This window comes from Nyctereutes procyonoides, unplaced genomic scaffold (genome assembly GCF_905146905.1).
Source record: "Nyctereutes procyonoides isolate TBG_1078 unplaced genomic scaffold, NYPRO_anot_genome, whole genome shotgun sequence".
In the NCBI taxonomy this organism is placed as follows: domain Eukaryota; kingdom Metazoa; phylum Chordata; class Mammalia; order Carnivora; family Canidae; genus Nyctereutes; species Nyctereutes procyonoides.
Window position 1 is genome coordinate 909,265 of NW_026575125.1, and position 141,459 is coordinate 1,050,723.

General features: G+C 55.5%; 5 protein-coding genes across 8 annotated transcripts; 2 read left to right on the plus strand and 3 right to left on the minus strand.

Annotated features, from left to right (window-relative positions):
• Positions 1 to 2,997: 2,997 nt before the first annotated feature.
• Positions 2,998 to 40,382, minus strand: P2RY8 (P2Y receptor family member 8). Its single transcript, XM_055338765.1, has 2 exons — positions 40,321 to 40,382; positions 2,998 to 5,200 (listed from the first exon to the last, which is right to left on the minus strand). Exon 2 carries the CDS (start codon positions 5,170 to 5,172, stop codon positions 4,096 to 4,098), a length of 1,077 nt encoding a protein of 358 aa, XP_055194740.1. The 5' UTR covers positions 5,173 to 5,200; positions 40,321 to 40,382; the 3' UTR covers positions 2,998 to 4,095.
• An 8,638-nt stretch (positions 40,383 to 49,020) lies between these two features.
• LOC129517656 (basic proline-rich protein-like) lies at positions 49,021 to 61,061 on the minus strand. The gene is made up of 5 exons (XM_055337577.1): positions 60,903 to 61,061; positions 60,031 to 60,823; positions 59,520 to 59,703; positions 58,503 to 59,442; positions 49,021 to 49,257 (listed from the first exon to the last, which is right to left on the minus strand). The coding sequence occupies exons 1-5, from the start codon at positions 61,059 to 61,061 to the stop codon at positions 49,021 to 49,023; spliced, it is 2,313 nt and encodes a 770-aa protein (XP_055193552.1).
• AKAP17A (A-kinase anchoring protein 17A) lies at positions 58,880 to 70,178 on the plus strand. 2 transcript variants are annotated; one of them, XM_055338925.1, is made up of 5 exons: positions 58,880 to 58,990; positions 62,693 to 63,470; positions 63,919 to 64,067; positions 66,880 to 67,120; positions 68,296 to 70,178. In XM_055338925.1, the coding sequence occupies exons 2-5, from the start codon at positions 62,709 to 62,711 to the stop codon at positions 69,241 to 69,243; spliced, it is 2,100 nt and encodes a 699-aa protein (XP_055194900.1). In that variant the 5' UTR covers positions 58,880 to 58,990; positions 62,693 to 62,708; the 3' UTR covers positions 69,244 to 70,178. The 2 variants fall into 2 exon arrangements, with proteins under 2 accessions (XP_055194900.1, XP_055194899.1); XM_055338924.1 differs by having other exon boundaries at positions 58,900 to 59,044.
• A 5,510-nt stretch (positions 70,179 to 75,688) lies between these two features.
• Positions 75,689 to 88,428, plus strand: ASMT (acetylserotonin O-methyltransferase). Of its 3 annotated transcripts, none has more exons than XM_055338854.1 (8): positions 75,689 to 75,757; positions 82,426 to 82,600; positions 83,178 to 83,307; positions 85,085 to 85,153; positions 85,475 to 85,593; positions 86,457 to 86,597; positions 87,681 to 87,803; positions 88,217 to 88,428. In XM_055338854.1, exons 1-8 carry the CDS (start codon positions 75,689 to 75,691, stop codon positions 88,426 to 88,428), a joined length of 1,038 nt encoding a protein of 345 aa, XP_055194829.1. The 3 variants fall into 3 exon arrangements, with proteins under 3 accessions (XP_055194829.1, XP_055194828.1, XP_055194830.1); XM_055338853.1 differs by having other exon boundaries at positions 85,475 to 85,586; positions 86,345 to 86,597; XM_055338855.1 differs by lacking the exon at positions 86,457 to 86,597.
• Positions 88,429 to 93,542: 5,114 nt separating this feature from the next.
• On the minus strand, positions 93,543 to 97,869 carry LOC129517657 (uncharacterized). The gene is made up of 4 exons (XM_055337578.1): positions 97,675 to 97,869; positions 97,387 to 97,521; positions 96,922 to 97,100; positions 93,543 to 93,649 (listed from the first exon to the last, which is right to left on the minus strand). The coding sequence occupies exons 1-4, from the start codon at positions 97,857 to 97,859 to the stop codon at positions 93,543 to 93,545; spliced, it is 606 nt and encodes a 201-aa protein (XP_055193553.1). The 5' UTR covers positions 97,860 to 97,869.
• Positions 97,870 to 141,459: the final 43,590 nt, after the last annotated feature.

A 141,459-nucleotide genomic window follows, 5' to 3' on the forward strand; every position in this document is an offset into this window, starting at 1 on the left:
CCCACATTCCCTTCACCCATCATCCGTGCTCAATGTTCTGCCATTTTTCTTCCAGTCCCCCTAATGTGTGTGCAAGCTCACGTACATGGATGTGTGTGTGCAAGTGGGAGTGCATGCATGGATGGATGCCCACACGTGTGCATGCGTCTATAGGGTACACTGTGTGCATGTGTGTGTGCAGTGGTGCATGGATGGATACGTGCATGCATGTGTGTATATGGGTGCACACGGGTATGTGTCTGTGCATGTATGTGTGCGTACATATACGAGTGTGTGCATGTGTGTATAGGGTACATTGTGTGTATCCGTGTGTGCATGTGTGTGTACATGGGTGGATATCTGTGTGCATGCGTGTATATGGGTGCACGTGGGTATGTGTGTGTGCATGCGTGTGTGTGCATATAAGAGTGTGCATGGATGGATGCCCACGTGTGTGCATGCATGGATAGGGTACCTTGTGTGCATGTATGTGTGCGCATGTGTGCGTGCATGAATGGGTGCATGCATGTATATGGGTGCACATGGGTATGTGTGTGCATGGATGGATGCCCACGTGTGTGCATGCATGGATAGGGTACCTTGTGTGCATGTATGTGTGCGCATGTGTGCGTGCATGAATGGGTGCATGCATGTATATGGGTGCACACGGGTATGTGTGTGCATGGATGGATGCCCACACGTGTGCATGCGTCGATAGGGTACATTGTGTGCATGTGTGTGTGCATGCATATGTGTGTGCATGGATGGATACGTGCATGCATGCATGTATATGGGTGCACACGGGTATGTGTCTGTGCATGTATGTGTGTGCATATAAGAGTGTGTGCGTGTGTGTATAGGGTACATTCTGTGTACCCGTGTGTACATGTATGTGTGTGCATGGATGATATCTGCGTGCATGCGTGTATATGGGTGCACGTGGGTATGTGTGTGTGCATGCATGTGTGTGCATATAAGAGTGTGCATGGATGGATGCCCACGTGTGTGCATGCATGGATAGAGTACCTTGTATGCATGCATGTGTGTGCATGCATGGATGGATACCGCGTGCATGTGTGTATATGGGTGCATGGTGTGCATGCATGTATAGGGTACATTGCATGGGCGTGTGTGCACGGATGGATGAGTGCATGCCTGTATATGGGTGCATGCAGGCATGTGCATGCGTGGATGCCCACACGTATGCGTGCACGTACGTGGGTATATCGTGCATATGTGTGTCCATGGATGGATGCCCACACGCATGCATGAATGTGTGTATGCGTGCACGAGCACATGAATGGATGGACACCTGCATTCACGCATGTGTGTACATGGGTACGTGCATGTGCGCATGCGTATGAGTGCATGGAGGATGGATGCCCACATGCGTGCATGTGTATATGGCTGCATTGTGTGCATGTACGTGCAGACACGTATGTGCGTGCGTGGATGGATGCCCGCATGATGCACGAACGCGGGTCCATGCGTGTGCACGCATGTGTCTGCTCTAGTATTTTAAGCCAAGCATTAAACGTCATATCATGAGACACATGGACATTTACACACGTATCTCTTACAAAAAAGGATTTCTTTCTTGTTAAAGCGCCACCGTCCCAGGCAACAAACCCTCGATGGCATCGGGCGCCCTCCGCGGGCTGTGTTGCCCCGACGCAGGCCGCGTGCTTCCCAGCACCCCGACTCGGAGAAGAGCCTTGAGGTTGGAGACCCCAGGGTCTGGCCGAGGGCAGTGTGTGCTCCAAAGTGACGTAGGCACCGTCATTGGACAGCAGGGGGCTCCGAGGTCAGAATGGGGAACGTGCTCACCTCCCGAAAGGGGAGATAATGGGGTGGCGCCCGGGTGTTAGGTGTCGGGCGCCCCTGCCTCTCCCCCTGCAGCAGGAGCCCAATCCGGGCATCGCATCTTTCCAGAAAGCCCCCAAGCCGTGCGTACCCCCAACACGTCATACTTTTATTTGATACTTAACATGCAGACAGGTGGAGTTTCTGGGGCGCACACGCACATACGCACACACACGAGGCACACGCGGTCGGCGTGTCGAGCCAGCAGCAAGGCCCGTCCTGGCATTTCGGGCTCCAGCACAGACTCCGTGGCGCGAAGCCGCAACCTCTACGGCCGGGAAGAGGCCCCGTCCCCCAGCGAATGCGGCCGCCGCCCGCTTACAGGGCGGTGACCCCGGGGCCAGTCCCCTCTGTCCCCCCGACGGCTTCGGGGCCCTGACATCCTGCGGCGGCGGACGATGCTATGTAGACGGGCTTCCTCCCGTTCACGCCGTGAGGTGCTCCGTGCGGCTGCTTTGAGGTTCTCACAGCTTCTGCGCAGCGGACAGGCCAGGCCCACGCCCAGAACGTGGGTGGGGGCGTCCTGCTGGCTCAGGACCCTGGATGCTGCTGCCTCGAAGATGCTTTCTAGGGTTTAAGACAGTCGGGGGACGTGCTTACTTGCTCGCAGAATCCAGGTCGCTAAGGCCAGGCTTCTTGGAATCACCTGGGCCTCCCCCCACCCCCCAAGCCCCCCCAGGTAAATGCCTCTGCAAGTAAGTCTCAAGGGGTCTCTCCGAAGGGTCCTTATGGTGGCCTCGGACTCCGTGCTCACAGCTGGGCATTCAGGACCAAGTGGCTTGGATGCCGTCCCCGACGGGGACCTTCTGGGTGCAAGGCAGTGGGTGATGGCTGTGGTGACAGTGTAGACGGGCGCCCAAGGCCGAGTCTCAGGCCCCAAGGGCATGCACAGCCTGGGCTCACCCACTTTCCACCTGCAGGGGCGCAGGGCAGGGGTGGGAACGTGGGTCTCGTCCCAGGGCCACACCCTCCCCCCGCCGGAGCCGTGCGTGCGTCTCCGGGTACTCCCCGGAGCAGGTGTCCTGTGAGGGGCGGCCGTGTGCATGGCGTTGGACTCCACGCGGGGACGTCACCGTGTGCATAAAGGCATCGAGGGCACGGGGCATCTCCGGTGCCACCGCGCCGGGGACCCTCCTGGAGGCTCTGTGCCCCGCATTCACCCCGCGAGTTACGAGGGCCAACCCCGGAGGAGACGGCTTGTCTCGTCTTCCGGAGAGCCCTGCACACCACATCCCGTCCCAGCTCTGGAGACCGGACGTCTCAGGTCCAGGGGGGCAGGACCACTGACGTCCACGGGCTCCGGGGAAGGTCCCTCCCGCCTCTTCAAGCATCTGGGGCCCCAGGCGTCCCCAGGCTGGTGGCCGCGTCCCTTCCGTCTCCGCCTCCGCCCTCACGGGGCTCCTCCTCTGCGTCTGCAGCTCCTCTCCTGTCTCTTCCTGTCGTTGGATTTAGGGCCACCCCGATGCAGGAGGTCACGTTCTGAGCTCCTGGACGGATACGGGTTTGGGGTCACTACTTGGTCCCGGACAGCCTTGGGCACTCATACGTGTAGGGTCGGTGGTCTGTCCAGGTGCCCGGGTCCCAGAGGGCTCCTTGGGTGAGGCGAGGTGCACGAGGTCAGCCCACACCCTGGGAGGACTCGCACGTGGCTCAGCGGCTGTCACCCGGGGGGAGGAGGAGGCTGAGAACCGTCCGGAGGGCGCCTCGGGGCCTGAAGATGTCCGGGACCCCAGTGGTGGCAGCAGCCGGCCATCGTCGTTCACGGGACTCGTCGTCAGCAGCCTGTGCTCCAGCTGGAGGCCCTCCACCCGCGCCTCCCGCGTGGCTGCCTGCCGTGTGCGGACGTGGGGAGTTGTGACATTTTGGAGAACGTGAGCCTGGAGGAACCAGAGTCACCAACCCGTTTGGAAGCCCTTGTGGTTGCTCCTGGAGGGGGGGCCCTTTGCCATAGCAGCACGGGGAGGGGGTGCTGGTGCGCTCCGGGAGCACAGAGGTCAACAGGGGCACGTCTACCCGCGTCTGGGGTCACGCGCGCTGACCGAGGCTGCTCTGCACGCGCGGTCCAGGCTGTCCAGGGTCTCCAGCAGCAGGTGCGCAGAGCAAGGCCGGCGGGCGCTGGGGACCCAGGGGGACTGGGATGGGCCGGCTGAGCGCGTGGTCAGGGTGGGTGCTGGGCGTCCTGCACCGCTGCAGCGCCCCGTCCCCCAGCGGCGGCCTGTGCGCACCTGCAGCCCCGGGGGGGCGGCGCGGGGCTCAGAACACGCTCTCCTGCCTCCTGAGGGCCGGCCGGCCCGGGGCCTCCAGCCCGTCGCCGTGGCCGCTGGACATGGAGCGCGCCGACAGCGTCCGCGGCGAGAACAGGCTGTCGCGCCCCGCGTCCCGGCAGGTGGCCGGCAGCGGCCCGTAGCCCAGGTAGCGCCGCAGGCGCAGCTGGAACTCGCGGGAGGCGAAGTAATACACGAAGGGGTCCAGGCAGTTGTTGACGCAGCTGAGGCACAGCGTGAGCTTGTACACGTGGTAGTAGCTGCGGCCCAGGAAGAGCCGGCTGACCATGTGCACCAGCAGCACGAAGTTGTTGGGCGCGAAGCAGGTGACGAAGGCCAGCAGCACCACGAAGGCCAGGCTGACGGCGCGGCGGCGCTGGCCGCGGCCCTGCGGGTCGGAGGCGCGCAGCAGCGTCAGGATGGTGGCCGTGTAGCAGGCCACGGTGACCACGAAGGGGATGAAGAAGAGCACGATGAAGAGCGTGAAGAGGAAGATGGCCCACATGGCCACGCTGGGCAGCATGGTGGACTTGAGCACGTCGAAGCAGGTGACGATGCCCAGCTCCTCCACGGCGTAGGTGAGGTCGGTGCGCGCCAGCGGGGACAGCGCCACCAGGAGCAGCAGCCACGCGGCGGCGCAGGCGGCCACGGCGTAGCGGCGGCGGCGCCAGGGCGCGGAGGCCAGCGGGTACACGACGCCCAGGAAGCGCTCCACGCTGATGCACGTCATGGTGAGGATGGACGAGTACATGTTGGCGTAGAAGACCACGGTGACCACGTTGCACAGCAGCTCGCCGAACACCCAGTGGTTGCCGTTGCGGTGGTAGTAGATCTGGAAGGGCAGCACGCTGGCCAGCATCAGGTCCGTGACGCTCAGGTTGATCATGAACACCACGGACGGGGACTTGGGCCCGATGTGCCGGCACAGCACCCACAGCGAGAACAGGTTGCCCGGGATGCTGACCACCGCCACCAGCGAGTACACCACGGGCAGGGCCACCGCGATGACGGGGTCGCGCAGCATCAGGATGGTGGCGTTGTCCGGCCCCGACACGTTCATGTCCATGGTGGCGCCGCTGCCGCGGGACGCGGGTCTGCAAGGCAAGGGGCGCTCGGTGAGGGATGCGGGTGGGGCTGCCCCATGCGCTCCCCGCGCTTCGCGGCCGCCCCAGGACCCGGAGCGGTGCGGTGCTTCCCCGTGGAAGCCCGGAGGACGTGCGCACACGGCAGCATGCCAAGGGACTGACCCGGTTTCTGGGTGCAAACCCTGGCCGGGTCGGGGGGCACCCCGGGGCCCGCTGGCTACGACTGCTGCCCTGGATGGCCGCTCAGGGGCACTGAGCCACCGCACGGACACCCCACCACCTGCCCCGCTGGCACCCTGTGCGGGGCGGCCCTGCTTCCTCCGCCCTTGCGCCTCACAGGACGATGGCTCTGCTCCCCCGCAGCGGGGACCCTGATCTTGGGGGATCATCATCACCGATGGGGGTGGGGAGGTTGGAGACCCCGACGGGCTCTGAGAGGGGCGCACGCACACCCGCAGGGTGCTCATCACCGACTGGGGGGTGGCTTTGGAGACCCCGACGGGCTCTGAGAGGGGCGCACGCACACCCGCAGGGTGCTCATCACCGCCGGGGTGGGAGGGGCTTTGGAGACCCCAACGGGCTCTGAGAGGGGCGCACGCACACCCGCAGGGTGCTCATCACCGACTGGGGGGGCTTTGGAGACCCCGACGGGCTCTGAGAGGGGCGCACGCACACCCGCAGGGTGCTCATCACCGACTGGGGGGGGGCTTTGGAGACCCCGACGGGCTCTGGGAGGGGCGCACGCACACCCGCAGGGTGCTCATCACCGACTGGGGGGGGCTTTGGAGACCCCGACGGGCTCTGAGAGGGGCGCACGCACACCGCAGGGTGCTCATCACCGACTGGGGGGGGCTTTGGAGACCCCGACGGGCTCTGAGAGGGGCGCACGCACACCGCAGGGTGCTCATCACCGACTGGGGGGGGCTTTGGAGACCCCGACGGGCTCTGAGAGGGGCGCACGCACACCCGCAGGGTGCTCATCACCGACTGGGGGGGGCTTTGGAGACCCCGACGGGCTCTGAGAGGGGCGCACGCACACCCGCAGGGTGCTCATCACCGACTGGGGGGGCTTTGGAGACCCCGACGGGCTCTGGGAGGGGCGCACGCACACCCGCAGGGTGCTCATCACCGACTGGGGGGGGCTTTGGAGACCCCGACGGGCTCTGGGAGGGGCGCACGCACACCCGCAGGGTGCTCATCACCGACTGGGGGGGGCTTTGGAGACCCCGACGGGCTCTGGGAGGGGCGCACGCACACCCGCAGGGTGCTCATCACCGACTGGGGGGGGCTTTGGAGACCCCGACGGGCTCTGGGAGGGGCGCACGCACACCCGCAGGGTGCTCATCACCGACTGGGGGGGGCTTTGGAGACCCCGACGGGCTCTGGGAGGGGCGCACGCACACCCGCAGGGTGCTCATCACCGACTGGGGGGGGCTTTGGAGACCCCGACGGGCTCTGGGAGGGCCGCACGCACACCCGCAGGGTGCTCATCACCGACTGGGGGGGGCTTTGGAGACCCCGACGGGCTCTGAGAGGGGCGCACGCACACCCGCAGGGTGCTCATCACCGACTGGGGGGGGCTTTGGAGACCCCGACGGGCTCTGGGAGGGCCGCACGCACACCCGCAGGGTGCTCATCACCGACTGGGGGGGGCTTTGGAGACCCCGACGGGCTCTGGGAGGGGCGCACGCACACCCGCAGGGTGCTCATCACCGACTGGGGGGGGCTTTGGAGACCCCGACGGGCTCTGGGAGGGCCGCACGCACACCCGCAGGGTGCTCATCACCGACTGGGGGGGGCTTTGGAGACCCCGACGGGCTCTGGGAGGGGCGCACGCACACCCGCAGGGTGCTCATCACCGACTGGGGGGGGCTTTGGAGACCCCGACGGGCTCTGAGAGGGGCGCACGCACACCCGCAGGGTGCTCATCACCGACTGGGGGGGGCTTTGGAGACCCCGACGGGCTCTGAGAGGGGCGCACGCACACCCGCAGGGTGCTCATCACCGACTGGGGGGGGCTTTGGAGACCCCGACGGGCTCTGGGAGGGGCGCACGCACACCCGCAGGGTGCTCATCACCGACTGGGGGGGGCTTTGGAGACCCCGACGGGCTCTGGGAGGGGCGCACGCACACCCGCAGGGTGCTCATCACCGACTGGGGGGGGCTTTGGAGACCCCGACGGGCTCTGGGAGGGCCGCACGCACACCCGCAGGGTGCTCATCACCGACTGGGGGGGGCTTTGGAGACCCCGACGGGCTCTGGGAGGGGCGCACGCACACCCGCAGGGTGCTCATCACCGACTGGGGGGGGCTTTGGAGACCCCGACGGGCTCTGGGAGGGCCGCACGCACACCCGCAGGGTGCTCATCACCGACTGGGGGGGGCTTTGGAGACCCCGACGGGCTCTGGGAGGGCCGCACGCACACCCGCAGGGTGCTCATCACCGACTGGGGGGGGCTTTGGAGACCCCGACGGGCTCTGGGAGGGCGCACGCACACCCGCAGGGTGCTCATCACCGACTGGGGGGGGCTTTGGAGACCCCGACGGGCTCTGGGAGGGGCGCACGCACACCCGCAGGGTGCTCATCACCGACTGGGGGGGGCTTTGGAGACCCCGACGGGCTCTGAGAGGGGCGCACGCACACCCGCAGGGTGCTCATCACCGACTGGGGGGGGGCTTTGGAGACCCCGACGGGCTCTGGGAGGGCCGCACGCACACCCGCAGGGTGCTCATCACCGACTGGGGGGGGCTTTGGAGACCCCGACGGGCTCTGGGAGGGCCGCACGCACACCCGCAGGGTGCTCATCACCGACTGGGGGGGGCTTTGGAGACCCCGACGGGCTCTGGGAGGGCCGCACGCACACCCGCAGGGTGCTCATCACCGACTGGGGGGGGCTTTGGAGACCCCGACGGGCTCTGAGAGGGGCGCACGCACACCCGCAGGGTGCTCATCACCGACTGGGGGGGGCTTTGGAGACCCCGACGGGCTCTGGGAGGGGCGCACGCACACCCGCAGGGTGCTCATCACCGACTGGGGGGGGCTTTGGAGACCCCGACGGGCTCTGGGAGGGGCGCACGCACACCCGCAGGGTGCTCATCACCGACTGGGGGGGGCTTTGGAGACCCCGACGGGCTCTGGGAGGGGCGCACGCACACCCGCAGGGTGCTCATCACCGACTGGGGGGGGCTTTGGAGACCCCGACGGGCTCTGAGAGGGGCGCACGCACACCCGCAGGGTGCTCATCACCGACTGGGGGGGGCTTTGGAGACCCCGACGGGCTCTGGGAGGGCCGCACGCACACCCGCAGGGTGCTCATCACCGACTGGGGGGGGCTTTGGAGACCCCGACGGGCTCTGGGAGGGCCGCACGCACACCCGCAGGGTGCTCATCACCGACTGGGGGGGGCTTTGGAGACCCCGACGGGCTCTGGGAGGGGCGCACGCACACCCGCAGGGTGCTCATCACCGACTGGGGGGGGCTTTGGAGACCCCGACGGGGCTCTGGGAGGGGCGCACGCACACCCGCAGGGTGCTCATCACCGACTGGGGGGGGCTTTGGAGACCCCGACGGGCTCTGAGAGGGGCGCACGCACACCGCGCGGGAAGCCCCCCTTCCATCCCAACGGCCCAGCACAGCACCTCCTCCCTCATGCGAACGTCCACGACCACGGGGAGAGGTGGAGGGAAGAGTGCACACGAGTGTCACATGATTGCTCCTCTTCTGAGCTTCAAGGCCACGATGCGCACGCACCTGCTCAAGGTACCGCGGCCGTGCACCTGCCCCGACGAGCACACGCTCGCCTCCCGTGTGGCTTCAAATCCCCCAGGCCCCGGCCTCTCGGAGCCACACAGCACTACGGAACCTGGACTCGCAGGTCCGCAGGTCGGGGCCCTGTCCCCACGGCCACCCGAGCCTCACCTCTGCGTGCTGTTCTCGGTCGCCCCCACGAGGCACTCTTCTGCCTGCTGGTGGAGCCCAGGGGCACAGGGGCGCAAGTGTGCCCGGAGAGGCGGACCCTACCTAGACGGGTGGCCGATGCGCCCACCAGGCCGGGCTACAGCGCGCACCAATGCAGCTGGGTGTGCGTGAGGCGGTGGCCGTGCAAGGGTTTCATAGCTGTGGCCCCCGGAGCACAGGCAGACGCCTTGAAGGAAAGAGGCGATGCTGTAGCCTGTGGTGGGCCTCGTCTCATCAGGGGAAGGCCCGAGGGTGCAGCCAGGTTTCCCAGAGGAGAAGGTGTTCAACTTCCAGACGGCCCGAGCTCTCTCCTGAGGCTCCCGCCCGCCTCCTGCCTGCAGATGTCACGCTCGCGCCGCGCAGCCGTGTGGGCCAGGCCTCGACGGAAGGTTTTTTTGTATCTGTATATGCCTCCATACATGCAGGTCCACACACACGCACACACGTGTTCTATTGCACATGTTTATACATGCGCATGCACATACACATGGCCTGTTGTGTGCGCATTGCGTCGCATGTATGTGCCCGCGCATATTGTGTGTATATGTACGTGTGCACACATCCAGGTGCATGCATGTACGTACACACACATTGTCTTGTGTATTTATCCTGTCGCATATGTACGCATGATACACGGATACGTGCATCTTGTGTATTTATCTTCCCGCAGACGCGTGCATGGATATTGTGATGCATATGTGTGTACGTGCGCACGTCCTGGTACACATTCATCCTATCGCGTACATGCATGTGTGCACACACACAGACACGCACATCTTACTGTGTATTCACCGTATGGCATACACATGCACGTATATGGACACACACCCTACTGCATGTTTATCCTGTTGCAATCCCCCTGCGTATTTATCCTGTCGCATACGCACGTGTGAATATAGACACCCACGTCCTATGGTATATTTGTTGTCGCGTGCATATGTGTGTATACACGTATATCCTAGTGCATATTTATCCTGTTGCAAATAGGTGTGTACACGCAGCCTACTCTGCACGCATTCGACTGTATTTACATGCATACACACATTCGATGTTGTAAATACATGCATGCACACACACGTCCTATTGCGTATTTATCTTATTGCATATGTATGTGCACACGCATTGTATCGCATATGTACCCTCTTTCATGAAGATGTACGTGTAGCCACATGTATGCCCAGTCATATACGCATTCCATTGCATACATGTAGCCTATTACATGCACATTTGTATACACACACATGCAATCCTCTTGAATATTTGTCCTGTTGCACATAAATGTATATGCACACACATACCCTATTGTGTGTGCATTCATATGTATATACACATCCAGATGCATGTATTGCGTGCACGTCTTATTGCATCTACATGTATGTATTTCTACACACACATCTACCCTGCCATTTGTGTATATACATATGCACACACACACACCTTATTGCATGTACGTGTATTTATATGTGCACACATATATATACCCTATGGTGTGTTCATATGTGTGCACACACATATATCCTAGGTGTGTTCATATGTGCACACACACATATCCTAGGTGTGTTCATATGTGCACACACATATCCTATGGTGTGTTCACATGTGCACACACATATATATCCTATGGTGTGTTCATATGTGCACACACATATATCCTATATGTATCCTGCCTATGCAGAAGCTCACAGCACACGCGCGTATATTCTCTTACTTCACGTCCTGCTTTCCACATCTGTGTCTATATAGGCACAGGCATGTGTCCTCCGGCACGCGTGTCCTATTGCACTTAGACGTGGTATGGCGGTGCTCTGTCCGTACATATGTACGCAGCCTGCAGCTGCAGCAGCCCTGTACGTGCAGGCACACGTGCAAGCCATCTATGGACGTCAAAGCCATGTGCATCCATCTGCAGCCTTTCGGGTCTGCTTCTCCGGAGAACCCGCGGGGATGCAGCGAGGGTGGCCTGCAAGGGGCCTCGTCGGCGCTGGGAGACCATGACCAGGTGTTCATTATCTTAGTCCTGATTCTCCCATAGGAGACAGGGGACAGCCCCATGTGCCCCTCACTGGCGTCCCCATGGCAGACGGTGGGCGTGGCCGCAGCTCTGGCCTCTGACCTCTCTCCCCAGGTCTCTGGAGAGGCCCGGCCCATGAGGACATAGGTGCTGCTCCTGGGGGACAGGGTCTCCTCTGATGGTGCGTGTCGCCCCGGGACCCCAGGCGCTGTGCATGCACACCCTGCCTGGGACCTCTGCACCCAGGGCGCTTGCCCCGTGCTGCCGTAGGCCGTCCTGGGGTGAAGGTCCCTGGGCCTTCATTTGCATCAAGGTGAGACGTGTCCAGACGCCTCCCTGAGGGCTTCCCTGCCGCGCTCATGCAGACACCTTCTCTGCTGAAAACCCCGGCGCGGTGCATCCCGCGGAGCCGCGCCCCTGCAGCGCCCAGGCAAGCACAGGTGGACACAGACCGAGGCCGCTTCTCTGCAGAATTGCAGCAAAATCATTCTGTGCCAGGAGGCGCTTTTCTGGGCGGCTCCACAGCACCTTCCCACGGCTTACGTGTCTATGTGCATCTTCGCAACAGGGACCCGGCATCATGCTGGGGCCTGGCGTAGACACGGGTGCTCAGTCCCAGGGTCCAGACACAGAGTCCAGCTCCTGGCTCTGCAGCTGGACCCACCCAGGACCTTGGGCACGTCCCCGGCGCCGCAAGCCCAGTGCTTCTGGAGCTCTGCAGGGCAGGCACGGAGCACCCCGCCAGCTGTAGGTGCCGTGGGATGGGGCCTTGAAGTGCAGATGCCCCTGAACATGGGCTGGAGTCCCCACAGGGGGACCCTGGACACCGAGCCCCCTCTGCCGGCTGATTGGGCTTGACTATCTTGCGGCCTGATAAAGCGCACAGAGAAGTATGCAAACCTGCACACCCCTGCTCTGGGGGAGCCCGGCAGCAAAGGGACCCAGACCCTGGGGCGCCGGGCTCATGGTGGACACGTGGTGGCGTGGGCCTCAGCACACAGGAGGGCGCCCCAGAGATGGCGCCGGCCTCCCCCGGGGGCCCCGCTGCACCCTCTGTCGCTGTGATGCCCGCCGGCCTGGGCACTGGCCGCAACGCCCTAGGGCAGTCCCTCCGGGGTGTCTGCTTGCGGGCCGCTGGAGAGCCCCAGACACGGCCTTCAGGGTCCATCTACGTGCCCCTCGGCTGCCCTGGGGGGTGGCGTGGGTTCCTGCCGCAGAGGCCTGCCACCTGCCGCCCGCATCTGCATGGACAGGTTCCTCAAACAGGCTTAAAAACGGCCCCGGGTTTCACTTTGACTGTGACGCTTTCTGCTCTGCTCACGGGGTGGCTCCTACTGTCACCCGGCGCCCACCTCTGTCCACGGAGCGGGCGGGGGGGGGGGACACACACCAATGCCTTGCAGGGTGCAGAGCACGAGCGGGGACGACGCTCTGTGCTCCGGGGATAGGCAGGCCGCAGGCACGTGTGCACCACGGGGACGCATGCATGGCCCGGCGCCGAGCAAGTGTCCTGGGGCACGGACGTGCACGCAGGAAACCAGCCCCCGGGAACGCCGAGCCTTCCCGCACGGGGCGGGAATTGGGGGTGGGAAACTGTTTCCCTTTCTGCTTCCGGAGGCGAGCGCAGCAAAGAGGGACGAGCTGATCTATTGTTGTCCTCCCAGGTGGCGGCCCGGGAGGCGCCCATTTGCATGCTGTGCAGCCGAGTTGAAAGCAGAGGTGCGCGCGCGGCAGGTGGCGGAAGATGACACCCCAGCTCCCATGTGTCATCTCAGGACGACTCTCAGCCCGCTGTGGCTACACAACCCCCGCTGCGGCCTCGGGGCGTCTGGGCCCCCGCAGCGTGGCCGCCGGCCCAGCGCCACGGGTGATTAATAAAGAAATCAGCTCTTGCAGACCCGGCTCCTGTGACACACGGGCACTTGTGGTTTGGGCCCGGCTGGTGGCGGCGGGTGGGCGGCAGGATGGAAATTTTACCAACGGAGCAAAAAGCGGGCGAGCGGAGGGGGCTCCTGCAGGGGGGCCTCGGCGGGCGGCCGGTCAGCCTGTGCCCACAGGAAATGCCCGCGGTGTCAGCGCCGGGGCGCCAACGGCCGACGCGCTCGGGCCTGGGTCGGCCGGATGCCCCTCATTTCTTTAAAAAAAAAAAAATTTTTTTTTTTTGGTGTTTCACACCTTCACTGAGATATGATTTACATATGGTCAAGTTCACCCGTTTGAAGTGGACAATTCTGTGGTTTTGAACGTCTTCGCAGATGTGCCGGCAGGAGCACAATGTGACCCCTGAAGGAAAGCCGGGCGCCAGGGCCGCGTCCCCGCTGCCACCCCCAGCCCCCGGGGGGGGGCGCACGTCCACGTCCTGGGTCTCCCCGGATGTGCCTGTTCTGGAGCTTCACCGACGCGGGATCCCATGCTCCGTGCTCGCCGGCGTCTCCGAGAGCGTCGTGCTCTCAAGGCCCATGCTGGGGGCAGCAGGGGTCCGAGCCGGGGTCCTTTCGGTGGCTGAGGACGCCATGCGGTTCATCCATCCTTCCGTGGATGGGTCGCATCAACCTTTGGGGTTATTCCTGCTGCTTGGTGACTGTGAACAGGGCTGTTGGTTTTACCCGCAGCCCCGGACACGCCCCACCCCACGCGAAGGCTCACAACACGGAGCACGGGGGTCCTTTGGGTCAGTTGAGGTGAGGCTGACTCAAGGGTCTGGGGAAAAGCAGAGGGCAAATGGGTGAAGAGCATCAGTGACTCAAGCTCTTGAGAGCTCCTCTCAGGGCCCCGGAGTGTCCTTTCACTGTCAAGACTCATGTTTCCTGAGCGCTGGGGGCCGGCCCGGGTGCTGCGCTCACGGCGGGGACAGGAAACCACCGGCCAGCCCCTTGCACTGCAGGCTGGTCGCCCTTCGGGGTGTCTTGGTTCTTGGCAGCCCTCACGTGGTGCCGTTGGAGGATCCACATGCATGGTGGCTTTTGAACGGATATTCATCCTCCCCAGCTCTGGAGACCAGAAGTCGGAGCTGCAGTGGGGCAGGGCTGTGCCCCCTCCGGAGGCTCCGGGGAGGGTCCTTCCCGCCTCTTCCAGCGTCTGGGGCCCCAGGCATCCCCGGGCTGGAGGCCGCGTCCCTCCCGTCTCCGCCTCCATCCTCACGGGGCTCCTCTGTGTCTGCGGCTCCTCCTCTGTCTTTTCCAAGGACCCCTGTCGCTGGACGTAGGGCCACCTCGTCTCAGAGCCTTCATGTCATCCCATCTGCAAACACCCTATTTCCAAACAAATCACATTCCCAGGTTCTGGGGGCCACGTGTTTGGGGGCCCCCACTCAGCCCACCGTACGAGGTGTCAAAGACGAAAATATTCCTAAGAGCTGTTTGTAGTATTTTCTGGGTCCTCCACCTTCAACGGACAGACAGAAGCGTCCGTCAGCAGTGACTTCTCTTCAGGCGTCATCAGCGTGAGAACCACCCTCCGAGACCCAGCCAACTGGGTGCAGCCAACTGCTGCTGACCCTCGGAGCACCCGAGGGCCGTGCTCCCGGCTACAGCGATGGCCCCGCCAGTGCCGAGGGGACTCGGGACGCCCAGCCCGGGGGTTGGAATCTGACCGTGACACCCAGAGGTTCTGGGCATTCGCATGTGGCCCTCGGGAAGCTGTGCACCCCCTCACCAGCCTCGTCTGGGACACCACCTTCTTGCCCAAACCCCGAGACATGCCCAATGTCTGTCATGTGATTCAGGAGAGGAAGCTGCTGGGTTTTCTGGTCAACCATGGGCCACTCACCAAAGACACAAGAAAGTGTGTGGTTGTCGTGGGCTGAAAGGTGCCTCCCCCAAATGCATGTGTTGAAGTCTTAATTCCCTGGACCTCAGAAAGTATGTGACCTTCGTTAGAAAGAGACTTTGCAAGTGTCCAATTAGGATGGGACCAGACTCCAGTATGCCTGGCGTCTCGATGAAAAGGGGGAAGTCTGGACACAGACAGGCACATGGGGAGGATGCCACGTGGAGATGGAGGCAGAGATAGGGTTGGTGCTATGGTGCACGGGAGGCCCCACCCCTGGGTCATCTATCTATCCATCCACCCGTCCCTGTCTGCTTTTCTCTCTCCCTTCATCCATCCATCCATCCCTCCCTCCATCCATCTACCCTCCATCTATCCATTCATCCATCCATCCATCCAATGATCCATTCTTATCTTCTATACATCCATTGGTCCACCCTACCCATCCATCCATCCAACCATCCATTCATATTTTCTATCATCTATCTATCCATCCAACAATCTACTTATCCATCTATCCATTCATCCTTCCATCCATTCTTATCTTCTATCATCTATTCATCCATTCATCCATCCATCCATCCATCCATCCTACAATCTACTCGTCAGTTCAACCATCCAGCCATCTATCCATCTATATCATCTATCTGTCCATCCATCCATCTACTTATGCATCTATACATCTAATAATCTACTCATCCATCCATCCATCCATCCATCCATCCAACAATCTACTCATCCATTCAACCATCCAGCCATCTATCCATCTATATCATCTATCTGTCCATCCATCCATCTACTTATGCATCTATATCTAACAATCTACTCATCCATTCAAGCATCCAACCATCCATCCATCCAACCATCCATCCATCCATCCATCCATCCATCCAACCATCCATCCATCCATCCAACCATCCATCCATCCATATCATCTATCTATCTATCTATCTATCTATCTATCTATCTATCATCTCTCTATCCATCCACCTATTCATCCATCCATCCACCCACCCATTTCGTTGGTGCTGTTTCATGTTGCATTAACATTTTACATCCCTATGTCACAAAATCTTTCCCACGATGCCTTCTATATTTTATACCTTTCTCAGGTTTAAATACCGACTATCTTATATGAAATATGTCTTTCCCATGCTGTAACTATAAAATATTCTCCTTCCTCTTTTCTGACTGCTTTTACAGTTTTTAGTTTCCCGTTGTCATCCTCGGGCTGCTGACCAAGTGTGTTATAATTGTTCCCTGTGTGCTGTCGCACAGAGGAATTGTCATCATGTGTGCGCCTCACCTCAGCCTGGTGTCTGCTGAGCAAATGTATGATGGATCTAGGAAAACACAAGATAAAATCAGAAACTAATGGTACCCGAGAGATCCCTGAGCTCACTGGCCCATCTGAGCTTGACTGTTCCCCCAACTGGGGTTGTAAGCCATCACCTTAAGGTGCTACAGCCTGTGTAGGAGAGAGGAGAGAGAGATACCTGCAACCCCAACACCTCCTTACCAGATGTGGACATTGACCAACCGACCCTAGGGTTGACCTGGAGAGGCAAACGACCAACATAATGTTGAAGGAAAAGCATGACTTCACTACTTACTATAAAGCAACAGCAGTGAATACAAGGTGATATTCTCAGAAGAAGACACCAATAGATCAATGGAGTAGAACGAAGGCCCAGAAACAGCCCCATCAATAGAGTCAACTCATCTTTGACCAAAAAGCCAGGGCAATCCACTAAAGCAAAGATAGTTTCTTCAACAGATGTTGCTGGAGTAACTGGACATCCACATACAAAACCCCAAAACTTAAAAAAAAAACACACACACACACAAAAACCCAAGAATGTAGACACAGATCTTACATCCTTTGGGGGAAAAAAAAAAGGAACTTAAAATGGGTCACAGACCTGAGTGCAAAATACAAAAGTACAAAAGGTCTCCAAAAGAAAAGAGAATCCAGATCATCTCGGGCACGGCGGTCGCCTTTTAGACGGAACGCCAAAGACACGATGCATGAGAAAGCTAACGGATAGGCCGGACTTGATCAAAATGAAGAAAGGATAATGTCAAGAGCACGTGAAGACAACACGCAGACTCAGAGAAAATATCTGCCAGAGACACATCTAAAAATAAGCTATCTGTCTATCTATCTATCTATCTATCTATCTATCTATCTATCTATCTATCATATACAAAGAACTGTTAAAAGTCAACGATAAGAGAAGAAATGGCCCCATGTGACCCCATCTGAAAATGTGCAAAAGATCTGCGTGACAGCTCGGCAAAGAAGCCGTATGATGGCACAAAGGCCTCCGGGAAGGTGCCCCCCAGGCCCCCAGGGTGCGTCACACAAGCACCCCCATGAGACGGGGTATCCTAATGCCTGGGGTCTGGGAGCTCTGCCAACGGCAAGCGCCAGTCAGGAGGCCTGCGGAACGGTGGTCCGCGCGCGAGGGGCCTTGTGCAGGGGCCCTGTGCCTTGCCGGCGGCCTCCCGGTCACTTTGCGGGCTGTGACGGGCGCTTCACTGAGTGTGACAGGATACAGCCCGTGCCTCCCCACCTCCAGGTCCCCGATCTTTGTGGACTCGGGTCTCAAGTTTGCTGCCACCTCGCCTCCCGGCGAACAGTCTGATCTGAGACTTCAAAGGGGTGAAAGAGCGGCAGTCGTGGGGACAGCTGGCGGGTGAGGGCGGGGGGTAGGGGACGCGGGCCCGGCCGTCTGCTCAGATCACGGTGCAGGAATCGTCCCCGCTAAGCACACACGCTCACGTGACGGTCTGCTCGCTCTCTGTTCTCCTATTTCCCTCTGCATTGCACAACCCGGAGCGCGCCGTCCGTGACGGGTGATTTGCATGCCGAGGTCTGTCTACATGCGTGTGGACTGTGCAGATTTTAATCTACACCTCATGCAACGTAGCAGCCGCGATCGCAATCCTTCCCGCCTTCTGCGTCTTTTTTTTTCCCAGGGTGGGACACGACCGGAGGGCGACCTCGCCAACCAGAGACCCGATTCTCTGAAATACAACCAGCCCCTTGCTTTCTGCTTGCCTGACATTGTTGCTTTGGTTTTGTTTTAATTTTTTTTAATTCTTTTCCACTTTCAAGCCGCACCCCCTACGCACACGTTCCTCCCCCAGGCCGTCTGAGTGGCACCTGCCAAAGCAGCCTCTGTCTGTGAGGCAGGAAGCCGCTGCATGCAGGTATTAATTAATGTGAAGACACATTCCGTGAAAGAAAACCCGGCCGGCCTGGGGCGGGGGGTGAGTTGCCAGGAAATAGCACTTTGCAAGCAGCACATAACAGGAATTTCGGGCACTTCCTACCACAACCGAACCACAAACGCAACTGGGTGAATGTGTCAGAGGGGGTTTTTGCAGAATGAGCCCATGGACGGAGGGGTCGGTGGGCACACGGTCAACTTGACTGAAGCTGCCCTCTCTTCAAACACGGGGATTCAAATCTTTGCTCTCGGTTAACAGATCGACGTGCCCTGCAAGAGTTTCACCATACCTGGGTTCACGGTACGTGTCCACTTTGCAGCAACGCAGGCTGCAAAGCTGCCAAAGAGAAAAGCAGCCCAACGGACGTTTGAGGAGAGACCAAGTCGTCCCGAGGGTCTCACGCCTGCCTGACCCCGGGGATGGGCCCCTTCCCTTGTCCTCCTGACTCAAAACCCCAGGGACAGGAGCCATTCCGGGTGACACTCCCTGGGTAGGTGCACGTTTTCCTGCTTTCCACATAGAGTGGGGACCTATCTCTAGCGGATGTGAAGAGCTGCCCAACATGCCGATGGAGACGACACAGGTGCACCCCGGGTGATGTCAGGAAGGGCTTGGCTTCCAGAGAAGGGCCTTTTAAAGAAGGCACCAGGTATGTGTGCAGATCAATATATAGACAATAGAGACAGATAGATGACTGCTGGAACCTGGGTCAGATAGACAGGTAAATAGATAGATCATTGCTACAGTTGGATGGATGATAGATAGATGATTGATAGGTAGATAGAGGATAGGTGATAGATACAAGGATGGATGGATGGATGGATGAAGATAGATAGATAGATAGATAGATAGATAGATAGATGATGGATGGATGGAAAAGAATAGATGGCTAGACAGATACGCAAACATAGATAACAGATACATATTGATGGAGACATGGATAGATGGATAAACAGATAACAGAGATAGAGAGATGGAGAGATGGATTGATGAGTAGACATGACGGATGGATGGTTGGGTAGATAGATCAACAGATAACAGAAAGATGTAGACGGATGAATGGATAAGTGGATGGATAGACGATAGATAAAGAACAGAGGGATGAATGGATAAGAGGATCCATGGATGGATGGAAAAGAATAGATAAGAACAGATGGAAGATATAGATAACAGATAGACATAGATGGACAGGTAGGTGGATGGATGGATAGCTGATCGATGACGGGTGGGTGGATGATGGCTCCAGGTAGACAGGTAGATGATAGACACACAGATGGACTGTCTAGACAAAGAGATGAGGAGGGAGGCACGTCTGCCTCACATAGTTTCCCTCCCTTGCCTCCCTTCAATGCACAATTCATCATCCTGCTTAAGAGAGACCTCACCTGTTAATTGAAGCTCATCTGCAGGTCCCCCCTCCACAGGTAAAATTGATATGAAATGAGATGTTTATTGTCTCATCAAACAAGCAGGCTCATGACATGAATGGAAGGAAAACTTGGGTGACTTGGGGGTGGAGGAGGGGGAAATCCCCCACGTAGACCCATTTATGGGTTTTTCCATGTGAAATTAATGGCCTGCCCTATGGTGTGGTGTATCCCATGGGGGGGGGCGTGATGGCCTAGTGATGAGAGCCTAGCCTGGGAGGGGATTTGGTTAGTGAGACCTGGGTTCAAGACCCAGCTCTTCCAGTGGGAGCTGGATGGCCCTGGGCAGGGACCGCCCTCTGTGAGCCCAGTTTCCACTGTGGAGGATGGGACTGTATTGCTTTTCTGTGCCTGCAGCAACATGGGACCACAAGTTGGGAATTTAAAACAATGGGAATGTTCTCTGTTCCAGCTCTGGAGGCCAGGAGTCCCAAATCAGGGTGTCAGCAGGGCCGGCTCCTTATGAAGGAGGGTTCTATGAGCAAGTGAGCTCTTCCTCAAGTAAGATGGTGAACGGTGCATTGAAGCAAAGGCAGTGGAGGAGGAAGTATTCCACGTGGATGTTCCCACCCACCTATGAAGACTGTGCATGCATCTATGCAGCGATATGTGTTCCCTGTGTAACATCTACCTGTCATCTCTGCCCATCCATCCATCCATCCATCCATCCATCCATCCATCCATCATCTCCATTCATTCATCATCCATCATCATCCATCATCCATCCATCATCCATCCATCAATCATCTCCATTCATCCATCATCCATCTGTCATCCATCCATCAATCATCTCCATTCATCCATCATCCATCCATCCACCCAATCATCTATCATCTCCATTCATCCATCATAATCATCCATCCATCCATCAGTCCATCTATATATTTATGTATATACATATCTGTCATCTCCATCCATCATCCATCCATCCATCCATCTACCCATCCATATGTATCTATCTATCCATCCATCATCTGTGTATCTAATTTATTTATCTATCTCCAACATCTACCATCTCTTTCCATCCATCCCTCATCCATCAGTCCATTTATCTATCCATCTACATCTATCTATCTATCTATCTATCTATCTATCTATCTATCTATCTATCATCTACCATCTCTATCCATCTAACCATCATCCGTCTGTTCATCCCTCCATCCAATCTATGGATTTGTCTATCTATCTAGCCATCCATCTATTATGCGTTAGTCCATCTGTCCATCTATATGTTATCTATCATCTACCTACCTACCTACCTACCTACCTACCTACCTATCACTTAGCAGTTCTGCTCCTGTGTAAACCCCAAGAGAAATGAAGACCATGTGTCCACACACAAACATGTAGGCCCATGTGCATAACAGCACGATTCAAACCAGCCAAAAGGTGGAAACAACCCAAATTTCGATCAACGGGTGGATGCATGAGCAGAAGACGGTCCATGCACACAATGGAATATGACCCAGCCACGAAAAAGGGGTGATGCTCCGACACCTGCTACCACATGATTGGTCCTGGAAAACACGATGCTCAGGGAGATAAGCAGACGCTAAAAGCCACACTCTGTGTCATCCTATTTACACGAAACGTCCAGGACAGGGAAACCCACAGAGAGAGAGCAGATTGGTGGTCACCTGGGGCTTCCAAGAAAGAGGGGGAGGGGACTGCACTGTGGGGATGGGGTCTCCCTGCGGAGGAGAATGTTCTGGAATGAGATACAGGTGGTGGCTGTACACCGTCGTGAATGTACTGAATGCCTCTGAATTGTCTACTTTAACAGGTTGCTTGTGGGCCGTGTGGATTATATCTCAATACAGACAAATGCCTCACGCATGGCAGTGGGGAGAAGCCTGAGGACATTAAGGTTTAACTTTCCTGTGTCCTAGCGGGCTCTCGCACCCGGGTCCTCCTGGCTCCCTGCTCACCGGTCCCCCCCCCGGTTCACCCCTCTGAGACTTAGACTTCCCTCTCTTTGCTCACGCGTCCCCACCCCGCCGGTCACTGCTGGGGTGTCTGGAGCTGGCCGCCCACGTGTCCTGGCCTGTGGTCACCGCGGCCAGTTGAACCCGTGGTGTGACCTGAGCAAAGAGGAAGGGGTGACAACAGCCACCTTCACTCATTACACAACACTTTCTCCCAGGAAGCCAGTGTTTACGGGTTCGAGGCTCCCAGGGGGCTCTGTTGTTCTCATTTCCTTCAATCCCAAGGCCACAGACAGCTACCTTCCTGGCACGGGTCTCGGGGTGACGGGAGGCTGGGGCGGAGCGCCGGCCCGTGCAGAGCTTGCAAACCCGTTCTGCTAGAGCCGTCCTCACAACACGCGCCTCTAGGACACAGGCGCACGTCTCCCCCCTCGGGTGGAGAATCCCGCACGCCCTGCGCAGTGATGCGTGAGCCCGGCACGCCGTCCTGTCTCAGCCCTGCCCGTGCCCCGTGTCCAGCTTCAGGGTGTGAACCCCGGGTGGGGGCACAAGTCAGAACACGGAGACACGAGAGCAGAGGGGGTGAGCAGGGTCCCCTTGTTTGGGGAGGCCCCCCGGGGGTCCCCAGCCTCATGCACACGCAGAAAGGCTTGGGGGAGCCCACAGGCCTTCTGCTGGCACGTCCCTGGGGGGAAGCAGTGAGGCCGGTCCGTGCACAGCGGCTCTGAACACACGTCGCGAGGGATGTTCCCAGCTTCCACCTCGGGCGCACAGGACGTGCTGGACGCCTCCCTCGCGCACCGAAGTGGCCTGGGGCCGAGATGCGCTGTAGGCCCTCCCCGGGGGGACCTGCTCCCCGAGGCGCCGCCGTCTCCCTGCCGTTCCTGTGCCAACGCAGCCCATCACCGCTCCACAGGCATGGGCCTGGGGTCCCTCCCCGCCGGCCCGCGTGCGCCCTGTCCTCTCTGACACCCGTGCACGTGCACGTGGCACGGAAGTGATGCTGCTGGCTCAGGCTCCCCTCCAGGCCTGGCCGGGTGACAGCTCTGTCCTGACTTTAGACGTGGACACATGGGGCCTTCTCCCTAAATGCAGAATGGGGGAGTGCAGGCCACACGGCACGATCTCTAGCAGTGCCCACTGACGGAGATGGCGGGGGGGGGCAGGGGACAGAATGAGAGAGGGACACAGGAAGCGTGAGGGCGTGATGGATGAACGGAGGGATGGCCCTAGGCACATTCGCCCAGCACCTCCGAGCACCCTGGGACGGCAGCCCCAGCTCTTCGAACTCTGTCTGCTGTCCACCTGCTGCAAGGACACCTGAGTCCCCTCCCCTAATGTCCCCCTGCTGCAGGGACACCTGGGTCCCCTCCCCTCAGGTCCCCCTTCTGCAGGGACACCTGGGTCCCCTCCCTTAATTTCCCCCTGCTGCTGTGACACCTGGGTCCCCTCCCTTAATGTCCCCCTGCTGCAAGGACACCTGGGTCCCCTCCCCTAATGTCTTCCCGCTGCAGGGACACCTGGGTCTCCTCCCCTAATGTCCTCCTGCTGCAGGGACACCTGGGTCTCTTCCCCTCATGTTCCCCTGCTGCAGGGACTCCTGGGGCCCCTTCCTGTCATCGCCCTGCTGCAGTGACACCTGAGTCCCTTCCCCTAATGTCCCCCTGCTGCAAGGACACCTGAGTCCCTTCTCCCTCATGTCTTCTTGCTGCAGGGACACCAGGGTCCTCTCCTCTCATGTCCCTGTGCTGCAGTGACACCAGAGTCCCATCTCCATCATGTCCCCCTGCTGCAGAGACAGCTGGGTCCCCTCCCTGTCATATCGCCCTCTGCAGGGACTCCTGGGGCCCTTCCCTGTCATCCCCCTGCTGCGGGGACACCTGGGTCCCCTCCACCTCAAGACGCCCTGGGAGGAGGGGTGTCTTTCCCATTTGCGATCTGCTCTCTCTGGGGTGGGTCCAGCCAGTCAGGGCCCCGTGTCTGTCCACACCGGGCGCCTGGACTGCCCCCCCCCCACATGACAAACAGGGACGGTTCCGGGCTGAAACAGCGGAGGTGACAGAGCAGGCGCTGAGCACCACTGCTGTGCTGGATCCAGCCACACCTGATGCCCACCGCGTTTCCAGTTACCCCCTTTGACAGTTTCCTCTGGACCCGAGACAGCAGGAGTCAAGCGTGTTGTGTGCGACCGCAAGCCTGGTGCTCGTGCCCGGGGAGCCGGGTCCCCTCAGGTGGGGAACAGGATTCCAGAGCGGCCCACTGCGTCCGCCCCGACGCCCTGGGTGCACATCCACGCCCCTGCCTGAGGCCCCCGCCTCGCCCTGTGCCCGCTTCGGGCCGGATCTGGGCAGATGCCGAGGGTTGTGGCCTCGGCCACTGGGGCCCCAGCACCTGCCTCGCGACAGCGCTCAGGACCCAGCCCCCGTGGCCGCGGCCCCCACGGCCACCCGCCCGCCCTCCGCCTCAGCACGATGCGCAAAAGTCAAAAACAACATCCCCCCGCCCCGGTGAAACCAAAACAAGAAAGAAAGAAAGAAAGAAAGAAAGAAAGAAAGAAAGAAAGAAAAAGAAAGAAAGAAAGAAAGAAAGAAAGAAAAGAGAGAAAGGAAAGAAAGAAAGAAAGAAAGAAAGAAAGAAAGAAAGAAAGAAAGAAAGAGAGAAAAGGAAAGAGAGACAGAAAGAAGAAGAAGGGCCGGAAGGCAGGTGTTGGGACAAGGGTCACACGGGCGCGCGGTCATGGGATGTGAGGGGGGGTGACTCCGGAGCCCCCGCGCCCCACGGACATCGCGCCATCCCGCAGCATCCGGCAGGTGCACCGGGGACGCTCTGGGCCGCAGCCCCGGGCGCCGGCGGGGTCTCTAGGGGGTCCCCATGGGGGGGCGGTCTCCCGGTGGCAAGGCCCCCACGACTTACGGCGACAGTCCTGGGTGAGCTGACCCCGTGGGGCTTGTGTGCACCGAGCGCTGCGAACCCTCTGGCGGCTGCAGAGGCGGCTGTCACCTTGCAGAAGGACGCGGCCACCGGGCCCTGCTGTCCGTCCCCCCCAGAGACCGCGACAGGGTCCCCAATCCTCCCGGGGGACCCACCCGGCTGCTGCTAACGGCAGCTTGTCATCTGGAGATTTAATTCGTCGCAAAAAGTTCATGAAAGGCGGAGCCCTGGGGCACTACCGCAGGGCATGGGAAAACTTCCTCTTTTTCACAGCGAGTCCCGCGGGCGGCACATGGGGGGGTGGGGGGGGAAAGGGTGCCCTGGGTCACTGCAGGGGGTTTTGCATATTTTTTTTATATGCAAGTTTAAAAAAAAAGTGATGAAAAATAAGGTTTCAGCGGAGTTGTCCGGGGCGCACGCGCAGAACACGTCTAAAACCGCTCGCTTTTGCTCCGCTTTTCACACAGATGTGTCCACTTGGCTGCGGGAAGAGCTCAGCCGGCCGCGTGGGATTCCCAAGTGGGCAGCTGAACCCTGTCGCCCCCCCCCTTAGGGCTGGCAGCCTCAGAGTGGGATTGCATGCGCGCGGGGTCACTAGAGAGGCGGCGAGGGCACAAGGAGGTCACCAGGGTGGCCTTGACCCCAGAGCAGTGGGGTCCTTATAGGAACGGGGGAGACACGCACGTGAGCACCTACACCTACACCCGGCGTCTACACCCCGGGGACCTCAGACCGCGCGTGCGGGCCCGGGATCCCTAAATCTCCGCTGCCCAAGCCGCCCCAGGTGTGCGCACGCGTGAGCACCTGTGGGGGATGGCGCGTGGGGTGAGCGCGAGCCGGGCTGCCCTCGGAGACGCACGGGATGCGCTCCGCGCTTCAGGCACGAGCCTCCCCCCACCCCGCACCCCCCGGAGCCGCCGCTGCCCCAGGGACGGACGGGGACACCTGTTGGTGCCTACGTGACACGTGTGATGCTCCCCTCGCCAAACGCAGCGGGGACGGGGGTCGGCGCGGATGCGGCCTGCAGCCTGCAGCGCGCACCTGTGCTCACCCGCCTCCTGCATGCAAAGCCCCACGCGGGGCTCCCCGAGCTCCAATCCATGGGCGCGCTGGGCACCTGGACGCCGGCGCCTCCCGGACCCCGTGTCCCTCCGCCGTCCGCTGAGCCTGCCCAGCGCCCCGAGGTCGCCACCCTGACTTTCTCTCTCCTGCCGCTCTTGCCCCGCGAAGGACCCGTGATGCGGGGTCCGCGCGGCCGGAACGACCCAGGGGCACCTGCCCACCTCCACGCGGGTCAGCCGACCAGCATGCGGCTGGCAACCCCCCCAATATCGTCCACAAACGCCCCAACCCCTCTGTTTGCAAAGCATCCGAACCTGGGCCCCGGGGATTCGCCTGTGGGACGCGCGCGCTGGGGTGCGGTTCCCGGGCTGAGACCACGGCACAGGCGGGTTTCGAGGTGTTGGGGTCACAGCGCGGCCTGCCCGCGTGCCCTGCAGGTTGTAGGGCCACACATGGGGTTGAGGGCCCCGTAGCAAGCCCCGGGACAGCCCGGCTGCAGAGGACCAGATGTTCAGCCGGAGGCTGCGCGCGCCGCGGAGGATTTGCGCACCTGCTCATCCCCGCTGCGCACGTGGCGCGTCCTCGCTCCTGGTCGTAGCGGGGTCAGGAACCCGCGGGGTGTTGAGTTCGATTCTTCAGGGTGTGTCTGCAGCACTGGGGTCCCCGGACGCCGGGGTCGCTCTGCTTTGAAGATCCTTTGAGCGCCCGATACGCCGGCCGTGGTCCGCGTGCGCGTGCGCGCCCGGTGGATGGTGACGCCGCCTTCAAAACGAAGGATGCTCCGCACCTGCTGTGATTCTGCACCTGCTATGACGTCACTGCATCCTCGGGACGTGGCGCTCGGTGACACGGCCCAGACCCTGTGTGATCCCACGTATACGGGGTCCCAGGCGCCGTCAGGTCTGCCCGTGGTGGGCCCCAGGGGGGATGAGGAGCCGCCGCGCGCCCTGATGGGAACAGCGGGTGCCCCGCATGTGGTCCACGCGGTCCCTGCAAGTCGCAGATGCGGGCGGGACGGGAAAAAAACCCTAAATGCTCCGGGTGCTCTTTTTTGAGGGTTAGATGCAGCTTGCAGTTCCCAGACGAAACCTGGACGCGAGGGGGCGGCAGGTGTCCTCAGCAGGTGTCACCCAGGGCAGCCCTCGCAGTACACCCAGGGAGTCAGGGCCCCACATTGCGGGTGCCCAGGGGCTTCCCGGGAGCAGGGACTTTCAGGGTGAGCCCAGAGAGTCCCCGGCGGCAGGGCCAGGCTGGTCACACCTCCTCCCCCCCGACGAGCGGGATGTCCCGGGCGGGAGGGAAGTGATCCCTGACCTCGGGGCCTTCCCAGCCGCCATCCAGCGGGGCGGGGGCGCCCAGCTCTCGCTTCTGTCCTGCGGGATGCGGGCAGGGGGTTTCGACCCTGGCGTTTTCACCAGCCCCGGGGGGTGCAGGGACCGGGCGTGGGGTGTGTGCGGGTGTCCTGGGGCCAGCGGGATTGGGGGGTCGCGGTCAGCTCACCCCTCCCACCTTGTGAGTGTGTGTTTGTGGGGGGCCTGCATGGTGATTCCCGGGGCGACACTGCAGGTGGTGGAAGCGTCCGAGGTGGGAGTCGCAGGCAGCGTCCCGCCGGGGGAGGGAGCTTGCCCGTCCCCATACTTCTGTTTGGGTTTCACTTCTGTATTTGCACGGGAAGCCTTTTCTAGGCTGGCGGGGCCGTCGCCGCCGCGTGCCCGCGGCAAACACCACGGGTCCACGTATCCATGTTCTCACCTGCTCCACTCTGGCTCCCTCCCCCACCCCAACCTGGGGCTGCTGTTGGGGACGACAGGCCCCACCTGGGGCCGGTTCCTCTTTCTGCCCACCTTCACCGGCCCTGGCTGTTTCCCCCACATGCACCCCGCCGGGCGGCTCTGCACCTCTTGCTCCGCCCACGCCTTGGCCCCAACCGGGGGTCCCCCCTGTGCGACAGCCCGTGGCCCTGCGAGGAACCAGACCCCGCTCACTGCGTCCACCCAGCAAGCCCTCATTCAGCACCTCCAATGTGGTAGGAGGGTGACCCCAAAAGGATCTGCGCCCATCCCGACCCCCGGAGCCTGTGGATGGGGCTTTACTGCGGAACTGGGCAGGGGGCTCTTTGCAGATGCGATGAACTCAAGGACCCAGGATGAGCTCCCCCTGGGTCGCGTGGTCCTTATAAGTCCAATGGCAGGTGTCCTCGTAACATCAATAGGAGGAGAGACACAGAGAAGGGGCCCCGTGACGATGGAGGCGGGGACGGGAGGGACACACCAGCAGCCCGGGGACGCCTGGGGCCCCAGAAGCGTGATCCCCGCGTCTGCACGTTCTGAGCCTAGTGTCGTCTTAGGGACGCGCCTGAAAGGCTTTGGTCTCTGACCCCGTGCAAGTCACAGCCGTAAAAACAGGTGTGCAGGCGTGTGTTTCACTTCCTGTCCGCCGGGCCGGCCTCCGGGCTCAAAGGCTGCTTCTGAGTCGGCGGACATCGTGGTCCCGCTGATGCGAGGGACGTGAATACATCCCACGCTCTGACCCTCCACGATGAGACCCGGTGGTGAGAAACGTCGCCGATGTCACTTCCCGAACGAGCTTGGACTGCGGCCAAGGTTTTCCCACACTCGGAATAACACGGAACGTCACCCCGCGAAAGGCGCGGCTTCAGCTCGTGTTCGCTTCCCTTCGGCGCTGCAGCCGGCACGCCCAGGAGGAGGACTCGGTGTCCCCGTGCGGAGCCTCCACGACTTGCTCCACCAACGTCTTGGCCAAGTCGTGGGGTGACACATCCACCTGCGGGGGGTGCGGAAATCGTGCACAATCCGTGGGATTCCCCGCCATGAATCCACAAACGAGTGGCAAAAGGTCCTGCCACGTTGAAAAGTGTCCGTGCGTCCAACTGGCAGCTCTTCCCTCTCTGGGATGGGGAGGGCGGAGGATTTTAAAGGGATTTTAAAGGGAAAATGTCCGGTTTGTCGTCAGCCTCCTGTGAATCCAGAGCTTCCCCCGCGTGGGCCCGTGCAGCTGCTTGGTGCACGAGTCACTTCCCCGGCCATCGACACAGGTGCCCCCAGGACCGCGACGCAGGATCCTTCACATTTTGGGGTCCTGGTGTTGGATATGAGCGAGCTGGGCATCTCCTCCGGGGCCGCCGGGGGACGCGTCCTAATCGGGTTTCTCCTCTTCTTCACGGAGAATTTACCACTTTCGGAGCTCGCGTTTCAGTCCCAGGTCGCTCGGAAAAGAAACCGCCTTATTTCCGTTGTCACCAGCTGATCTAAAACGAGCTCCGTGTGCGCCGCGTCCTCGCCCCCCCCTCCCCAGCGTGCTGCCCCCTCCCCAATGAGGGTGAGATCCCGGGTGCCCTGGGCATCTCTGACCCCTTGCGCCCTCAGTCTTCGCACACGGAGACACGGAGACTCCGAGCCGGGAGGGCGCAGCGCTCGGAGAGACGGCCTTGGTTTGTAGGCGGCCGCGCGGGCGTCAGAAGGTCAGACAACCTCCGACGGAGCCCGACGTTTCGGCTTTTGTGTTTTCCAGAAGGGCGATCTGGGTGTCGGGGTGCTCCGGGCTTCAGGGTCTGTGTGCAAGGCGGGAGAACCCGGCGCTCACGGCCATCCCGGCCAAACGGTCTCTGCAACCAACGGGGAGCATCTCTCCGGGAATGTGCCGGCCCCCACCTCGCCGCAGCCCCCCCAGACCGCTGGGGGCCCGAGAACTTCCGCTCCCCCAACAATCCCCCCCACTAGCCTTCCTACCTATGACGACGCCGGGCGCCCAGGCGTTACCGAAGGCAGCTCGGGGCCCGCAACCGCGCGTTAAGTGATCCATGACCCGATCGAACTTAACCGCGGGGCTCGGGATCTCACACGTGTCGGGAAGTCTTCGTTTTGTTCTGTTTAGTTTAGTTGCTCCCTGGTTCTCACGGGTCTGCTCGGGAGGCCGACACGTGGCCGCGACGCTGTTGGTGCCAAACGAGCGCTGCTTTCGGAAGGTGATTCCGCGACCCGAGGCGGCGCTGGCTCTGCCGGGACTGATGGGAAATGGTGGGCGTTTGGCGGCCACTTCCTAGCGGGTGCAGCTGAGGTGAGCCCTTAAAACAACCCTGTGCGGCGGGCGCCAGCGTTACCCCAACCCGGGATCCGACAGCTATAGGATAAGACCCGCGTACTTTTTCTTCCCGTTCTGTACATGTTCCCCCCCCCAGTTCTACTGATGTCATTTCATCATTTCCCCTTTTTTAAAAAATTTATTTATTCATGAGAGACACAGAGAGACGTAGAGACACAGGCAGAGGGAGAAGCAGGCTCCCTGCGGGGAACCTAATGTGGGACTCGATCCTACGACCCCCGGAGTCATGACCTGAGCCAAAAGCGGATGCTCGGCCACTGAGCCACCCAGATGCCCCTCATCATTTCCTTCTTTCTCCTTTATTTTGCATTCAGCTCGTCCTCTCTAGATACTTCAGATGGAATCTTGGGCCGTGAGCACGCCGATCTTTCTTCTTGTGTCACGTATGGATTCGAGGCTACGAATTTGCCTCTGTTCCCTGCTTTGGTTCCACCCACGAGGTGCTTTGATGCCTTGGGTCTTAATCATCCCGTGCGTGACCCTCACGCTGTAACAACCACCACAGGCTTCACACGACAGGCGTCTGCGCTCTTGCCCTCGTCGTGGCCGGAACCCCACATCCGTTTCCCCAGCTGCACGTTGATGCGTTGGTAGAGCTGGTTCCTCGTGGCTGTGCTAAGGGAAAAATCCGTTTCCCCGCCTTTTCCAGATCCCGGAGGCGCCTACGGCATTGTCCCCACCACATGGGGATGAAGATGTGGGCACCTCTGGGGCCGTGTCTGCCGGCGACGCCAATCATTCAAAAATCCTTCCAGGTTTTATGACCATTTTTGGCTTGTGGGTTAGTCAGAAGGGTCCAGCAGTGGAAGACTCTAGGGTCAGCCATTTGTTAACGGTTTCCAGCTCAGTCGGGGTGGGAAAGCCATATAGGGAAAGCGTTCAAGCCTTTGAAATGTGTGAGGTTTGCTGCAAACCCAGCAGACCACCTCTTTGGCGACTGTGCAGAGCTGATCCTTATGCCCGTGGGGTCCAGCATTTAGATAAAATCCAGGCCTGAGGCCTGTCCATATAATCTTCGTCATGGCCTCTGACCCCTGGGGCACCCCATTGGATAGCTGACGAGAGACCCAATGCTATGGAGCAGTGCATGCCCGTCCGTCTGTCCCTACAAGGCCCCAGCTGGAGGTGGTTCTGGACACCGCGAGTCCTCCCCCCGCCCCCCGCCAAAGCCGTCCACACACCACACTGAGGCCCGCAGGCCAACAAGGGCTACAGGGGAGATAGGCCATCCTTCCCCAGACACCGGTGGTATTTTCTCCTCTGCGGGACTGGTCTCCACTTCTGAGAAGTCGCAGGTTGGGGGCAGGAAGCAGAGAAGAAAACCACGGTGGTTGGCGTCCTGATGCCGTGTAGGAACTCGTCCCGACGGTACGGGCTTCCTGCGGTTGCTACAAAGACTACCTGCATCTGCGACTTATTTTCTCATGGAAGAATGAGCCGATACTTGTGTCTCTTCGTCTTGGAGGCTGAGAGTCTGAGATCTAGGGTGGGGGGCGAGGCTGGTTCCTCTTGAGGTCTCTCTCCTTGACGTGTAGACCCCGACTTCTCCCTGTGTCCTCCCGTGGTCATCCCTCTGGTCTGCGTCCAAATTTCTCCCTTTTATAAGGACACTGGTCATATCAGAGTAGGGACCCACCATACTCCACGGTGACCTTCGTTTTACCTAATGACACCTGCAACACCCCTATGACTGGGGTCCTATCCTGAGTCTCGGGGTGAGGACTCCGACAGGTGAATTCTCCACAGGGATGGAATTCACCCCATAATAACCCGGTCTCGTATCCACAAGGGCGACCTTTCTGTGTTCACACGTTGGCCTGGTACCTCTCGAAGTAGACACCTTGTTCTGTGAGCTCGCTGCCTAATGAGGAACCTATCACTTCCCCATGCGCACGCATTTTCCTACCAGGGTGGCGTGTGCTCCTGCCGATGCACAACCTCACACCCCACCTCCCACCATGAACCGTAGGGCCTCTCCGAGGCAGGACAGGGGCTGGGTTTCCTGGGTCGTGTGGAGGCCACTGGTTGGAGTGTTGCAAAACTGATAATATCATGAGAAGCAGATCTTTATCTCTATGCGAAGACAGCGATGAGGATCCCACGGTGGGCAGTGGGCCCCTCTGTTCATCTTTGGGGTCTTTGCAACCACATTTCATACCCTGCTTGCTGGACTTCAGAACATTCACCCCAGGAAAGAAAATTGAAAACTCGAGCCGCCGTGTCCTGATACCTCTGATGAGTTTCTGCGGACGTCATGAAAGATGTCACTTTGGTTTCCAGGGAAGAAGCTCAGACGATCATGAGTTAGATTAAGAAAATGCAAGAGGAGACGTCTGCCGTCGTCTTTCTTTCACCCCGTAAACTATCCGGAGGGTTCTTTCTTATTCCCTCCGAACCCGAATAACAGAAAACTGTGTTTATCGATTCGAACAAAGCTTCGAATGTGCATGTCACACGCCGTATTATTAGGTTGTCCACCTGTGGCTCACGCATCATTAGGTGTCAGTTATATCTCAATAAAACTGGGGGGGGGGGGAGGTGAGAAATGAGAGGATACATTCACACAAAGGTGAGTGCGAAAACCAAAACGTAACAAGCCATGTTGCCTCTCTGCCACGTGACAGTGGTGTTGTGTGTCCACTTGGCGGCACCACGGTATCCACATCTGTGGTCAGACGCGAGTCTACAGGTTGCCGTGGGCATTTCGTTTGGATGGGGTTAGCATTTCAATCGGCGGACTTCGAGCAAGGCAAGAGGCCCTCCTTCTTGGGAACAGGTGGCCCTTGTCTGATCAGTTGAAGGCCATCGGAGGAAACAGACGGACCTGCTCTGACGAAGTGGGAAATCTGTGTCCAAGTGTCTTTCACACTCAGGATGCAGCATCCGCGTTTCCCTGGGGCCCAGCCTGCTGGTCGACCCTGCAGACTTCAGACTTGCCGGCCTCCACAGTCCTATGAGTCCATTCCTTAAAATATCTCTTTTTCTTTATCTGTCTGTCCCTGGGGTAGATACAGATCTTTCCATCTACCATCTACCTATCTATCCATCTATCCATCCACCGATCTATCCATTACCTAGCATTTTTCCATCTATCCATCATTTTCATCCATTGATCCATCCATCCATCAATCTACCCATCCATCCATCCATAATCTCTTATCCATCCATCCATTCATTCATCATATCCATTGATCCATCCATTGACCCATTCATTGATCCATCATCTGTCCATCCATCCATCCATCCATCCATCCATCTATCCATCCATCCATCCATCCATCCATCCATCATATCCATCCATAATCTCTTATCCATCCATCCATCTATCCATCCATCATACCCATCCATAATCTCTGATCTATCCATCCATCCATCGTATTCGTTGATCCATCCATTGATCCATCCATTGATCCATTGATCCATCCATCATATCTATCCAACTTTCCACTCATCCACCACCATCTATCCATTCATCCATCCATCCATCCATCCATCCATCCATCTTCCCATCCTCTGCCTCTTGTGTGAGCCAGCATTCCCCAGAAAAACAGTAGGAGACACACACATTTACATATATAGGAAGAGATCTCTTAAAGGAATTGGCTCACATGATTCTGGAGGGTGAGAAGCCCCACGGTCTCCTGTCTGCAGCGGGAGGCCCAGGAAAAGCAGACTGGGAACACCTCGCTCTGAAGGCAGGAGAGGACACACGTCCCAGCTTGGAGACAGTGAGGCAGAGGGAGCTGATTCTCCTTCACCCACCCTCTGTTCTCCGCGGGCCGGGAAAGGATTGCAGGATTGCACGCGGCCCACACACCCTAGGGAAGGCCGTCTGCCCTATTCAGTCCCCTGATGCAAGGCTCCTCTCACCCAGACACACCCAGATGCACCCCGAGGTAATGTTCACACAAAAAAACCAACCACCCCAGTCTACGTCTGTTGAGAATGTCCATCGATACACAACCCCCCGAGCAGCAACACCCTAGGTGCTGATCCTCGTTTTTTCCCATGCAGAAGGTGAATGCCTTTCTCTCTCCTACTTCTAAGACCCCCTGCATTCCAAAGACACAGCCCACGTAGTCTATGAACTGCACATCCCCCCTCCAGGCAGACCCCGGGATGTTCAACGACCAGACTCTGTGTGGAGGCCAGAGTCAGCTAACGTGGAAGCGCCGGGCATGAATCAGGGCAGCTCAACCCAGATGAGACATAGGCAGATGTTGAGATGCAACCTTGCCAGAAGCATCAGAGACCTGGGGTCCCAAGGGGTGGGCCAGCCCAAGGAGATGGACACCTTGGTCTTGGGAAAAGTTCAGGGACTGGATCCCTGGTTCCCGTCAGAACATCCCGGGAACTCCGTCCCACCACCAGCAGGGGCCTGGAGGCCGTTCTCCAGATGCAACCCGCCACCTGCTCCTGAGCAGAGTCAGGAGGGTCCAGAAGGTGGGGAGATGGAGGAGGCCCTGGGTATGTGCTTGAGGCCATGGTGGAATCACCTTGACTCGCTTGAGTCCTTCAGAGCATCAGCCCCCATCCGTCGCTCACCAAACCAGGCTGTGGTGTGAAAACCCGGGCACCTACCCAGCTTTCATACCAGAAGCCAGTCACGGAGCTAATAATGCTTGTTCCCTAACCTTGACGTGTTTTTCCGTGATGGAGCCACAGAGCGGATTTCACTCACAAGGCCCCACGGAGTAACCATAGACACATCACACGGAGTGCTGAGCCGACGTTGGGTGAAGCCACGGCCCGAAGCTGCCAAGCTGAGTCCTCTCCTGTCGCTCAAGGGCATGTCACTTGCAGGGTATCTGCGCAGCCTATGTCACCTGGGGCCTGTGTGTGAGCACGGCACCCACGAGAGCAGGGGAGAGAATAGTATTTTTGTCGTGTCACGGAAGAGGAAATAGAGGTTAAGCCTTAAGTCATGGTGTGGCCGTGGTCAGATGCACAGCAGGTGGTGTTTGAGGATCTGCACAGAAGACACAAACTCACGGCAGGCCCCACCTTGCACACACCTGCTCACGGAGAGGCCACACCATGTGCGGTCCATGGAGGGGCCATCCAGGGGGCACGTGGTCCCCATGTACTACATCCTGGGCTTCACATGAGCTCAGAGGCTGTTCCTGATCCATCCTCATCACAGAGTCCCAGACAGACACCCTGGGGCTTCAGGGAGGAACCCCCCACCCCCAGGCTGGCCTCGGTGCTAACACACTGCATTCGAAATGTGTGTGGAATTATCTTCTCAGATAATCCAATCATGGATGTTCCCAAGACCCCAAGGAGAAGCCACTGTCCCTCAATGATGTGGGTGGTCGGCCCGTAAGATGTAGCCAATGTGCCTACCCGACCAGGTTCATTGTGGGCAAAGGAGTTTCTGCCTGAGGGTGACTGGGCCCCCAGTGCATGCTCTGCAATGTCCATGGAAATTTATGCTGGTCACACTGGAATGGGGGGTGCTCCTGGGACCAGAGATGCTGCTCAGCATCCCACAGTGCCCAGGACGCCCACACCAGAGAGGCATCCAGCCCCAGATGTCAGCACTGGTGAGGCTAGAAGTCCTTGTCTAGCACGAGCGACTGTCTATTTATCCATCCATCCATCCATCCATCCACCCATCCATCCATCCATTCATCCATCCATATCTATTCATCCGTCCATTATCTATCAATTCATCCATTCACCCATCCATCATATCTATGTATCTATCTATCCATCCATTGTATTTAACCACCTATTATGTGTATCTATCTATCCGTCCCTATATCCATCCATCCATCCAGCTCTCCATCCATCCATCCATCCCTCTATCCATCCATCCATCCATCCATCCATCATCCATCCATCCATCATCCATCCATCCCTCTATCCATCCATCCATCCCTCCATCCATTCATCCCTCCATCCATCCATCCATCCCTCCCTCCATCCATCCATCCCTCTATCCCTCCATCCCTCCATCCATCCATCCACCTATGCATCTCTCATCTCGCTCTCCATCTCCACGTACCTATTATCTAGCTATCTATCCAATCTTATCCTGTATCTGCACCTCCCATCTCTGCCTCCATCCTCACATGGCTCCTCCTCTGGGTCTGTGTCTCCTCCTCTGGGTCTGTGTCTCCTCCTCTGCGTCTTACAAGGACCCCCCTCGTTGCTTTTAAAGCCACCTGATCCATGATGACCTCATCTCAGAGCCTTCCCGTCATCCCATCTGCAAAGACCCTGTTTCCACATAATCTCCACAGCTTCTGGCTGATTGGGACATGGACACATACTCTCGGGGTCCACCACTCAGCGCCCAAACACATTTTGCCGGGACTGTTCCCATGCTGGTTCCCAAAGTCCTGCTTCTTAGGACCCCCTGCTTCCCAGGCAAATCTATGTGGCTGGCCTCCCTGCCCCCAACATTAGGACAGTAGTTCCCATTCTATTCAATCCCCAGGCCACATCAGGGCACCACTGGTGCTTCCTGAGGACACTTGGTATCCGGACACTTGGTATCCGCCTTCCCTCCCTCAGCAGGCAGCACAGAGGTCACTGTCAACCAGGAAATGGGCTTTCCCCAGACACAACATCAGCCACACCCTGACCTCAGGCTTCTGGCCTCCAAAGCTGTCAGGAATCAATGTCTGCCTGTGGTGTTTAGCTATGGTCACCCCAATGGACGAGGACATCCCCGTCCTCATTGCCCCTCCCAGCAGAACCAATAATGATTGACTTATATCCCAGTCATACACGGCCCCACCCCATTCATTCTCTGCGTATATTCATCCCTCCTTCCGTTGATGGGGGGTCTGGGTTTCCCCTATGCTTGGTGGTGGGAACCATGCCGCCATGATGAAGCACCTGCTCGAGGCCGTTTTGAACTGTCTGGGGTACGTGCTTGTGAGTGGAATCGCTGAGTCCTGTGGTCTCCGTGTTTATATGGGGACCTGTTGTGGGGCGTGCCATGTGGGTGCATGAGGTGTAACACGGCGGGTCGTACCCAAGTGTGCCGGGGCTACTGCACACACCCAGATCGGGAGAAGGGGTCACAGAGCCTGGGCATGGCATGGAGTCTGTAGTCTGCTGCTGGGTGGGTGCAGAGAAGGCGGGTGGGGTGTTTGGTGCACGCCTGGTGGACACGTAGGGATGACACCAGGTAAAGGCTCAGGCCCGTGTCCCCCAAGTGCCATTCGGGAAGTCCCGGGCACCTGACCTGGGGTTGACAACCTGCCTCCCGGAGTCTGAGGACAAGTACAAGGCACTAAGGAAGTTGTCTGATGTGATGAGCAAAATGGAAACTACTCTTAGTGGGAAAGAGGATCTGAGGGCGATTCTTGTGTTGGGCTGGAGTCTAGGTCAAATGCTGTGAGTGGGGTCACTCTGCCCGCGCCCCGGTGGCCCGTCACCATGCTTGGGGAAAGTGCGCTCAGCCCATCCCTGTGACCCCCCTGAGATCCCCGAATGTGGACCACGGGGCCGTGATCTTTACCATGCATCTCCAATTAGCTCTGTTCCCAAAAAGTCTGCGTCCCTCAACATTTCTCTGCTCCCTTCACAATCTCCCTGGTCCCCCATCTTCTCTCCCCTACGATCCATCTTCACCGACAGCGACATGCAGAGGGCCTGGCGCCCGGGCAGAGCAGCCTGCGCAGAACCCAGCGGCGAGGAAGGCGGGAGCTAGAAACGAAAACCACAGGCGGGAGGATGCTCTGCACAGACCCCACGTGCAGAAACTGGGCCGGGCCGCCGTTTGCACGCCCGCTTACGAGTGGCGTGGCGAGGGCAGTGTTTATTTGGGAGGGGGCTGGGCTCAGGGAAGGAAACCGGCCAGCCGTAGCCGGGGCCGTGCCTCTTGTGGCGGGGCTTTCAGGAACGCCCCTTCGCCAGCTTCCTGTGAGCGTGAGTCAGAGCCCGGGGCACCCACCCAGCACCCTGCCAGTGTGTCCTGCAGACAGCGTGCAGAGCATGGGACGAGGAAGTAAGAGCACGGGCACCGGACAGCTGTTTTCTTCCACCCTCTCTTTTGGACACCGAGACACAACGCTCCACGTTAAAGTGCGCACTGCTGTGGCTTTGGATGCACCCAGCAGGCTGTGTGGCCATCGCCTGTGTGGAGCACCAGAACGTCTCCCGTATTCCTGCTGCCAGCCTGGGCTCATTTGTCACAGCTGCTGTAAGAGACAGATCCCAACGGAGGGACTGGCAACCTACGTCTGTTCTTGGTTCATCGGTCCATGCACCCAACACCCAGCCATGCACCCAGTGCTCCATGCATCCTTCATTGACCCATGCACTCACCCAGCAACCAAGCCATCCACCCAACCCTTTATCCATCCATGCATCCATCCATCCTCCCATCCAGCCCTCTATCCCTCCATCCATCCCTCCACCTACCCATCCATCCTTCCATCCATCCTTCCATTGATCATGCACTCACCCAACAACCCATCTACCCAACCCTTTATCCATCCATCCATCCATGCATCCATCCATCTTCCCATCCATCCATCCATGAACCCATCCATCCATCCTTCCATTTATCCATGAATTCACCCTCCGTCATCCACTCTTTCATTCCTCCATCCATACCTTCATCTATCCATCCCTCCATCCATCCATCAGTCCATCCATCCACCCAACTGTCCACCCATATCTATCTATTATCTGTCTACCCACCTATCCACCTATCCATCTCTATCTATCATCTGTATCACAGTGGTTCATGACCAGTCGCAACTTAGCCTCTCACCCCAGGGGACATAGGGCAATGCCTGCAGATGTTTCTGGACAGCCCAATGTGGGAGGAAGAAATGGTACTGGCGTCTGGCAAGTGCAGACCAGGGACGCCACCCAATGCCCTACAGTGCACGACAGTAACAGCCTGAATGCCACCAGTGCCCTATCAGAGAGACCATGCCCTGGTCCTGTGTGTATCTGATACTTGATTCTGGAAGCTTCCGTGGCTCTTCTAGGATGGGTGCTAAAATGTCACCTTCCTCTTGGGATCATCCCCAGTCCCACGCGGAACACACACACAGCCGGTCCCTGCCCCTGCTCCCATTCACAACATCCCTGGCGCCACATGGACCCGGCAAGGGAAGCCCTCCTTGTCCGGGAAGCCCTCCTGGATTTCTTCCCACCTCAGCGCCTTGCAATCTGGAGCCCAGGTCTGCATCTCAATATTTTGAATTTTTCCCCTCCACCCAAAACAGCACAGAGCCTGGCACGTGACAACTTCTTTAATGCCCAGATTAATGTCCCCAGGGACGTCCCTGCAGCTGCTCCCTGAGCACGGTCACAGGGTCTCGATTCCCCGTGGTGTTCTTGGCCCCGGGGCGGGGGGAAGACAAGAGGGGCCTTGGCAGGTGGGGATCACCTCCTGGGGGCTCCAAGTCGGGGAGGCAGCGCGGGGGCAGGTGCACGTGGGACTCTCCAGATCCTGCCCACCCACCCCGTCGGCTCCAGAGCCATGAAGGGGGATGTGAAAGGGGGACCCGCAGCTGCGGTGCATTGCTGGCCAGTGGTGACAGCAAGAGGAGGCACAGGCAGGGCCAGAGGACCAGCACCCAGGGTGGGGGGGTGATGGCAGGGCCCACCTGCCTGGCCAAGGTGTTCTCCAGGGGGGCAGTGAGTGGTGTTTACCCACCTGCTACCTGCTACCCTGTCACCAACTGTCCCTTCCTGCCCACCACTGCCTTGTCCTGAACACAACAACACAGCGAATGGTTGGGTAGGGGTCCCAGGTGAGCCTTGCAGAGGGCTCAGCTGCCCCACCTGCACTCAGGTCAGGGGTCCCAGGTGAGCCTTGCAGAGGGCTCGGCTGCCCCATCCATACCCCAGGTCAGGGGTCCCAGGTGAGCCTTGCAGAGGGCCCAGCTGCCCTACCCGCACCCCGGGTCAGGGCCCCAGCCAGGATATTGGGGACGTCATGCAGAACCCAGCACCCTCTGGCGGCTCACATCCATCCTCCCCGGCGCCATCACCGGCACTGGGCGCCATGGCAGGGACACACCCCTCCACCCGCGCCCACGCTGGGTGTGCCAGTGGCCACAGAAACACCATGCAGGCAGCACGGAAACCTCTAAAAAGAAAAAAAGCATTAAAAAACCCCAGACTCCGTGGCCGCGCGTGCGGGAGGCTACTGGGGAGGGCACATTCCCCACAGCGCCATGGGCGTCTTTCTGGGGCGACGGGGGAGCGCCTGGTCCCCGGGTCCCTGCAGTCTCCGCAGCCCAGGGCGTGCACTGCACCAGCAACACGACCAGGTTCTCCCCCCCCCCAGAAGCGGGGTTCAGTTTGCGCGGAGAAGCACGTGGTGTGGCATTGGGCGTCCTCCCGTGTGACCCGCTGCGGAGGAGCGCGGGGGTGGGGGGCGCCCTACTCCCTGCTGCCTAGAGTCCACCTAGCGGAGGGTGCTGGGGGGCGGCTGTGCACCTGCTGCAACACCCACTGCCTCGGGGGATCCGCAGGGACCCCGCGGTGGCGTTCAAGGCTGCGCCCCCGGACAAGTGCCCTCCACCCTGTGGCTGCTGGGGGCAGTTTCCGCGCCCAACGGCTGGGCACCGGTCCCCGGGGCAGGGCGCAGCGCGGCGGGGGGCTGCCGCGGCTCAGGGTGTGGTCCCCGCGTGCGCCCCGACACCCCGCCGCGGCCGCCGGGCCTCCCCTCGCCCCCCGGGGGGCGCGAGCGCAGCGCGGGCTCACCTGCAGTGTCAGAGGGCCGCCGGGCGGCGCGGGGCCCCGGCGCCTGCACTCAGGAAGCCCGCCGTCCTCATTCTGCCCGCCGGCGGCCGGCGAGGGGCCGCCCCCTCGGAAAGGCCCGTGTCAGCAGAGGCCCGGCCTGCGCTCCCGCCCCACGTCACCCGGGCCGGCGGCGAATGCAAATGCGCCGCGGAGCCCACCTCCCACCTCCCGGGGCGCAGCCGCCCGGCAGGCAGGGTGGGTACAGAGGAAACTCGTTTTGAAATTTCCTGTGCAACGAACCGTCGGTGTGCGCTGTCGAGGGCCGGGCCCCCGGGAGGCTCCCCCGCCGCCCTGCCCGAGGAGGGGTGCAGGCCCCGCAGCCCCGGAGGCGGGGGCAGCTCGCGCCAGGCGGCGGGGAGACCCTGCAGCCCCGGGGCGCACCTCCCCGCAACCTCCAGGCGCCCCTGCCTGCGCCACCGCAGCCTCCTCCCTCGCGGGAGCGCGGGCGGGCGCACGGGCGGGGGAGCGCGCACGCCCACCCACAGGGACCTAATTCCTGTTTCTGTTGTCTTGTTTTGTGTTTTTCAACTGAAAAAAAAAAAAAGAGAGAGAGAGAGAGAGAGAGAGAGAGAGAGAGTGAAAACAAAATGGCCAGCAGACCATATTTCGTTGCACATCCTGGCGTTGTGCGCATTGCGACACGTTTTCACGTGCCACGGGGTGCGCCTGGCTGCGGTCCCTCCACGGCCCCCGGGGGGCGGGGGTGGAGGTGGGGGGGGCGTCCAGGGCGCCGCGTTCACGCTGCAAGGTGCACACGGACGTTTCCACAACTCAACCGGGTGGATTCACACGCGGCTGAGCGATGGGAGGGAGGGGGAAGGTGCTGGAAAGGTGCGCCAGCCAGCGCGCGGCGTTCCGGGGTCCGGCACCTGTGTTCCGTGCAAGGGGACAGTTCTGCGGTCGCCGGGCCGATGTTCTGGAAGGTTCAGGCCAGGCCGCTCTGCCGCGGGGAAAGGCTCGGCTGTCCCCCCCTGTGCCTTGCATAGACCCTATCTGCGCGTCTCTGTCACCTGCCCATCGGGGACACACAGTCCATTGACGACATAGGCATCATTTATCTACTGTATTTCTGCGCATCTCTCAGTTGTCCAAGTATCGGCCACCTGTTGTCAACTACTTATCTCCTTCCACCGCTCTTCCGAATGTATGTCTCACTCTATCAGCTGTGTGTCCGTATCTATCAATATCTATTAGTATCGGGGATCCCTGGGTGGCTCAGCGCTTGCCTTCAGCCCAGGGCACGATCCTGGAGTCCCGGGATCGAGTCTGTCTTCAGGCTCCCTACGTGGAGCCTGCTTCTCCGTCCTCCTGTGTCTCTGCCTCTCTCTCTCTCTCTCTCTATCATGAATAAATAAATAAATCTTTAAACAAATCTATGAGTACGTATCACTAAGCAGCTACCCCTATGAGTCTATTGCTCCCCACCTCTATGTGTCAATACCGAGCAGCGTCTATCCAGCTCTCATCCCGGTACATACATTATCTATTTGCCAGTCATCTATGAGCCATGATCTATATTTATCTTCTCTATCATTTATCTGTCCTTCCATACCTGTGCACCCATTCATCTGTCCACCCTTCATCCATCGATCTGTTCGTCACCTCTACCTATCTACCCATCCATCGTATCTACCCATCCATCACATCCATCACCTATCTATCTATCTATCTATCTATCTATCTATCTATCATACCTTCCCATCCATCCATCAGCTCCATCCATCTATGCCCCACCCATCTGTCCATGCCTCAGTGCATTGATCTATTCATCTCTTATCTCTCTGTATCTACGTGTCCATCATCCATCCATCCATCCATCCATCATACCTACTTACCTATGTATCTATCATACTTATCTATATCTCCCCATACATCCATCATATCCATCATCTATCGTAGCATGTCTATCATATGTACCTATTGATCTATCATTCTATTATCTATCATAACCATCCGTTCATCCATCCATCCATCGTATCCATGTATCTAGCCATCCATCATATCATATGTATCCATCCATCGTCCATCCATCCATCCATCATATGGACCTATGTATTTATCATCCATCATGCATCTATTGACCTAGGACTATTGTCCACCCACTCTTCCATCTGTCTATTTACGAATGCCATGCACGTATAGACTGTGGCGGTCCTGTGTTGGAAGTTCCCACGCATGATGAACGGGTCAGCCCCACACGGGCGAGGTCTTGGCCCTGAGATGCTGCAGAAGGTGTGGGCCCATCTCCGCCACGACACCGTTGATGGTTGCCATTCAAGAGTCCAGGCTGCCGGGCTTCTGGGAGATGGTGCTATGGACCAGTATCCATAGGACGCTGTACCTAACAGATCCCGGATCTGTAGGGCCTGTACGGTAGATATGAGCTCTAGGATGCTGAGTGACTCACTGGGCCTTTGTCTTCCTGACGTAAGTTCTCTCGTCTTCAACCAGACCAGATGGGATTCACCTGTATCCACTGTCCTGTTACTTCCAAACGGGGACGGGTTCCAGCAGCCAGTCGTAGAACAACCCCAGGGCAAGAGTTACGGCCTTCAAAGGATGAGATGAATACCTGTGTGCCGGATCCGTCCTCATTGGCCATATGCATCCAAGCCTGCGTCCTGGAGTCGAGACCCCGGTGTGGACACGCAGCTATAGCTCATGGTTGGAACACTGCGACCGTAAGGAAGAAGACTGTGAATATTTATACTTTTGAGATCCACATGGTTCTTTTTTTTTTTCCTAAAGATTTTATGTATTTATTCATGAGAGACAGAGAGAGGCAGAGACACAGGCAGAGGGAAAAAGAAGCAGGCTCCCTGTGGGGATCCCGATGCAGGACTTGATCCCAGGACCCTGGGGTCACGCCCTGGGCCAAAGGCAGATGCTCAACCACTGGGCCGCCCAGGTGTCCCAGTCTCTGTGGTTGTCATGAACACACCAGAGGCCATATGTAACCAAACGGGCACAGTAGCATTCCAATAAAATTTTACTGACAAAACCAAGTTGGGGGCCGCATCAGGCATGAAGGCTGAGTTTCTGAGCTCTGTTCTGTGCACCCCCCCCCCATGCATGTGGCTGTTGTCGGGGCAGAACAATGAGGACGGTGGCCATTAAGCTGCACAGTCGAGGCCAGCTGTGAATGCACGTTGCCATGGTCATGCTGGGGGGCGTGCACCCGGCATACACATGGACTAGTGTCCTTCGTGGGGTCTGGAAAGTGCCCCAGAGCCCAGAAATGTTTCATCCTGCTGCTAAGGGAGCTGCTGGGTATGGGCCAACTGACTCTCTGCGGCTGGCTCCTTTGGGGCCAGCAGTAAGGACGCCAGAGGGACCGGATGTCCCTGTGCCCTGGGGAGCCAGGGACTGGTTCTGAGCAAGGGACAGGAATCTGCAGTTTCCAAAATAGCAGCTTGGGGCCTGGGAAACCAGGCTGGGCTTCATCAGAGCACCGTGTACGGTCTGGCAAGGACGCACAGTTCCTGGCATGTGGACGGCTGTCCGCCCCCCCACCCAGGCCCCCAGCTGGGGATGGAGAGGCCAGGCTGAGACCTGCTGGACACAGCCCGGTTCCTTCCAATGGCATGAGTTCCCTTTTTGTGGGGGATCCCCCTCAGACCGCGAGCCCCCGCAGGGCACCTCCTAAGGGGGTGGTCACGGCGGTCAGAGGGCTCCACTGGCCTGCCAACCGCAGACTCGTCTCCTCATGCATGCCCCGCCGTCTGCAGCATGAGCGCCCCCAGAGGCAGCCCGGGGCCTAGAAGGCACCCCTGGATGGTGTCGGAGGGCGGGAGGCAGAGGGGTCACAGACAACCTGCCCCCCTGGGGACACATTTACCTGCTCCCATGCCTGGGATGGAGACCCCGGGAGCACCTGCTCCTTCCATGTCACAGTTTCGGGAGAAGGACAAGAGCTGTGCAGCCCGCTGTCCTCCGAGCTCGGCTTCTCCGTAAGACAGCAGCATTTTGGTCAGCATCCATGCGCCCAGGCCCACTTCGCAGGTCACCCGTGGTCAGAACTGGGTTTTGCGGCCACCTCCAGGGACCAGGGTCGTCAGTGGGCAGCTGGGGCTGAGCGCAGGGAGCTGCGGTCAGACTCGGCGTGCCGGGCCGCCAGCCGTCGGGTCTGGGGCACACGGGACCCAGACAATATGCAGGACGCACAGCCCGCGGCTTGGCTGTCTGTCCGTCCAGCAGGGACTAAGTAACTAACCAACCGGCGGCAATGTTTGTGCTCCGTGACGTGGTTTGCACGTCTGAGCTCCAGGCACACGGCCCAGGGCGCACGGGCACCGCCTGAGTCTGGTTCGGGACCACGTGCGTCCCCCGCCACCAGGCCCGGGTCCCCGGGAGGGGTCAGTGCGGGTCCGCGGTCAGCAGCGCGGGCGACCAGGAGCCTGCGACTGTGTCTCTGCTTCGTTCTGCACGTTTTAGGTCCTCAGCGTCGTGGAGCGTTCATCCCGACGCGTCCGGATCCGTGCGCGGGGCAGCGGGGTTTCCACCTCCGCCCCCGGACGGCGCGGCGTCCCGATCCATGGGTGTTCACCTGCGTGCACCCCGGCTCGTCTTAACCATCAGCCCTTGGTCCGGGCACAGGGGAGCGCTGCAGACGTGTGCGTCTGCGGATGAGTCCACGGGTCTCCGTCCCGCGGGCATTGCGCCTGCACGGAGACGCGTGGGGGACCTCGGCCGGCGCGCTCTCTGCCCGCTTGCCGCGATGCTTTCCCGCCCTGTGGCGGGCGGCGGGACGCACGGAGGAGTGAGCGCATGGCAGGGCCACCTAGGGATGGCCGGTGCCAAGGCGGCGGGCGCCCAGCCCTGCTGGTACCCACACCTGTGCATCTGGGGGGCTCTCCTGCGGGTGCACCGTGCGCTCGCTGTTCTGGGCAGAGCGTGTCACCCGGCACCGAGGAGGGGATGGGGCTGCCCACACGGGAAGCCCAGCGCCCCCGGACCCCGGGAGGTGGGGCGGACCCCCAGCACGCCGCGTGCATCCGCGGGAGCCTCGCATCAGTTGTGCTGCCGTCCTGCTCCGTCCGTCACCTGCTTCCCCTCTGTGCCGCCCTGGGTGGCTCCCTGCGTCGTCCCCGGAGCTGAACGACGACGCAGGAAGGGAAGCCGCACCCGCCCTGCGCGCAGCGCCGCGCCCTATCTGGGCCCCCATCTGGCGGTGGCCGTTGCTCTCTAGTTGGCATCGGTGAGACGGTGCAAGGAAACGGGCCCGCGGCTGCAGGAGGCCCAGCTGCTCTGCAGGGTCCGCGTGAAGGTGGCTCGCTGCCAGGCCGCAGGGGTGTCGCCGTGTCACCCACCCTCCCCCCTCGTCTTGCACCCCAGGGGCCAGCGGTTTGCATCGTGCTCTCCGCGCCCTGGGACAACATGCCACGTATCCAGCAGGCGAAAGGTGGGACGTGTCTGGGGCCCTGGAGAGACGCATCAACGCGGTGGGGCCCGAGGGTGGATGGAGCTCAGCCGTGAACCTGAGGGGGCTCTGACACCTGCCGCCCCCACGGAGGACCTCGGGGTGTGGGGGGGTGATGGTCACAGGGTCCCGAGGACACGTTGTGTGTGCTTGTGCAAGGCGGGTGATGCCCACACCCAGGAAGCCACACGGGAGGGGACGGCCGACTTCTCCCCATGCACCCAGCGCTCCAAACTGCCCCATTTTATTCTTCGTTGTGATTCATGGATGAGTTGCCTTTCTAAAAGCTCCCCACTGATTTACTGATTTACTGATTGCTCATTACATCATTTTTAAAACCTCCCGTATTTGAAACCTCCGAGACTGTGAGCGTTCCAAGGCGCTATCACAAGTGACCACAATATCACCAGCGGCCGTCACCCTGTGGTGCATGAGGCCCCCCCGAGAACCTACCTTCAGGGTCCCCCCAGAGTCCCCCCAGAACCTATCCCCCACTAGGGTCCCCTCCAGTACCTATACCCCCAGGTCGCCCCCCAGAACGTACTCCCCCAGATTCCCCCCCAGAACCTAATCCCCAGGGTCCCCCCTAGAACCTAACTCCCCCAGGGTCCCCCAGAACCTACCCCCCCAGGGTGCCCCCCCAGAACCAACTCCCCAGGGCACCCCCCAGGGTCCCCCCAGAACCTACCCCCCAGGGTCTCCCCCAGGACCAAACCACCAGGGTCCCCTCCAGAACCTACCTCCCCACGGTCCCCTCCAGAACCTTCCTCCCCACGGTCCCCTCCAGGGTTCCCCCAGAACCTACCCCTCCCAGGGTGCCCCCCAGAACCTACCCCCCAGGGTCTCCCCCAGGACCAAACCACCAGGGTCCCCTCCAGAACCTACCTCCCTACGGTCCCCTCCAGGGTTCCCCCAGAACCTACCCCTCCCAGGGTGCCCCCCCAGAACCTATCCCCCAGGGTGCCCCCCCGAACCAACCCCCCCAGGGTTCCCCTAGAACCTACCCCCCCAAGGTCCCCCCAGAACCTACACATTATCTCCATCATTCAAAACATGAAATCGTATGTAAAAATACATACAAGGCATAATAGACACTTAACGATGTAAATATATAAAACACAGATTTAAAATACAAAAGATACAAAATAAAATATGTTACAGATAACATAGTATATTGTATGATCATTTGATATAATCTATAATCAAAAATATATAAACTATATTTATATATTCATAGTTTATGATTTACATATTTTATGTTACAGATTGTTGTGTTATTATAGTATATAAATTTTATAGTGTATATTTTATATATATCCTATATGAATATACATAACATATACATATACAAATACATATAATTATTATACGACATATGTACTCATAATTATAATACAATATATTATGTGTACACATATACTGTGTATTATATAATTATATATTTTATGCATAATGTATACTTACATATTATGTACTGTTACATCATTATGGATTATAGATTATAGATAATGTAATGTGTTATATATACATATATACGTATACATATAATGTACATACATGTCCTATGTATTATATAATTGTATATATGTTTACAGTTATAACATATAGCTGTATATTATATATTATTTAATTATACATTATATATTGTTACATGTTATATAGATATATACACGTATACATATAATTTTTTTTTAATTTTTAAAAAATATATTCATGAGAGAGAGAGAGAGGCAGAGACACAGGCAGAGGGAGAAGCAGGCCCCACGCAGGGAGCCCGATGCGGGACTCGATCCCGGGACTCCAGGATCGCGCCCTGGGCTGAAGGCAGCTGCTAAACCGCTGAGCCACCCAGGGATCCCCCAAACATATAATCATAATATATTAACATATATACCATGTAATATATAATTATATACATTTTTAAATGCTGTACTTATGTATTATATATGATAGATTATATAATACACCAGTGGTATACAAGCGTGTATGACCTAATATAATCTATGTGACATAATCGATACATAATAGTCTATGTACGATATAACATGATCCATACACCATATAATATAGTTTTTATATAACATCGCACACAGCACACTTTATCCACATTTCTGCAGACTCCGAGCGTCTTGGCGTGCGTTTCCCATGAAGCAGCACGGTGGGTGCGTCTCTGGTGCGATGTCACAGCTGCCCCTTGGCACCTGTGCCCCCGGACAAAGCCGTGACGGTCACATGCACACGGGCCTGGGTACACCCAGGCGCACACGCACCCCGTCCTTGGCAAACGTGCGGCGCTCTGTCGCAACCATCTGCGGGGAGTCCGACCTGGACTGGGCTCTGCGCCCCAGGGGCCACGCTGGGAAGCGCTCTGGGGTGGGGTCATCGATAACCCGGCAGGTGGGTGGCCGTCGCGACCCTCCCACGTGCACGCCTGGCTCGTTTTTAGACACCCGCGCCGCGGAGAGCTTGTGAACGCCAGACATACGTGTGCTTCAGGGCTTGCTGTGCACACAGGATGGGGATTCGGGACACAGCCACCGCGTCAGTGAGAAAGCGCACGGGGACAGAGCCCTGGAGCTGCAGGTGTGGCTCCACCTGGGCCCCGCCAGGCGTCCCGAATCCTCAGGGGCCCTATCCGCTTGCTGAACCCACCAGGTCAGGGCGCTCTTCCCTATTTGACCTTGGGATTCCTCATCCCGGGTCTCGTCTTGCCTGGAGGTAAAGTTCATGAAGTGGCTCCTGTTAATCGACGCGTGTTCTGAAGGCTTCGGGAACGACCTCATCGACGCCAAAGGAGTGCATGTCTAGTGGGGGATCAGGTGGTGTGGGACCTGGGAGGACATGGCTGGGGAAGTTGTGGCCTGAGAGTGGAGACACCCGGCAGAGACGCCGGGGCCTGGTGGTCAAGGTTGGCGTCCACGGGGACGAGTCGGGCGGAGAGCAGGTGCGCGGGATACGAGGTGACCACAGAGCCGCGTCCCCTCGGTGCTGTTGCTCCCCGAAACCCACAACCCCAGTCTCACCGCGAGAAGAGCACCCACACGAGTAAACCCCAACAGTGGTGCGTCCTACAAAATCCCCGGCCAGCAGGCCTCCAAAATGCCAAAAGCTCCCCAGCACTGAGGCGCGTCTGAGAAACTGTCACGGCCCAGGGCGACCCCAGGAGACAGGCCGCCTAGCATGTCACTGGTAGGGGGGACGGGTGGCGGTACCGCCGCTGCCTTCTCTGTGCTCACCTTGCATCACCCTGACCCCTCAGCACGGGTGGCCACGACTGGACGTGGGGCCTCCCTGGGCCCTGAATGCAGCACCAGCGCTGCGGGAGGGCCGGGCCGCCAGTCGGCCTCCTGAGGGGTCTCCGCCAGCCCCGCTCCTTCCTCGACAGGCTTCCCGAAGCCCTCAGCTCCCAAGGAGGGCTGGTCTGCAGCAGGGGTGGGGTGTCGGGGGCTTGCCTGGGTGTCCAGGATCTCCGCGAGCTTCTGCAACAGTCAAGGGGCTGATCCTGAGGCGTCTGTCTGGTAGTTGTGGGTCCACCCACAGACTGCACCCACCCTATGTGGTTTGGGGTTTTCCTCTGGGATCAGCGTGACACCACCCCTCGTCTCAAGTCCTGTGGTCACAGTGAACACAGACCTGCTTGGGGCCAGGGGCACGTCTTCCCTGCTTCTCAGACTCTCCTGTTTTCCAGAGCTCAGAAATGGAGCAAACAGGCTCATTTGTCTGTCTGCGCTTGTGTGTGTGTGTCTGTGTGTGTGTGTGTGAGATCTGTATTGATCCATCATCTACCTGTCAATCATTTCTATCCATCCACCATCCATCCTCCATCCATCCATCTGTCCATTTATCCATCGATTGATCGATCGATCCACCATCCATCCATCCACCATCTATGCATCTATATGCTTATCTGTCATTTATGTATCCATCATCTATCGACGTATCTCCCTATGTGGCATCTCTGTATCTATCCACCAGCCGTCGTTTATCAATCACCCATGTATCCATCATCTAACTATCCATTAGCTATGTATCTATGTATCCATCCATCCATCCACCCACCCCCCCAGCCACCCATGCATCCATCCTTCATCCATGTATCTATGTATTTATCCATCATTTACATATCAATCATCTATGTACGTGGGTGTCTGTCTATTGAGCTGGGCCAGTGAGATGCATAGATACAGAGAGAGCTTTATTTTAAGGGGTCGGCTCACACACTTGTGCAGATGCAATTCCAGAATCTGCAGGTGGAAGCAGCAGTCTGGGGACCCGATGAAGACCGATGGTTTGAGCCCGAAGGCTGTTCTGCAGCCTGAATTCCTTCGTGCTCTGGGGACCTCATTTTCTGTGCGTTTGTCTTCTTCAACTGATTGGACGAGGCCCACCAACGTTAGGGAAGGCAATGTCTTCGACTCAAAATCCACTGATTTCAATGTGCCATCACAAAATAGCATCACAGAAACACCCAGAATAGTACCTGGCTACGTATCTGAGCGCCATGCCCCAGCCAGGGTGACATGTAGAATTAACCATGATGAACGGATGGCCTCACGCGCCGAGAAGCTGGAGGGCTCACCTGTTTGTTTATATGATTCATGCAGAGCAGAGCAAAATCTGTCTGCAGGGAGCCGACCGCCGGAGGACCCCACGGAGAACGCAAGGCCTACGAGGCAAAGAACAAACCCCATCTGGTCCTCCCCTCTCCCCGAAACCTTCCAGTGGCCACGCCTGAGCCGGGGCATTCCTTTTCTCGCAGGTAGTACAATCTCGGTATTACAGTCTTGCAGGTACATCTCTGAACCCTGATGACGGTGGCGTGGCCCACGCGGGGTCCTGTCACTCGTCCGCAGCTGTTGTTCATGCAACGCGCAGCTTTCTAGGTCTGACGCATTGCACCTGCCCATCCCGCAGGTACCCGGGCGCCTGCTAGGTGGGCTTTCACAGGGGGACTGTCGGCTTCACACCTGCTCCCAGAACTCTTGCTGAGAACAAATCTGGTTTACAAAATCCGCGGAATGACGCCCCGTGGCTCTCTTTCTTTTCTTTTTTTAATTTTTATTTATTTATGATAGTCACAGAGAGAGAGAGAGAGGCAGAGACACAGGCAGAGGGAGAAGCAGGCTCCATGCACCGGGAGCCCGACGTGGGACTCGATCCGGGTCTCCAGGATCGCTCCCGGGCCAAAGGCAGGCGCCAAACCGCTGCGCCACCCAGGGATCCCCCGTGGCTCTCTTTCAAAGCTAAAATAATGCGTTTTCTTTCCTTGAGGGGAAGGCTTAGAGGAGAATATGACTCCGCGAAGGAGTCACGGATGGACCGTGAACATACGACGCTCATGAGAGAAGCCGGACACACGAGGGCTGCACGGCGAGTGATTCTATTGACATGAAATGTCCAACACAGGTGAATCTACAGGCAAAAAAAAAGTGATTTACTGACTGCCAGGCGCTGGGGAGTGGGACGGGGAGAGACTGCCTAATGCGGATGGGGGGTGTCCTTTGGGGACATGAGAATGTTCTGGAACTAAGTAGAGCCGGTGGTTGCACGACCGGGGGCATGTGCGCTAAATGCCATTGCACCCTTCACTTCAAGATGGTGAATTTTATGTGACGTGAACTCCACCTCCACCCAGAAAAATACCCGTTTGAAGATAACCGGGCTGACGCCTTTGGGACCGGGGCCAAGGGAGGAGGGCTCCTGTTTGCGCCACTGATAAAACTTTTTTTTTTTCTTTCCTATTCTCCAATCTCCAAAAGGGTTTCCGAGAACCCTGAGTGGGCCAGGTGTGATTGCAAGCATGCAGGTGGTGCATGCTTTGGTAAAGTGCACCATCGCAGCAGGACAGGTTGCTGAATTGTTTCTGCTGCCTTCACGAGGGGAGGGGAGGCCTGTGATGGTTGCCCACCTGGCACCGAGGCTCATAGGTATTTATTAGGAAGAAATGACTGAGATGTGGAGCTTGTGAAGGGCACCGTGCTTCCATGGACAACTGTCCCAGGGAGAAGATCCTGCTCCTGTTGGGCTTTGTGGGCCAGCTGATCCACCATTGTCCCCTTGCTGCACGGCCAGCTTGCCCTCCCAGGGCAGGTCTCCACTGGCCTTCCACACACAAGGGAAAAAGCAAGGAGGTCAGGTTTTGTTCCTCCAGCTGCCCAGGACGGGAGGGTCATGCTGTGAGTACCAGGAGACTGGCCAGTTTATGGAGGGACATGGGCATGGAGTCCTGGCTACACTGGCTGCTGAGCTCTGCTGCATGGAAGGAGGGAGTGGGGACGTGGTGGCCAACACCCCTCCCAGCTCTACACGTACCTGGGATTCAGCATGAGAGTCTTCACGGTGGCCACACAATGCCTGGTGACTGATAAGGTGACAAGCAACCGGAAGAAGGCAGGAAATGAACCAGCCACACCTTCCCTCCTCATGCTGGGGAGCGGAACACCCACGGAAGCCCCACCTTGAATGTTGGCTACCCAGCGTCCTGCAAGCCTTGGTAACCGACATGTGAGAGCAGCCCAGCTGCTGCGCCAAACAAATAACACATGGACTCTCCCTGTGTGCCGAGTGCATCTCCTTGGGGAAGGCGATGCAAACACGCGTCCCGGACGCGCTGACCAACGCAACGATGATCCCCTCACACGCTACTGAGAACAACAAATGCGGTTGCAGACATTGGCGATGAGCTAAACATTGCTGTTTGGAATAGGGACGGGACCCGCGAGGTGGATTGATTAAGCATGAGAGGCTGATGGTCGTTGGGTCGAGACAAATTGTCCACATGGCAATTCCCAGTTGAAACACAAAATAGGTGACGAAGGAGGGTTTGAGAAATATGTGTGATGAGCATGCTTCCCGTTAAAGTCAAGAGGGTAGAAATGTAAATCTGGAAGGACAGATTGGTGGATGGATGGATGAATGGATGATAGATGGGTGGGTGGATGCAGAGATGGGTGAGTGGATGGATGGGTGGATGGATGGATGGAAGGGGTAGATGGATGGGCAGATGGATGGATGGGTGGATGGATGGAGGGGTAGATGGATGTATGGGCAGATGGATGGATGGGCAGATGGATGGATGATGATGGATGGATGGAGGGGTAGATGGATGGATGGGCAGATGGATGGATGGGTAGATGGATGCATGGATGGATGAATGATGGATGGATGGAGGGGTAGATGGATGAATGGATGATGGATGGATGATGGATGGATGGATGGATGGATGAGTATATGGATGGATGAGTGGGTGGATGCATGGGTGAATAGATGGGGGGATATGAGTGGATGGAGAGTACAGAGGTTGCCAGAGCTCTGACATTGGATCCTACCTCAGTTATCTGGTCACTGGAATTTTCAGTGATGTCTCAGGCTTGGACCCTGCCTACAGGTCTCCCTGGTAGGCCTTATTTGTTGGAGGCCTCATAATGGGGCCGCTCTCCTGGGCCTCTCCCAATGGTCACTTGTCACTCGAACTTTCCAGGTGGCCCATCCCTGCACAGTTTGCTCTGAAGGCCACACTCCTTCCTGGTTCAGTTCTCGCTAGCCTGGCATCTTACACGCTATTCTGGATCATACCCCAATGACCCTAAGGAGAGAAAAGCAGAAGTCCTGTACGCTGGTGAGAAGTACGAGGACACCATTTCTCTCAAAGGAAGGGACACTTCTGTATCTTGGTTTTGCATATTTATCTCTTGTTCTGAGGCTGCCCTTTGATCTGATCTCTACATCTGATTTTCCTACTCCTCTTTCGAGAAATCACAGAGAAGCACTAAACCCGTATTTGAACCCATGTAGATAAACCCAAGGCATGAAGACACCAAACCCATGTCTCTAAAGCAGGAACAAACCATGTAGGACATGTAGAGTCAGTCTTAGAATGAACAGAGGGGGACACTCTGCGAACAAACATTCAGGTCCAGGAAACACCACGTTTCTCTGTACGATCTGGACAGGCCACGTGGGTGAGGGACGTAGGGGATTAGGTTGGGCTTAACCCAGTGAGACACAACCACAGCCTCCACCTGGATGCGGAGAGCTGGTTGTGGGTTCAGCTTTGCCCCTAGACCCACAAGAGCTCCATTCTGCGTGGGAGCCCGCAGGAGGTTTGTAGGATCTTTCTCATGGAAAGTCAGTCCTACAAGCATATTCAAGCACGCCCCACTCCCCAGTACCTGCCTAGGGGAAACCACTCTGCCCCCAGAGGCCAGGATACCCTCAACTTCCTTCAACAAGCTGTCGTGCACATCCGCCCTTAAGGCTTCTGCCGTGATCTCTTGAGGGGACTCCTCCCTGTCCTAGCCATGCTTTATTTCGAGTCTCCTTTCAAACTGCTTACCATAAATTGTAGGACTTGTGCACTTTGTTTTCATGTGGTGAAGACTCAGCCTGACATAAAAGGAGGTCTGGTCTATGCCCCGGCTCCTGGTAGGTGATGTCCAGGCCACGACATGTCCTGTCCTGTCTTTGTCTGCCTGGGAGCTTTGATCACTTGACCATGTAGTGATGTGGTTTATGATGAGGGCTTCGAGACATGCTTTATTAGTCTTAACCTCCAAGAGGGTGTGAAGACTAAAGATATTATCGTGAACCTCCAGAAGGAGGTGAGACTAAAGGTCAGCCACAACGAGAGTATGTCATCAAGTGTTTTTTTTTTTTTTAAACTGGATGGCAAGGCTCAGGTGATCTTCCTAGGTTGGCAATATCCCACGCAACTTGTCACAGATCGATGCTAGTATAGATGGATGGGTGGATAGGTGGATGGATGCGTGGATGGGTGGATGCGTGGATGGGTGGATGGGTGAATGAGTGGATGCATGAATTGCTGGATGGATGGATAGATGGATAATTGAATTGTTGGATAGATGAATGGATGGATGGATTGATGATTGAATGGGTGGATGGATGGATGGAGGGATAGTTGAATTGGTAGATGGAAGGATGGATGGCTTAGTTGCAGCTCCAATGTCATGGTTCTTCCTCCTCCTGGACTCACTCAGACCTCCGGATCTTACTGGGCAGTTCCATCAGGGCTTCAGGCGTCTCCAAACCAACATCATGCCAACTGGACTTACCTGCCTCCTTCCTGCGTCAAACAGAGCCTTTTCCTAATTGATTTTCCTATGATGAAGTGTATGTCGTCAGTCTCACGCAGTGGCCAGAGCCGGGGACCTCGGGGTCATTCTTATCCTTCCTACCCATGACCCCGCAATTCAGCTGGACACCTTTGATTCAGTTACAAGTCCTCTATCCTTCTTCATCCCCCTTTCTCCATCTTTTCCAGTGCCATGGTTCCACCACCCCCAAGTGCTGTTGCACACTCTGAAGTCACCATGGAATACCAAACCATCACAACACTGGGAGCCTGTGACATATCTGCAACATGCCATCTTCCTGTAATGTCGCCTCCTCTTGGGTGAGTACAATGATGCCTGACTCAGCGTAAGGGTGCAATATGTGGCTGACTCAGAACCATGTATGTGTACATTGAACTGCTTCCAATTCTCATAATTAATGCTGCTGGAAGCATTAATTGCACATGTGCTTTGTATACCTTAAAAAATATATATGTTTAATCCAGATACCCCTAATACATGAATGTGCTGCACATACCTATATAAGTATCTGGGTATGTACAGACATACGGTGCAATATAACTTGCACATGTTTCTTTGTATACCCGCAGGGAATAATTCTCTGGGATGAATTACCAGCAACGGAATTGCCGAATCGAAGAGAATGTGGGCACATTAGAAATGGTAATTAATAGACATTGTTCAATTTCCTTTGGAAAATCAGGGAAGTTAACATTCCCAAAACCAGCAGAGGAGAGCGTAAAGTTCCCACAGGGCCTCCCCCTCATGGTGCGGAGACAACAGAATTCCCTTTTTATCTTGCTGCTTTAGAACTAGTCAGGCACTTGTTGAGTTAAAAGTTCTGGGATCGATAGAGAACTTTCCAGGAAGAGCACGAGTTGCCTAGGGTGGATTTCGTAAATAGGGTAACGTTCATGGGAAACCACTGGACAGGTCTCTGCTGAGGATGGATGAGGGATTAACTAAGTGACCCTCAAGACCTTGGCTTCCAACCACACTAGAGGATTAAAACGGCAGAGCTCCCACCAGTGTTCGTTAGGGTGGTGGGTGCGCCACCTGGTGGAAAGGAGTTGTTTCGAATGAAGGCTTCAGAGGCATGATTTATGAGGTAGAGGGAGGGACAGAGGGAGGGCTGGATGTATAAATTGTTGGATGGTGGAATGGAGATGTCAGTGAGGGGGTGGATAAGTGGGTAGATGGGTTGTTGGATGGATAGATGGGCTGATGGGTGCATAGATGGTGGATGGATGGATACGTGGCTTGATGGATGGATAGATGGGTGGATGGATGCATAGATGGGTGGATGGGTGGATGGATGATAGATGGGTAGATTAGTGGATGATGGGTACGGGGAGGGTGCATGGAGGGATTGAGTGGGTAGTTGGGTGGACAAATGGAGATACACATGGATGGATGGGTAGATGCATGAATGGATGGATGGGTGAGGGGATGAATTGGCGATAAATAGATGAGTACATAGGCGGATGGATGGATGGATGGAGATTGATAGGTAGATAGATACGTAGATGGATACATATTCATATATGCAAACATTTGTAGATCTACATATTTACATCCTCAAGCACTTTTCTTGTAGGACAAACTTGATGGAATCCCCGAATCTGGGTCAAAGTGAAAGCTATCCACACAAGGGGGGAGGTGTGTAAGCAGGAGGGAAGTGTGTCATCTAGAGTGGAGCCAGAATTGGATTGGTTCTGCGTTTAGACCAGTTGCCTGGTCTCAGTTCCTGGGGTGCATCATCGAATGCCCACATCTAGCCTGGGACTGGTCCCTCTGTGTGTCAGCCCCAAGCGGTTAAAGGAAGGTGATGGTGGCCTACGGTCATGGTGGCCTACGGTCAGCTCTAACCCAGCATGACTGGTGTCCTTAGGAGAAGCAGAGGCCTAGAGACAGACACACACGGAGGGAAGACGTCAACCAGCACGGGGACGGTGGGGTCTCCCTGGAGACGCCGGGCTGTCTTACAAGCTAACTGGTTACTAGCAGAACTCAGTTCCCTGTGGTGGGAGCGGTGACACCTTCACCTCCTAGAGGCCACCCGGCAGTTCCTGCCAAATGATCTTCTCCATAAGGCGGTTTGATTCTTTTTCAGGGCAAGCAGGCTGTGTCTCAGCTGCTGCAGATCTCACGCCTGTCTTAATCCTGACTTCTAACCTGATTGGGCCAGGCCCACCCAGGACGGATTTTTGCTTCTGATTAGCTTGCACGAACTCATTACGGACTTTAATGACAACTGCAAAATGCCTTCACCTTCGGCATAGCACCCCGGGAGCGAATCCCATCATCCTGCCAGCCTTCATCCCCACTCAGCGAGGGTAACTTATGCAGCTATGCACTCACCATACTAGCGCACTAGGGCAGAGCTGCAGGTATTAGGGACTTTGTTTCTCTATTTCTGAGGTGCATCCAGAAGAGGGGTATCTTGCTCAAACACAGAAGAGTTTTCCTTGAACTTTTTTTTTTTTTAAATTCTTACGACCGCGTCTTAGGTGTGCAGGTCCTGAAAGAGTATCTCATTTCTTAATTTGCTTTGCAAATGCTTCAGAGAACAGAGCGGAAAAACAGTTTCCAAATTTAACAGTTCCCCGGGGAAACGCGCCATCGCCTCGCAAGCAGCCTTGGGGAGAAGGTTTTAACCAGAATCCCAAGCACCTCTCCCTTCCCAACACGGAGGAGGAGTTACATAAGGACGGCAAAGCCGCACCTGCCACCCGGAAGCCTGTGTGGGTTCAAAGACTGGTCCCTATTCCCGCCCCCCAATCCGGGGCCCGCAGACCCTCTGTGTCCTCCTCGCCAGGGGAGCGTGATCATGTTCGCTGTCACGGGCGGCTTATGAACAGCACGGCGTGACTCACACGCAGAAGACACCCAGACGACGTGACTCACACCTAGCAGACACCCAGAGAGCCAGGAGCCCCACGTGACACCAGGGTCCCCGCACCCACTCCGGCCCCCTCCGAAGCTCAGGTTTTGGCACCTGTGCAAGCGACAGAGGATCTGTGTGCTTGCTCTGCCACCCTGGATTTTCACTTGGCGGTCTTGTGACATACTTTTTTTTTTTTCCTTAAGATTTTATTTATTTGATAGAGCGAGACTGAGAGTGTGTGACGAGGGGGGCGGAGGAGAGAGAGAAGGAGAAGCAGGATGGCCCGCTGGACATTCAGCCTGCCCACCCGGGGGGTTAGGGGGCTTGACCCCATGCTCCCCAGATCATGACCTGAGCTGAAAACAAGAGTTGGAGGCTCACCAGGCCGGAGCCACCCACGTGCCCCTCCCTCAACAGTGTCTCGCCTACTGTGGGAGCTTAATGTGTTAACTTAATGCACCATTTACAGATACGTGTGTTAAAGATTATGACATATTACATATTGAAAGTGTTTTATGTGGATTTGCAAGTTTTATAATGAGCATATGCATGTGCATGAATATGTTCATTTAAATGAATAAGTGAAATAAGAATGTTCACTTAAAACACTTTAAATGTCTAAGAAATAAATCATATTTCAAAGTGAATTGTGTGTCAGAATAAACTACACGAGAAGGAGAGACGTGAGGGTGCTGAAGCACGAAGACGTGGGTGTCTATCCCGTTACAGACTTCGACGTGGTTACATTGTAACTCCTATTCCGCAATCCAGACGCGTAGTAAATAATAGTAACTAAGTAGTAGATGAGTGAGCTCCGCGTTGACCGTGCGGCGCGGCGGCAGGCGGTGCGTGGTCCCGACAGCGCGAGGGGCGCGAGCGCGGCCCGTGCACCTGCCGCAGACGGCGCGGCCCCAGGTGAGGCCTCCGGCTGGACGCGGGCACAGCTGGCGCCGGGGGGCGGGGCGGACTCGCGCACGCGCAGTGCCAAGCCCGGGCCGGCCCGCCCCCCCCTCGCGGAGGCCTCCCGGAAGTCCCGCCTCCGGGGCGGGGCCAGGCCCGGCAGACGAAACGGGGAGCCGCCGCGCGGCCGCTTCCGCGGCCACGAGCGCCGGAAGCGGAAGTGCGTCACAGGGGCGGGCGGCGGCGACGGCGAGTGGCGTCGGGGGCGCCTCCGGCGGAGGGTGGCGGCGCCGGGCGGAGAGGCCGCGGCTGCGGGGTCGTGGCGGGTCGGCGGTGAGCTCGGGCCTGGGCGGCGGTGGCCGGGGGCGCAGGCGGAGCCCCGCGCCGGTGAGCGACACCCCGTGACCAGCCGTTTCCGCGGACGGGGCCGGGGCTTCCGGCGGGGGGGGCGGGGTGTGTGAGGGCGGGGGGCACCGGGGGCACCGAGGGGGAGGGGCGCTCTGCGGGCCGGGGGTTCGGGGGCCGTCTGCGAGGGCACCGGGGGCACCGACGGGACGGGCGAGGGGTCTCGGTGCTCCGGGAGGGGCCGCCTGCGAGGGCGGGGGGCACCGGGGGGACGGGGACGGGGTGTGGGGGCCCCGGGGGCAGCCGGGGACCGGGGTCTGCGAGGGCGGGGGCTCCGGGGGCAGCCGGGAACCAGGTCTGCGAGGGCGGAGGGCACCGGGGGCACCGAGGGGAGGGTCTGCCGGGTCTGGGGGCTCCGGGGGGCAGCCGGGAACCGGGGTCTGCGAGGGCGGAGGGCACCGGGGGCACCCACGGGAGGGGTCTACCGGGTCTGCGAGGGCGGGGGCTCCGGGGGCACCGAGGGGAGGGGTCTGGGGGCTCCGGGCGGCCGGGGTCTGCGAGGGCGGGGGGCTCCGGGGGCATCCGGGGGCAGCGAAGGGACGGGCGCTCCGGGGGCTGGGGCTTCCGGGGGTGGGCCGGGGTCACCGGGGTCACCGGGGGGAGCGGCGAGGGTCTGGGTGCTCCGGTGGGGGAGCCGAGGTCTGCGAGGGCGGAGGGCATGGAGGGCAACGAGGGGAGGGGTGCATGGGGGCCGGGGCTTCTGCGGGGTGGGCTGGGGTCTGCGAGGGCACCGGGGACACCGGGGAGAGCGGCGAGGGGTCTGGGTGCTCCGGGGGCGGGGAGCTGGGGTCTGCGAGGGCGGGGGCACGGGGGACAGCGAGGGGAGGGGTGCATGGGGGCCGGGGCTTCTGCGGGGTGGGCCGGGGTCTGCGAGGGCACCGGGGACACCGGGGAGAGCGGCGAGGGGTCTGGGTGCTCCGGGGGCGGGGCTTCCAGGGCGGCCGGTGTGTGCGAAGGGAGGCGCGTACCGGGGGCACTGCGGGGAGGGGTCTGCGAGGTCTGGGCGCTGCGGGGGCGGGGCTTCCAGGGGGCGGAGTCTGCGGGGCAGGGGGAGGGGTCTGCGAGGTCTGGGCGCTGCGGGGGCGGGGCTTCCAGGGGGCGGAGTCTGCGGGCGCAGGGGGAGGGGTCTGCGAGGTCTGGGCGCTGCGGGGGCGGGGCTTCCAGGGGGCGGAGTCTGCGGGCGCAGGGGGAGGGGTCTGCGAGGTCTGGGCGCTGCGGGGGCGGGGCTTCCAGGGGGCGGAGTCTGCGGGGCAGGGGGAGGGGTCTGCGAGGTCTGGGCGCTGCGGGGGCGGGGCTTCCAGGGGGCGGAGTCTGCGGGGCAGGGGGAGGGGTCTGCGAGGTCTGGGCGCTGCGGGGGCGGGGCTTCCAGGGGGCGGAGTCTGCGGGGCAGGGGGGAGGGGTCTGCGAGGTCTGGGCGCTGCGGGGGCGGGGCTTCCAGGGGGCGGAGTCTGCGGGCGCAGGGGGAGGGGTCTGCGAGGTCTGGGCGCTGCGGGGGCGGGGCTTCCAGGGGGCGGAGTCTGCGGGGCAGGGGGAGGGGTCTGCGAGGTCTGGGCGCTGCGGGGGCGGGGCTTCCAGGGGGCGGAGTCTGCGGGGCAGGGGGGAGGGGTCTGCGAGGTCTGGGCGCTGCGGGGGCGGGGCTTCCAGGGGGCGGAGTCTGCGGGCGCAGGGGGAGGGGTCTGCGAGGTCTGGGCGCTGCGGGGGCGGGGCTTCCAGGGGGCGGAGTCTGCGGGGCAGGGGGGAGGGGTCTGCGAGGTCTGGGTGCTGCGGGGGCGGGGCTTCCAGGGGCACGGAGAGGGTCGACGGGGGCGGGGCTTCCAGGGGGCGGAGTCTGCGGGGGCACCTGGGGCACAGGAGGAGGGGCCTCCGAGGTCTGGGCGCTGCGGGGGCGGGGCTTCGGGGGGGCCGGGGTCTGCGAGGTGTGGGAGCTCCTGGGGCCCCGGGGTGGAGGGCTGCCGGGGCTGGTGGGTAGGACGTCAGCTTCGGTGGGGCAGGGGGTCATTGCGGCGGGGTGGGCTGGGACCTGGACGATCAGGGGCCCCGGGGCCGTGTCTGCAGGGGGCCGGGCTCCGGGGGGCTGCGGATGGCCTGGGGCCCTGAGGACGTTAGGGGGTGTGGGGTGTCTGCGGGGCTGGGCGTGGGGAGACCATGGGGTCCAGAGAGCCTAGCCTAGGAGCTGCGGGGAGCGGGGAGGGGGCGTCGGGGCAGACGCCCTGGGCGGGTCTGGAGCCTGCGAGGGCGGCGGGAACTTGGGTGGGTGGTTGGGCTGGGGTGTGCTGGCCAGGTGCTGGGGAGGGGTGCGGTGTGCGAGAGGGAGGGGATCTGGGAGGCCGGGGTTCCCTGAGCAACCCCCTGTGTGCAGGTCACTGCCCTACTGCACACCCCCCCGCCCAGTGTGGGGCTCCACCCTAGAACAGGCTGGAGACTCCTCTGCCCTGCACACCCTGTGTGGGGTTCACTGCCCTACTGCAGACCGGGCTGGCAGCCCCTCTGCCCTGCAGCTGCTCCTCTGTGGAGGTCACTGTCCTACTGCACGCCCCCATGTGGGGCTCCCCTCTAGACCAGGCTGGGGACTCCTCTGTGCTGCAGCTGCTTCTCTGTGGGGGTCACTGCCCTACTGCACCCTCTGGTGTGGGGCTCCCCCTAGACCGGGCTGGCAGCCCCTCTGCCCTGCAGCTGCTCCTCTGTGGAGGTCACTGTCCTACTGCACGCCCCCATGTGGGGCTCCCCTCTAGACCAGGCTGGGGACTCCTCTGCGCTGCAGCTGCTTCTCTGTGGGGGTCACTGCCCTACTGCACTCTCTGGTGTGGGGCTCCCCCTAGACCGGGCTGGCAGCCCCTCTGCCCTGCAGCTGCTCCTCTGTGGAGGTCACTGTCCTACTGCACCCCCTAGATCGGGCTGGGGGCTCCTGTGCCCTGCACACCCCTCCCCACCTGAGCCTCAGGGCCTGTGGGGAAGCTCCCCAGCCCGTGGGTGGCGGCGGAGGCAGCCACCTGTATCGTTTGGGCTCGTGCGTGCAGCTCGGATCTCTCCGGAAGCCGCGCACTGGTCCGAGCAGGAGGGGGGGTCAGAGAGGGCATAAGAGGACCGGTGCCCACACAGAGCCCCAGCTGTGCAGGGGCCCTTGTGCTTGTCTCTTGACGGCGGGCGAGGAGGGAACGGGAGTCCACGGGGCAGTTGTCGTTGGATGTGTCGGCCGGGAACTTCCTTCCTGCTTCCTCCGGGCCACCACCTGCGCACACCCTCCCCTGGCTGCAGCCGAGCGCCTTCCTGCCCCTTCCTGCCCCAGCCTCTGAGCCTGCAGCCCAGGGGACCTGGGTGCTGTTGCCAGTCCGCCTCTCGGCCGTGGACGGCAGTGGGAGCCCCCAGCAGTGCTGGTCCGTGGCCCTGGGAGCCCTGCTGCTGCTGCTGGGCACCCACAAAGGCTGGCGCACTCGGCTGCTCTTAGAGGTTCCCGTCAGCCTGGTTTCCTCTGACTAAAACGTGAGGGCAGGTGACGGCATGTTTTAGTGCAGCGAACAGGTGTGCCCGTGGCACGGCAGAGAAGCACGCCTGTGTCCGCAGGCCTGCCGTGGGGCTGGGCGCGTGCACGCTGCTCTCCACGCCCACCCTGACCGCCCGTGTCTGTTTCAGGCCCGAGGTCCCGGCTATGGCCGCGGCTACCATAGTCCACGACACGTCTGAGGCGGTGGAGCTGTGCCCCCCGTACGGCCTGTACCTGAAGCCCATCACGAAGATGACCATCAGCGTGGCGCTCCCGCAGCTGAAGCAGCCCGGGAAGTCCATCTCCAACTGGGAGGTGATGGAGAGGCTGAAGGGCATGGTGCACAACCACCAGTTCTCCACGCTGCGCATCTCCAAGAGCACCATGGACTTCATCCGCTTCGAGGGCGAGGTGGAGAACAAGAGCCTGGTCAAGTCGTTCCTGGCCTGCCTGGACGGCAAGACCATCAAGCTCAGCGGCTTCTCCGACATCCTCAAGGTGCGCGCCGCCGAGTTCAAGATCGACTTCCCCACCCGCCACGACTGGGACTCCTTCTTCCGTGATGCCAAGGACATGAACGAGACGCTGCCCGGGGAGCGGCCGGACACCATCCACCTGGAGGGGCTGCCCTGCAAGTGGTTCGCCCTCAAGGAGTCGGGCTCTGAGAAGCCCAGCGAGGAGGTCCTGGTCAAGGTGTTTGAGAAGTTCGGGGAGATCCGAAACGTGGACATCCCCATGCTGGACCCCTACCGCGAGGAGATGACCGGGCGCAACTTCCACACCTTCAGTTTCGGGGGCCACTTGAACTTTGAGGCCTACGTGCAGTACCGCGAGTACGTGGGCTTCATCCAGGCCATGAGCGCCCTGCGCGGCATGAAGCTCATGTACAAGGGGGAGGACGGAAAGGCCGTGGCGTGCAACATCAAGGTGAGCCTCCGCCGGGCCACCTGCTGCGGGCGGTGGGGGGCAGCGTGCCCCTCATGTGGCATGTGGCTCCGGGTGTGGGCAGGCGCACAGGCGGCCCCGCGGAGGAGCCAGGCTGCGGGGGCCCTCGGCGGCGGAGGGGGGCCTGTGGCGGCCGGCTGGTGGTGCAGGTCCAGGGGACGGAGGGGCCCTGCTGGCGGGGGGGGGGAGGGGGACACGCTGTCCCTGAGGAGCGTGACGGGCTTCCCTGCCAGCAAACGGGGCAGGCCAGCCGTGTCTCAGAGTGCGCGCCCCGCTGGCATCCGGGCTTCACCTGAGGCGCGCCTGCCTGCGACCCCACGTCCTGGGTGGGGCCACCTGTGGGGGCGGGGTTCCCTGCCCCGGAGTGGGCCGCCTGGGGCCGCCTGTCCTGCGGCGCGCCCATGGGTCACTGCGCTCTGTTCTCCCGAAGGTTTCCTTCGACTCCACCAAACACCTGAGTGACAGCTCCATTAAGAAGCGGCAGCTCGAGAGGCAGAAGCTTCAGGAGTTGGAACAGCAGAGGGAAGAGCAAAAGCGCAGAGAGAAAGAGGCCGAGGAGAGGCAGCGAGCGGAGGAAAGGTGTGTGTGCACACGCGAGGGCTGTACACGGCCCCTGGATGCCCGCTGTGTGCGTGAGTCTGTGTGCAGGTGTGAGCACCTGCCTGCTGGGGGCCTGGAGGGCGCCTTCCGCGTAGAGCCTCCTGTGGGCATCGTGTGTGTGTGTGTGCACGTTTGAGTGTGCGGGTGCGAGCATGTGCCTGCCAGGGGCCTGGAGGGCGCCTTCCACGCAGAGCCTCCTGTGGGTGTCGTGTGTGTGTGCGCGCGCACATCTCCGTGTGCAGGTGTGTGCACGTGCCTGCCAGGGACTTAGATGGCGCCTTCCGTGCAGAGCCCCTCCTGTGGGCGTCCTGTGTATGTACGTGTGCGTGCATGCGCATCTGCGTGCGGGTGTGTGCATGTGCCTGCAGAGAGTCTGGATGGCGCCTTCTGTGCAGAGCCTGTCCCGCGGGCGCCGTGTGCACGCACACACACCACCACGGCACACGGCACCTCCTGGCCGCCGTGCAGGCCGCAGGAAGCTCTGTGACGGGCTCACCGGGACACTTGATGACGTCGGTCAGGTTCTAGGAGCACAGTGTCCTTTAGCACGGTTTCAGAGGGTCGGGTTCGAGGTCACTGGTTGGGGGCCCATGGGTCACGGTTGCCCCGGGCATCTCCTGCTTGCTGTGCTATAGGAGTAACCTCACCAACGGTGTCACCTACATTTTGGGGAAACGAGACATTCACGTGCCTTCGCTTCTGCTGCACTTTGGGCACTTTCGCAGCTCTCGTGTGTTTGCCAGGTGCGCTTTCTGTGTTTCGTGGTGTGTGCAGGCTGGACGTGCGTGTGGTGTCCGGGTTCACCCGCGCCTGGTCTTGCGGTTTATCTGTGCGTCGAGCGGACTCCGCGCTCCCCGGCTGCTGCGTGCCGGTGTGCTTCTGTAGCTCCCGCTTTACTGCAGACGGAGGGCCACGCTGCGCGCAGCTCCCGCTCCAGCGTCCCGTTGGGGGTGGCGGGTGCACACCGTGTGCGTCACTGCTGACCCAGCTCCCCTCCCGGATCCCTGCTGGGAGCGTGTGGCGGCGCGGTGGGCTCAGGGAGCCCTGGGCTGCCGGCGGGGTGGTTGCGGGGCAGTGGGGTGCATGCTGGCGCGGAGCTGTGCCGTGGACGCCGCTCCTGGGGACGTGCTGGGGATGTCACACTGCCCGGCCGCTCCCTGGATCAGCACCTCCGGGGCCAGGGCAGGAGGGGCACGGGCGGCTCCTCTGACCTCGGCAGCGTCCCAGCAGCTCAGCCTTCCACCGTGCGTGCACCTGCTGATCGTGACCCACACGCCCCCAGCGGGCAGGGTTCCCCGCGCGGCCCCACTCCCTGGGTGTTAGCGGTGGGACATGTGCGCATGTGGCCTGAGGACCGACCCTCCCTGTGTGTGGGCTGCAGGCGAGCTGGGCACACGGGGCTCCCGGACGGGGGGCAGTGCGGGTGCTGCGGGTGCTGTGGTCACGGTGAGCCAGGAAGGAGCGGGGCCTGCAGAGCCTGCTGCTCTGGCCGCTCGCGATCCTCACGTTGGGGCCCCCACCCGTGCCGAACACGGAGGGTGTGAGTTCTTGGGCTCCGTGGGGTTCGTGTGAGAGGAAGGCCTGTCTGCAGGGGTCGTGCTGCGGCGGTGGCCGGCTCTGTGGAAGCGGCCGCGCTGCGGGGATCTCTTAGCTCCTGACCACCGTCCTCGCTGTCCTGCTTGTGCACGTTTGCCTCTTCTGCAGTCTCATCCACGGGGGGTTGCAGGGCACATACTGTTCTGTCTTCAGTGGTTCCCGGAGCAGAACGCTCCCAGAACGTTCCATGTGACCACACTCACGTGTACTCGTCCCTGTTTACAGAGCCCTAGCGATGGGGGCTGTCACATCTCAGCATTGCCTGTTCCCAGTTACTCCCTGAGCCGGCTGCCGTGTGCACGACCTCCTCTGTGCGCCCCCCATGCTGTCATGGGCTGGCATGCCACTGGGCATTGGGTGTGTCCTGACGCTCCTCTCCACCTCCTGCACTGGCCCCGGGTCCAGCGTTCCTCTCCTGTCCACTTGTGTGGCTTGTGGGGCAGGCACGCCGTGTCTCGGGGGTCCTGCCTGGTGCTCCTGCCTGGTGCTCCTGCCTAGTCGTCCCGCCTAGTAGTCCTGCTTGGTGCTCCCGCCTGGTGCTCCTGCTCGGTGCTCCTGCCCAGTACTCCTGCTCAGTGTTCCTGCCTGGTGCTCTTGCCTGCTGCTCCTGCCTGCTTCCGTTGCCTAGTAGTCCTCCCTGGTGCTCCTGCCTAGTGCTCTTGCCTACTAGTCCTGCTTGGTGCTCCTGCCTACTAGCCCTGCCTGGCGCTCTTGCTTAGTGCTCCTGCCTGCTGCTCTTCCCTAGTAGTCCTGCCCAGTGCTCCTGTTCGGTGCTCCTGCCCGGTGCTCCTGCGTGGTACTACGTCCCGGGGCCGCTGCTGGCCTCTGGACCTGTGTGTGTGTGTTGTTCAGACCTGATCTCCCTGTGCCATTAGGGCCACCCCTTCTATTCTGAGGCTTCACTGTGGTTAGTAGGATACTCCCTCCCAAGGTCCTGAAAATTCTCGCTTCGGCGTGCGCCTGCCCGTTCTCCAGTTCCTCAGATTCCGCAAAATTTACCACCCGTCCCGGTAGTAGGGGAGTACTCCTATCCCCCGTCCTTATCCATGGGGATGAAGAGAAGGGTGGCGCTCGTGCGTGTGCCCCGGTGGCCGTGCTGTCCGCGCCTGCCTAGTCGTGCCCGCTGACCGCGTCCTGAGCGCTGACCCGCGGTGCGGCGTCGATGCCTCACGGAGCCCTCGTGTATTTTGCGCAGGAAACAGAAGGAACTTGAAGAGCTGGAGAGAGAGAGGAAACGGGAGGAGAAGCTGCGCAAGAGGGAGCAGAAGCAGCGCGATCGTGAGTTCCGTCGGAACCAGAAGAAGCTGGAGAAGCTGCAGGCGGAGGAGCAGAAGAAGCTGCAGGAGAAGATCAAGCTGGAAGAGCGCAAGCTGCTGCTGGCCCAGCGCAACCTGCAGTCCATCAGGCTGATCGCCGAGCTGCTGAGCAGGGCCAAGGTACGGCGGGCGCGTGGACGGGTGGGCGCGGGGGTCTGGCCAGCGGTCTGGAGCGGGAGGTGGCGGCCGCCGCCCCCGTGAGAACGGGCGTTTGTGCGCACAGCCATGCCGTCGTCGGTAGCTTGTAGCCTCCCTGCCTGGTCCCAGATGCTAGGATGTGTCGTCGCACAGAGCTCGTAGCGCTGTGACGAGTGTCACCTGCACTCACGTCTCCCGGACTCGGTCCCCGAAACCTGCCAGGAGCAGGCACGCAGGGTCACCGTTGCCCGGGTGGCGGGAGTGGCCGAGCTCCCCTAGGTCCCTGCGGATGCCCGCCCGCGGCAGATGCTGTGCCCGGGGCCGTCGGGACCGTGGGCTTTGCTCTGACCCCACAGGCCAGCGGCCAGGGGCGGCGGGAGGCTGAGGGCTGAGCCCGCTGCTAGACAGGGCCCGTGCGGTGGCGTCCCTGCGGGGCTCAGCGGGCGCCACGGGGCCTGGTCGGCCCACGTCCCTCGTCCGCGGCCCTGGATCTGACAGGTGTCAGCCGGCGCGCCGCGGATGAGCGCCTCAGAGCTGAGAGCCGCCTCGTTCCTCCCACCCGCTCCTTCCGGAGGCCCGACCGGTAACTCCTGCGAGCCGGGGGCCGGGGACGCGCGGGGACCCCGCCCGGCACTCCTTGTGCTTGGGCAGGCCGCGTGCCCCGCGGAGTCAGGCGCGGGGCGACCCCATAACCTGTTGTCTAATTACAGTTGTGATAAGTCCCCGGGAAGGAGACTGGCAGGCGCGCTGAGACGTGGCAGCTCAGCTCTTGTTTCATGGTGAATATTGAAGACGCTAACCCAGGCCAGGCCCCGCACGTCCCGCGGCGGCCACGGCAGCGTGTGTCCGCCTCGTAATCTCAGCTCCCTGACGCTGGTGACCGCTTGCGACCTCACAGCAGGCCCCGTGTGCGCCTCGGAGGGGCCAGGCCCCACCCGGAATGCCCGCCCCGGGGCTGTGCCACGTAGCTTCGCCTCGGGGTTTCCTTCTCGCTCGGACGCATGACGGCCCGGGCGTGGTAGGGACGGGCGGGCCGCACTCCGGCCGGAGCGTCCACCCGGTACCCCCAGGCCTCAGGGCATCCACAAACCCAGCGCCTCCTGGGAGCGTGCAGGGCGCGCGAGGTACATGTCCGTGTCTTCCCCTTTGTGCTGCAGGCCGTGAAGCTGCAGGAGCAGGAGCAGAAGGAGGAGACGCTGCGGCTGCAGCAGCTAGAGGAGAGGCGGCGGCTGCAGGAGGCCGAGCTGCGGCGCGTGGAGGAGGAGAAGGAGCGCGCGCTGGGGCTGCAGCGCAAGGAGCGGGAGCTGCGGGAGCGCCTGCTGAGCATCCTGCTGAGCAAGAAGGCCGACGACCCGCACACGCAGGACGAGCTCGGCGTCTCCCACGCAGACCTGCTGCAGCCCGTGCTGGACATCCTGCAGACCGTGTCGGCCGGCTGCGTGGGCGCGGCCTCCCTGCACCCCCTCGTGGGCCAGCCGCCCCCCGGCACGCCGAGGGAGACTCCGCCCTGGCCGGAGGCCGACAGCACGCCCAAAAATGTGAACGGGAGCCTGGCCGAGGAGGCCCAGTGCAGGGAAGGCCTGAGCGCTCGGCTGGCCGCCGCGGGGGACGGCTCGCCCGAGAAGAGGTGCCCCGGCGTCCTTGCCTGCATTCCCGACAACAACCAGCAACCCAAGGGCGTGCCCGCCGCCTGTGACCAGAGCGTCCCCAAAAAGGACACCCGTTCGGAGCAAGACAAGTGCAACCGCGAGCCCAGCGGGAGCCGCGGCCGGTCCAGCGGGGGCCGGGGGGAGGACGACAGACACAAGCGGGAGAGGAGCCGGCCGCGGCGGGCTGGCAGCCGGGAGGACGGGAGGCAGCCGCGGAAGGAGCGGCGGCAGCACAAGAAGCACTCGCGCCAGGACGACAGCCCTCCGCGGCGCAGCGCGAGCCCCGACCACAACCGCTCCCGCAGGTCCCACAGCAGGGAGCGCTCCAGCCGCAGGGAGCGGAGCCGCGACCGCAGGGGCGGCTCGGGCAGGAAGCGCAGCCGCCACCGCCGCAGCGACCGCGACCGGTCGCGCTCAGGGTCCCCCAGCCGGCACCGCAGCACCTGGAACAGGTAATGCAGGGCGTTCCCGCTCGCAGCCATCCGGCGGAGCCAGGCCCTGTGGCGCTCCGGCCCCTCCTCCGCCCGGCCTCCGCGGAGCGCAGCCAGGGGGCCACCGGGCAGGACGGCTGCGCCTTGCAAGTGTCCCTTGGTGAGCCTCTGGCGGCCCTTGTGTCGGAACGCGCAGCCCTCAGTCGCTAGCTTTAGTTGTCCCTTCAAACTGTTGATCCGATAGCTTTAACGTCACCGATTCCCTCTCAATCAGGAAACACGCTTGCCGAGTGGTGACGAGTGCAGAGCCCCCTGTACACGCAGGCGGAGCAGCGTCTCTGTCCCCTTTGGGGGCACCTGCATGTGCGCTGATTCTCGGGAGGCCGGTTGCACGTCCCTGGGGAGAGACGGTCACGTATGGACAGACGGCCATGGTCCCACAGGGCCACGAAAATTCGAAAAGGCCCTGCCCTGGTGTTTTGTTTTGTTTTTTTTTTCCTTTTTCTTTTGTGATTTTAACTGATTGGGAAGCGCAGTTGGCGGGATGCCTGGAGACCATGCCAGTCCTTAAGGTCAACACTCAGACGTGCTTTCTAAGGCGTCGGTGTGCGGGGGGCGCCCCCAGCACAGTCCGATGCTCGTTCACTTCAGAGACGTTCACGTTACAAACTGGTGATTAAGCATATAAAGAAAAAAAAAGGGGGGTTGGTTAAAAGCTTTGGTTTCTAGTCGAGGTTAGCGTGTGTGGTTTTTTTAAGAAGCTGTTTTGCTAAATTATTTTTACTTGGAACGTTTCAAACAGATTTAAGGCTAAAAACTTGTTAAATTTTATAATCATTTGCTTCTCCAAGTGAAGCTCGAGAAACACTTAAAAATAGCTGTAATGTTTGCGTTAGGAAAGATGGTGTTTATTCCAGTTTGCATTTTTTTGTGAAATAAAATCTTTTTCCAATGAACTAATATTTTCCAGCCTTTCTGTGTGTTTGTTTAAGCTCCTGGGGCTGCGTTCCTGGGCTGAGCCTAGCTGAGCAGCTCTGACACAGATCGGAATCATCGCTTCCTTTAGAGCCGCTCGCGTGTGGGCAGCGATGCGCTTCGTAGGGCTGTCACTGTGAACTCTGCCCGTGGAAGGAGGATCCTGGGTCCTAAGAGGCCTTCGATTTACTGAGCTCCACTTTAGCAGATTCACGGAAGCTAAAGAGCCGCTTTTTAAAGTCAATCAAAGTGAAGGTCGCTGTTTGCTCACCTGGCCTCGTAACAGGCAGGAGTCGGCGCTCCTGCTGGGACTGCAGACTCTAACCATCCCTCCACCCGCCCGTGTGTCGCTAACACGCAGATCTTGTCCGCATGTGCACGTCTGGTCACGGGCATCCTGCACCCCAGCTCCCTGGCGCAAACCGAGATGGACACGGCACACTCGCGTCTTTCTTTCTCTGGCGTGGCTCTTATCTTGTCTCTCACCTGCTCAGGTGAGGGTGCAAGACGTGCTCAGGCGCCCAGTGATTGGAAACGCTTCCCGGAAATCCTGTCCGGGTCCCTGTAGCCCAGCGCTGGACGTTTGTTGGCCCCGTCAGTGGCTCAGAATGTCCTGGGACCGGGTGTCGGGAAGTCTCTGAGGTCAGGGGGAGGTCTCTGAGGTCATGGGGAGTGCTCTACGTGAGCTCAGGGAGGTGGGTTTGGGTTCTGTGACTGATGTTCTCCAGCTGGAGGTCTGTATGCTGGAGAGAGCAACGGTGGGGGGGGGGGGGCTTATGGCAACAGGTGTCGACCTGGAACACGCTGGTGCATTGGGAAGAGGAGGGAGGTGCAACTGCGGAGTGTGTGGCCTTCAGGGCGCATGGGATGTACATGTGGCTGGTGGGTGGGGGTGCAGGAGGGCCCCGGGAAGGGTGGAGAATGCCGGCCCCATACCTGCCCAATGGGATGTCATGGGGAGGAGACTCAGGAGTGTGAGTTTTGAAGACCCCATCCAGGGCTCTGCAAGTACATCCAGCCCCTGCGGTGCAAGGAAGGCGGGGTGGCCACAGTGCTGTCCAGGCCGGTCCACCCTCGCTGTCCTCACAGCTGCGGGGTCTGTCAGTGACTGAATGTGGGGCAGCGCTGACATCTCCAACCTTAATAGCGGATACAGCACATTCTCCTTGCTTTCCTGTCAGATTTTGCCCTTTGTATTCTGACTCTCTGTTATCGGGTGCGTACAAGTTAACGATGGTACCGTCTTGGGAGAACTGACTCCTTGCTCATTTCTGGCACTCTTTTTTTTTTTTTTTTATTGGTAATTTCTTGTTTTGAAGTCTCTGGTGGCAAACGGGGAACAATGGACTTTGTTGGGAAGAGGTGTCCATGGTGGTTTACGGGGCAGGAAGGGAGTATTTCCACCCCAGAAGCTTTGTCCTATACGCTTGTGGGGTGAGGAGGGAGGGCAGCATCTGCCTCTCCGTCCGTGTTTGTCTGGGTCTCTGTCATTCACCACATTTTGCCGTTAGCCTCCTTCTGGGCAATCGGCATCATTGTGTTATCGTGGGAACCTTAAAACCGCCTCCTGATCTGTCGTGGTTCCACCCGGGTGGACTTTGGCAAATGGACAGTCGGCTTACTCTGAAACCAGTAGTGACAAAGTAGATTCTGGGTCACACTCACACCCACACATGCTGAGGGGTCGATGCCCTGGGGCTGCAGTGGGGACCTCGGCCACCTCTACCTGTTTGCCGAGAAATTCCCCTGTCCCGAGTGTGCCCTGTGTCATCCCGAGGTACCGCTCTTGATACAAACTGCCCCTGGACTTACACCAGGAACGACCGGTGGGGACGGTTTTCCTCAGTCGCATCCCGAGGGAGGGATGGGGCAGGGATGTTCTCCAGACCTGAGGGCAGCGGGGTCTGCGTGGGACCCGTTCTGAAGACCGCAGCCAAAATTTCCTTAAAACATCTACACCAGGAAATGCACCGCTGGCGTTTTGGGGGAAATGTTCAGTAAAATGCATGTTTGGGGAAAGGTTTAAGAAGTGTGTAGGGAATCCCTGGGTGGCTCAGCGCTTTAGTGCCCGCCTTCGGCCCAGGGCGTGATCCTGGAGTCCCGGGATCGAGTCCCGCATCGAGCTCCCTGCATGCAGCCTGCTTCTCCCTCTGCCTGGGTCTCTGCCTCTCTCTCTCTCTCTCTCTGTGTCTTTCATGAATAGATAAATTAAAATCTTAAAAAAAAGAGTGTGCAGGGGTGTCTGGAAGAGGCCTGCCCCAGGATGAGGCATGGTTTCAGCCCTGCAGGTGCACCGGGGCCACCTGGGTCAGCCTGCAGTACACAGTGGCTGCCTTCTCCATCCTGCAGTGTAGACGCGTCCTCACAGCCCCCTTCATGCCCAGCTGAAGCACCCGTGCTCCTGTCCGCACCCCTCCAGGAGTCCGCCTCCGCTGCCCTCCCCGTCAGGCATGGGCCCCAGGCTCACATCACCCCCAGCACCCAGCAGAATGGCCGTGCCTGGCCACGTGTCTCTGTCATATGTGAATCCTGAATCCTGACCCCCAAGGCGGTGGTTATCAGCTGGTGGGCCTTGGGGAGGGGATTTGCTCATGAGGGCCTTGCCCCCACGAACAAGATTAGTGTCCTTATGCGGCCCCAGAGAGCCCCCCGGCCCCTCCCCTGTGTGAGGACCCGGAATGGGCAGCCATCTGTGAGCCAGGAAGCGGGTCCTCACCAGACCGTGAGTCTGCCAGCATCTCGACTCATGTCCACACCCCGAACCGTGAGGGATACACGGCTGTTGTTCCCAAGCCCCCAGCCTGTGGCATCGTGATTCCAGCTGCCCCAGCCGAGACTGCAGGTGACGAGATGCCACGTGACAGGACGGCAGGTGAAGGGACGCCAGGTAACGGGACTCCAGGGGATGGGATGCCAGGTGATGGGACTCCAGGTGATGGGATGCCAACACCAAGTAACGGGACTCCAGGTGATGGGATGCCAGGTGATGGGATGGCAGGTGACAACAGCAGGTGATGGGAAGTTGACACCAGGTGATGGGACAGCAGGTGACAACACGTAATGGGACAGCTAGCGATGGGATGTCAGGTTATGAATGACACAGTAGGCGACAGGACAGCAGGTGACAGGATGCCAGATGTCCAGGATGGGACAGCAAGTGATGGGATGCCAGTTGATGGAACAGCCGGTGACAACGCAGTAGGTAGGCCAGGTAATAGGATAGTAGGTGATGGGATGGCAGGTGATAGGACACCTGGGCAGGACAGCAGTGATGGCACGCCAGGTGATGGACAGTTAGTGATGACAGCAGATGACTGGACACCAGGTGACAGGACAGCAAGTGACCAGATCCCAGGTGATGGGACAGCAGATGACAGGATGCCAAGTGACAGGACAGCGGACGGCACAGCAGGTGACGGGATGCCAGATGGTAGGATGGCAGGTGACGGGACACCTGGGGTGGTTGAGTTGGTTGAGTGTCCAGCTTTTGATTTTGGCTCAGGTCGTGATCAGGGTCGTGAGATCGAGCCCCCGCTGGGCCCCACGCCAGCGGGGAGTCTGCTTGAGAGTCTCTCCCCCTGCCGTTTCCCCCACGCGTGCGCTCTCTCAAATAAATCTTTATTTTTTATTTATTTTTAAAAAATTTTTTTAAAAAGATTTTATCTATTTATTCATGGGAGACACAGAGAGAGAGAGAGAGAGGCAGAGACCCAGGCGGAGGGAGAAGCAGGCTCCACACAGGGAGCCCGACGTGGGACTCGATCCCGGGATCCCAGGATCGGGCCCTGGGCCGAAGTCAGCGCCAAACCGCTGGCCCACCCGGGCGCCCTCAAATCTTTAAACGAATAGAAACAAAATCTCTCAGCAGCTGGGCTTCCTGGGGGAGCAGGCACGGACCGTGCCTCCGGCCCTTCCGCAGCTCGCGCGGAACCGCCCCAGGAGGAGCACGTTTGCGGCCCCTCCCACGAGAAACCCACTAGCTGGGGCCGTTCCTGAGCAGCCGCCGTCCACGCGAATCCTTCTCTGCTTTCAGCCCGAGCCCTGGGGATGCCGCCGGTCAGGCTGGCGTCTAGCATGTGCTCGGCCGGCGGGACGCGAGCCCCGACCTTGGATTCTGGGGCACGTCCTGCAGAGCCTACCCGCCGGGAGGCGCGTCCTCCGTCCTCTGGTGCCGGAGTCAGCAGACGCGGGCCGGGCGGGGCAGGTGACCCCATCCCCTGGTGAGCCCCCTGCCGCGCCCGGGGGCCCGTCTCCGTGTGACCGCCCGCGGGCCTCTGTGCAAAGCGCTGTGCCAGCCCGCCTTGCGCTGTGCGTATGGCATGTTGCACGCCCAGCCACACCTGGGCTTTGTATGCGAACTCGAGCATCGGAGCGGGCACGAGACGAGGGTGGCACTCCTCCTCGTGTGGCCTGGACCTTCCCACCCAGGCGGCCGCCCCGTCCCCGCTGATGGGCACCCCGACCAGTCCTGCCCTGCCATGAGCTTGGCTCCGAGGGCACCCTGCGTGTCCAGGTGTCCGCATGGGGCCTCCGGCATGTAAATCTCTGCTCCGGAGATCTTGGCTTCTGCGGTGAAGATGTTCCCTGCACACAATCGCTTGCATGGATGCACAACAGCCGGGTGTGACTCCACGGAGCAGTGAGTGGGTGGCACAGGGCTCTTGTCAGCTGAGCTCAGCCCTGCCTACTGTGGGTTTAATGGTGGCCCCAGAACATATGGCCACGTCCTACCCCTGCAACCTCAGGACGGGAACCGGGTGTTTGCAGATGGGATGACGTAAGGGTCTGAGCTGAGCTCGTCCTGGACCAGGTGGCCCTATGTCCAACGACAGGGGTCCTCGCAAGAGCCAGAAGAGGAGCCGCAGATGCAGAGGAGGAGCCCCGTGAGGACGGAGGTGGAGACGGGAGGGACGCGGCCTCCAGCCGGGGGACGCCTGGGGCCCCAGACGCCAGAAGAGCCCCCGCCCTGGATCTCAGCAGCCCTGCCTGCCCGGATCTCAGACATCTGGTCTCCAGAGTCGAGATAGGCTAATAATCCCTTTGGTTTCGAACCAGTGGGTTTTGCGTCATTTGACGTAGCATCCCTAGAAGATTTACGGGAGCCCCTGGGCGCCCCATGTCCAGGGCTTACAGACTATTCGATGCCTGCAATGAGTAATCAATGCTGGTGATTAGCGAGCATATCGGTTCTGGACCCGTTTCCTTGATGATGGTGTGAGGGAGGGAGGTGAGAGATGCGGCTATTTAGGGCTGTGGGCACAGCAGGGACAGGACTCAGCACAGTGCCAGCGCGTACCCTGAAGCTTGGTCATCCCCGTAATAGGATTAATGGGATTTTCTAGACTGATCCGCCTTTGGCTCGTGCTGGGCCTCCAGCAAGGAGCTTCTGGCAGCAGCACCGCGCGGCCGACCGCCCCACGACTTGCTAGCAGACCCACACTCCGTGCAGCCGGGACGACCGGGGGCTCTGCGTGCCAGCCGGGCGTGAGACGAGGATGAGTTCCCCGGAGGAACAGGCGTTCCGTCTGCTGACCGAGTACTCAAATGGTTTCATGGTCTCCCAGGTAGGAACGTGGGGAGAACGTTCCGCCGGAGCAGACGTGGATCCCGTGGGCGGGAGCTGGGCGAGGGCAATGGGGAGTGACGGCTCCATGGGTAGGGAGTGTCCTTTAGGGGTGGGTGGGGTGTCCTGCAAGGACAGGCAGGTGCCTTCTGGGCCGTGGGACAATGCTTATTGAAAGAGATTGAAATATTCAAGACTTTTTGTGGCTTTTTGTATAATATGGGCGGTTGTCCATTAACACGCTACAAAGCGAGGTGATGTGTTTGAAATAGAGGCGAGCCTGGGGGCCCATGGGCAACGTGGCGCGCTTCCGTATCTCATCCCTTCCCGTGGCTGAGTCCATATGATCCTGCGTGCACGCGGGACACACACGGGCCGCACGGTGTGTGATGCCACTTCTACCAAACACGCGGGATAATGCAAATGCATGGACGTGGAAAGAAAAGTGGTGGTTCGCCAGGCCCCGGGGACGGAGATGGGCAGCGACTGGTCGTTAGGGCCAGGCTCCCCTTTTAGGGGGAGGATGAGAATGTTCTGGAACCAGATAGAGGCGGTGGTTGCACAACGCAATGTGCCCAACGCCCCCCGAGTTGTATTGTTTAAGACGCTTAATGCCGAACCTTCTTCTACGTGAATTTTTCGTCCTTAAAACCCTTGAGGAAAGCTGTAGTTAGATTTGGGGAGTCTATATTCGTGTATATTCCTTCATTTATGTCTTTAAAAAAATTGTTTTTTCAAGAAATTTTTTATTTAAATTCGAGTTAGTTAACATAGAGTGTATTACCGGTTTCGGAGGTAGAGGTCAGTGATTCATCGGTTGCACGCGACACCCGCGGCTCATCGCATCAGGAGTCCTGCTTCATGCACGTCACACACTTACCCCATCCCTCCACCCATCTCCCTTCCAGCGGCCCTATTTGTTTCCTGGAGTTGAGAATCTCTTATAGTTTGTCTCCCCGTCTGATTCTGTCTACTTTGATTTTTCCCCTCGTCTTCCCCTGTGTTCATCTGTTGTGTTTCTTAAATTCCACGTAGGAGTGAGCTTGTGTGATAATTGCTTTTCTCTGATTGACCTATTTCTCTTCGCGTCAGGCCCTCTAGTTCCACCCGGGACATTGCAAATGGGAAGATTCCATCCTTTCTGATGCCTGAGGAATATTCTGTTACCTACATAGACCACATCTTTTGCATCCATTCATCTGTTGATGGCCATTTTGGGCTCTTTGCACAGTCTGGCTATTGTGGACATGGCTGCTGTGAACGTTGGGGTGCGGGTGCCCCTTCCGTTCACGACATCTGTATCTTTGGGGTAAATACCCGATAGAACCACGGCTGGGTTGCAGGGTAGCTCTGTTTTCAACTTCTTGAGGAACCTCCGTATTGTTTTCTAGACTGGCTACACCAGCTTGCATTAGATTTTACATTTTATTTAATTATTTTTTTAATAGATTTTATTTATTTCACAAAGAGAGAGAGAGCACAAGCAGGGGGAGCAGCAGAGGGAGACGGAGAAGCAGAGTCTTTGCTGAGCGGGGAGCCCGATGTGCGACTCGATTCCACGACTCTGGGTTCATGACCTGAGCCGAAGGCAGATGCTCAAACCACCAGGCCACCCAGGCGCCCCAATAAAATCTAGGCGCTCCTGTGTATGTGCATGCGTGTGTGGACGCAGGCGGCAGGACAGCGCTCACAGCTGCTGCACGAGGGGACGGTGTCCCGCTCTCATGAGACGGTGCGATTCTCCCTGGCTTTTGGGGGTGACACTCGAATTTTGAGAACACTCAGCTTCACCATGTGGGGGCTGACCACCCGCCAGGCAGAGAGCTGCCCAACGGCGGCATTCGTTGTGGGGGAAGGTGCGGGATGGCAAGATTGGGGTGACGTGTGCAGCCAGTGGGGTCCGGACCCACCGGCACCGTGGCGCCCCGTGCATGCGGGTGGTATTTTGAGTGTCCTGCGGGGGCTATTGTGACACACAAAGGTGCCTTGGCCTCCCTCGCTCACCGACTCACAGGTGTTGTACTACTGCCGCCGTGTGCGCTTGACTCGTAATTGAAGCGGCTGCTGAGTTTGGGTGGAGGTCACTGAAATCCGCTGCAGAATGTGCTCCCCGCGTGAGCCCACGGATCCCCCAGATTGGGTCTGTAGGCCCCCTACGGTGGAACCCTTGCGATACGGAGAAAGAGCTTCCCTCCGCAAAATAGTTATAATAATTCTCAGCCTTCCTGTCGCTTGAAAGCATGAGCTGCTTGTGCTCGCGACATGCTTCCCGGGCAGCTGCGGCTGTTCGCCGTTGGCTCACCAAGCTGTCGGGTGCGTTATACATCCCGGCAGGACAGTCCGCTCAGGACACGGGGTGCTTTGTCACCTGGTTGTCATGCGTGTAAGAGAAGAGGATTGCACACAAACTTCACCGAATAAAGCGTAATACGACCTGGAGAGCGTGAAACTTGATACAACCGCGATAGAGTAATAGCTAATTTGACGTTGATAGAATAATACTTAATATGACGTTGAAAGAATAAAATTTAATATGACCTTGACAAAACTTAATATGACCTTGATAAGTTAAACGTTAATACAATCTTGATGGAATAATACTTAACACGAACTTGATAGAGTGGTACTTAATATGACGTTGTCAATAATGCTTCTTAATATGACGTTGATAGAAAAAACTTAAAATGACATTGACAGAATCAATCAAATGTAATATGACCTTGATAGATTACTTAATACAACCTCGATAGAATAAATCCTAGTACAATTTTTTTTGAACTTAATACAATTTTGATGGAATAATACTCACGACGACCTTGGTGGAATGACACTTAATACGATGTTGATCGAATACTTAATATGACCTTGGTACAGTAAAACGTTAGACGACCTTGATAGAATAATATGACCTTGGTAGAACAATACTTCATACGACCTTGACAGAATGAGTTAATAAAATCTTTTTGTTGTTGTTGTTTTAGACATTCCACTTAGTTTTTTGACAGAGAGAGGGAGAAAGAGCGAGAGCACAAGGCTGCCGATTCCTGCTGAGCAGGGAGCCCGACGCAGGACTCGATCCCAGGACCCCTGGGTCACCACCTGAGCCGAAGGCAGATGCTTCACCAGCTGAGCCCCCAGGTGCCCCTATAAGATCTAGTTGCAATAGGAGGACCCGCAGCTTGTCCAGGACCTAATGTGGCCCTAATAGGACTTTGCGTAGCTTCGCCTGCGTGAGAAATCATTTGCCGCGGATCCCACCGGAGTTCACACCATGTGGACACAATAATGCTTGCAACCGCCCTAGTAGAGCAGACAGATAACAGAACCGCAACAGGACGAGTTCCCGCCCCTCCCGGGTCACACAGGAACCGCAGGGGATGGGATCCGGTCCCCATAGGACCAGAGTTGGCGCGGGCGCACAGAGCGCACGGACACAGCCTCCCCCAGACGCCGTGGGGCAGCACAGAGTCCTGTCCAGGCCGCGTGGTGCACGAGACGGAGCGTCCTCATGGGCTCTCAGGTGCGAGCCTGGCCCCAGGGAGCACAGGGAAATGTGGGTGGACATATCTGGGCGTCACCGCAGGGTTGGTGGCCCTTGGCTGTGGTGGGTGGAGAGCAGACAGGCAGCTCCACACCCCGCGGTGCCCAGGATGCACCACCTCAGGGAGCCATGTGGCCCCTGAGCACGGGATAAGGGGTGATAGGACCCCGGTCCATGGGATGAGAGTTTCCAGGATTCCAGTCCATGGAATGAGCATCACGAGGACCCACATCTATGGAAGGAGAGTCACCAGGACCCCCGTCCATGGAATGCCAGTGACCAGGACCTCTGTCCATGGGATGGGAGTCACCAGGACACCCATCCATGGGATGAGAGGCACCAGGACCCCCGTCTATGGAATGACAGTGACCAGGACCCCCGTCCAGGGAATGAGAGTCACCAGGACCCCCGTCCATGGAATGACAGTGACCAGGACCCCCATCCATGGGATGAGAGGCACCAGGATGCCCTTCCAGGGGATGGGAGTCACCAGGACCCCCAACCACAGAACAACAGTGACCAGGACCCCCGTCCAGGGGATGAGAGTCACCAGGACCCCTGTCCATGGAATGAGAGTGACTAGGACCGTCGTCAGAGAATAAGAAGAGTTCAGGCAGTGTCACTGCGCACGGGCCCTGCCACCCCCACTCCTGCAGCCGCCGCGGGGAGCATATCTACGCCTTTCCCATCCGCTTGGTGAGAAAGCAAAGGCCAAGCTCCGTCACTAAGCAGGATGGAGGCGGGTCTTATTTTTATTTTATTTTATTCACGTCCACGCACCTACTGCAGCGGTGCTGTCTCCATGGGGAGTGGGTGCCCCATGACCCTCTGCGCAGGTGGGACGTGAGTGTGTGCATCCGTGCTGGCCAATACCAGAGAGGTCGCCCCATCCAAAACCCTGCTGTGCAGGAGGAAAAACAATGCACTCATTCATCCGTCCTTTATACCTTACGCGTCATTTCCGGGCAGGACCTGTCCAACTGCCTGGACGGATCCACGGCACTAGCAGGCCGCACGTTTTAAGAGTCTGGCACCACCGTGTAGGGAACCTCACTGGCCTCTGAGCAGCAGCGCATGTATTTCCCTGCTTGCAAGATTAAACCAAGGCCGGCCCGAGTCTGGGTCCCCAGGTAATCACTGCGAGCAGGGAAGGGGCAGAGACTAGGGTCTTGAAACCTCAGGAGGGTTTGCTGCTGGCTGTGTGTCCCTGTCCCTTGGCTGGTGTTGTCTTTGGGGACTGTAGGTTTCCCTCGGAGGCTGTTTCTTTGCTGGAATGGTCCCCCGGCTGTTTCTTTGTCCGAAGTGATGCTGTTCCAGGCATGACGGAGGGCGGGGAGGGGGTTTAGTGAAGAGCTTCAAAACACAGACAGGGCGGGGGGCAAGCTGCAGGAACCCACACCTGCTCAGGACCCCCTTTCCGCGATGGCCAGCCCGTGAATGGCCTTGTGGGACCCTCCCTGTACTCGGCAGATAATCCCAACCCCTACCCCACCCCACCTCACCCTGCCCCCAGCCCTAGCTCTGACTCTCCCTGGGGACCAACCCAACCAGTGGATGGCATCATTCCGGACGGCTGGTCAACCTCACAGCACATGCGGCAGCAGAAACAGGCGCTTCCCGAGTGCACAGTGGAAGCACATTTCATTTCATTTCACTCTATTTTATTTATTTATTTATTTATTTATTTATTTATTTATTTATTTATTTATATTTATTTTATGATAGTCACAGAGAGAGAGAGAGAGGCAGAGACATAAGCAGAGGGAGAAGCAGGCTCCATGCACCGGGAGCCCGACGTGGGATTCGATCCCGGGTCTCCAGGATCGCGCCCTGGGCCAAAGGCAGGCACCAAACCGCTGCGCCACCCAGGGATCCCTATTTATTTATTTTTAAAGATTTTATTTATTTATTCATGATAGAGAGGGAGAGAGAAAGAGATGCAGAGACACAGGCAGAGGGAGAAGCAGGCTCCATGCAGGGAGCCCGACACGGGACTCGATCCCGAGACTCCAGGATCACGCCCCAGGCCAAAGGCAGACGCTGAACCACCGAGCCACCCAGGGATCCCCCTATTTTATTTTTCATTTCTTTTACTTACTCTGTTCCACTCTGTTTAAGATATTTGAGTATTTATTTGACTTTTATCTAAGCATTTTGTTTAAAATTAGAAAATTTCATTTAAATTAAACATTTTAACTGGTTAAAGATTTAACTGGAAGATTTTATCTTTATTTTTATTTCCAGATTTTTAAAGATTATTTATTTTTTGGGAACACTTTGTTTTCTTTAATTTTTTATTTTTTAATTTATTTATGATAGTCACAGAGAGAGAGAGAGAGAGAGAGAGAGGCAGAGACAGAGGCAGAGGGAGAAGCAGGCTCCATGCACCGGGAGCCCGATGTGGGATTCGATCCCGGGTCTCCAGGATCGCGCCCTGGGCCAAAGGCAGGCGCCAAACCGCTGCACCACCCAGGGATCCCACTTTGTTTTCTTTAAATAGACGTAACATCAAATTGACTATCGTCACCGTTTTTGAGTGCACAGCTCAGCGGCATTGAGCGCATTCACGTTGTTGTGCAACCACCTGCACCGTCCATATCCAGAACTTCCTATTTTCCCCAATTTGAAGATTAGTCCCCATGAAACACGATCTCCCCATTCCCCAACCCGCAGCCTTTGGCACCACCGTCTACTCCCTGTCTCTATGGACGGGACTCTTCTAGCGACCCCATATATGCGGAATCACACATCCGTGTCTGATTTATGTCACTGATCGCCACGTCCTCAAGGTGCACCCACTCCGCTGTGTGCACGGACCATATTTTCCTCATCCATTCGTCCGTTGTTGGACGCCTGGTTCTTCCATGTTTGGCCACTGTGGATAATGCATCAGCGAACACGAGTGTACAAGTATCTCTTCCAGGGTCCACTTTCAATACTTTTGGGTCCACACCCAGAATTGGAATTTCTGGTTTTGTGGCCATTGTATGTTCGGTTTTGTAAGGAACCGCCACAGTGTTTTCCACGGCAGTGCAGTGTCCCCTGAAAACGCACCCCTGAGTCCCCGTGGTGTGTGCTTCTGCAAGTGGGGCTCCCAGGACGCTCAAAGCTGGCCCGTTATTTCCGAGGTTCTGTTTGCTGCCTGCGAGCTCGGCGTGTTTGACCTTCTCGCCGAGGCCCCGGAGCCCCTGGGGGCGGCAGCAGTGGCTGCACGGCTGGGCACCAGCTCCCATGGGACAGAGCTCCTGCTGGACACCTGTGTGTCTCTGAAGCTACTTCAGGTAGAAACTAAAACAGGAAAAGGTAAGCACGTAGACATGTAAATGAACGGGTGTGGCTGGCTTTCAATAAAACTTTATTTTTTTTTAAATCTTTTTTTTTAATTTATTTATGATAGTCACAGAGAGAGACAGAGAGAGAGGCAGAGACACAGGCAGAGGGAGAAGCAGGCTCCATGCCCCGGGAGCCTGACGTGGGATTCGATCCCGGGTCTCCAGGATCGCGCCCTGGGCCAAAGGCAGGCGCCAAACCGCTGCGCCACCCAGGGATCCCTCAATAAAACTTTATTTACAAAGACACGCGGTGGGCCGGGTGTGGTCCCCAGGCTGTACTTTGCCGACCTCATTCTAGGGTCTCCACACGCTGGTGTGCGCATCCGTACCCTCATGAAGTATCCAATGAGCAAGAAAAAATGGGGGAAAGAATCATAAGGGAGTAATTTTCAATCAGACTAAATTTATCCAGTTAAAGGGTTGCCCTCCCTTGTGCTATTATATTCTCATCTTGGTGTTGAAATGGGTCTGGGGCTGCCCATCATCTGCAGACTTTTGTTGAAAATGGTGAGTTGGAACCTAACGTGTCCTTTTGCATTTGTTTTCAGCTTTATATCAAAACACAGAGCTCTCCAGCACCTACCTGGTGAGGGCCAGCCCCAAGTGCCAGGGCAACATGCTGCGGTACCTGGCCAGGACGACGTACCTGTGCTGGGGTCACCTGACCCAGGCCGTGAGGTGGGCACAGCCTCAAAGGGGTGGATGGGACCCCCAGGCTCCCTGGGGGCTGGTTTCAGGGCAACTGTGCAGTTGAAGCACCAAGTTTCTTGTAGCATCAAACACGACCCCGCTAGATGTGGAACTCAGAGCACATGTAAGAAGCCCCCTGGTGCTGGCCGATGGGATTCACGTCATGGCAATCTGCCAAAATAAGAAGTCCTGGTGTTTCACTGGTGTCCGGGGAAAGGGCCACAGGCTGAGGAGGCAAAGTGGGGAATCGTGATGGTTGTCCTCCCCATAGCTGCTCTGGGGCCCCGTGATGTGGGCGCCTGGGGCGTCCTGGGCACTGCAGGGTGTGGAGCAGCATCTCTGGTCTCCTCCCACCATAGGCCATGGCACCGTCCCCAGCTGTGATAGTAAAAAAAGGTCCCCAGACATTGACAAGTGCCTCTTGAGGGCAGAATCCCAGAACCTGGGAACCACTGACATAGATGGATGGATACCTAGATGGTCAGGTAGGTAAATACATAGGTAGATAGAGGGATGCGTGGACGATAGTATAGGGATGGCTCAGTGGGTGGAAGGATGATGGATGGTTGGATGGATGGTTGGATGGATGGTTGGAAGGATGGTTGGATGGATGGATGGATGGATGATGGATGGATGGATGGTTGGATGGATGGTTGGATGGATGGATGGACAGATACGTGGATGGATGGATGGATAGATTGGCAGGTGATAGATATAGGGATAGATGGATGATAATATAGGGATGGCTCAATGGGTGGATGGATGGATGGACAAATGGATGGATGGATGAATGAGTGGATGGATGGTTAGATAAATAGATGGATGGATGGACAGATAGGTGGATGATTGGTAGGTGATAGATATAAGGATGGAAGGATGATAGTAAGGATGGCTTGATGGGTGGATGGATAGATGGATGGACAAAGGATGAGTGGATGGATGTTGGATGGATGGATGGATGGACAGATAGGTGGATAGACAGATGGATGGATGATTGGTAGGTGATAGATACAGGAATGGATGGATGATAATATAGGGATGGCCAGATGGGTGAATGAATGGATGGGTGGGTAGATGGATGGATGGTTGGATGGACAGACAGGTGGATGGATGGATGGATAATTTAAAGATAGATATAGGGATGGATGGATGATTGATAGACGATAGATGCACAGGTACATAGGCAGGGGGCTGGGTGGCTAGATGTGCTAGATGGGTGCATGGGTAGAGAGATGGATAGAGGAGAGACAAGGACGGGTGGGTGGGTGATAGGAGGGTGGGTAGGTAGCTCGATCAGAGCCAGTACTACTGGGTGTTAGTACCCAGTGCCTGGTGCATACTAAGGCCTGCGGAGAGCTACTCGTAGGTGTTAGGAGACATACATAAAGAGGAGGCGTCGGCAGATACAGCTAGATGATAGGTACTGACAGGTATCGGTAGGAGCTCGGCAGGGCCCCTCCTGCTCCCAGGTTCCGGCTCCAGGTCCTCCGGGCCTCAGTGTCCGCTGGCCGCACATCACCTCCAGACCTCGTCAGACCGTCTTCAGGTCATCCTCCTTCCTTGCTCACACGGGGCGGAGCCCGGCTGCACGTCCAGCCTGCGGCTCTGAACACCTCCAAGGGGGGCCGTGCGTGCGTTTGGTGACCGAGTCCCGTCCCCTGCCCGTTCTGTCTGTGACGGGAGGTGAGGCTGTGCGACCCCGCGCGCCCGCTGGCGCTCCCTGGCCGCGTCAGATCCGGGGTGACCGCGTGGCGCCCGTTTGCAGGGACGGCAGGAACCAGTATCTGGAGGCATTCGGGGTTCCCTCCGACCAGCTCTTCAGCGCAATCTATAGGTAACGCGGGTGTCCGCGCTTGCGATGGACGCGGGGGGCGGGGGGCGCGGCTAAGGAAATGGGTCTAAACGGAGCAAAACAGAGGGAAGGTGATATTTAAGATGGTGAAGAAGAAAAACCCCACAGCCAGCATGTTGGAGCCACATGCCAGGTGTCCCGGCGGGGTGGGCTTCGGGGTCCCGGGGTGGCGGAGCTGGGGCTCCCCACATCCCGAAGCAGGTCACCGTGCAGGCCTTCCCCGCCGTGCCCGTGCCCGCGGCTCACAACCCCCCCACCCCCCGCGTCGTGGGGCGCGGTGAGCACCTGTGCTGTCGCGTGCAGGTCCGAGGACGAGCGGCTGCTGTTCATGCGAGGCCTGCAGGACGTCTGGAGCGTCAGCGGGAGGCCTGTGCTGGGCGCCTTCGACCTGTCCCCGTTCCCGCTCATCTGTGACGTCGGGGGTGAGCCACTGCCCCGCACCCCGGAGCGGGGTCTCAGGGCCGGTGACCTCGGCGCCCCGGGGGGCGAGGGACAGAACACGACGGAAAGGCCCCCACTTAGCATCAGGGGCCAAGCATCCCCTCCGCGTGCCACGGGGCACAGGGTCTGCAGCCCCTCTGCGGCCGCGGTGCGCCCGGGGCGGTTCGGAGCCTGTGCATGGGGCGGGATGGAGAATCAGTGCTCCCACGGATGCCGAGGCCGCTGCCGGTGTAGACGCTGGCATCACTCAGTGTGACGCGCTCTTGCCCTGACCGCCCCATACAGCACGACGCCCGTTAGGCTGCGATTCAGGGGCTTGCCCGGGCGCGCGTTCTGGTCGGGACCCTCCTGACCTGGGTGTGGCCCCCACAACGGGCTTGCAGGTCTGGACGGAGCCTCCCCGGTGCGGACGTGCTGTGAGTCGCATCCAAGGGGCCCACAGGCCTGGGTGTGCAGCTCCGAGGGGCTCACACCCTTGGTTGACACCTGGGCGGCCTCCCGCAGCGTCACCGGGCAGCAGGGCGCCACGATGGGGAGACTCCGCGTGCTTGACGCCAAAGGGACCGCCGTGCCTGGCCTGGCGCGCCGTGTGACTTCGCGCGGTTTCTGTGGTCCCCGCGCCGCCCAATCCTTGGGTCAGGGGCAGTCCCTGTGGTGCCCCAGTGTGTGTCCGTGTGGGCGTCACGCAGGACGCGCTCATGGCTAGATGGGTGGGTGGGCCCAGCCGGGAAGATTCGCCGATTCGGGGGCTCCTGGGTGACCATGTGGCCGTCAACACCTGCTGGGGCGCTCGCCGCTCGCATTTCCCGTCCGCCTGTCACCTTCCGTGTGCGTTTGTTTCCAGGCTGTTCTGGGGCTCTGGCCAAGGAGTGCACGTCTCTGTACCCCGCGTGCCGGGTCGCCGTTTTCGACACGCCCGAAGTGGTGCAGACGGCAGAGAAGCACTTCTCATTCCCGGAGGCAGCGCGGATCAGCTTCTGTGAAGGTGGGCTCCGCCGAGCTCTGCGCGTGTGCTCCCCCCGGGGGAGAGCTCATGGAGAGCGCCCGACCCCGGTACCCCAGACCTGGCTTCTGGGGGTCGTCATCGGGCGTCTTGCAGGGGACGGTCACACCTATTTATGTGCTTCATGCAGAGGTGGAAGGAATAAACCGACCTCAGAGGTTGGGGGGGGGGCAGGGGACACAGTAGGTCACTTTGCCATGGCACAGCTGAGCTGGGATTTTGGTGACTTTGCGGTGGGTCATGAAGGGAAGGCCGGGGGAAGGTGCAGCTGCGGGCGCCCCGACGGCTGGATCCTCTCCTTCACCTGCTGCGCACAAACACACGGCCCACCGAGTGCGGCCCCCGGGCCGAATTTGCCGACCCCTGTGTTTGGTCACTGAACGGAAGAGAAGCAGTCTGGAGGCCCCCCCGCTGCCCCGTTGCCCCGCCCTGGGTCGTGGGGCGATGTCTGTAGGGTCCGCATTTCCCGGGGGCCTCAGCACGGGGCAGGGTGGTGCCCTGGCCCGGATGGCCTCCCACACAGGCTCCTCCCCAACTCTGAGTTTGCAGAGTTTGGACAACATACGGCTGCCGGGTCCACCCTGTGTGAGGCTGGGCCACGCTTTTTCCAAAATCGGTACTTCCTGCAGGAAAAATGTTACAAGTGTCGAGCCTGACGCCACGTCCGCATGGAGGCTCTTCCTTGGCCATGTTGGTTGGTTTGTTTCCCAGCCCGGAAAACACGTCTTGACTGTTGGTTTAGTTCAGCTCCTCACACGGGAGCTGCTGACCGATGGCCCGGGGTGTCCGGAAATCCTCGGCGTACACGGCCCTTTATTTGCAACCTCAGGAAAGGAGACGAAAATAAACTAAGATAAAAGTAAAACCATTTTCCAGATCGAGAAGGATGGAAGAGCCCCCGGACACCGTTCAGAAGCTTCTTGTCCTCCTTGAGGCTTCCCTTTGTTCAGGGCCAGGTCTTCAAGTCACAGCTGGGGTGGCCTGGGGCAGCTCGACACACCTGGGTGACTGTTGCACGCGGGACTGAGCTGCGCGCTGACCCCAGGGCCCCGGCCTGTGTTATAGGAGATTTCTTTAAAGACCCGCTTCCGGAGGCGGATCTGTACCTCCTGGCGAGGGTCCTGCACGACTGGACGGATGAGCGGTGCTCACGCCTGCTGGCGAGGATCCATCGTGCCTGCAAACCAGGTAGGTCGGGGCGCTGCGTGTCCACACGCGCTTGTGAGTGCCTTCAGCGCGGGATGGTGCTAGAGGCTCATGTGCACGCCGGAATGCGGGTCACGGGCAAGTGTGCCCCTGCTCCCAGCTGGCTTCCCTTCTGGGTCAGTAACGGAAACCAAGCGGCATTCGCCCCCGTGCTGTATCGAATCCGAGTTAAAGGTGCAGAAAGCTGAAGGCTCCCGCGGTGCACGCCCCGCCTGCTCCAACCCGCAGCTGGCCGGGGCCGGGGCCGGGGTCGGGGTCGGGGTGCGGGTCATGCTTGGGCCCATTCCGCAGCTGGGGCCGGGCCGGGGCCGGGGCCGGGCCAGGGGCCGGGAGGTGGAGCGGGGCTCCTGGGGCGGCCTCCCCACGCTCCCGGGCGCCTGTCCCTCCCGTCCCAGGCGGCGGCGTCCTGGTCGTTGAGAGCCTCCTGGCCGCGGACGGCCGGGGCCCGCTGACGGCGCAGCTCTACTCGCTGAACATGCTGGTGCAGACGGAGGGCCGCGAGCGGACCCCCGCCCAGTACCGCGCGCTCCTGGCTGCCGCCGGCTTCCGCCACGTCCAGTGCAGGAGAACCGGGGGCCTGTACGACGCCATCCTGGCCACGCGCTAGTCCCCACGGCTCCGCGGCTGCGCCCCGGCGGGCACCCTCGCCAGCACACGGGGCTCTCCGTAGCGTCCGCGTTCCGGGGCGTCGGCGAGGGAGTGGGGGTTCTGCTAACTGTCGTCCTCTGCCCTTCGCTCTGGGGTTTGTCTTGTTCTGTTGTGCTCCATGTTCTACGCTGTTCTGTTCCTCTCTGTCCTCTGCTGTTCCAGTCTATTCTGCTCTATTCTGCTCTACTCTATTCTATTCTGTTCTATTTGGCTCAATTCTTCTCTATTCTATTCTATTCTATTCTTTATATTCTATTCCATTCTATTCTAGTCTAGTCTATTTTGTTTTATTCTATTTGGTTCAATTCTTCTCTATTTTATTCTGTTTTATTCTACTCTATTCTGTTCGATTCTATTCTTTTCTATTCTATTCTATTCTATTCAGTTCAGTTCGATTCTACTCTATTCTGTTCTGTTTTATTCTCTATTCTGTTTGATTCTATTCTGTTCTATTTGACCCTATTCTGTCCTAATCTACTCAATTCTATTCTGTTTGATTCTATTCTTTATTCTATTCTATTCTATTCTATTCTATTCTATTCTATTCTGCTCAATTATTCTCTATTCTATTCTGTTTTATTCTACTCTATTCTATTCTGTTTGATTCTATTCTTTCTATTCTATTCTATTCTGTTCAGTTCAGTTCGATTCTTCTCTATTCTGTTCAATTCTATTTGGTTCAATTCTACTCTATTCTGTTCGATTCTATTGTGTTCTAGTCTGTCATATTCTACTCTGTTCTGTTCTATTCTACTCTATTCTTTTCTGTTTCATTCTATTCTTTCTATTCCATTCCATTCCATTCCATTCATTCTATTCTATTCTATTCTATTCTATTTGGCTCAATTCTTCTCTATTCTATCCTGTTTTATTCTACTCTATTCTGTTTGATTCTATTCTTTCTATTCTATCCTATTCTAGGATATTCCTATAGAATATTATCTATATAATATCCTATATATATCCTAATATCCTATTCCTATAGAATCTTTCTATTCTATTCTATTCTATTCTATTCTATTCTATTCTATTCTATTCAGTTCAGTTCTTCTCTATTCTGTTCAATTCTATTTGGTTCAATTCTACTGTATTCTGTTTGATTCTATTCTGTTCAATTCTATTGTGTTCTAGCCTGTCTTATTCTACTCTGTTCTGTTCTATTCTGCTCTATTGTATTCTGTTCAATTCTGTTCATTCTATTCTATTCCATTCTATTCTATTTGGTTTGATTCTTCTCTATTCTATTTAATTCTATTGTTTGATTCTTCTCTATTCTGTTCTATTCTATTTGGTTCAATTGTACTCTATTCTGTTCTGTTTTATTCTCTATTCTGTTTGGTTCTATTCTATTCTATTCTGTACTATACTATCATAGTCTACTCTATTCTGTTCTATTCAACCCTATTCTGTTCCATTCTACTTTATTCTATTCTGTTCGATTATATTTTTTTCAATCCTTTTTTTCTTTTCTTTTCTTTTCTTTTCTTTTCTTCTCTTCTCTTCTCTTTTCTTTTCTTCTTTTCTCTCCTATTCTGTTCTACCTTACTCTATGCTGCTCTTGTCTCTTCTCTTTCATTCCACTCCATTCTATTTTAGTTCGATCAATCTTATTCTATTCCATTCTCCCAGTTTCCTGCAGCGTGACTGACAAAATTATACACGTTGAAACCGTACAACCTGACAATTTGATGTACACACATACTGTGAGCTGACGACCACTGTCGACCTAATTCATACACCCCACACCTCACGTGGTAACTTTTTTTTGCTGTTGTTGTTGAGAACATCTCAGATCTGCTGTCTTAGCAATGTTCAAGGGTATGATAATTATAGTTAGTTATATACAGATAGTTAATTACAATCACTACGCTGAACATCAGGTCCCCGGGACTCATTGCAGTTCTCACTGGAAGTTTGTGCTCTGGGACCACCATGTCCCTGTTTCTTCCCCAACCCCTGGCAGCCACCCTTCTTTTCTCTGCTTCTATGTGTTCCACTTTTGTAGATTTTGTCTTTGTCTTAGACGTGGCAGGTGCATGTCCCAGGCTGCTTTTGGGGCAGCACTGCCCAGTGTGGACACTGGAACTCTGCACCTTTTGCCCCCTTCACCCATTTCACCCACCCCACCTCCCATGTCTGCAAACTATGACTCTGTTCTCTTCATTGATGAACTTGGTTCTTGCTTTCTTTTAGATTCCACATAGTAGTGAGATCATGTATTTGTCTTTCTCTGTATCTCACTTAGCACAATAATGGCAATTTATTAAATTTTTTTTGGCTTGGCAAAATAGATATAGCATGGGATTTGCCATTTTGACCCTTTTTAGGTGCACAGCGCAGTGACAATGAATGCATTTATATTCCCACCATCCATGTGCAGAACTTTCTCATCTTTAAACTAAAGCTCTGTCCTCATTAAACACTAACTCTGTATCCCTTCCCTGAGACCCTGACCCCCGCCATCTTATGTTCTGTGTCTATGAATTCGCCTGTTCCAGATTAAATTGCAGTAGTTTAATAATGGGTGTCTATCTACGTGTGTGTGTGTTTCTCCTCAATTTGTAACGTATTGAGCCCCAGGTATAGGATTTCCAGCCCTGAACCTAGGTGTCGAGTGTCTCAGACAAGCTAATTCCCAGCCCACAACCTGCCAACTCCTATGGGATTTAGGGAAACAAGACTGGCAATCCATGACTTCAAGGTGGCCCATTAAAGTGTTCCATGCAGGGAGTCTGGCCAAAATCATTCCCGGGTTCAGCCAAGCCTGGGGAGGTGAGCCGTGGGCACCCTGGCCTCAGGACCCCTGATCTCAGCATCTGTGGTCACTGAACACCCACACACTTGTCTCTGAGACCTGACCACAGCACCTGCTGGTGCGGATCGTTCTTTTAAACCCCCACAGGCCTGCAGGGGAACCTGTAGATAACCCTGAAAGTGTGGGGGGGTGTGTGGGAGCTGGAAGGGCACCGCGTTGGTGATTTCTATTCCCAGGATTTGTACTCAAGAGTACCCTGATCTTGGGCAGGACACCTGCCTTCTTGGGCCTCCAGCCTTCACATTTAAGAGTGGGGTGGATAAGCTATAAAGCCCTGTGTATCTTGGACCTTCGGTGAGTCTGAATGCATTGAAACCAGTGGTTCTCAGCGGGGGTGATTTTGTCTCCCGGGGGACACTTGGGAATGTCTGCATCATCTTGGCCTGTCACACCGAGGAGGAGGTCTTACTGGAATGTGGTCCCCTACCAGGGACGCTGCAGGACGTGACGCCCCAGAGAGTGCTCCAGCCCCAGACGTCCACAGCACTGAGGCCGAGAGGTGCCGGGTTCGAATGTGGCCACGTTGGAGCTTCACCAACACTCATGGCCATAATGACAAGGCCGGCTTTTAGGGATGTGTAGAAGTCTGCCTGACCTTGACGTGCTGAGGGCTTGGGTCAGGCCAATCCCGCAGCAGGAGAGTTGGAGGCCTGGCCCAGAGAGGGTCTGCTTCTCCTCCTGGGGACATGGGGACGAGCAGGTGCTGGAAGGACCTTCTTCAGATGGTGCCAACCAGCTCTTGGTTGCAGAGCGTGTGCTCCCCGCTGTTGGTCCAGCCTCCGTGGGGCCAGGTGGACTCACCAGGAGTGACCCGCCAGAGCTCTAGGAAGCACCTGCTCTGGTTCCTTCCCCCATTGCTTTTCAGGACAGCCTGCAGGGGAGGAGGTTGTGTGTCCTCTTCCTTTTGCCACGGCGGCCACGGTGACCCGCGTGGACCGTTTGGGACGAAGATGTCCGTCTGCCAGCAGGTGGTGCCATGGGGCAGCTGATAGAACGGGCTCCACCATCCAGCAAAGGCACCAAATCCTGGCGGCAGCGGGGTGACCCCCGGACAGAGGAGCAGCCTTTACTCCTTTAAACGTCAGGTGCCATGAAAACAAGTACAACGCACCCAAAAGTACCTCCTCATCATTTTCCGCTGGAAAAGACAAATGCAAATTAATACGAATAATAACACACACACACACGTTAATCCTACACCTTGAGAGCAGGAGGCGTCTTGCTCTCTGTTGTAAATAAGGGACGAGGACTCTCTCCCGCCTTCCCTTTCTCAGGGCATTTGCTTCTAGAGAGTTCTTTCTCCGTCTTCTGCACATGTACAAATATTCAAGCAGCCTGCGGCTGGTCTCACGGGAGCATCTCCGGAATGCAGCCGAGGAAGAGATAAAGCAGCTTTCTCCCAGTTTCTTGGGGCTTGGGGTGCGGGGTGCGGGTGGAGATGAGCCACGCTGGCGGCCGCCTTGCTCATTTTCCCACTGGAGCTTGCGAGGGCAGTGCAGAAGCACGAGGAGATTGCATCAGTTAATTTACGTGAATCAGCTGGATGCCGCGTTCCATGAGGTTTTTGCGAAGCATCTCCTGAGGACGCCGGGCCGGGACACGTGCGTACCCGAGGCGGGAAGGTTGCTTCCTGCCTCCCTCCCTACTGCAGACGTGGCTCAGAGCTCAGAGCCCAAGCGTTTCCACCGCTGTGGGTTTCCTGCGCTCTGCGCATGCTCTGCGCTCAGCTTCCCTGCTCGTTGCCCGGCGGAGCTGACATTTGGACAGGATGAGCCCCGCTGGGCCGGATCCGGGCGGGAGTGACACCAGACCGAAGGGTTCCCATCACGCTTCTCGTTGAATATATGTGTTTCCGAGCAGCATCCTTGATGCAGGGATGTGGGGAGCTGCAGAGCACAAAACAGGTACAGCCAACGCCACATCCGGGCAGGGCCTGGCCAGCCTCACCGAAGCCCCTTAACCCCTTCTTCCTTCCTTCCTTCCTTCCTTCCTTCCTTCCTTCCTTCCTTCCTTCCTTCCTTCCTTCCCGTGCAAACTCTGTGCCCCGCGGGTTTGTGGAGAACAATCCGATGCTTGGAGAGATTTTAAAGGTAAATTCAAAAAATAATGCAAAAAACAAAAAAGAGAAAACCCAACCCCCCCAAACCAGCCACGCACGCTACACTAGAGACGAACCGCAAACACGTGATGCCCGGAGACAGAGGGCGGTCGCCGAAGGACACAGCGCACGGTTCTGCTCGTATGAAATGTGCCCAATGTCAGGCATGGCGTCTCCGCATGGTTGTGTGGCTGCAGACGCCCCCGGGCTTCTCAAAGTGACCGCAAACCCCGAAGGAGACCGTGAAGCCGCCACTCCCAGGGGAGCCTGGACCACAACGGAGCCTCTGGACAGAGTCCGCTTGCAGAGCCTCGGTCTCCAGACAAGGACGGACGGGCTCCTACATCAAAATCTTGCGTGTCCACAAGACACGCAAAAAGCCAGGTCCTCCCCCAAGGAACGACACCTAGGCTGAATACCGGCGTCACGGGCCACGCAAACCCTCCAGTTTCCCGAGTTTTTTTTATATTTTTCTGGGACACCACGAACTGAAGATTGCCGAAAGACCTCGGGCCTCTCCCCGTCCACGTGATGTGCCATCTGCATCTCCTGTCGTCAGGTGCAGGGAGCACAGTCTGACATGACGATTCCGGGAAATCACACCCAGTGCGCCCGGAGCGACAGCCTCCTGGAGCTTGTTCAAATTCCTTGCTGTGTGTTTGCCGCCACGCAGCGGGGTAGCCCCCGTGGGTGCCCGTGGATGCGGTCCATGTTGTCTGTTGGCACGTCTGCGGGAGGTCTGCTCTGGGAACTCCAGGCCACAGGGGCCCTTGGTAGTTTGAGGAGAGTCATTATTAGGCGTCGTCACGTTGAGAGAGGTCATGGGCTTTCCCCACAGACAGACGCTGGGCCACGTTCCCTGAGAGGCACTTGTGTCCACTTTCCAAATGAGCACGATTTGCTTGAAAGGAATTTCACTTTTAGCAGGAGTTGACAGAAATCATGGTTTAGGGAAAGCCACACGTCTTCATCCCCATCTAAGACAAGAGGATGGGGATCCCTGGGTGGCGCAGCGGTTTGGCGCCTGCCTTTGGCCCAGGGCGTGATCCTGGAAACGCGGGATCGAATCCCATGTCGGGCTTCCGGTGCATGGAGCCTGCTTCTCCCTCTGCCTGTGTCTCTGCCTCTCTCTCTCTCTCTGTGACTATCATAAATAAATAATAAAAAAAAATTAAGACAAGAGGATGATGGAAGCAACTATAGTAGGCCAAGCACCAGAAAAAAAAAAATTAAAAAAAATTAAATCATCTTTAAAAATGTCTGATTGGTTGTATTTTCTTAGGATAGATCGCTTAGGAAGTTTAGAAGAAAAGTCACTGGAAAACACAGGGGCATGTGGTCCCTTTGGGTTTAAAAGAAAAACACCATTTTTTTTAAGGTTTTATTTATTTATTCATGAGAGACACAGAGAGAGCGAAAGGGGCAGAGACACAGGCAGAGGGAGAAGCAGGCTCCCTGCGGGGAGCCCGATGCGGGACCTGATCCGGGATTTCCAGGATCGTGCCCTGGGCCGAAGGCAGATGCTCAACCACAGAGCCACCCGGGTGGCCCCAAACACCATGTTTCTAAAGGTTGTGCCAACAAACTAAAACCCCCTCCGTGTGTTTCTTGGACGGTATAAACTTCCCCAGCGGGACAACCTCAGCTGAAGTCAACCTTTTCCAGAGGAAATTCTCATGTTCCTTGTCCATGCTCACCTTGGAGCTCCACGCCTGCACAAAATACAACCTGTCGCGTGCAGGGGGCAGATGCACCAAGTCCCCCGTCCCGTCTGAAGACGAGCGCTCTCTTGACCATTATTGCTGCTGTGAGTCGCATTTCTTGCCATTTTTCTTGCCTTCCCCCCACCCCGCTTCCTGGAGAACCGTCACATCCGTAGGAAAAACCATGTAGAAATCTATGATTGAAGGAAGCAGCGGTAAATGGCAGCAAAAGCAAGGCCTTCACGCGCAGAATGTCCCGGGGGTCCCCGGAGATGCATGTGCAGGGCTGGTGCGGATCCACGCAGGGACGAGCCCGTTAGTGACGACGCACCAGGGGAAAACCATCACCCCCCCCCATGTAGACACGGGTGACGGGTGACGGGCGTGTGCTGAAGGTGCTACACAGGGTCCTCCAGATTCAGGCTGATGCATCTCCCTAGGGCTCCCTGCCCTGAAGTATTGACACCCACCTGGCCCTATGACAGATGACTTGTGGGTGAGCTCAGCCAATGGGAGGCAGTGGCAGGTGACAAGGAGGCGGGGGCAGAGAGAGGAGCCCAGGTAACTCTTCCTCAGGTCTGGGCTGCTCCTGACTGCTCAGGATTTGCAGGTGCCTGAGCCGACCCTCTGGGACCTGCTGCCTCCCTTGCTCCCTGAGACCTGGGTGGGGGGGGGGTGCAACACACTCCCTTGGGGATCCTCATTCGCTGGGCCCACCCCGCTGGAGTGTCCCATGTGCGATGTGTAAGCCGCTGTGACCCACACGGGACAGAAGCAAGTAGCTCCCCAAGCGCCAAGCTGCGCAAACAGATACTACTTTGCCCTTATCAGAACTTGACGTCTCCAGCTGAGCAATATCTTGACAGAGTTTCTCTCTTTTTCTTTAATTTTTTTTCAATTTATTTATTTATGATAGTCACAGAGAGAGAAAGAGAGGCAGAGACACAGGCAGAGGGAGAAGCAGGCTCCATGCACCGGGAGCCTGACGTGGGATTCGATCCCGGGTCTCCAGGATCGCGCCCTGGGCCAAAGGCAGGCGCCAAACCGCTGTGCCACCCAGGGATTGCAGAGCTTCTCTCTTTTTAAAAAAATTTAGGGGTGCCTGGGTGGCTGAGTCAATGAAACGTGCAGCTCTTGGCTCAAGTCATGATCTCAGGGTCCTGGGGTTGGGCTTCAGGCGTCACGACCGCCTCTGCTTCCCTGTCCCTCCGCTCCTCTCCCCTCTAACCCTCTCTCTTCAAACATAAAATAATTTTTTTTTAAAAAGGCCCTTCTTTTAAACATTTTTATTATTAAGTAATTTCTACACTAAGTTCGGGGCTCAAACTCACAACCCAGAGATCAAGAGTCACACGCTCCTCTGACTGAGCCTGCCGGGAGCTCCACATGATTCCCTTTTTACCTTGTGCCGCGATTCCTTAACAAATACAAAGCCACAGTAGGGTTTGCTGCTGCTGCTGTTGTTTTATTTTATTTTATTTTTTATTTTTTATTATTTATTTATGATAGTCACACACACACAGAGAGAGAGAGAGAGAGAGAGGCAGAGACACAGGCAGAGGGAGAAGCAGGCTCCATGCACCGGGAGCCCGACATGGGATCCGATCCCGGGTCTCCAGGATCGCGCCCTGGGCCAAAGGCAGGCGCCAAACCGCTGCGCCACCCAGGGGATCCCTGTTGTTTTAATAATAAGACGTTTGGAGATTCAAATGCCCACAAAAATAGCCAGGTTTGGAGAAGTAGAAACTCAAATTGGTTTTTAAAAATGCATCATCCATTGTCGAATTGTTCCCCTAATACCTGACACCCCCCCCCCCGCCCTGCTCCCAGCTGGACTCTGACCTGAGCAGGTGGGATGGCGAGGCTGGGGGACGTTTCCAGGAAGCCGCCTCCCGCTGGAAGGATGGGGGACCAGGTGTGAAGGAGCAGTTGTCACAATGCACAGCAGGGGGCACCCGTGACTCGTCAGCTCTTCAACCGGCTGGTCAACCAGACGTCTCTTCATAACATTCACCCTGGGAAGAGAACACTAGACTATCTGTTTGTAAGCAGATGTTGCCTTAATGAGACCAGCCTCCGTGGCGGCCTCCCTCCTCCTGGAAGACGTCTACGCTAGGAATTTACAACCCACATTAGCCAACATGACACTGGCGTCCCCCCCCCCCCCCCCGCCCTTCGTCTTCTTGTCCCACAGCTTCCTGTTTGTCTTGGATTTTCGTGAATGGCGATTTCCAGAGAATCTGTTAGGCAGAGTGTGGACTCTGCTCACCGAGCCACGACACGGGAGGTCCAGTGTGGTACCTTGGTTCACTTCCGGGAGTTTCTTGGAAATCTGTCGTCCCCGTCTTGGCCCTACTGGCCGTTGGTGTTGCGAAGCTGAGACTGCCCATCGCAATGGGTGACGTGAGGGCCATTGGGGGTGACGTGTTGATCACTCTGAAACAAAGAGTGGGTTCATAACATGGGTGGCGAGGGCTGGACGGCGGATGTGTCATCGTTGTACACGGGAGGAGGTGGCCCTGTGGGGCATCCCTTGGGGGATACCCAAGCGTCCCCGTCCAAGGATGAGGATGGGGCACCTCAAAGCACCTTGGTGTGCGAGACACGGCGTGCGGGGTACGAGGCACCAGGTGGTGGCTCTGCAGCCAGGGCTCACTAAACCGAGGACCCTGGTGACAGAGCTGGCCTATGGAAGCCATTTGGACCCTGGGGACCGCCATTTGCCTACTCGGGAGAGAACGCAGATCCAGCACGTCAGCCATGCGGAGGAGCATTCGTTACAGGTGTCACGTCCTCGGGCATTCCCGGCACCTTCACGCAGGTGCAATTTAATGTCACCCTGACACGGTCATGTGACAGAGATGATGACAGAAGCACGTGGGGGGGGGGTGACACACGCTGGCCCAGGGATTCCGGGCAGACACGGGCTCTCTGTCCACCCATGCTTGACCGATGAATTCTAATCCTTCGCGTGCGGTTTCCCGCGGAGACAGGACCCGCGTATTCACATTGCATCGCGTGTGTGATTTTTCACGTCTGCGTCAAGATGTGCGGGCGTTTCTCCTTTTGTAGGACGTTCAGGTGATTTCTCCTGGTTTGCTAATATAAACGACCCACCGACGTCCTCACGCACCCGTGTGTTGTTTTGCATTTCTCCATGATTAGTGAAGCGCGTGTTTTATTGCTTTAGTTCCTTGGATGAATATCCAGGTCACAGCCTTGGCTCTGCCCAGGGCCGGTTAATTTGTATCATTAAAGTAACCGCCGCCGCCCTCCGCTTTCAATGCTTTCTGGCTTTTGCTGGTTTACAACGGCTTATGCTTTAGAAATACAAGTTGATATTATTTTTCTGTTAACAAAGGAGGGTAGTCCTCATTCTACGATATTTGGGACGCTGGGAAGCATTCTTGGAAATAATAGCATTTGCACGTTCCCCCCCGCCCCCACCCCAGGACTCTAATGGTGCCCGTTTCCTGGGATTCTTTTATGACCCGTGAGTTGCTCTGCTCATGCTGACCTTTGGGTTTGGGTTTCAGTGTCGCCTCCCACTGTGGCCTGTGTTGGGGACAGAGGGATTTTTCTCACCACGTCCCCTCAGGGATATCTGGGCTGATTTAGGAATTTTTTTTTTAAGATTTTATTTATTTATTCATGAGACACAGAGAGAGAGAGGCAGAGACACAGGCAGAGGGAGAAGCAGGCCCCATGCAGGGAGCCCGACGTGGGACTTGATCCCGGGACTCTAGGATCATGCCCTGGGCTGAAGGCAGGCACCAAACTGGTGAGCCACTCAGGCATCCCTGATTTAGGAATTAAATGAGTACGAGACAGACTAACATGACAGGAAAAGAGAAAATTTTTGATACCTGTACAGAAGCCCAAGAATGAAACGGAGACCGAGAGAAATGACCGAGATGGGTAGTTTTTATAGATTCTGAATGAAGATGCAGCATATTTCTGGGGAACAGACGGGATCAGGGAAACAGGTGTTTGGGAGCTGAAATGAGTAAGGAATTCTGAGCAGAACTGGGGCACAGGTATTTGGGGAAAAAATGAAGGTTTGTTTCTTTTGCTTTGTCGACGTGTACGCCCTCATGTCTGGTGATAACGGTGCCTTTTTGGTTCTGAGCACGGGGAGGGCGTGCTTCAGATGGCAGATCTGTTTCCTGCCTTCACGGGGACGGAGGAGGGTCCGAGTGTCCTTCTTGCACGGGTTGTGTATTAGGCAACTTCCACTGAACATAATCAATATGCCACTATGGATATTCGGGGGGCGACCCCTGAGCCCTCTGCCCTCCGTCTATGCACCTGCCCTGGCCCTCAGGCCACCTGCATCCCCCAACATGTCCATCATTTGTTAGCTGGCCTGGAGGCTGCCTCAGTGGCTTTCCCATGTCCTATACCTCGAAGCAGGTTGCACCAAGAGAAAACACATGTCTCCGCAAACCAGAAGCAAACAGTGCTCCTGGGGGGAGATGCGAGCTCCTCCGTGCAGGAGGACACGTGTGGACGACCTGGTAGGGAAGGTGTTTGGTTTCCCTGGGGCAGACTCCCTGTGTGTCCTGAGGCCGTCTCTGGGCGAGGTTGCATTTCTAGCGGCTGTTCTCAAGGGCGTCCCTGGACTTCAGCGTGTATTCTGAGCATGTGGCGGCCGCGGGTGGAAGGTCCTGGTGTTTGGGGAGCGTGGGCGGCCTTGCTCTTGTGTCCCGATGCCTGGTTCCAGGTGTTGCAGTGATCAGAGGAGAGATGAGCGGGTTTTTGTGGGAACCAAGGGCAGCCTCTGCAGGCCTCCCACTCGGGAGCAATGGGGGCGGGGTCTGTCCGTTCCAGGTCTTTGGGAGGGTGGCGCTATCCTCTCCACGTCCCCATTTGTGACATGTCTTTGCCATTCTTCCAAAGGGATGCTCACGCCCTTGGCTTTTGTTGTGGACGCCCGGGAAGACGCTAATGCCAAGCAGATGGTGGAATCACCTGTGTCGTGCACTGTCCCATTGCTCCCGAAGCACAGTTTTCAACCTGCCGCTGGCGTCCAAGTGGTGGAAGACGCCTTCCTTACGTCCACGGGTGTACATGTCTCGTCCTCTTTTGGTGGCTCCCATTCCTGCACTACCCAGCCTGACTGGGAGGGACGCATGTATTGCTCGCTCCTTGTCCTTGCCGACGTTATATGTAGACACGGTGGCAGGGAGCCCCCCACGGGTGGACGCGTGGTTGGTGCCACAAAACCGAATCACTGGGGGCTTTGTGCATCTGCTGCGCCTCAAACCAAATGTTGAAGACAGAAAAGCAAACATGAAGGGGCATGGCCACGCGCTGGATTTGCAAAAACAGAGACCCAGCTGTGGGATGCCTCTGCCACCTGCTTCCGAGCTTGGACACGGAGGCCCCCGGGTCACGACCCAGGGCGGGCACAAGCGCCCCGCACAACTGGAGCCTGTTTGTGCAGGGGAGCAGCACCTCAGGCCCCGGTGCATGTTCTCCCCCAGGCTTCAGCCACCAAGGGTCTTAGCCATCTGCGAACACCCAATATCTGTTCTCCTTAGCGCCACCAACACCCACCCGCATGCTGTGCATCAACCGTCATGAATTGAGCAATGCGCTGGGTGTAGACATGTGCTGCACGACCCGTGTCTGCTGCCTCTGCTACCCAGGAGCCTAACGGCGCTCATTCAGGGCGTCTATACAGCACTCGATTCCCATCAAACCCTGGAACATGGGTCCCATTTATTTAAAGGAAATTGCCTTGCGTGCTTTGGGCATAAAATGCAATATTCAAAATGTTTCAAAATGCATTTTCTCGTATATAAAAATATCCTTTTTATATATACATATACGTTGCCTCATATTTATATTGTGTATTATATACATATAATAATTATATAATATTTAATATATTTCTCCAATATATTTCCCCGCATCCCTCCTATCTGTGTCTCCATCCTCACGTGGCTCCTCCTCCATGTCTGCGTCTCCTCTTCTGTCTCTGTCATTGGATATAAGGCCTCCCTCATCCAAGATGAAGTCATCTCCAGACACTCCCCCTAATTACATTTGCAGAGACCCTATTTCCTAGTAGGGTCCTATTGCAAGGTTCTGGGTGGATGCGAATTTGCGGGCGAGCGGTTCCAACCCCACTCGAGAAGACCCCCTACACGCATGCAGACTCAGGATCATGCGGGAAGGTGTCCACACCGTGTCCTGCGCTTTGGAAAGCCGAGGTCGTGACCCTCGGCGACCGTGAAAGAGCAAGATGAAGGAGCTGCAGAAGGTCCTGGTGTGTAATGGAGCATCTGCGAGCGGGTGGGCTGTGGAGGCTGCTTGGACCCCTTGGGGAGGTGGTTTGCATGAGAGGTCCCCACGTTGCCTCTACCACAGTGTGGGCGGCTCCTCCTTGCACGGTGCTTCCCTTTCACGAGGGTGCAACTCCCCACGATGGTTTCCGGCAAAGTTAATGAGGCTTCAAGAGCCGGCAAGGCTGCAGCAAGTGCTTCCCTGTCCATCGGGTCCACCACCACCTGTTTCCTCGACCTGGGCCACCTCCTTGCTGTTGCCTTTGTATCCCTTCCTATTATTCCCGGGCCTCAGGGTGCCTCGGCGTGGTGGGCAGGCCTCCACCATGAGGTCTGCACTGACTTCCGCTGACACGTCCACACCTGCGTCCAACCCGTGTTCACTGTGGGTCTGCTGGGCCCTCAAAGACCTCACTCTGCAAATGATTCAGACACAATCTTTTTTGCAAACTCGTGGTGGTGGGATCCCTTTGGAGCCTGTGTAGCCGTTGACCTTCGATGTAGATAGGTCGCGGGCTGAATCGTGTTCTCTGTGCCCTCGACGTTCATAGGTGCAATTCCGCAGGATGTCAGAATGGGGGTGTAGTGGGAGATGCAGTCTTTGAATATGGGATTGAGCTAGAACGAGGGTGGCAGGGTGGGCACTGACCTCATAGGACTGGGGGCCCTATAGGAAGAGGAGATGAAGTCATAGACGTGCACTATGGGAAGAGGAGATGAAGTCATAGACATGTGCTATGGGAAGAGGAGATGAAGTCATAGACGTGCACTATGGGAAGAGGAGATGAAGTCATAGACACGCACAGAGGGACGACCACCTGCTGACATGGGGAGAACACAGCATCTACACCCCAGGAGATGGCCTCAGGGGGAACCAGCCTCAGCCCCCCCTGGATCTCCAGGACTGGGAGGAACCCATCCATGCATGTTGTCTAGGGCACCCTGTCTATGGGATTGTGTGATGGCGGCCACGGCATATTAATATCTTCCTGGATGTGGCCACCAGCTTCTTCGTGGGCACAGCCAGTGTGGCCGGTGCTGTGCACGCACTTTGCAATGGGGGACCTTCCAGGGACGGAATAGGACTCGGCCGTGAACAGGAGCGGGGCTCTGACACCTGGAGGACATGATGCTCACGAGGGACACAGCCCCACGAGGGTCACCGCGTGTCAGCCCCGTGCTATGAAACGTGTGAGGCCGGCACATCTCCAGAAACAATGTGCACGCGGGTTTCTATAGGGCGGGAGGTGGAAGGACGATAACGGGCCTTTGTGGAGCGTGAGGGCTTCTTTATCAGGCCACAAAAATGTCCCAAAATTCTCACGGTAGCGTCAAAACCTGCCAATTTGGACAAATTAAATAGGATGGAGTCAGATGGCTTAATCGTGCTGTTTTGTTTCTTTGTTTTTTGTTTTTTTTTAAGGAAAAGTGAAACAGCTGCTCACACAGGCCGGCCGATGGCTGGCATCTAGAAACTTGGATTCAGGGACTCTGCTTGCGGGATCCGAACCCACGTCCACTTCCCAGTTTATGCAGCAGCTGGGAGGGGACCACAGATCACACAGACGACCTGCCCCAGGTTGGGTCACAGAGGCGGTCGAGGCGTCCGGGGACCCTGCTTCTACCTTCCCTGCGTTAGAGAGGCCTCTCGCTGCTCCTGCCTCCTTCCTATTTGCCGTGTGCATTTCAACACCCCGCAGACACGGCGTGAGGAGTGTATAAAAATAAGCAAGAAATGAAGAGCTTTGCTTGACCGAAACGGAGCTCAGGATTCCAGGAATATTCAAATTCACATGCAGGCGCGACGGTCAGATCCATTCGCGCCCTGAGCCACTGGGGGACGCGATCCCAGCTTGTGGGCCGACCCTCAGGGTTGCTGCTTCTTTTTTTTTTTTTAATTTTTATTTATTTATGATAGTCACACACAGAGAGAGAGGCAGAGACACAGGCAGAGGGAGAAGCAGGCTCCATGCACCGGGAGCCCGATGTGGGACTTGATCCCGGGTCTCCAGGATGGCGCCCTGGGCCAAGACAAGCGCCAACCGCTGCGCACCAGCTCCAGGATGGCGCCCTGGGCCAAAGACAAGCGCCAAACCGCTGCGCCACCCAGGGATCCCTGTCATCGTAATTTTAATCCTAAAATATCAACAATGTATATATTTTGTGTCACATTTTCAGATACAATATGTATCACATGGGGTGCGGGGTTCCCCAGCCTGCTTCCATTCCAGGCAGCGTCTTGAGCGCTCGGGGCTGGGAGGTTCACCCCCCGCCCCCCTTGGAGCACAGGATGGCCCCGGACGCCCCCTGTGCAGGAGCCCAGCCTGGGACCCTAGTTCTTTGTCTGGGACCCTATGCCGACAGGGAGAAGGCACGTCTTCATTGCTACACATCCGTGTCCTCGCCACGCCTCGCAGGGACCAACGCGACACCCCCAAGTCAGCATGCAGTCACCCGCACCCCCAGCTGCCGACCGACGGCTAGAGCAGGCGGTCGCCGTGGCTCCCTGTGTGGTGTTTAGTGACGGGGCCTGCTGAGCTGTGCCTGCAGATAGGCCGGGCCCCCTGCGGTGGGCTGGCCTCACAGCAGGCGGCCGCAGCTCCCCGGACACGTGGGGCGGTGGGCGTCTCCGCAGAACGCTGAGCGAGGGGGACAACGAGGTGCGGGTCTGTCCTCACCAGTGGGGGGGGGCCCACAGGGACCGCTCAGGGCTGATGGCACCGCAGAGCCACCGGGCAGCTGCAACAGCAAGCAATCCCCTCACAACGCTGCGGTGACTTCCTGCCTGGGGCTGCAGCCATCTCCAGCCAGAACCCGTCTGTTGGCTTTTTTTTTTTTTAAGATTTTATTTATTTATTAATGAGAGACACCTAGAGAGAGGCAGAGACCCCGGCAGAGGGAGAAGCAGGCTCCATGCAGGGAGCCCGATGCGGGACTCAATCCCGGGACTCCAGGATCACACCCCGGGCTGAAGGCGGTGCTAAACCACTGAGCCACCCAGGCGTCCCTGTTGGCTTATTTTTAAAATAAATTCTTATCATTTGACTCGGAGAATGCTGTGTTCACTAGTTGCGATGTTTGGGGCCGTGAGATTGGCTCTGTGTACACAGAGGTCGCCGAGGGCTGCTGAGTAACCCTTATCTGCCGTTGCTTTTTCTCCCAAATACCTGTCTCTCCACAACTGGAAGCCCGTAAAGCCCCTTTCCTTGCTGTCCTGGCTCCTGCACCACTTTATGGCCACTTGACTAAGGCGCACACGAGCCCCTGGGCCTAACCACTCCTCTGAGGCTTTTACATCTTTTCCTGGTGGTTGGTCCCTCGTGCATCTGAAATAAAGGTTTTTCTCCAGTAAATCTGTCTTTTCTCAGTTTAATTGACAGACCACAGTGACAGAACCTAACAGGGTAGATGAAAGCTGTTTTTTTTTTTTTTTTTCCGTTGTTGTTCTCCGGCCTTTACTTCGTAGGGCCTGTGGGTGACTGAGGTGTCTGTTAGTTCACCATCTTTTAATGAAGTGCTTTCCAGGCCATGTATTTTTCATTGAAAGGGCACATCCTTGTGTCTGTGTGTGTGTATTTATATGTGCCTGTGTGTGTGTGTGCACAGATGCAACAGCATGAGCACGCACGTCCCTAAGGGGGCGCAGGCGTGGTGGACATTACTTACCACCCTGTTTGCAAGATGGTCTCACCTTCCGAGAGCAAAAACAGTCGATCCGCTGAACCGACAGCGGGGAAGCCTGAGCAACAGCCGTCGGCGGCAGGAGGTCACACAGCACCCCTGGCCTCGATGCGGGGACTCCATGAGCGTCCTGAATCCGGTCCACAACCCGACACCACATCCCCTTTAGGGCTCTGCAGCCATTCCCGGGTGCCCGAAGGATTCACATGCGGAGCGGCCACGCCACCGCCAAGTGCCGTCCACCAAAGACGTAGCCACGTCACAGAAGCTTTCTTCCCTGAGCTCACAGACCCCAGAACGGGCGTGTTGCGATCCCGAGTTCCGATGTGATGGGACTCACCCCACGCAAAACCTGAGTTCAGGTTTTTTTTTTTTCTTTGAGTTCAGGGGTTTTCGGGGGGAAATGTCACTCGCTGAATTGGATGCTTTTGCAGGGATGGAAAGAACACCTGCCGACAGGTGCCTGTAAGACGCGCGGACTCCGACACGGCGCAGTGGACGGTTCCGGGCGTCCATCCCGGGGCGGAGTCCGTGGCTCCCTCGGCGACCTGCTGTGGTTACGGACGACGGCTCGTGGCTGAGGACTTGCGTGTCCGGGTGTCGCGTGCCGCGGGTCGCCGACGGGCACCGCTAATCAGCGATTGTTGCGGTCAGCCCGCAGCTCAGGGCCGGAGGCTGCTCACGTCAGCGTTAACACGGCTTCGCTCCCCGAACTCGATGAACATGTAGTTGTGTATAAATAATTCATATACGGCGTATATCACTATGTATTACACGTGGAATGTATACAATATAGATTATGTGTATGCAGCACACATTCTTCATTATGACATTTAGTATATACAAGGTAGATATTACATGCACACGTCTATGGTACGATGTGTCACTAAATAGAGCATATGGACAATATTACATATACGCACCTATGGGATTATGTCTTATATATGGTATCTATACAATGTATATTATTATGTCTTATAAATGCTATATATCAAATATATGTGATTATGTCTTATATATAGTATATGTACAATATATATTATTATGTCACATGGAGTATATATGGAATATATATTTAATATATACATATAGCACTATGTGTTATTATATAGAGAATATATATTATGTCATATATAGTCTATATACAATATATATTATGTCTTTTTTTTAAAGATTTTACTTATTTATTCATGAGAGACAAAGAGAGAGAGGTAGAGACACAGGCAGAGGGAGAAGCAGGCTCCATGCAGGGAGCCCGACGTGGGACTCGATCCTGGGACCGCAGGATCATGCGCTGGGCTGAAAGGCTGAGAAATAGAAATCAAATATTTGGGTTTTAATTTTTTTTGACTTTTTTTAAAATTTTTATTTATTTATGATAGTCACACAGAATGAGAGAGAGAGGCAGAGACATAGGCAGAGGGAGAAGCAGGCTCCATGCACCGGGAGCCCGATGTGGGAGTCGATCCTGGGTCTCCAGGATCGCGCCCTGGGCCAAAGGCAGGCGCTAAACCGCTGCGCCACCCAGGGATCCCGGGTTTTAATTTTTTAATTTTTTAAAAAATTTTATCTATTTATTCATGAGAGATGCAGAGACACAGGCAGAGGGAGAAGCAGGCTCCATGCAGGAAGCCCGACATGGGACTCGATCCGGAGACCCTGGGATCATGCCCTGAGCCAAAGGCAGATGCTCAACCACTGAGCCACTCAGGCGTCCCCAAATATCTGGGTTTTAGAAACAAACGAAAAAGTCAACCCAAAGCAGCCCTTGTTACGGAAGAGCTGCTTTCTGCTAAGTTCTTGGGTCAGCCTTGGTTTGGGCTGTTGAAGTGTGGACCCACCGTAGGCACCTGCTCCACGGTTCCCAGTTCCAGCCTTGACGTTCTTGGACGGGGCTCCCGCCTGGGATCAATGGAGGCACAAGGAGTGGGAGGGAATGCCCTTCCTCAAGGTTAAGTCAAGGTCATGGAGCTTGTATGCGTGCAGGGAAGCTGACCCATCGCCGGCCCGGAGCCGCTTTGTTCCAACGCATCAACAAATCCTTACGTCCAGCTCAGCCTCCAGTCGTGGCTGCACAAGCGGAGGACCTCACACCTTCCTAGACGTGCTTCCGGAGCTCGTTGGATGGATTGTTTATCGGGAAACACCTGGGCAGGGCAGCACCTCCTTCGTCCTGGACACAGGGGACGCCTGTGTGCAAACCCACAGAACAACCAGCGCGTCATCTTTCTGTCTTTCTCGGACAGAAAGACGCACAGGAAGCTGTGCTAGCAGCTCCGTTCTCTTTCACATGGAAATTCTTCTCGGACCGGGTGGGTGCTCTTTCTCCTCCTTTCCAGATACCTCCATGAATATGCTTATTTCGAAGAAGCAGTGTGAATAGTCTTTGGGGACACTTGTTCAAAACAGCTCCAGAAATCTCAAAAAGGCAAAAAATACCCAATATCTTTAAGAATTACAAAAAAAGAGGCATATATTGTTTTGAATTCTTCGCAATTATTATATAGATTTTTTTATTTTTTATTTTATTTTTTTTACAAATTTCATGGTGTTTTCCATACAAAGACAAATGCAAAGCTCTAATAGTGGAGGAATTGGGCATATAACATATAACCAGGTTAAATGCAAATGCAGTAAAACAGGGAAACGATTTTGAATGCCTCCCTCTTCTCACTGTTAAATGTACTGTACCCATCATATCGCAGAAAGGGTGATGTTTTAAGGAACGTACTATGAGATGCCTGGCTGCCTCAGTGGTTGAGCATCTGCCTTCGGCCCAGCGCGTGACCCCAGGGTCCTGCGAGCGAGTCCCGCATCTGGCTCCCCGGAGGGAGCCTGCTTCTCCCTCTGCCCGTGTCTCTGCCTCTCCCTCTGTGTCTCTCATGAATAAATAAATAAAATCTTTGAAAACATAAAAAAAGGAAACATGCTCTATCCAGTTAAGTGATCCTGTAGCTCGATATTGTTATAATGATGACCAGGGATTAGTTGGTTGCAGGAAATTATTTAAAGATGTTATTTTAGAGAAAACGATGCGTGCACATCCCAATGTGTGAAACACACAAATACGTTACCTTCTAAGGAAAAAGGAAATGTCGCAGGTGCGATCAAGTTAAGAGTCTGGAGATGGAGAGATGACCTTGCAGAACCCCGGTGGCCCAATGTCATCACAAGGGTCCTTATAAGAAGGAGGCTGGGGGGAGTCAGTGTCAGAGAAGCAGAGATGAGGTCGGAAGCTGAGACCAGACTCATGTGTCCCCAAGTCAAGGAACGCAGATGGCCTCTACGCTGGAAGAGGCAAGGAATTGATCTTTCCTTCCCCCACACCTCTAGGCTGCCCTTTGGTTTTTTTGTCTTTTGGTTGGTCTTTTTTTTTTTTTCAGATTTTTAAAAATAATTTAATTGATTTATTATTTATTTGCTTGTTTGCTTATAGTTGACATACAATATTAGTTTCATGTGTACACCATAATGATTAGACATTTATATACGCCATGAAATGCCTACCGTGGTAAGTGCAGTGACCATCTGTCATCATTTGTCACCATATAAAGTTATTTGAATATTATTGGTTGTATTTCCTAGGCTATACTTTTGCATACTTGTGACTTATTTCTTTCCTTTTTTTTTCTCTTCATCTTTAAAAAATTTTTAAATTTGTTTTTATTTATTTGTTTTTTAGATTTTATTTATTTATTCATGAGACACACACACACACACACAGAGGCAGAGACACAGGCAGTGGGAGAAGCAGGCTCCGTGTGGGGAGCCCAGTGAGGGACTCGATCCCAGGACCCTGGGATCACGCCCTGAACCAAAGGTAGACCCTCAACCTCTGAGCCGCCCAGGTGCCCCTCTTCTTTTTTTTTTTAATTTAAATTGATTCAGGTAAAATGAGGTCAGTAGGGTGGGCCATGATGCCATAGGACTGGGGTCCTTAGAAGAAGAAGGACAAGCACAGACGAGCACGGAGGGACGACCACATGAAGACGTGGGGCAAACGCGGCGTCTACACTGCAAGGAGAAAGGCCTGTGGAGGAACCAGCCTCAACCCCACTTGGATTGCAGACTCCCAACCTCCAGGACCGGGAGAGATGGCGTGTCTACTGAAGCCAGGGCCATCCGTGGTGCCGCCGTGTCATGACCGCCATGCGACAGTAATACTCACCTTTACAGCCCTGTGCCTTTGCTCAGTTGGAGAGTCTCAGGGTGCACTCACACATCAGGACCCCGATTCCTTTTTATTTCCATTTAAAGGAGGACGGGGACTGCGCTAGTTTGCAGGGAACCTACCTTCTCTTAAATGAATGCTATCATTCTCCAGCGTGTGTCTGCGCTGGGATCCATTTCGCGACCGTGGATGTACGAGGTGCTAGGCATTTTTATGAGACTGGCTTAATTAAACATTCACGTCCCCTTGACATTTTTAGGATACGAATTAAAATATGGGGCATTAAAGTCTTTAACAGCTTGGCATTTTGAGGAAGGGTGTTCCGTTGTACTATTGACATCTGTTCGGTTCAGCTATGGTGGGTTTATTTTATTGCAGAAATGTGATGGGGAATTCGTTGGGAACACATTTATTACCTTGGATTTTATGACATGTGCAGACTGGAATGTTTTTATTCCCCCAAACCCCATAAAAGCCAGAGATTGAATGTTCACAGTCCTCTCCTGGCACAAAGTTGCCCATGAAAATTCTGGGTCAAGAGCCCATTACTTTCACGTGGCATTCTGCCTGTGTTGGTGCCTTCCTCCCAAGAGGTCCCGTCTTTTCTTTCTGCTAGTAGGATTCAATGAGTAGTGGACTCTTCCTCATGTTTTAGGCTTTTTTCTTATTTAGTCATGTAGAAAAATAGCTACCTTGGCCAAGGAAGATCACACCTTCCCAGTGCCTTGACCTCCTGTCACCTCCTGCCTGATAGCCGGTGTCCGATTCCCTCCACGTCTTTTTCCCTCTCCTTGGAAACTCACAGCGTCCCACCATCCCTTGGGTCCTGGTCCTAAGATGCCGTAGAGTGGAGCGCCCATTGGTGATGGGCAGGTGCATGCATCAGAAAATTTCCGAGCAAAAAAAATAAAAAGAAAAGAAAAGAAAAGAAAATTTCTGAGCAATGTGGGGACGAGTCCTCTTGCCCAGGGTCATGCACACGGGTACCTGAGACCCCTCTGCTCTCCCCACGCCAGCTCAGGTGAATACACGGATCGGGGATTTGATGGGAATGCTTGGTGACATGACTGCTGAGCCGTGAAGACTTCCTGTGGTCATGTGTTGCCCTACAAGTCTATCAAGGCCGTCTTGAGAGAGCCGGGGGCTGTCTGAGGAGGAGGCGATGGCATTGGAGCATGTGAGGGGTGCCCACTGCGGGGTGTTAGCACGCGGGGCAGCAGAGGGCTGGCGGTGGTGTGGACTTGCAGCAGGCGGTCAAGTGTACGCTGCAGGCTTGGTTCACATCTGCAACGCTCTGCAAACCCCGATGCTCAGAGGAGCACCGGGTCTCAGTGGAGCAGGCGCGTCCTGCACAAGGACGGACGGTGACGGTTTGGGGCCATGTTCGCTTAGCACCATCTCATATGCCCCACGACAAAGGGCACCATGGCCTTTTCAGAAATTGGGGTGTTCATCTGTGCGCCCCTGAAAGCACATGTTGACGGGGGACGAACTGCGTCACAGGTGACCTTCTAGGGCCACCACACTGCGACATCTTTTTCTTTAGGAAGTAACCTCTTTTCATCTTTTGCTAATAAAAAGAATGTTTTCCATCTCCGCGTGACTTTGCAACCCACGCTCAGCAGGGCCAGGACTGGAAATGGTCACCCTGAGCAGTCAACATGCCCCACAGTCAGAGAAACACAAGATTTCAGAAGACTTTGCTTTCACCCATAAGGTTTTGAAAACATACAAAGAAGATGGACAGGAAGGGGTCCTCGCGCCCCCGTGACCCTCCCCCCACCTAGCGGGCTCGGGGTGCAAAAAAAAAAAAGATGGACAGTGGTGCCAGGTTCAAGGGAATAGGGAAAGAACAGTTCTCTATTGGGGCCGTAAGGTGCTGAAACCCATTCCGCACTTTTTTGGTGAAATTAAAAATGCACAAATTCATTAAACCAGCAATTCAATTTCTAGGAGTTTGGCCTATAGCTCGTTCTCTCTCTCTCTCTCTTCCTCTCTCTCTTTCTCACACACACACAAGATACATCAGGGGAATTCACTGCACAAACTACTAATTTGCAAATCATTGGAAACATGTCAAAATCCCATCTACAGAGTGGTGATTAATGATCTGGTTCTTGGTTGTAAGCAACAGAAATAGAATCGAGCTAGTAAGCACCAATTATGAGACCAAAATATGGGAATGTGGGGGGCCATGGGGGTCCCACCTTGTCCTACACAGTGGGGGAGCATCCCCGAATCTTACCTGAGTCACACGGAAAAAGGATTTTTTGCAGGAAGTCATTTCCTGGAACCGGAAAAGGTTGAAAAAGCAACCTCCCACCCCTCACCGTTTGCAGGCGCGAGGGGCTCAGGACAAGTTCAACCACGTTAGGGGCGAGGTGCAACTGTCATTCACGATGAATTTGACACCTGAAACGCTGACAAATATTCCAAACGTCACAGAATCCAGAAGGGTACCGCTCTTACCCATGAACTGCTTGACACTATTGTTACTTTCCCTACAGTTTCTGGAGCCACACTCCTTCATCTGGTCTTGATGTGACAACAAATTTGTCTGATCTATAGAGGTGTTTGGTCTACACAGGTGTCTGATGTATACAGGTGTGTCATCTACACAGCTGTCTCATCTATACATGTGTGTCATCTACACAGGTGTCTTCTACACAGGTGTCTCATCTATACAGGTGTGTCATCTATACAGGTGTCCGATCTACGTTCTTTCATCTTCATGTGAAAATGAATTTGGTCTACACAAGTGTCTCATCTATACAGGTGTCTGATGTATACAGGTGTCTGACATACACAGGTGTCTGATCTATAAGAGTTTCTGATATCCGCAGGTGTCTCCTCTATACAGGTGTCTGATGCATACAGGTGTCTAATCTATGTAAGTGTGTCATCTATGCAGGTGTCTGATTTATACAGGTGTCTTGTCTACACAGGTGTATCCTCTATACAGGTGTCTGGTCTATATTCTTTCATCTCATCTTCATGTGACAATGGATTCGATCTATACAGGTGTGTGATCTACACAGATGTCTCGTCAATACAGGTGTATCATCTATGTAGTCTATATTCTTTCATCTTGTCTTCTTGTGAAAATGAATGAGGTCTACACAGGTGTCCCAAGTATACAGGTGTGTCATCTACACGGGTGTCTGATCTGTATTCTTTCATCTTGTCTTTATGTGGAAATGAATTTGATGCACACAGTGTCTGATCCAAGCGTGTGTCTGATCTAAACAGGTGTGTCATTATACAGGTGTCTAATCTATAATCTTTCATCTTGTTTTCATGTGAAAATGAATTTGGTCTACACAGGTGTCCCATCTATACAGGTGTGTCATCTACACAGGTGTATTATTTATACAGGTGTCTCGTCTATACAGGTGTGTCATCTATATGGCTGTCTGGTCGATCTTTCATCTTGTCTTCATGCGAGAATGGATCTGATCTATACAGGTGTGTGATGTACACAGATGTTTCGTCTACACAGGTGCCAGGAGGATAATCTGTCCTCCGCCCCACAGGGTGACTGCTTTATGGCTGAGGTTTCCTCGGGTGTCATCGCGTCTTCTTGGTCACGTCACACACCTGTCTCAAGGTTGCCTTCACTGTCGGGAAAATCCCCATCCTCCTTCTCTCATGTAAGAACCGTAACATTTCAGAATATTTTGGGTTTTTTTCCCCCTCACACAATTACTTACATCAATCCGCTTTGAACTGACAGCCCCCATTAACTGGTCTGAGATATGCTCCGTGTGACACTAATTCATACACCTCACGTCATCGGCACCCACGGCGGTTCTTTGTGTCATGACGGCGGGAGGTGGCAGCCGTTACCTGGTGCAATCCTGCGACTCTACGACTCATTTTTCATTTACCAGATTCCCAAGCAACCCGACTGACCTGCTTGTGACCCGATCCCTCCTGCAAGGGAATCGCTCCTTCTAGGACGAGCGTAGCAATCCCAGCTACGTGTTTCTAACTGATGTGAGGGCAATTTCTCCAGATTTTCTGGCTCATCTTTATGGCTTTATCTGTATTTGTATGTCCCTTTTTTTTTTTAATGAACTGAATATACTCTTGGTCCCTTGGTAAATAGAGCTCAGTTTCTTTTTTTTTTTAAGGGTTTATGTATTTATTCATGAGACACACAGAGAGTCAGAGATACAGGTAGAGGGAGAAGCAGGCTCCCTGTGGGGACCCCGATGCAGGACTCGATCCCAGGACCCCGGGATCATGACCTGAGCCAAAGGCAGATGCTTAACCACTGAGCCCCCCAGGCGCCCAAATCTCAGGTTCTTGAGAGATGGGCCATCCCCGATGCTCACATGACAGTGATTGCTCACTGGTTTTATCGAGGTGCTCCCAAATGTCATTCCAAGGTGTGACGAAACGTCCTTTTTCTGATTCACTTATTCCCTTAGTGGGAACCCCGAGATGCCATGGCCACATGAGGAAATGTGACAGAGAGGTGGTCCTTCCCTAAAACACGTGCCTGGGTGACCCCATGGCTTGGACCCCCTTGTCTCCACCCCAGATCTTGGTGGGAGGAGGAAGGCACACAGAAGGGGACCATGCACTTCTGGAGATCACCACCTACCTGTTTTGTTGAGAGTTCCTAACTTGTAGGTCTGGCCTTAGAGTCCCTCCTGCTGAGAGCCTGGAGAACTCGCCTGCATGGACTTGCTCACCACCATCCCTGGGTCAGTCTGTCTAGGGCAGGAATTCAGAAGTGAGGGTCTCTGAGGAGGAAGGAGGTGAGGGAACCCACCTGTGTCATCGTTTGGAAATCTGGAAACCAAAGGATTGGCTCCAGGTCAGGATGGTGCATCTTCAATTATGCTGATTTATGGCTTTACTATTTCCTTCCTTCTGTGTGTTTTCTGTTGACTATGCTTTTCTTCACCTACTTTCTTAAGATGAGAGCAGAAAATATTGACTCAAAACCCATCTTCTTGCCTTGTAAGGGTCGGAGGCTGCATGGAAGTCCTTCAAACACTGCCTACGGTGCATCCATCCACAAATTCTGTTGTGTTGTATTCCCATATTCATCCAGTTTGTAATATTTCCTAATTTGCTTGGTCATTCCTCTTGGTCCATGGGTCATTTTGAAGCATGATGTTTAATTGACCAATATTGGGCTTAAAAAATTTTTTTTATACAGATAACTTTTTTTTTATATACAGATAACTTTTGATGTCTGATTTCCACTTTACTCCCATGCTGGTCCAAGAACACACATTGAGAAATTGCTATTCTTTGAAATTTGTTGGATTTTGCTTCATGGCTCAGAATTGGGTTGATGTTGGTGAATGGTTCATGGGTGCTTGAAAAGGATGTTATTCTGCTCTTGTTGGGTGCCGTGGTTTGTATGCATTCATTGGGTCACATGGGCTGCCAGGGATCTCACAGAGTAGTTGTGCCCATAGCAATATGGCAGCTCTACAGAACGTGGTGCTTCATGAATGAGGAAGGAAAGAGTAACAGATGGAGATGAAGGACGTGATCCCGTTCCTGGACCCTAAAACCCATCCCTGGACCCTAAGGCACACACATGTGTGAATGAGCACAGCTCAATTTCAAAGGATGCAAAGAAAAAATACACAGTGGACCCATTGGAATGGCCACCCATTGGGAGAGGGTGGAGAACGGGTTTGGATGGGGAGCTTAGTGTGAGAGAATGGAGCGAGAAGATGGCCTTCTGCAAATCAGGGATGCCAACATGTTCCGCTGAAGTACATGCTCAGCTTGATCTAACTGAGATTCCCACATGCGTGTGATGAGGTTCCCCAGATATGGAATTCGCGGCATGAGCCTTGGGAAGGGAGCAAACAGAACATTGGTCTCCCCAGACCTTTTTTGTCGTTGGAAACTCCTCTCCCCCTTCCGTCATATGAGGCGGGGCTAGTTCACTAAGCGCCGATGGGAATGCTCTCCCGAAATGGGCATGAAGAGTCATTCTGGTCAAAGGGATACTGACGTGCACCTGTCACGTCTGCTTGGAAATACATAGAAGTGAACGACACGTGGCCCTGGTGTGTCAGTGTTGGTTGCATCTAGGAGATAAGCATGAGGATGTGTCGTGTGGCTGTCTGTGTTCCCGTTGACTGTGTAGCTCTTGCGCTCATAAAGTAAGATGGTGGACCGTCATCATCATTTCAAGACTGGGTGATGCAAAAAAGATCGCTATTTCCCATCTCATGAAAACGACATGTCCACAGTTTTTCATCCTGAGAGCATATGGTGTGTGCTGTGAAACGATGCCCTCCCCATCTCCAAATCCATCATTTTAATCCTTTGTGTGACCATGTGTAGAGACCGGGCTTTTAGGACATAATGAAGTTCCCATGAGGTTGTAAGGCTGAGCCCCTAATCCCCTAGAACGGGTGTCCGGATAAGAAGAAGTAGAAGAGCTTCTGTCTCTGTCTGCACACGCTCCCAGGAAAGCCGTGTAAGGAATGCGAGCCCGGAAGGCAGTTTTCATTTCACCCTTCCGTGTGTTTATAACGATGAGCAGGAAGGATGCCTTCAAATTCCAGGGAAATCATAAAACCTAGAGGTTTAGGGCAAGAGAGGGAAGCTTTCATTTCTCTCATCATCTTGGAAAACAAAGGCATTTGCCATGGTCTCTGCCTCAAACGTGTCTTCCCTGAAACAAAATTGCTACAAAGGGTTTTCCGGGGCTCGTGCTTATGACTCAGGTCCTTTGACCAAGTGCCTAAAACCCAATTAACATTCTCTGAGTGCGGGAAGCCCGGGTGGCTCAGTTCTCAATCTGGAGCAGGGACGTCCTTCGTTGTCAGGGTGGAAAGTGGTACTGACATTGGGTGGGTAGACACCAGGAGAGCTGGCCAATGCCCTAGAGTGCTCAGGATGGCCCTGCAGGGCATAGAATGAGCCAGCCTCAAATGTCGGTTGTGCGGAGGATGAGAAACTGGGTGAAGCTATGGACGTATGACTCAGGCCGGTTGGGTGACTTCCTGAGAGTTTTTCCTTTTTGAATTTGTATCACAGGCAGCCTGGGTGAGCAAAGTGGTTTAGCACCACCTTCAGCCCAGGGCGTGATCCTAGAGACCCGGGATCGAGTCCCACATTGGGCTCCCTGCATGGAGCCTGCTTCTCCCTCTGCCTGTGTCTCTGCCTCTCTCTCTCTCTCTCTCTTTCATGAATAAATAAATAAAATCTAAAAAAAAAAAAAGAATTTGGATCAGTCCGGATGCTATCTGACAAACAGAATGGATGCATATGTATATATGGTTATATTTATAGTTATGCAGTCATATATATATAGTTACATAATTACTTATATACATGGTTATATATAGTTTTATATCATTATATAAACACATTTATATATGGTTATATAGTTAGTTATAGCTATATAGTCATATATTGTTATGTAGTTATACATACAGCTACATATATGTTATATATGTTATATTATATTCATGGTTATATACATAGTTATATGTCTGTTACATATGCAGTTATAGACATATAGTTACATATATAGCTACATAGTTATGTAATACAGTACATAACATATTTATTATATAATACAGAATGTATTAATATGTATTAATATGTATTTTTTATTTTTTTTAATTTTTTAATTTTTTATTTATTTATGATAGTCACACAGTGAGAGAGAGAGAGGCAGAGACATAGGCAGAGGGAGAAGCAGGCTCCATGCACCGGGAGCCCGACGTGGGATCCCGGGTCTCCAGGATCGTGCCCTGGGCCAAAGGCAAGCGCCAAACCGCTGCGCCACCCAGGGATCCCTAATAAGTATTTTATATGTGACTATATATAAAGCGATTTATTTATTTATTTATTTATTTATTTATTTATTTATTTATTTATTTTTACTCAAAATATATGTAACAAATAATGTAAATGTAATTGTGTACCTTAAATGTATTCTGTGCATTTAAGATATCCGACAAGTTGGGATCCCTGGGTGGCGCAGCGGTTTAGCGCCTGCCTTTGGCCCAGGGCGCGATCCTGGGGACCCGGTATCGAATCCCACGTCGGGCTCCTGGTGCATGGAGCCTGTTTCACCCTCTGCCTATGTCTCTGCCTCTCTCTCTCACTGTGTGCCTATCATAAATAAATAAAAAATTAAAAAAAAAAGATATCCAACAAGTTGATGCGATGCATTGATATATTGTGATATGATGGCCATTGTAGCAATAGCACCAGTGCCTCATCACATAATTGTCCTTGCTTTTTTATGGCGGGAATAAATAAGATCTGGTCTCTTAGGAGGTCTGAGGATTATAATACAATATTGCTGTCTATATTCACTCTGCAGTGCATTTGGACTCCAGAATTTTGTGTACTAGTTGCAGTACGAGATGAGTGAAGATATTTATTTCAAGGAGTCAGCAAGGATGAAGGAGGAGAGATCTTGGCCTTCAGCCACCCTAGGAACACTCCATCCTCTGCCCTGCAGCCACTTGGCCGCAGAAGGCAACACATGGCTTTCTTGGAGCAGAAGTCATGCTCACCCAGAACCTCAGATGGGGTTTTTTTTTGGAAATAGGGTCTTTGCAGATGTGATGATGTGAAGGGTCTGAGCTGAGCTCGTCCTGGACGAGGTGGCTCTACATCCAATGACTGGGGTCCTTGTAAGACACGGAAGAGGAGACGCAGACACAGAGGAGGAGCCCCGTGAGGATGGAGGTGGAGATGGGAGGGATGCCTGAGGCCCCAGACGCTGGAAGAGGCAAGAAGGAGCATCCCTGGAGCTTCTGGATCTCAGTGGTCCTGCCCCCCCCCACCCCGGAGCTCAGACTCTGGTGTCCAGAGCTGGTGGAGAACAATATCTGCTGCATAAACCATGGAGTTGGGGTTGTTGCTACAGCAGCTCTAGGAAACTGATACAAGTTCCAAGCCTCCCCTGAGTGGAATCAGCAGTGAGAAAGGAATCCCAGGGTCGGGCCCCTGCTGGAGCGGGTGGGAGCCAGTCCGGGCACCATCTTCCAAGGTCACCAGCCATCCTCCGCGTCCTAATTGCCACAGGCGAGAATAAGTACTTCTGCTGTACTTGCCATTTCCTGCACCTCGAGGAAGAGCTCTTATCCCTCAGGCCACCCTGGATGCTGGTGCTTCAGCGGGTGAATTGCTCTGTAATTTGCAATTATCCACTTATACTTCCAGTGGCCACAATTCAAGTTTGAGTTTTCAGGGTGATGCTCCCTACGGTGACCGTGGCGGATGACTTCTTACTGACCTGAAGACTACAGTTCTGGGCCCTACGTTTCCATAGTCCTCCCGGAGCCTGAGGGTGAGAATCTTGGAGCTAATTTTGGGTTCTAGGAGCTCAGCGATGGATAAGGCTGTGGGCCCTCTCATGCATAGCGTGCTGTTCTGTTTTAAAGGGAGACGTTCAGGGACGCCTGGGTGGCTCAGTGGTTGGGCGTCTGGCTTTGGCCCAGGGCGTGGTCCTGGAGGCCTGGGATCGACTACCACATCGGGCTCCTGCCCGGGGAATTTTCTTCTCCCTCTGCCTGTGTCTCTGCCTCTCTCTGTGTGTCTCTCGTGAGTAAATACATAAAATCTTAAAAATTAAAAAAATAAATAAAGGGAAACGTTCTAGGTCTCAGGGTGTCTCAGCCTCGGGCACTGTGGGCATCCAGGGCTGGACGCATCTCTGGTGTGGGGCGTCCTGTGCATTGTAGGACTTTGAGCAGCATCTCTGGTCTCCACCCCCCAGAGGCCTGGAGCCTGTCTCTCTCGACTCCACGTGGTCATAAATGTCTGAGAGTGTTGCCAAATGTCCATTGGGAATTAAAGCCACCGCGATTGACAATGTCTGGTCTATAGCAAAATGCAGACATGTTGCTGCAACCAGCTGCATGGTACGGCACTTACAGCAGATATTCTGAATCACCTGGAAATCAGGCAAACTTCCAGGGCATGAGCCAGGGCCTTAGAAAATTCCCCGATAAGGTAACATTGTTTTGTCGCAACCAGTAACTTCACTAATTATTTTACACTTAATATACTTAAATGTAGAGATGCTATTTGCGTTAAAGACACACTCCCTGGAGCCACCTGGAGGGCTGGGGCCAGAATTAGTGATCAACCCACGGCCTAGCAGCTTAAGTGCATCCTCATCCGTTTGCAGAACTTGCTCCCTGGGTTACGATGGGGCTTCTGGCACCTGTGACCACGTCTTGGTGTCTGGTTTCTACTCTGATTACTGAATCCATACGTGTCTTGTTCCGGGACATCTTGCCTGTGTGTTCCCATCTGTAAGGACAGGAGTCCGTCTTGAGCACTTCATCATCATTGGACATTGAACACAAGTGAACACTTACACATGTAGACTCTCTGGTGGGCCTGGATCTGCTCAGAATGGGGAACAGCATGGCAGCTTCCATCATGCCCAGTGGAGCTTCTGGGGGGCTCCAGTGTCTCTCAGAACCCACTTCCAACACCTGCTATGGAGGAGGCTGTTGTAAAAGCCATCAAGTGTCCAAAGATGCTTCGTCAGGACTTCACTGGGGGCATCTTATGTGCAGATTAAGACAGAGGTTCCCAAAGTCCTTGAGTCATATAGTCTTTCTGTGTTGGTTATATTTCACAGTTGGAAACACCCCACATTTCTATCCATGGGTTTCATAGGTCCCAGATGGCATCCGAGAGCTTGACAGGGTTTGGTGTGTTTCTCTTGAAAATGTACAACCACCCATGGCATCGCTATGGGTTCACCTGGAAACCCAGTTTAAGATGGTACAAGCTACGTTGGACACTGATGTTCATTGTTTGCCTTTAGGGAAATACAACAGCGCCATGAAAATGCTGAAGGAGTAGATTCCTGGGTCCCAGCAGGGCAGCATTCAGCATTCAGGCTGCCTACCCCCTTTCTGCACCCAATCCAGACATTACTAATCAATTACAGAGCCACCTTCCTGTGGAGCCCAGAGGCCCCTCCTGCCTCTTCTTCACTTGCTGATGCTGCTGGAATTCATCCTGGGCAGAAAGGGGGGCATGCCCATGGGGACCCAGGACGCGCTGGGGCTGCCCACCCCTTCCCTGCAGAGCCTGATACGTCAGGCCATAAGGATCCATACTCAGGACCTCCAGATCGGTGGGGAAAGCTTCACAGATGGCATAGCCTCACCAGCAGCAATGGGACAGCCCTGGGACCTCCCCTTGCTCCTGGGTTCGGAGACTGATCATTTCATGTGAAAGCCCCTGCCACCACCACCACCTGATGGCTCCCCATTTACAAGAATTGGTGGGGTGGGTGGCGTGGGGAGTGGTGGCTGCTGTCAGCACAGGGCTGTACTTGTGCAGCTTGGAGCTGCAGAGACGAGAGACAGCCCTCTTTCTGAGCAACACGGGTGATTTCCTGAGCGTGGTATTTGTGGTCAGGCTCATCTGCATTTTTTCAATTATGGGGAAACCCATCACGGAAACCCAAAGGGATTTAAATAATTAACAAACCGAGACACAGTCAGAGCCAGGCCTGGCAGGAATCATAATGCTTGGATGAACCATGCAATTAATACATTTCTCATCAGGCTGTGGTGTGCCAGGGAAGCACAATGTCAGTTGTCTGTCACGGGCTTGGCTGAAATGAGTTATTTGCATATCAGACGGTATTGCAGGAAAATTGAATTTAGGGAAGCTCACCCTGACTTTGGATTATTAAACAGCACTTGTGGATGGCCCTATGTTGATAAAAACAGGTTAAAAAAAGTAAGATAGAAATAATTGAAAACAAGGAGTTGAACAGATAATTGCACACTTGCGCTCACAGCAGCCAAGTGGTGGAAGCAACCAAGTGTCCATGGATGGATGGATGGGCAGGTGGGCGAATGGACGGATGGATGGATGGGTGGATGGGTAGTTGGAGGATGAATAGATGGATGGATGCATGGATAGATAGATTGATAAGTGGATGAGTGGGTGGATGGATGGATGGATGGTGGTCGATGGGGGATGGTTGGGTGGATGGCTGGCTGACTAGATGGATAGATGGATGGATGACAACAGACAGATAGATGGATGGTTGGGTGGATGGATGGGTAGATGAGTGGGTGGATGGATGGGTGGATGGATAAACAGCATGTAATCCACGCACACAGTGGAATATGACTCAACCTTGAAGAGGAAGGACGTTCTGACACCTACTTTGATGTGGATGGACCTTAAGGACATGGCACTTCATGATATAAACCAGCCACGAGGCAAATCCTGTGTGATTCCACATATATGAGGTCCCTAGAAGGGTGCCATCCTTAGAGACAGAGGGTACATGGTGGTGCCAGGCACTTTGGGTCAGGGATGGGTACAGAGCTTCAGTTTGGGAAGACGGAAAGTTCTGGAGATGATGGTGAGGATACCTGCAAAGTAATGTGAATGCTCCCGTGGAAGGATGTGACTGGCCATTTGAATAAATCCTCCATGGGCTGCCAGGAATAAGCAGACACTCTGCCCAGGCCCCATGATAACAAGGTTACTCGGCGACGGGACCTTATCCACAGGAACAGAGTAGGGGCAATTTGAGGTTTGAGGCAACAGAGACCTCCTGATCTTACAGGTGTCAGGAAGTATGTGATATTGGGTCTTAATTTTGTGTCCGCTGCATGAGCACCCCAGCAGCTCCAATCGCAGATGGGGGGGGGATGTGATTCAGGGAAGTGGCAGGCTGTGTGAGCTGCAGGAGGGGGTCCTTGTAGGAGACTGCTCCAACAGCAGACACGCGATTTGGTGAGCTCCGGGTGCTGCAGGAAGTAGAAACTGTATGAGCGATGCGGGGTCCATCACTCACTGCTCCGGGCAGAGAGAAGCTCAATGCCCACTGCAGTGGGGACCAGACGCAGGCATAAGGATGCAGCCTCAGGACCGACGCCACTTGGCCAATCCAGAAGCCACCGTGGGACCTGGAGTTTGCTGTGTGTGTCCGACATCATCCCTCTTGAGGGGAAGGGGCTCAGTGTGGACTCCCCACAGCCCCTCAGTCCTGGGCAGTCCTGGCGGATCCGTGTCTGTGTAGTGGGGCCAGCTTTGCGGTGGGAGAAAGCTGGAGAAAATCCTCCGTGAAGGTACTGCTGGGAGTGTGTGCACAAGGATGCTCGTGTGTCACCAGTACCTTTTCCAGGGGCACAGGAAACAAAATAGCACATCGGCTCTGCTCCCTGCTCCGGCCCAAAGTCCCCAAATCACAGGGGACCCCGTGTCTCTCACACACCTGCACCAGTGCACCAGCCATATTCACCTCCATTATATATAGACTCGCAGCACAACTCTCTGTGTCTAGCGGCGACCCTGCCTGCACTCACCGGGGCAATGACCACCCTGCTTCCATGCACCGGTGGCTGTATCGGTCAGGGCAGGAGGGGCCACGCTGCAGTAACAAGCAGCACCAACGTCTTGGTGGCATGAGGCCACAGCGGTTTGTTACTTGCATGTGCTGCATGTCCATTGAGGGGTGCTGGCTGGGGGAGCCACTCTGTCACGACCAGGAGACACACGGTGGGTGAGTAGCCATCTGCTGAAGCCACAGGGAAGGAAAAACAGTGTCCTGAGGGTCTTGATGTGGCATTTAAATGTTCTAGCTCAAAAGTCATGGATTTCATTACTGCTCATAGCCTGGTTATGAAAACACATTGCCATGACCCCTCCAACCAGAACGGGTGGGGACGGACAATCCTCCCAGGGGGGCCATGACCCCCTCCAACCAGAACGGGTGGGGACGGACAATCCTCCCAGGGGGGCCATGACCCCCTCCAACCAGAACGGGTGGGGACGGGCAATCCTCCCAGGGGGGCCATGACCCCCTCCAACCAGAACGGGTGGGGACGGGCAATCCTCCCAGGGGGGCCATGACCCCCTCCAACCAGAACGGGTGGGGACGGGACAATCCTCCCAGGGGGGCCATGACTCCCTCCAACCACAACGGGTGGGGATAGACAAACCTTCCACATACACAGACAGAGGGACGGTAGTTGTATCTCCTCTAAGCGCCATTACATCACCAACAAAATGAGGCAAAAACTTTCTGCGCGGGCCGTACAAAAACTATGGCTACAATCAATCCTGTTATGTTTATTGTCTCTTTTTTTTCTTGTTGTTTTTGATGATGATTACAAGTCATTAAAATACTACAGTAAGCCAAATACATCAGATATTTGAGAAACTTTCCTGCCATAAAGCCGTTGGTTAAAAAACATAATTCTGTGTTGGTGATCTCGGAAAGATTTATCTCGCAAGATTGAAATACTCGTCCATTTCCCCCTGATGGTGGCGGCGGGTACACGACCATGTAATACCCCAAGTGTCACCCAGTATAATCTAAACAGTATTTTTCTCATTAGTTTCTGGATGCGTGTCATTCAGGGGATTTGCTACAGTGAAATATTTATAAAATTCTCGCGTTTTGTCCCATGTATCGTCATCCTATGTTGTAACTTAGAGAAACACATGCACAGCCATGCACTTTTTTATCTCTCTCATTCTCGCGCGCACACACACACACACACACACACACGGGCTTTCTCTCGTCGGCATCTGCTCGTCTAATTCCTTCATGGATGCGTTAGTGATGCTCTTTTCATGATTTAACTGAGCCACTTAAAATAACTTTGCATACGGAGTTGCTTATAGTTTTATGCAGAGAGCCCTTAAAATAGCTGTCAACCCTCCTTCTTCACCACAAATGCAATAAAATCCGCACGCCTGGCGTCGGCTCCTTGTCGGGTTGGTGCAATAATATGCGGTTATTAAATGGACCGGTTGGGGAAAAATCAAAACCAAAAAACCCACCTTTCAAAATCGCCTCCTCCCAGCGGGTGGCCACTTCGCATCCCTGTTATGTGGAGTCATTCCGTGCAGCCTCGCAGGTGGGTCTACACGTTTTAATTTTATTTAATTCACGTGTTGAATTAATCAGGTGGTTTTATACACCAGACGCAAGAAGTTCCTTCTAAAGCACATCTGGGCCCTTTGCAGAAATCTCCATCCTCCCTTCCTTTTTTTTTTTTTTAACAATTTTTTTTTAAGATTTTATTTATTTGTTTATTCATGAGAGACCCAGAGAGAGAGAGGCAGAGACACAGAGAGGGAGAAGCAGGCTCCACGCAGGGAGCCGGACATGGGACTCGATTCCGGGTCTCCAGGATCACGCTCTGGGCCGAAGGCCGATGCTCAACCACTGAGCTACCTGGGCTGCCCCCCCCCCGCTTTTTTAACATTTAAAAAAATAATTATTTTGAGAGCGAGAGCATGAGCAGAGCAAGCCGCAGAGGCAGAGGGAGAAACAGAGCCCTTGCTGAGCAGGGAGCCCGATGTGGGGCTTGGAAACAATGCTGATGCCCGTGGCATGCGCAGCAAGTGTTATATATACTGCATGTTGGCAAATTGAATTCAAATACAAAAAGAAAGATTAAAAAAAAAAGTGCTGATGACGGAGCCCACCTTCGAAAACTTCGTATTTATTTGCTTTGAGGTGGGGGCTGGCCAAAGGCATCGTAAATTTTCCCCGTGGACGATGGTGAAGGACACTAGGTGGGCATTGCTTGCCTTATGCGTGCTCCCCAGGAGCTGGGGCGCTGCCTCCGGGGGCCCCCGGGAATACCGCGTTGTTGCCGGGCCTCCGCGCTGAGGCCCCAGGGAGGGCCCGTCTCCGTGCGCTCTGCAAACAGATCCACACGAACCGCGATGCACAGATTTTTGGTGGTGCAGGAACACGCCGCCTTGCAGAGCCACAGCTTTTACCATCGCACGACACTGGCCAGCAGGTGTGAGGTCCGGGATCGGGGCTCAGGGGAGCATCAGAGCGGCTTCCACCCCGGGAATATTTATCTCCTGGGGCTGCTGTGCGCAAACGCCAGCAACACGAGGGCTGGAAAGCGCGAATTTTGTCTTTCCGCGTGCTGGAGGCTCGGCGGCCAATGCAAGGTGTGAGCAGCGCTGGTCCCTCCCGCAGGGTCCGTGGGGCCACCAGGGGCAGCCAGCCATCCCGGGCGAGCCCCGGCTTGTGGACGCCCGCCGACTGCTGCCTCTGCCCTGTGGGGCGTGCACCCTGCGTCCACCGGGGCGTCTCCCCCTTCTCGAAAGGACACCTGTCGTGTATGTGATGTCGTGCCCACCGTGACCCGATAGGACCTGGTGCTCATGAATCACCTGTTACACCCCCCACCCCCGCCCGTGATGCAAATCAGGTCCTCACCCGGAGCGCGTTCGCAGGGATACGGATTCTGCGCGGGGGTGGGACACGCATCCTTCATTCGTCAGTATCTGCACCGTGTAAAAACAAAACAAAACATCTTTCTTTTCTTTTTTTTTTCAGTTTTTTTTTTTGCAAATTGTGGGGCATTTAAGCAGGCTAGTACCTGGCAGGTGGTACGTTGCAGGCAGGCAGAGACGCGTTGGTAGCGCTGCCGCCCTAACAGGCCTGGAGTAGCCGCTCTGGGAGCTGTAAATGGAAACGGCCCCGTGGACGGGGGGTGCCCTCCGTTTTAAGGACGTCTGTGAAGATGGAGCCACGCCCTAAGGAGCCCGCCAGCCCCTCCCAGGGGGTCAGTTCACCGCAGACCAGTGGCTTGTGAGCCCCCCACACCCACCCCCCGGGTGCGCGCACGCATGCGCCCCTGAGGACTGCGCTCTCCCGCCCAGAGTCCGGGGAGGGGTGAGGCCTCCACCCCCAGGTCCCTGGGAAGTTCTTATGCACCCCAGGAACCTAATGCACACGACTCAAACGGCTTGGCGGGGTGTATGTCCACGACGGGGACCCGGGGGACGTGCACCTGTGCCTCGGTTGTCCTCCCTGCCCCTCCGGGGTCCTGCATCTGTCGGCCACGCCCGCGCCTCTCTGGAAGCTCCTCACGATTTTACAGCTGTGCTCCGCACAACGGAATTAGAACAGGATCCTCAAGAAAAAGAAAGAAGTGGGGGCATCTGGGGAGGGGCCCAGTCGGTGAAGCGTGTGCCTTCATGTCGGGTTGTGACCCCGGGGTCCCGGGATCCAGTCTCGCATTGGGCTCCCCACAGGGACCCTGCTTCTCCCTCTGCGTGCGTCTCTGCCTCCCTCTTTGTGTGTGTGTTTCATGAATAAAGAAGCAAAATCTTTTTTAAAAACAAGACAAAACAAAATAAACACAAAGGCCCAGAAATGAAACGAAGAGCACGCGTACTGGAGAGGAGACCTGTTTTCTCACGCACCCGACACCCTCCGATAAGGCTTGGTCATCCTCCATGCCTCTGTGTCTTTCTTCTCGTGCAACTGCGTCAGGATCAGCCTCTTATTTCTCGTGCAAATGCATGTGTAGACCGCATTTGGAAATACTTGGACCTTGTTTCCAAAGGACTTTATTATTATTATTTGCAGATGTAGCTGCTGTGACTTAGGGAGGAATAAAGACTCACTGAATTAACCGGGCCCCCTCCCACATGGCTTCTACAGAGACGTCTGAGGAGGAGCCAGCTGGGTCGTGGAGAGGGCAGGATGGCACGGGATGGCCTGGTGAGCCCTCGAGGGATACAACCCGTGGTAGGTCCACTCGCAGCCCGCAGCTGGTGATGAACTACTTGGCCACCATCAGGGTCCTAAGGATGTTGAAAACAACTGGGATGGGACGGGATCCACGTTCAAAGTCAACGTGGCAGAAATGCACAAAGGACCAGTGAGGGCGATGCATGGCGTCCAGGTGGAGATGGAGCGAGGAAGCATGTGCTGGACCATGGAGCGGCCCCTTGTGGTCCCCTTGTGGTTCCCGTGGGCAGGAGAGCCTCTCAGGGACCTCAGGTGTTTGCTCCCAGGCTTCGAGGAAGCACACAGGACTTTGGGGGTGCAGACGTGGAGAAGGAATTGCATGGCTGACGTCTGCAGACATCGCAAGGGAAGGATGTGTGGTGACTGTCCTCCTTTCTAAGATGTTCTTCTCAGACTCATCCCCTGTCCTGGTCACAAAGCCCATCTCCAAATGGACCATCCGTGAGCATCCAACGCACTCCCCGGGGCCAGGGAAGGAATTGAAGCTCTGCACACTTTATGAAACACGTTATCACGGGCCACGTTATCATGCGGCACGCCCTGGGCTGTCACGGCTTGGAGGGAAGTTGGGGAGGCGGCATTCGAGGATCGCATTGAACCGTGCCAACTGGAGACAATAAATCTTGAATGGTTATGCATGTCCTTGTCGTCCTGAGGCAACAGATCCTGGACGTGTTGGTGCCTGTGTCTCCCAGTTTAATTTCAAGGTCGCTGGGTGTGTGTGGAGGCTGTTCTCAGAATCTCTTCCCCCTCGCAAAGGCTTCAAGAAAATGGGAGAGAAGCCATCCGAGTGCATCACGTAGGTGCTAATAAGACAATGCAATCCAAAAAAAAAAAAAAAAGACAATGCAATCCATCTTCTGCTTTGCAAACCAGGTGGGAACGCGTGGGTTTTCTCTTGCGGTCCGAACGGAAGGGTAAGGACAAAGAAATTCACCAAAAGATGGATTTTTAAAGCATTTTTGGTATCGTTTCAAACTCGGCTATGAACTATCTTCACATACGGATCTTTTTTTTTTTTTTTTCAATTACAACCATTCCTGGGAGAGGCTGCACGAGACAGATAAGAGCTCAGCAGGGCACTCCTGAAAATAAAATTGAGCGTATGGAGATCATAATGGAAGGCGTCTACACATGTTCCGCCTACGCAGGACAGGGTTTATCTTGTCCACTTGACGATAAGGCCACGGGACAGAAGAGCAGTTTTAATTCCGCCGCGCTCCATTGACAAAGATGATACCGGTCAGCGTAAAAGCGTGTCGGCGTGGATATGGATTACAGGCACCGGGATATAGGATGTGATTAAAAGGGACACGAGGGGGGGATCCCTGGGTGGCTCAGCGGTTCAGCACCTGCCTGCGGCCCAGGGTGTGACCCTGGAGACCCGGGATCGAGTCCCACGTCGGGCTCCCTGCATGGAGCCTGCTTCTCCCTCTGCCTGTGTCTCTGCCCCGCTCTCTCTCTATGTCTATCATGAATGAATAAATAAGTAAAATCTTAAAAAAAAAAAAAGGCACACGAGGGGAGGGAAAATGCGAAAATGGTAACTTAACCCGTATCTGATTCCTCCACGCGAAAGTGAGGCGGTTGACCACGTAGGTGCTAGCAAAGGCAAGACGGTGGAGGCGACAAGCGTCCTGTTCTGCCTCCTCCTCCCTCCCTCCCTGAAACCAGCACCAACCAAACGGAGACGGTTGTTCCAACGAAGAAATATCCTACAGTTGCTCTCCCCCAGCCTCCCACCTCCTGGCAGGTTCTTCCGTCATTGGGCCTCACCTGGAACCCCAAGAGGGAAAAGGTGCATGATGCAGACCACGCCCAAGGGCCCTTGGCGGCACAGGGTGGGGGAAGGAAGTGATGGGCTTTGCACATGAAGAGGGACTCCTACAAGTCCCCTCCCACCAGGCTTGAGGTTACGAGGTGTCCTGGGCTGCATTAGCTGCTCACGATATTTTCCCTCTTTGCGTGACTTCGCGCTGGCTAGTCCTTCCTGCAAGGACCCCGCCTCCCAATTCCATTGACTTTGGACTTTGCATGCGGATCCTTCACGCGGGTCAAATGCCGGAAGCGGTGCTCCAAGCGGAGGTGTGCTCGTCTGGTTTGGTTTGCCCTCCGCACGTCTCCTCTCCAACATGGCAGGGGTGTCCCTGGGTTCCAAAATAATGAGATGAAGGGGAGCAGACATGAATCTAAGCGGGAGCGTCGGGTTCAGCTCAGCCTAGATCAGCCCCAAACACCCACAGGCCTGCAGGTGTGAAAAATAACTATGATTGCAGGGAATTGAGGTTGAGGGTTGTTCGTCGTGCAGCATAATTCAACGTAGAGCTGATTGTTGCAGAAAACAAACATGTCCTAGTGGGCGGGACGGTTCCCGGCACAATAAGACGATTTCCAAAACTCTGTGTGGGTTCCTTCATATGTTGGAAGGAGGGTGTGTGAATATGTGAAAAATCCCGGGACTGGTCCTATCTTCTAATTTCCTTTGTGTGTTTGCAAATGATGCTGCGTTACTTCACCTTGAAGTTTCAAATCTGCTGTATCGTGGGGCCCACCAAACAATTGAATTTTATTTCTGTGTCGAAAGATATTTTGAGGGATGGGATGGGAACGGGGGTGTGTGTATTTAGAGCTCCAAATTACCCTTGAGCCCTCTTGTCACCACACATCATTACGATTGTGAAGTTGGGGTGTACCCTTCATATTCACATATTGCTCTTTCTTTCTTCTTTTTTTTAAAAAGATTTTATTAATTTATTCATGAGAGACACACAGAAAGAGGCAGAGACACAGGCAGAGGGAGAAGCAGGCTCCATGCAGGGAGCTCGATGTAGGACCCTATCCCAGGACCCCGGGTTCATGCCCTGAGCCAAAGGAAGATGCTCAACCACTGAGCCAATCAGGTGCCCCTGGCTCTTTTTTTCTTTTTTTAAATAAAGGTACATACTGATAACAAATATAATCTAAAATATATTTCACAGAGAATCCAACCAATATGGCAATCCATTCTCGTATCTATTGACTTGATGTCACAAATAATAACTCAAAATCTTCTTGTCTTCCCTGAAACTGTTGCTACGATTCCCACGCTTTCTGAATGCCTACTTGATAAATTACGTTTTTATCTGCTGGGGGGAAAAAAGTAGGCTAAATTTACCAGAACATCCATTTTCATGTGGCACATTTGAGGCTTTTATTTCTCCTCGACTGATGACAATTTTCCAACCCCAGAACTAAGTTCTTTCCCAAAATGATGTTTTTCCTACTAAAGCCAAACTTCCACTAATTAAAACCAAACAAGCGGCTTGATTTAGACGCTGTGTTGACACAGTCAAAACCGCGCTTACAGCTCTGTTTGTTTATTTTCGACCGGCTGGATATCTGGGTGGGGGATGAAATGAGGAGCTTCAAGTGTAAATCCTGTTGCGTACACTTGTAATTAAGCTCTGAAGAAATGCTTTTGTAAATCAGATTGATACCTAAATGCGTTGAAAGAATCCAATTAGATGGGCATTTGGAAACAGTTTAGTGAATAGCGACGTCCCTACTTCACGTCGGCTCTCTAGGGAAGGGGAAAGAGGCTTCCCCACGGGGCGTTATTATGGTATCGCCGTTCGTCTTATGCGTGAAGAAGTATGATGAAGCTGTCTGTGTCTGTCGAGGGGCCATGGCTGGTTGTCTTTGGCATCTACCCTGCTCTTAACAGACCCACCCCCAGAACGCCTCATGCTTTCAATCTTTGACTTGCTCTTGCAACGTCGGTAAGCAGAAAGCTCTGGTTTTCAGAGCTTGGGTGTTTGCATGGGCTCAGCCTGGATAATCCAGGGGTCATCTCCCTCGTGGAGGTGAGCAAGCAGGAACTTTAATTACATCTGCAGAGTAGCCTGTGCCATGTCACATGATGTGTTTGTAGGTAGGAGTCCGGGGGAAAGGGAGGTTGGGGAGAGCCCACGTGCTGCAGATCATGTAAGGAAATGGATGCATGAAGGGATAAGTGGGTAGCAGGGCCACGGAGATAGTTGAGAAGGAAAGACGTGGAGATGGATGAATGGGTGGATAGACGGCTGGCTGGATGGATGGGTGGATGGATGGATGGGCTGGTGGATGGGTGGATGGATGGATGGACAGATGGATGTATGGATGGGTGGGTGGATGGATGGACAGATGGATGTGTGGATGGGTGGATGGGTGGATGGGCGGATGGATGGGTGAGTGGATGGGTGGGTAGATGGCTGGCTGGCTGGATGGGTTGGGGGATGGGTGGGTGGATGGGTGGGTGGATGGGTGAGTGGATGAGTGGGTGGGTGGTTAGATGTGTGGATGGGTAGGTTTTGTGTTGGTGTTGGTGTCGGTCTTCCTTCTGGCTCAACCCAAGACGAATGAACATCCGGATCCAAGCTGATGGCGGCCAACAAAGTATAGCAGCTGATGAGTACATCCTCTTGAGAGAGGAAGCACGGGGTGGCAGGTAGTAGAACCACTGTGGGCAGAACCTGCCTGGGGTGTAGCCAGGCTCCACCACCTCCCAGCTGGGGGGCCTGGGGAGAGGTATGGACCTCTCTGTGCCCCAGTGTCTTAGTGCGAATGAGCATGAAGGTAGGGTACGCCTTTCTGGGCTCTGAAGGCCTGAAGTGAGTTGTTACCCATAAAACATCTACACCTACCGGGGCATCTGGTGCAGTGTATGCAAGTGTCCAGGCAGTGTCCGCCGCTGTTGCCATGACAGTAATCATAGCACTGCTACCATGATCTTGTAATAATAGTGCTCCTGTCTCAAGAGGGGGAGCATGATGAGACTAATACTGCTACCACATGAGTAATACTGCCAACATGATAGTAAAGCTGCTGCCTCTATGACGATGATGGTGATGTGATGGTTCTGCTGTCAATGTAGTAATGATAATGACATTGCTACCGTGAGAGGAAGATGAGTAATAATAATAGCAGTACTGCTCCCATGTGAGTAAAGCAATACTGCTACCGTGATAGCACTAATGCTGCCTCCATGGCGATGATGGTGGAACAATAATACTTCTACTGTGCTAGTAAGAATAATGATACTGCTGCCATGAGAGGAGGAGCGATAATATTGCTACAGTGTGAGTACAGTAATGCTGCTGCCATGACCCTGATGATAATACAGCTATAGAGAGAGTAGTAGTGTTAATAGTGCTGCTACCATATGAGTAGAGTCATACCACTACCACGATAGTAGTAATACTGCCTCCATGATCACGATGTGTGGTCTGATGATGCTGCTACCACGACAGTCATAATGATACTGCTATCGTGAGAGGAGTAGGAGTAATAATAATGATGCTGTACCATGTGAGTAAAGCCGTGCCCCTCCCATGGTAGTAGAAATACTACCTCCATGATGATAATGGTACTGCCACCATGATAATAACAAATAATACTGCTACCATGAGAGTAATAGTGATCGTACCACCTCCATGATGATGATGATATTGCTGCCATGGTAATAGTAGTAACAATCATAATAACAGCATTGCTGCCACGATCATGGTGAAAATAATAATATACTGGTACCACAAGGATAATATGTAGTATTTAATTTTAATTAAATAATTGACTATGAGGTAATTTTATTTATTATTTAGTTTCATATTATTATATGTCACTTGTTATTTCTTATGTAATGATATAGCTCATGTCAAATAAGTGTGATTTGTTTATAGCAAGTAAAATAAATACAATTTCATTAATAGCGTGGGTGAATCTAATTAATAATTACATCACGTTACCAGCAAGGCATGTAGTCAAAGCAGAAGATGGAGCCATTCGGAGATGGTGGTGGCTACAAGGGAAGCTGGTAGTTATAAGGTTAGGGGGTGGGCGGCGTGTCTGAGCACGTGTACGTGTGCGTAATGTGAGAGAGGGTGTAGATGCACACATCCATGTGGGAGGTATGTATAGCGTGTGAACATGTGTAACATGCCTGTGTAGGATTGGGGTGAGGGATGAAGTAGACCTGGGGACCCGGGTCCCCTACCAGTGCATTCGCCATGTCCGCCATGCCTGCCCGTCATGAGGAGGAGTGATCCCTCAGCTGAAGTCCTGAGGGCTCACACATGAGGGTGATGTGACGTCCTCACCGCTGTGCTACATGGAGGCGTGATCTGTGTAGGTTCCAAGTGTTTCCTCCATAGCACCAATTGCTCCCCTCATCCTTTCCGAGCTCAGGAAGGGCGAGCCAGTTCGTGCTGGCCGGCCAGCTGCTGCCGCCGACACCTGGCATTCCACATGTCTCAGGTGAGTCAAGACCCAGTCAAGACCCAGAGGAGACTGGATTGTGATCCCTACAGCAGGACATTGGACATGGGGCCTGAATATGGAGGGGCACTGGACAGAGGTGTGGCAAGCTAGCTGGGAATGTCTGGCACTTTCCAGAACCAGGGAGCTTTGTGCAAGCTGAGGGAGCTTGGCCATGCTGGTCTACACTGGAGGGCCCACCTCCTGGTTCAGAGACACTCTCTGTTTACTGTTGGCCCTGCTGGTGACTGCATGGATGCTGCCTGAGAATCACCCAGCACCGGGACTGCATGCATTCCCTGCACATCCCCCAGTACCAGGACGCCCAGGCTGTGGTCTGAGGGTGGGTTAAGTCTCCTCCAAACTGCCCTGTGTGCTCTACCTGCCGACACCTTCATTTTCTGACTTGCGTCCTGCAGAGCTGAGAGACGACACGCTTTCACTGTTGAAGCCTCACAGTGCGAGGTGCGTTGTCATGGCAGCCCTCGCAACCTAACACAATGGCTGGTATGGTGGAAGTGGATTTCTTACATTTCTTTTCTCTGTTCTCTCCTCGCATCCACCCAAACAGGTGGAACTCAGGAATTGGGCAGCAGGCATGGGCAGCAGAAGCTCCAAGGGAAACCTACCCATCTGAACTGACGACTGACAGAGGGAATCCCATGAACCAACGATAATAGTACCATGGGCAGATTCTCGTGTTTTCATCACTTTGGCCTGCTCTGGCTCAGTCCCAAGGCCAGTGCCAGCTGGGGCATCACAAGGTGAAGATGGCGGTATTGTGGGCACCCGAAATCCCCAGTGGATCCCAGTTCTGGATTAAAAAAAAGCCAGGAGGGATCCCTGGGTGGCGCAGCGGTTTGGCGCCTGCCTTTGGCCCAGGGCGCGATCCTGGAGACCCGGGATCGAATCCCACGTCAGGCTCCCGGTGCATGGAGCCTGCTTCTCCCTCTGCCTGTGTCTCTGCCTCTCTCTCTCTCTCTGTGTGTGCCTATCATAAATAAAAATTAAAAAAAAAAAAAAGCCAGGATAGAGGGGGGCCTCTCATGGTGTGAAGAGTATGGGAGGCCCCACTGTATATCTTTCTGTTTTCTTTAGCCACTTCATCCCAACATTTCATGCCAACAGTGTACACATGCCAATTAAAGGATACAGTTTGTCACCTGGATAAAAACCAAGACCCAGGTGCCATCTTAGCAGAAGGGAAGTACCCAGGATAGAGAAGAAATGACACAGCGTGGAATACATCAGTTGCCAAGAAAGTCATAAGGTGTTAGAGAATTCAGATCTCACAAAACACATTCTCTGGCCAAGACAGGGTTGACTTTGCAATTGGTTAACTGAAAGATACCTAGAAAATGACTAAATATTTGGAGATACAATATCACACTCCTAAATAACTATGGGTCCATATATTCTCAAGGGAAATTAGAAAATATTTTCGAACTCACTGGAAAAAAATAAACATTTTTGGGAGGGGGGAGTACTTGAGAGAAATTTGCAGCACTAAATGCGTCTATTCAAAGAAAACCAGAGGTCTCAAGATTCTCCCTTAAGAAATTAGAAAAAGGACAGCTAATGAGACTCAAGTTGGGAAAAAGGAAATAATGGAAACAAGAGAAATCATGGAAATCAAAAGAGAAAAACAATCATGAAAATGAACAAAGTCCAAAACTAGTTCTTTGAGAGTTTTTTCTTAAGATTATTTATTGATTGATTCATGATGGACACAGAGAGAGGCAGAGACACAGGCAGGGGAGAAGCAGGCTCCTCGTGGGGAGTCCGATGTGGGACTCGATCCCAGGACCCCGGGATCACAACCTGAGCTGAAGGCAGACGTGCAAACACTGAGCCACCCAGGGGACCCCAAAACTAGTTCTTTGAAAGCATCAATAAAATTGATGGACTTCTGGGCAAGGTTTACCAAGAAAAACAAGACAGAGAGACAGACAGAGATGGCTGGAAGGAAAGCTGGATGGATAGAAGATGGATGGAGGGAGGGTGGATGGATGGATGGATGGTGGATGGAGGGGTGGATGGATGGACTGATGATGGATGATGGATGGGTAGATGGGTGGGTGGATGGATAGATGGATATGATCAGTGGATGGATGTGTATGATGGATGATGGATGGAGGGAGGGAGGGAGGATGGACTGATGATGGATGATGGATATGATGGATGAATGGATGTGTATGATGGATGGATGGATGGATCGATGGATCAATGGAGAGATAGAGAGATGATAGATTAAAAATAGAAATATCAGTAATGAAAGAAGGGGCATCATCACAGAGCTTGCAGAAATTAATAGGATAGTAAGAAAATAGTAACAAAAAAATCCATGTCTATCTGTCAAACAGTTTACATGAAATAGAGCAATTCCTCACATACTAGCAAAACCCATGCAAGAGGAAATAGATAATTTGAAATTGTCCTATATTTATTAAATAAACGTGCGTGCGTGTGTGTGTGTGTGTGTGTTGGGGGCAGGAGGCAGGCACCTGCTCATCCCTCACCTGGACGAGGTCACTGCCTTCCACTGAGCTTCAAGCTCTCAGCACCCGCAAGGAAGCCCCACATTAAAAGACCTGCGGGGACTTGTCCCTCCTGCGATTGTATGACTTGAAGTAATAGATCTTTGAATCAAAGAGCAGTAGCTACGCAGGAGAAGGCGACCGTGGGAGGAACGGATCTCACATCCGGCTTTAAAATCAGGTTGACAACTGGTGGCAATGACACATCGGTGCCGAGCTCTTTTCCGGGACTGAATTCCTTTATTTTTCTCCTAAATTGGAACCTTCTGGGGACCTAACTGCTCTGTTAAGGTTTTCCACACAAAAACAATTAAGAGTGTTTCTAAACATAAACTGAATCCCGATGGTGAGGAACTGGTTTTCTATACGTGGTCTTAAATGCCGGTCATCTAAAAAACAAACAGAAAAAGTAGGAAAACTTCAGATGTTAGTTCTCAGATACTAGAATTTTCCATTTAACATCCTACTACCCCCGGCAAGGAGCAGCTATAAGTGGAATATTTAGGAAGAATACAGTGTCTAGGAAATCGACAGCAACATGACACGTTCCCAATTCAATAGTGCTCATCTTAGGTAAAGGAAAGAAAGAGAAAGAAGAAAGAAAGAAAGAAAGAAAGAAAGAAAGAAAGAAAGAAAGAAAGAAAGAAAGAAGAAAGAAATAGAGAGAAAGAGAGAGAGAGAGAGAGAAAGAAAGAAAGAAAGAAGGAGCTCTTTTAGGATTGGAAGTTGACTTTCTGCCTTTGGAGAGGGTGGTGGTTTTTGAGGTGGTGGTGGGAATCCTTTGCAAGGGAGGGAGGGGGCAAATTTTGGAAGAGCCAAAGTCGAAAGGATCCATCACATTCTCGGTGCCAGAAAGCGGACTTCCTCATAGGAGGGAAGAGATGAAGTGGCAAAGTGCCCACACCGGTGTGGCTTTTCTGCCCAAAGACAAGCAGATGATCCCAAAGGCATTGCCGTGCGTAGATCTGGCGCTGCCAAGCACCATGGGAGAAATATCTACACACATGGTAGCAGGTATTTAAAATTCTCCCATATGATTTACTTGTAGCAGCTCCCGCCAGGGTATCAGCCACCTGAACCCGTCATCCAGTCCCTGGTTATCATGATTGGCTCCAGTTGGATACCAGGTTGGCCAATTCACCGGTCGGCTGCGCACAACCCGGTCAAGACAAAATGCGGTCTGCCTGGCGGGTTTCCCTGATGGGTAATGCACCAGGACGGCTCCTCAGACACGTCTTCCAGGGCAGGTGCGCCGGAAACTTCCATGATTATCCAAGAGTCCCCGGGAACCCATCGTGCTGTCTGAACCCATACATGCACCAGGAACACGGGTGGCCCTATAAGGGGGTCAACGAGCTCATCGGGCACAGTCCCTGCCTCGAGCAAACGTTTTGAAAATGACACATCTGATGCTTGAATATCTACCGTAATAGAAAAATATTGATCAGGGGCAGGAGCCTTCTCTTTGATGATGAGCCTAGGGATGCAATTAATAGATTTTATGGACCTAACATGCTTTTGGCAGATTCAAGAGGACTTTCAAAAGGCTTGGAAATGCAGATTGAATGCCTCAAGAAGCAATAAAAAAGAAACAATGATTTTTAAAATATCCATATCCAAAATATTTTACTGAGACAGTCAGCATTGGTTTCTGTTTACAACAATAAAAAATCAGGTTATGTGGAGCTTGCGCTCAAAAATACAAAGCCGTGGAAATTTGTGAATGGCAGGAATAGCCAAAGGAGATTCAGGATCTGAGGATAAATCATCTTCATCTCGTACCGCCTTGCCCCTCGCACCAAGGGATTTTTCACTTTCCCTTCAAAGTAGTTTCACCTCTCTCCTTCCTGTTTTGTTATGTTAACATTCCCGGAAGGTTAAAAACAAAACAAAACAAATTAAAAAAAAAATTTCCCCAGGCAACATGGTCCAGATTTTTTTTTTTAAATAAAGCATTTTTTTTTTCTTGGAAGAATGTATGTGATCCAGGACATGCATCTAGAATATATAAAGAGCTCTTGTGAGTCCATAAGAAAGCAATAAATAATCCCAGTTTTTTAAAAAGATGGGTAGAAGATTTGAGGAGACATTGCCCCAAAGTAGATCTCTAAGCAGCAAACAAGCACAGAAGATGCTCCACAGCATCTGCTACCGGAGACCGGAGACATGCTTATTTGGGCATGGGCTTTTTTTTTTTTTAAAGATTTTATTTTTATTTATTCCTAAGAGACACACAGAGAGAGGCAGAGACACAGGCAGAGGGAGTAGCAGGCTCCCTACAGGGACCCCGATGTGGGACTAGATCCCGGGACCCCAGGGTCACTCCCTGAGTCAAAGGCATACACTCAACAACTGAGCTGCCTGGAAGCCCCTTCAGCAAGGGCTTTTAAAGCCCTTTACTATATGTGGGCAAATTGAATTTAAATAAAATAAAATAAAAACAAAAACAAACACAAACTCAAACAAAAACCAAAAAGCAGCTTAGAACCCTTTGCCCTCCACTCCCCCCCTAGGGCTGATGGGCTTGGGTATCTGTTGTGCATCCAAAATAGAAGGGCTTTTGCCTCATTAGAAATCCCCACAAAGGGATCCCTGGGTGGCGCAGCGGTTTGGCACCTGCCTTTGGCCCAGGGCGCGATCCTGGAGACCCGGGATCGAATCCCACGTCGGGCTCCCGGTGCATGGAGCCTGTTTCTCCCCCTGCCTGTGTCTCTGCCTCTCTCTCTCTGTGACTATCATAAATAATAAAAAAAATAAATTTAAAAAATTTTCATATGTTCTAATAATTCAGTTCTAATAATTCAGAAACTGGCAGTTCTATTGTAGTTTAGTCTCAGCATTTTAGGATATTGCTTAATAGGAAATACTACTCAAAGTTTTGTACATTTTTAAATAGCAGAATATGATATGAGGCTAGAATTATGGAATCAGATTTATTGTCCATTCCCTCAATATTATGTGACTCTTGGGCACAATAATTAATTTCCCTTATGTACAATTTTCTTGTTTCTAAAACTCAGAGTAAGTCGTTTAGGGTGACTAAGAATTAAATTTGTCATTTAGGGGATCCCTGGGTGGCGCAGCGGTTTGGTGCCTGCCTTTGGCCCAGGGCGCGATCCTGGAGCCCCGGGATCGAATCCCACATCGGGCTCCCGGTGCATGGAGCCTGCTTCTCCCTCTGCCTGTGTCTCTGCCTCTCTCTCTCTCATTCTATGTGACTATCATAAATAAATAAAAATTAAAAAAAAAGAAATCCCCACAAGCCCTCTTTCCGCCCTTGGAAGTCCTGAGAAGCCGGAGGCTGCTTTAGGGGAAATCGGAACCACCCACCATTGGTTGGAAAATGGCCCCAGAACCAATTAGACTATCTCAGAGCTGGCTTGCACGGATGTTACCTGCAAGGTACCAGTGTTCCCATTCTCCTCTTTAAAATTCATGCCGTACACAGATGTCGATTCGTTGAATGTAAATGGGAAAAAATATCAATAAAAAGAATGCATAGATCCATGCCGTGTGGGCGTATTTCTTCACCTGATGCACGGACTTCCACATGCAGGTGTGTGCTCTGGGTGTCAGCGGGGGCAGCAGCACACTCAAGATGTGGTCCCTGCTGGGATTGATGTGGTCCAGCATTGCTCTGTCTTCTCTGCAGTGTGAGCACCGACTGGCCAGCCGGCGGGTCGTTCCCATAACATGGACCACTTACCCTTCAAAATGAGATAGCACCAAAAAGGAGGCTCTCTGCTGTTGCAACCGAGCAAGGGGAGAGATCCAGGTGTATGTGGTGGCTCCCAACCTGAATTCTGAACCGCAGGAAGGTCACCGACTTGTGTGCTCACCATGAGCTTTTCTGCACAATGTTGGAGCCTTGAAAAAAACGAGAAATCAGAGCCCCGGGGTATTGCTGGAAAGCGGGATCTGATTGTGAAGTCTCTGGGCTCCAAGTGTAATGAATGGGGAAGGTCGGGAGAGGTAGAGGCAGAGGTGGAAGTGAGTGCGGTGTGCACAGGCCAGGGGACGCAGAGGAGCACCAGCAGCCCCCCGGGGGCTGGGACACAAGCCTGGCAGAGATTCGCCCTCGGAGCCTTCAGGAGGAGCCAGCCCTGCCCACACCTCACGTTTGGGATTCCAGGCTCCAAAGCTGATAGAGAGCACAGTTACATCGTTCTGAGCCACCCGAGTGGCTCAGGGTCATCCGTGCTGGCCACCCCAGGGCACCGAGGTAGCAGGTGCCATGAGCTCAGGTGCTGCTGGCTACAGGGCATCCTGGCCACAGCAGCCCCATTTCCATGGAGGAATGCCATGCAATCGCCCCTTCATTGCTTCGTCCAGCTCCTCGCTGGAGCCTTATGGGGTGGGGGGTTTATGCCCAGATTCTCAGCTCTCTTTCACCAACGTGTGTTTCCTGCACCTGCTTTTGTGCCACCTCCACTGCAAACAGGTGTGAATTCCTCAAAGAGTGGGACCCACATTGACGTCGGGCACGTAGGACTTGTGGCCAGGTCTCATGGTGGCCCCACTGAGCCACGCAGGGACAACACTGCTCCAATTCTGCACAGGGAGTGTTTGTCATTTTGCCATCACCTGTCTGGGTTGATGAGAATCTCTTGGCCATGGTCCCATTCATGCCAGAAAGATTTTAAGGGCCCACTGTCCCTGCATGTGCACAGCACCCAAGACACAGGCCCAACCTTGCTATGAGTAGAGCTCACAGCTCATGTGTGCATCACGTGGTGCATCAGCTGTGATGACAGGAGTTGACCTTGTGGTTGCTGAGTCGCCCGAGGATGATGCATGGTCACCAGTATGCACACCCTGAGCCTGCCCGCGTGGCTGGACAGAGAGAGATCAGAAGATGACAAGACAGCGGCACGACTTTGCACCATGTGGTTGCACAAGCTCCATGGTCATCAGTGGGATGTGAGGCCAAGAATGTGTCAAGGTTCCTATGCAGAGCTGGGATTTCCACGCACGTTCCTGCACGGCCACCCTGCATCCCGCTCAGCCTGTTGGGGGAAACAGAGGCATTCACCCTCCGTGGTTCAAATACGGTCGCCTGGGGAATAGAATAAGAAAGAGCCTGAAGACCCCATGACAGCCACACCCCAATTCTTGACTAAACTGTATATAATGTGGGCCCAGCCTGCCCTGTCCTTTCATGCACGTCCAGGCTGCTGTCCCGCACGGACTTGGTTACAAAGCTGTGGAATAAATGGGGACGGATTCCTAAGTGATTGGACAATTGGCCAAGCGATGTAGGGAATTCATGCGAGGGACCATCTGGATATTAACATACACTGTCTCATCGCTAGAATCTCATGTGTTCCGACATCTCGATTCGAGGGGAGTCCATGACTTTTTAGCTCAGTCGGTTGGCCACTTCTGCTGTTTTGGAAATAAATTAATTAAAGAAAATGCACAGGGGATGGGCTGGGTGGGTGGCGGGTATTGGGGATGGCGCTTGTTGTGATGAGCACTGTGTGTTGTATGAAAATGATGCCTTGCTAGGTTCTACACCTGAAACCAATTTTGCCATATACGTTAACTCACTAGAATTTAAATAAAAACTTGAAAAAGAAATGGAGTAGCTTGGATTAATATTCTGTGCATGTGACACATTTCCCAGCTGATGGGTCCCATCTGCCCCATTGGCTTCCCCGTTGGAAAACCATTCGTATGGTTTCACTCATATGAGGAATAAAAGAAATAGTACAAGGGACCATAAGGGAAGCAGGGGAAACTGAGTGGGGAAAAATCAGAGAGGGAGACAAACCACGACAGACTCTTAACCCTGGGAAACAAACGTAGGGTTGCTGGACAGGAGGTGGGTTAGGGAGATGGGGTAAGTGGGTGACGGGCATGAAGGACGGCACGTGATGAGATGAGCATGAATGTTACATGCAACTG

Coding starts and splice junctions, on each gene's coding strand:
- P2RY8 (XM_055338765.1), bottom strand. CDS start 5,172: ATGGACATGAACGTGTCGGGGCCGGACAACGCCACCATCCTGATGCTG.
- ASMT (XM_055338853.1), top strand. CDS start 75,689: ATGAGTTCCCCGGAGGAACAGGCGTTCCGTCTGCTGACCGAGTACTCA. Junction 85,154..85,474: donor CTCTTCAGCGCAATCTATAG/GTAACGCGGGTG, acceptor TGTCGCGTGCAG/GTCCGAGGACGAGCGGCTGC. Junction 86,598..87,680: donor GCGGATCAGCTTCTGTGAAG/GTGGGCTCCGCC, acceptor CCTGTGTTATAG/GAGATTTCTTTAAAGACCCG.
- AKAP17A (XM_055338925.1), top strand. CDS start 62,709: ATGGCCGCGGCTACCATAGTCCACGACACGTCTGAGGCGGTGGAGCTG. Junction 63,471..63,918: donor CCGTGGCGTGCAACATCAAG/GTGAGCCTCCGC, acceptor GTTCTCCCGAAG/GTTTCCTTCGACTCCACCAA. Junction 67,121..68,295: donor AGCTGCTGAGCAGGGCCAAG/GTACGGCGGGCG, acceptor TTTGTGCTGCAG/GCCGTGAAGCTGCAGGAGCA.
- LOC129517657 (XM_055337578.1), bottom strand. CDS start 97,859: ATGCTCCTCCGCATGGCTGACGTGCTGGATCTGCGTTCTCTCCCGAGT. Junction 97,522..97,674: donor GCCGTGTCTCGCACACCAAG/GTGCTTTGAGGT, acceptor TCTTTGTTTCAG/AGTGATCAACACGTCACCCC. Junction 97,101..97,386: donor ACTCCCGGAAGTGAACCAAG/GTACCACACTGG, acceptor TTCTCTTCCCAG/GGTGAATGTTATGAAGAGAC.
- LOC129517656 (XM_055337577.1), bottom strand. CDS start 61,061: ATGACCCCCTGCCCCACCGAAGCTGACGTCCTACCCACCAGCCCCGGC. Junction 59,704..60,030: donor CCCTCCCCGCAGTGCCCCCG/GTACGCGCCTCC, acceptor CCGCCCTCGCAG/ACCTCGGCTCCCCCACCGGA. Junction 59,443..59,519: donor CCCCCAGACCCCTCCCCTCG/GTGCCCCCGGAG, acceptor CCGCCCTCGCAG/ACCCCGGTTCCCGGCTGCCC.